This window comes from Bombina bombina, chromosome 5, assembly GCF_027579735.1.
Source record: "Bombina bombina isolate aBomBom1 chromosome 5, aBomBom1.pri, whole genome shotgun sequence".
Classification (NCBI taxonomy): domain Eukaryota; kingdom Metazoa; phylum Chordata; class Amphibia; order Anura; family Bombinatoridae; genus Bombina; species Bombina bombina.
In genome coordinates, this window is record NC_069503.1 from 247310454 (window position 1) to 247453182 (window position 142729).

The following is a 142729-nucleotide window of genomic DNA, read 5'->3' on the forward strand; positions in this document are numbered from 1 at the left end:
ATAAAAAGGCAATTTAATAACACTCTGAATTTGAGATGAGCAGTAGATTTTTTTGGAAAATTTCAAAATGTCCTTCCATTTTCTTACCCTTGTATCATGTGACAGTCATTAGCGAATCAGAGACTCCTATGTGTAAACACTGTGAACTCTTGCACATGCTTGTAGGAGCTGGTGTCTCAGAAAGTGTGCACATAAAATATTGGTAATGGAAGTGAATTGTAAAGGTTTTTTGTTATTGTTTTTTAATTTGCATGTTCTCTCTAAATCCTAATAGTCTAATTTTGACTTTAGTGTCCCTTTAAGTGTAAAAGGTTTCTTGGGTGTTAGGTGTTAGTTGGTTTGGGGACTTTTGCATGAAGGGCACTTGTATGCTAGGGAGTCCAAATGGTAGGGTTAATTGCACTGTATGTCCAGATGGTAAAGGATTAATAACTGCAAGGCTGCATGTCACTACTTGGGGCAACTAGGTACAGTTGCTTTTAGAGATACCAATGATGTAGGGTTCAAATAATAGAAGGGAAGTTACAGTCAGATTTGACTTGTATAAGGGCTGTCCTAGAATTGAGGGGTTAATCGTGTTTACGGAGAAGCAGTTTAACTGTAAGCAGTAGCAGGGCACATTGTGCAGAGGGCTTACGTGAATGGTTTTAGCTGAAGAAGAATAGGGCAAACAGTACACAAAGGGCTAGATTACAAGTGAGGCGCAAACTGTTTTGCGCAAGCGATATCGTCTTTTTGCGAGCACTTTTAATTGCGCTATTACAAGTTGAGTGAAATCGTGTTTGCACTCGCTCAATCGCCCTTTACGCTTCAATCCTTACTGCAATCTCAGAGCTGAAGTTCACTGTTTTCTGAACCTCAAAAGTTGCACAGAACACTTAAAAAATACATTACAAAGTACAGTTACACTCATATTTTAAATAAATTCTAAGAGCTCAAAGATATGAGATCTCAGGTGTTAGAAAAAAAAAGAAGGCAAAGGGCTTTAACCCCTTAATGACCTAGGACGTGCAGGGTACGTCCTCAAAAAAAAGGCAGTTAATGCCTGAGGACGTACCCTGCACGTCCTCGGTGTGGAAAGCAGCTGGAAGCGATCCTGCTCGCTTCCAGCCGCTTTCCGGTTATTGCAGTGATGCCTCGATATGGAGGCATCCTGCAATAACCTTACATGGCCATACGATGCAGAGAGAGCCACTCTGTGGCCCTCTCTGCACCGGACATCGATGGCCGGTATCGTTGGTGGGTGGGAGCCGACTTGGGAGGCGGGTGGGCGGCCATCGGTGTGCCCTGTGACATCAAGGGGGGCGGGACCGTTAGGGGGCGCACGCGCGTGCACAGAGGTTGGCGGGCGGGAGCGGGTGGGAACCGCTACACTACGGAAAATATTTTTAGTAAAAAATGCCCAAATCTTGTTTGTGCAAAAGCACAAAAAGAGATCGTGGAGGGGTGGAGGGTTGGTTTTGTGTGGGGGGAAGCTACACTACAGAAAATTTTAATAAAAATTAAAAAAAAACATGTTTTCTTCTAAACTGGGTACTGGCAGCTGTCTGGCAAGATGGCGCAGATTAAGTTAGAGTGGGAGGGTTATAGAGCTGTTTGGGGGGGATCAGTGAGGTTGGGGGCTAAGGGGGGGATAGTACACAGCAGCATATGTAAATATGCTTTTTTTTTTTTTTTTTTTAATTTAGTACTGGCAGACTTTCTGCCAGTACTTAAGATGGCGGGGACAATTGTGGGGTGGGGGAGGGAAGAGAGCTGTTTGGGAGGGATCAGGGGGTCTGATGTTTCAGGTGGGAGGCTGAGCTCTACACTAAATGTGATATTAACCCTGCAAGCTCCCTACAAGCTACCTAATTAACCCCTTCACTGCTAGCCATAATACACGTGTGATGCGCAGCGGCATTTAGCGGCCTTCTAAATACCAAAAAGCAATGCCAAAGCCATATATGTCTGCTATTTCTGAACAAAGGGGATCCCAGAGACGCATTTACAACCATTTGTGCCATAACTGCACAAGCTGTTTGTAAATGATTTCAGTGAGAAACCTAAAATTGTGAAACATTTAACGTTTTTTTTAAATTTGATCGCATTTGGCGGTGAAATGGTGGCATGAAATATACCAAAATGGGCCTAGATCAATACTTGGGGTTGTCTACTACACTACAGCTAAAAAAAAAACAAAAAGCTCCCTACATGCTCCCTAATTAACCCCTTCACTGCTGGGCATAATACACGTGTGGTGCGCAGTGGCATTTAGTGGCATTCTAATTACCAAAAAGCAACACCAAAGCCATATAAGTCTGCTATTTCTGAACAAAGGGGATCCCAGAGAAAAATTTACAACCATTTGTGCCATAATTGCACAAGCTGTTTGTAAATAATTTCAGTGAGAAACCTAAAGTTTGTGAAAAAATTTGTGAAAAAGTGAACATTTTTTTTTATTTGATCGCATTTGGCGGTGAAATGGTGGCATGAAATATACCAAAATGGGCCTAGATCAATACTTTGGGATGTCTACTAAAAAAAAATATATACATGTCAATAGATATTCAGAGATTCCTGAAAGATATCAGTGTTCTAATGTAACTAGCGCTAATTTTGAAAAAAAAAAAATGGTTTGGAAATAGCAAAGTGCTATTTGTATTTATGGCCCTATAACTTGCAAAAAAAGCAAAGAACATGTAAACATTGGGTATTTCTAAACTCAGGACAAAATTTAGAAACTATTTAGCATAGGTGTTTTTTGGTGGTTATAGATATGTAACAGATTTTGGGGGTCAAAGTTGGAAAAAGTGTATTTTTTTCAATTTTTCCTCATATAATTTTTTTTATAGTAAACTATAAGATATGATGAAAATAATGGTATCTTTAGAAAGTCCATTTAATGGCGAGAAAAACGGTATATAATATGTGTGGATACAGTAAATGAGTAAGAGGAAAATTACAGCTAAACACAAACACCGCAAAAATTTAAAAATAGCCTTGGTCCCAAACGGACAGAAAATGGAAAAGTGCTGTGGTCATTAAGGGGTTAACATAGAGACACATACATATACATTGCTAAAGATGTGTACATATATATTTATGTATTTATATGTGTCTATATGTATTTACATACATATCAATGTTTTTATAAGTGCATTAGAGCCCTTTGCCATTAAGTAGACGAAAACACGATAAAACATATTTATGCAATATTCATTTGTATTTGCTGTTAATATTTTACATTTGCTAATGCAAATATGTTTATGTTGTTAGCGCGATGGGTGTTTCTCCATTGACCTCTATGGGGAATGTGAAAATGTGATCATGTTTGAGCGATCTCAGGTGTTCTTCATTGATTTCTATGGGGGAATAAATGGACGAGCACACGAAAACTAATAATACGAACGCAACCCGACAAGCACAAAAAGCTTAACTCTAGCAGAGTTTTCACGATTTCGGGGGGAAATACTGCGCCACTTGTAATCTAACCCAAAGTGTTTTGCACATCCTACAGAAAGTAATAATGATTTTGTTTAGTCTCATCCTCTGTTGTAATCATTGCAGCAGTTATTATGTGAGACAACGGTTAAAAATAAGATGAAAACAGAATGACTTATTCATAAAAAATGTTGGGATATTGTTCAATTTACAGTAAAAACATTAATCTAAAAATCATTCACTCTTCCTTTACTTTTTTTTCTTGCAGTGTTTCTATTTATATATTTTTCTGATGTGTCTTTAATATACTCCCCACTGTAAAATACATACTAAAAATAGCGTTCTTCATACTCCCATACAGCTCAGCTGTCCCGCGTTTGAATGTTTTCCAGTTTGTAATAGTAAATTCCTCTCTAGCACCAAACACTGGTAACAATCTACAGTCTGCGTATTTAGTGCATTTTCATCTGTGAAACAAGAAGTGAGATGTGCATGTGGTTACATAGAACTCAGCACATTTTAAAAGGGACAGAAAACTTTAAAATTTCTATAACACATACGAAAAAGCATTCAGGCGCGCTAAAATATTTTTGAAACAGAAATTCATGTCTGCGTAAATTGACTTAAGGACTAATTTCTCATTGGCTGATAAGCAGAACATCCAGCGCTTTATTGGTGTACTAGTCCTAAAGTCTGTGTACATGGGCCATTTTTCCAGTACAGCTGTTCCACCCCTTGCTCTCTCTCTCTATCCCCCCTCTCTTTTGCTCTCTCTCTCCTCCTCTCTTTTCCTCCCTCTCTTTTGCGCTCTCCCCCCTCTCTTTTGCCCTCTCCCCATCTCTTTTGCTCTCTCTCCCCCTCTCTTTTGCTGTCTCTCTCCCTCTCTTTTGCTCTCTCTATCACCCCTCTTTTGCTCTCTTTCCCCCTCTCATTTGCTGTCTCTTTCCCTCTCTCTATCCCCCCTCTCTTTTGCTCTCTCTCCCTCTCTTTGCTCTCCCCCCCTTTTATGCTCTCTCCCTCTCTTTTGCTCTCTCTTCCCCCCTCACTTTTGCTCTCTCTTCCCCCTCTCTTTTGCTCTCTATTCCCCCCCTCTCCTTTGCTCTCTCTCCTCCTCTCTTTTCCTCCCTCTCTTTTGCGCTCTCCCCCATCTCTTTTGCTCTCTCTTTTGCTGTCTCTCCCCCTCTCTTTTGCTGTCTCTCTCACTCTCTTTTGCTCTCTCTATCACCCATCTTTTGCTCTCTCTATCACCCCTCTTTTGCTCTTTCCCCCTCTCATTTGCTCTCTTTTCCCCTCTCTTTTGCTGTCTCTTTCCCTCTCTCTATCCCCCCTCTCTTTTGCTATCTCTCCCTCTCTTTTGCTCCCCCCCTTTTATGCTCTCTCCCTCTCTTTTTCTCTCTCTCCCCCCTCTCTTTTGCTCTCTCTCTCCCCCCCCTCTCTTTTGCTCTCTCTTTCCCCCCTCTTTTCCATGACAATAATGACAGATGTTTTAAAGACAGAAGCAAGATTACGCAGAACACTGTGTATACCATTTCTGACATTTTAATAGAGTATCATAGGGGTATGGTGTCTATTAAAGTTAGTAGTTCTCTAGGGTTAAGTGGGTTGTTTATAAATTTCTAGGGCAATAGATACCAGTGCTGTTTTGAAAAGAAATTTAATTTAGCTCACATTAGTATGTGTAGATTTTAAGGGTGCAGGAATAAATGTTTCCAAATATTATGTGAAAGTCAGTTTCTATTAATTTGTTACTTAAAAGTGTTTTATATTAAAAGAGTGGTTGTGTGCATTTTTTTACAGTTTACTATCAGCTAGATTACGAGTTTTGCGTTATGAGTGAAAAAGCATTGTTATGCTTCATAACGTTGCTTTTCCCCCTTTTTTGCGCTCTCCCTCTCTCTTTTGCTCTCTCTCTCCCCTTTCACCCCCCTCTCTTTTGCTGTCTCTCTCCTCCTCTCTTTTCCTCCCTCTCTTTTGCGCTCTCCCCATCTCTTTTGCTCTCTCTCCCCATCTCTTTTGCTCTCTCTCCCCATCTCTTTTGCTCTCTGTCACCCATATTTTGCTCTCTCTATCACCCCTCTTTTGCTCTCTTTCCCCCTCTCATTTGCTGTCTCTTTCCCTCTCTCTATCCCCCCCTCTCTTTTGCTCTCTCTCCCTCTCTTTTGCTCCCCCCCCCTTTTATGCTCTCTCCCTCTCTTTTGCTCTCTCTTCCCCCCTCTCTTTTGCTCTCTATTCCCCCCCCTCTCCTTTGCTCTCTCTCCTGCTCTCTTTTCCTCCCTCTCTTTTGCGCTCTCCCCCATCTCTTTTGCTCTCTCTCCCCATCTCTTTTGCCGTCTCTCTCCCTCTCTTTTGCTGTCTCTCTCCCTCTCTTTTGCTGTCTCTCTCCCTCTCTTTTGCTGTCTCTCTCTCCCTATCTTTTGCTCTCTCTCCCTCTCTTTTGCTCTCTCTCTCCCTCTCTTTTGCTCTCTCTATCACCCATCTTTTGCTCTCGCTATCACCCCTCTTTTGCTCTCTCTATCACCCCTCTTTTGCTCTCTTTCTCCCTCTCATTTGCTCTCTCCCCCTCTCTTTTGCTGTCTCTTGTCCCCTCTCTTTTGCTGTATCTTTCCCTCTCTCTATCCCCCCTCTCTTTTGCTCCCCCCCCCCTTTTATGCTCTCTCCCTCTCTTTTGCCATCTCTACCCTCCCCCCTCTTTTGCTCTCTCTCTCCCCCCTCTTTTGCTCTCTCTCTCCCCCCTCTTTTGCTCTCTCTCTCCCCCCTCTTTTGCTCTCTCTCCCCCCTCACATTAGTATGTGTAGATTTTAAGGGTGCAGGAATAAATGTTTCCAAATATTATGTGAAAGTCAGTTTCTATTAATTTGTTACTTAAAAGTGTTTTATATTAAAAGAGTGGTTGTGTGCATTTTTTTACAGTTTACTATCAGCTAGATTACGAGTTTTGCGTTATGAGTGAAAAAGCATTGTTATGCTTCATAGCGTTGCTTTTCCCCCTCTTTTGCGCTCTCCCTCTCTCTTTTGCTCTCTCTCTCCCCTTTCACCCCCCTCTCTTTTGCTGTCTCTCTCCTCCTCTCTTTTCCTCCCTCTCTTTTGCGCTCTCTCCATCTCTTTTGCTCTCTCTCTCCATCTCTTTTGCTCTTTCTCCCCATCTCTTTTGCTCTCTGTCACCCATATTTTGCTCTCTCTATCACCCCTCTTTTGCTCTCTTTCCCCCTCTCATTTGCTGTCTCTTTCCCTCTCTCTATCCCCCCCTCTCTTTTGCTCTCTCTCCCTCTCTTTCGCTCCCCCCCCCCCTTTTATGCTCTCTCCCTCTCTTTTGCTCTCTCTTCCCTCCTCTCTTTTGCTCTCTATTCCCCCCCTCTCCTTTGCTCTCTCTCCTGCTCTCTTTTCCTCCCTCTCTTTTGCGCTCTCCCCCATCTCTTTTGCTCTCTCTCCCCATCTCTTTTGCTCTCTCTCCCCATCTCTTTTGCTGTCTCTCTCCCTCTCTTTTGCTGTCTCTCTCCCTCTCTTTTGCTCTCTCTCTCCCTCTCTTTTGCTCTCTCTATCACCCATCTTTTGCTCTCGCTATCACCCCTCTTTTGCTCTCTCTATCACCCCTCTTTTGCTCTCTCTATCACCCCTCTTTTGCTCTCTTTCTCCCTCCCCCTCTCTTTTGCTGTCTCTTGTCCCCTCTCTTTTGCTGTATCTTTCCCTCTCTCTATCCCCCCTCTCTTTTGCTCCCCCCCCCCTTTTATGCTCTCTCCCTCTCTTTTGCTATCTCTACCCTCCTCTCTTTTGCTCTCTCTCTCTCCCCTCTTTTGCTCTCTCTCTCCCCCCTCTTTTGCTCTCTCTCTCCCCCCTCTTTTGCTCTCTCTCTCCCCCCTCTTTTGCTCTCTCTCTCCCCCCTCTTTTGCTCTCTCTCTCCCCCCTCTTTTGCTCTCTCTCTCCCCCCTCTTTTGCTCTCTCTCTCCCCCCTCACATTAGTATGTGTAGATTTTAAGAGTGCAGGAATAAATGTTTCCACATATTATGTGAAAGTCAGTTTCTATTAATTTGTTACTTAAAAGTGTTTTATATTAAAAGAGTGGTTGTGTGCATTTTTTTACAGTTTACTATCAGCTAGATTACGAGTTTTGCGTTATGAGTGAAAAAGCATTGTTATGCTTCATAACGTTGCTTTTCCCCCTCTTTTGCGCTCTCCCTCTCTCTTTTGCTCTCTCTCTCCCCTTTCACCCCCCTCTCTTTTGCTGTCTCTCTCCTCCTCTCTTTTCCTCCCTCTCTTTTGCGCTCTCTCCATCTCTTTTGCTCTCTCTCTCCATCTCTTTTGCTCTCTCTCCCCCTCTCCTTTGCTCTCTCTCCCCCTCTCTTTTGCTGTCTCTCTCCCTCTCTTTTGCTGTCTCTCTCCCTCTCTTTTGCTGTCTCTCTCCCTCTCCTTTGCTGTCTCTCTCCCTCTCCTTTGCTGTCTCTCTCCCTCTCCTTTGCTGTCTCTCTCCCTCTCTTTTGCTGTCTCTCTTCCTCTCCTTTTCTCTATCACCCCTCTTTTGCTCTCTTTCTCCCTCTCATTTGCTCTCTCTCCCCCTCTCTTTTGCTGTCTCTTTTCCCCTCTCTTTTGCTGTATCTTTCCCTCTCTCTATCCCCCCTCTCTTTTGCTCCCCCCCCCCCTTTTATGCTCTCTCCCTCTCTTTTGCTATCTCTACCCTCCTCTCTTTTGCTCTCTCTTTCTCCCCCCTCTATTTTGCTCTCTCTCTCCCCTCTCTTTTGCTCTCTCTCTCCCCCCTCTTTTGCTCTCTCTCTCCCCCCTCTCTTTTGCATGACAATAATGACAGATGTTTTAAAGACAGAAGCAATATTACGCAGAACACTGTGTATACCATTTCTGACATATTTTAATAGAGTATCATAGGGGTATGGTGTCTATTAAAGTTAGTAGTTCTCTAGGGTTAAGTGGGTTGTTTATAAATTTCTAGGGCAATAGATACCAGTGCTGTTTTGAAAAGAAATTTAATTTAGCTCACATTAATATGTGTAGATTTTAAGGGTGCAGGAATAAATGTTTCCAAATATTATGTGAAAGTCAGTTTCTATTAATTTGTTACTTAAAAGTGTTTTATATTAAAAGAGTGGTTGTGTGCATTTTTTTACCGTTTACTCTCTATCAGCTAGATTACGAGTTTAGCGTTATGAGTGAAAAAGCATTGTTATGCTTCATAACGTTGCTTTTCCCCCTCTTTTGTGCTCTCCCTCTCTCTCTTTTGCTCTCTCTTTCCCCTTTCTCCCCCCTCTCTTTTGCTCTATCTCTCTACCCTCTCTTTTGCTCGCTCTCCTCTCTCTTTTGTTCTCTCTGTCCCCCTCTCTTTTGCTCTCTCTCCCCCCTCTTTTCCTCCCTCTCTTTTGCGCTCTCTCTTCCCCTCTCTTTTGTGCTCTCCCCCCTCTTTTGAGCTTTCTCCCCATCTCTTTTGCTCTTTCTCCCCATCTCTTTTGCTGTCTCTCTCCACCTCTCTTTTGCTCTCTCTCTCTCTCCCCCCATATTTTTCTCTCTCCCCCCTCTCTTGTGCTCTCTCTCCCCCCTCTCTTTTGTTCTCTCTCTACCCCTCTCTTTTCCTCCCTCTCTCTTCCCCTCTCTTTTGCGCTCTCCCCCCTCTCTTTTGCTCTCTCTCCCCCTTTCTTTTGCTGTCTCTTTCCCTCTCTCGATCCCCCCTCTCTTTTGCTGTCTCTCCCTCCTCTTTTTTGCTGTCTCTCCCTCTATTTTGCTCTCCTCCTCTTATGTTCTCTCCCCTCTCTTTTGCTCTCTCTCTCTCCCCTCTCTTTTGCTCTCTCTCTGCCCCCTCTCTTTTGCTCTCTCCCTGCCCCCTCTCTTTTGCTCTCTCTCTGCCCCCTCTCTTTTGCTCTCTCTCTGCCCCCTCTCTTTTGCTCTCTCTCTGCCCCCTCTCTTTTGCTCTCTCTCTGCCCCCTCTCTTTTGCTCTCTCTCTGCCCCCTCTCTTTTGCCCTCTCTCTGCCCCCTCTCTTTTGCCCTCTCTCTCCCCCCCCCCTCTCTTTTGCCCTCTCTCTCCCCCCCCCTCTCTTTTGCCCTCTCTCTCCCCCCCCCCCTCTCTTTTGCCCTCTCTCTCCCCCCCCTCTCTTTTGCCCTCTCTCTCCCCCCCCCTCTCTTTTGCCCTCTCTCTCCCCCCTCTCTTTTGCCCTCTCTCTCCCCCCCCCTCTCTTTTGCGCTGGTCATATATTTCCCTGTAAAGCAGCAGTTTTTATATGTTACCTAAACTGTAATTTCTCTAGCTAGATAACAAGTGGAGTGCTAAATTATTTTGCGCACGCAATCAAGCAAATTTGCGTGTTTGCGACTGTATGACAATTTATCATCTATTACAAGTGGCTGTTTATTGCTACCTCAAGCTCGCGGTAGCAATTATCGCTTATAAAAAAAAACAGATCATATCAGCCCCAAATTACTGTCTAGTGTAGGTTATTAAAAAAGGATGGAAGCATCTTTATTTTTTAATAATTTACTGCACTAGGCAGTATTTTGTGGTTAAAGTTGGTAGGAGTGGGGTGTTAGAGAAAAACGGCTCCTATAAGAGCCTATGGAAGCGTGCTCTTGTGAGCGCATGCTTCCCAGTGAGCGAACGTAAGGTCACGTTCGATTTGCTGAAAACTTGTAATACCAGTGCACATTGAGCTGGTATAACATAGTGGAGCACAAATATCGCTTTTATCAAAACGATATTTAGCGCACCACTTGTTTTCTAGCCCATAGTGTTTAGTGTTGGGGTTACTACATATAATTAGGTGATGGTGACATTTTATGGTAGAAATTTCAGACACTGAAGGTGAATCATTCATGAAAAATTCCAGTTGCATATAGAGGGTAACTCACCATTCTTACTATTTCCCCTAAAGTGTTACATTATCTACTCAGCTAACAAAAACATCATACCCGAATCAGGGCTAGATTACAAATGGCACGCTAATATTAGTGTTGCGATATTAAATTTGAAAGTAAAAGTATTTGCTCAAGGACAATCGACATTAACAAGCATCAGGTTAACACGACTGAAGGCCTTGCTTAAAGGATTAGGGATAAAATAATAGTTGCACCAAACACAACATACTGTAAATACATTAAAATAAACTGTTATACTCATATAAACATTATCTGATAAAAAAATATTTATAAAAATATTAATAAAAAATATTTATAAGAGTTCAAAGGTATCATCATCATCAGTTATTTAAAGAGTGCTAACAGATTCTGCAGTGCTATAAACATAGGCGGTATACAAGATAACATTTGTAGGGATCAAGTGGGTAGAGGGTCCTGCCGAGAGTTGCACTGTTGTAGTCGGCTCTTATGAAGGCGATCTGCAAACAGCTGGGCTCATAGGCTTACATGCTAAGGGGTTCAAGGGGAAAGTAATAGATGAGGGAAACAGTTCTTGTGCTGATGTTGCTTCGAAAAGCAGTTTGGAAATCTGTAGTGAATGATGCAACAGATAGGCAATGTTTACTTAATTTGTGCTTCAGCACTCAGCGTTCCCACTCTTCACTAAAATAGTTTATTCTCTCGTTTACACAATTTTTACTTCTGTTCATTATGATTTTCCCACACCCATGAGGAACCAAGTGAAGATGATGGTGACAGAATCATGAAGTCTGCTTTTTTACTAGTATTATTTGCAATATTCGGTATTAAATACCTACCATTATTCTGATATTTTACAAAATGTTGTGTAAATGTATTAGTGAATACTGGAAAGCCACAATGCATAAAATAAAATACAAAACAATATATTGTTTTAATAGTAACATTTTAATATTGTTGATAAACAGTACATACCTATTAAAACTAAACTAAAAGCACCTAGTATTTCCTACTAAAGTGAAGCTGCTTATGTTCCTAATGTCAGACATTTTTATACACTATATAAAGTACATAACAAAAATAAATAAATGAATGTACATTGAAAGGTAATCTTGTTTAATAAACATTCATTACTTTAAATGTCAATTCCGTTTGACTCTACATTAATTACATTATATATAACATTTAGTTTGTACAGTTAAAAGTACATCACATAACAGAATTACTAGGAAACCTTAAACGGAAATTCCATCCATCTTGTTATTCATTGGAAGTAACAACGTAAAAAGTGACATGTTTTCCCTAGGGCCAACAACCCATTTTCCAAGAAAATAGATTTAATTTAAGAAGCTTCTATTTTTAAACTGTTTCAAAGTGCTTTCCTATTTTTTTTTTTTAATGATTATTGAAATAGCCTTCCTGAAATTCCTCCATGGTATGCTCATTAATTTGTTTTGGTGGAAGCTACAGTACTATGGTTACGTTTCTTATCTACATATAATAATTAGGGCTATATTCTCCCTGGGCCCCATTAGGGCTATATTCTCCCTGGGCTCAAACAATACTAGGCCATGTTGGTTTGCCTCTCTCTTTTCTAGGCATAGGATCTTAGGCTCTCAAGGAACACCGACTGGATCTATTTGGAGGTATATCAGTGAGCTGAACTACTGTGAAGTTTCAGCCTGCCCCACTAGCACCACCTGGGTGCTTGACGTTTGTGAGTATATATAGTGCCTTCTATATATTTATTTCTTTGTTTTGGTGGTACTGGGCCATGGTGGCGCCTCTGTGTTCTTCTATTTGACGTTTCTTATCTACATTTGGTTTGTAGGAAATATCAGAACTACAATACCCTTCAGTAAACTTTCAAAAATAGATTTTGTATAAATTGTTCCAAGTGGTCCATCACTATTTGTGAGTCGGCTACAGAAACGTGGCTATTTTTACCCTCTTTCAGCTTAAGGAGAGTTCTGTGAGCTGGAGGTAAGGGGTTAAAAGAATTTAAAATATGAAGCTGACCTAAAGGACTTTGTTTCATTTGATCAATATTCAATGCTTGCAAAATGACAGGTGCAAACTTAGAGTAATGAGCTGTACTTGATATGACAACAGGACATGTTTTGTCCTGCACTTTGTCAGCAACTACTTTAGCAACAGCGGTATGTGTATCCAAAATATACCCTGTAGCTCTATAGACAGAGTGAATTGCTGCTAAGCAGTCCTTCTCAGAGCACCAGTCTGCAACAATATCATGCTGAAGAGCTCTAAGTAAATTGCTTTGCAGTTGAAAATGACCTTGATTCTGTAACTGATTATACAGATGTTGCACAAATTGACCGTCTTTGTTTGCAAGATGATGCAAATACCTCTCTAAATTTGAAGACTTGAGAATGTCAATTGATGGGGAAAATGACTGCTGCAGTTTTTGACCTCTTAGGTCATAATTACCTGTCCTTATAAAATCAGTCAAAATATGGTTCTGATTAGATGCGCATATGAGCTTTCTGATAGGTATTCCCATTTGCTTGGCATATACTGCTGCTAATATGTTTCCAAAGTTACCTGTGGGGATGCACACATCAATTGGGTTTCCAAAAGAAATAATGCCTTGGTCAACTAAATCAAGGTATGATGATGCGTGGTAAACTACTTGAGGGAGCAGTCTTGCCCAGTTTATTGAATTAGCCGTGCTAAGAGCAGTTCCATATTCAGCTGTGAGAAATCCAGTATAATCTGATTTATTAAATATTTCTTTAATAGCATTTTGACAAAAATCAAAATCAGATTGTATTCCTAACGCCAACCCATTAGTTCCTTGGCAAGTAATTATTTGCGCTTTTTGTACTGGGCTTATTCCATTTTCAGGATACAGGCAAGCCACAGCAATCCTTTGTTTGTCAATGTCACTGAGACGACTAAAGCCATCTAGAACAGCACTTCCTGTATCTCCAGAAGTTGCAACCAACACTAGGTAGTTGCACACTTTAGGAATACAGTAAGCAAAAAGATGAGGCAAACATTGCAATGCCAGATCCTTAAATGATGCTGTTGGCCCATGAAAAAGCTCAAGAATGAATTGATTACCAGTTAAATGTCTTACTGGAGCAATTCTGCTGCAAGCAAAATTTTCTCCATATGCTTTATCAACAATTTCTCCCAGTACAGAAGCAGGAATATCAACAGGATGTATGCATCTTTCTAATATTATCTGGGCTCTTTCAGTATAAGTGGACCTAATAAGTCTTTTCCATTCTCCTGCAGAGAACTTTGGTAGGTCATTCTCAGGAACATACAGCCCACCATCTGGAGCTAAACCATCAATAACTACATCACTGAAGTACTTTGTTTTGTCTTTACTAGGGTCTACAGATCTGGTGGAAATGAATGTGTCAGATTCAGTATCCTGGTATCTTTTAACTCCCTCAATTACTTTGTCGGCAACTATCTCTATATTATCGCCAGACAGACAAAACACACGGACATCATGCCATTTTTTATAATAGCGCTTCCTTTTCTGAAGTATGTCACCCATTGAAGCTCCGGACAATTGGCCAACAATACGATCCACTTTCATTCCTTCAAGCCTATCCAAAATATCTTCTGTACTAACATCAAGATATACCACTATTCCATTTTTCTTTGTATGCTCCATGCTAGAAGTGTGAAGAGGGTTGGAACCTGTAAGGGAAATTACACTTCCAGATGCTGTAAACTTTAAAAGGGCTTTTCCTTCCTCTTCCAAAAATTGCTTGTCACCAACATCCTGCAATTTATTAGCAACACTCATATTCCAGTCTTTTTCAAGGATGTCGTCATCAACATCAATAACAGGGCATCCCAGCTTCTCTCCAAGTAATCTGCCTACTAACGTTTTCCCAGAACCCGGAGGTCCCATCAAAACAAGATTTTTGTCTCCAATAAGTGGGCTGTGGGTTGAAAGACATAATTTCCGTTGTTTTGGTTTTGCAAAGGTCCTTGTTAGAAGAAACTTAAACAATTTTGTTGTAGACTTTGAAATACATAATGACATTTTGGCTTTTCCTTCTGGATGTTGAAAATTGTTAAACACACACTTTTTGTAGACTTAAACAATGTTAAATATAGCTCTGAAAAAGAAACAAAAAGGATTTTAATAGGAGAAAATGTGTTATGACTTCCATCAACACCAAAAATACATAGAGTCATTTAATTTAAATTTAGGTATAAGATACAAAACAAAAGTTTTACAGTCGCTACACCTATGCAGAATGCACTTATTTGCTGGCTAATGGAACAAACTAAGTTTAGATGTTCTACCAAGTTTCTTAACCCCTTAAAGACTGGGCATTTCAGACAAAAACTTCCCCAAAAGACCAGAAAATGTTTAGCATTTTTGCAATCACTGCATTTAAACAGAAATAGAGCCTTTTTTATATTTACCTATCAAAACTATAAAAAAAATTTTAGTAGACAACCTAAAGTATTGATCTAGGCCCATTTTGGTATATTTCATGCCACCATTTCACCGTCAAATGCGATAAAAAAAAAAAAAAGTCAGCCTCCCACCTGACACATCCCACCCTCTGATCTATCCCTAACCCCCTTTAAACAACTCTATTCCCTCCCCAACATTACAATTGTCACTGCAATCTTAACTGGCAGAAAGTCTGACAGTATGAAAAAAAGCCTTTTTTAATAAATATGTTTGCTGCAGTGTAGGTTCCCCCCTAACCTCCCTGATCCCCCCCAAAAAGCTATCCATACCTCCCTCCTCTACCTATTTGCCACCATCTTAGGTACTGTCAGCTTTCTGCCAGTACCCAGTTTGTTGCAAAATTGGCACAAAAAAAATGTTAAAAAATAAAAATAAAATTCCCATTTTTTCTGTAGTGTAGCTGCCCCCCCCCCTCAATACACTACCACCCTCCCAGATCCCTTTCTGTTAACGGTTCCCACATAGGATCCCCCTAATTGCCCCTACTCCCTCCTTCCCCCTCAATGAAGCAGTTTTTTTTTTTCTATACCCTGTAGCGTGGCCGAGGAGCGGTCTCACCCACTCCCGCCCTCCTCCTGCCTCCTCCAGCGATGGGCTGCCCACCTATCTCCCTCCTTACGCTCCCACCCACCAACGATCGGCACCACTGCTGTCCGATCCAGAGAGGGCCACAGAGTGGCCCTCTCTGCATCGGTAACTCTGCAAATCTATTTCTACAGTGCCTCACTCGTGAGGCATGCAGAAATAGTGTGATCTTGCTATTTTGAGCGAGATTGTGGCAGAGAGAAGCCCAGGACCGCAGTGACGTACAGGGTACGCTGGTCTTTAAGGGCATAACAACCAGCGTCATACAGGGTACGGCGCTGTTTGTTAAGGGGTTAAATATATTTTTTTTTCCCATAAAAGCAGATGTACTGCATCCAAAGCTTTCAATGCTCCACCTTTTTACAAACTACTAAGAGGGCTTGAATTTTTAATTTAACTGCTCCAATTGCACCAAAAAAGGGACATAAAACCCCACATTTTTCTTTCATGATTCAGATTACATTTTTTATCTAACTTGCTTCATTCTCTTGGTATCCTATGTTAAAAAATATATCTAAATATGCTAATGAGCCTGAAGTTAAAGGGACAGTCTACACCAGAATTTTTATTGTTTTAAAAGATAGATAATCCCTTTATTACCCATTTCCCAGTTTTGCATAACCAACACAGTTATAATAACATACTTTTAACCTCTGTGATTATCTTGTATCTAAGCCTCTGCAAACTGCTTTTACACCTATAGGGTCTAATAACAATTCTTTAGTTTGCAGGTACCATACCCCAAATTTAGTATTAAGGTGGTATTAATACTACATGTATTGCGTCACCCCTACAGCACCATCACTGAGGCCTAGAAGCTGCAATGTTAGGTTTAGAAACTACCTTATTCTGTCTTTGTCTTATCCACCACTTGCCCTAATTCTATTTATTACCTAGATTGTGATGAAGCTCAACCAGCGGCCGAGGTGGCGTGACTATACTGGGATACATAATATGCTGCATACACAAGCTTATAATGCTTAGGCTTAGAGGGTCAATATATTTGGGTTTGAAATTTACCGTATATGGATTAGACTCCCTATGCAATGGGGCTAGAGATTATGCCAGAACAGCTAAACCACTACTCTGCTGATATCCCCTCTCTTTAATGGTTTCTAATAAGCTGTATAACTAGGAGCTATGTATGTATTCCCCCTGATTTGCTGTTACTCATGTGAGATTGTTATTGTTAATAATGTTGAGACTCACTCTGAAATTGAGAGTTGCTAGATTGTTTTAGACTCCCTCTAGTGTATATGCAAGACACATGGTGCCCGTAATTAAGTCCTAATTACTGTTAAAATTATATTTGAAAAGCGAGTAAACTGAGATTCATTATGAGGGATTGCAGGCTTGCTATAACTGATAAATTACATATGTGGGTGCCATTGTGTATATCGTTAATGCTTACACCAGTGAATTGTGATGTAGGGGACCTTGGTTGCTGCTATACTCTACAATAATATATCATACCCAGTATGGAAGCCTTGCTCTGGAGTCCATATATAGTGGTCTGCGACTAAAGTCCTGAGGTAGTAGATTAGGAATGAGGCTTGCTCTAAGCTATATATCATAATACACTCAGTATGCAAGATTTGTTTAGAGTAGTTGAATAGTAACAGTTAACCCTAGTGTTAATAAGCTGGGAATGATGCTTATAATGGCCAGCAATGATCAGATGGAAAAACTGTGCTATTACTGAACGTCTTACTTATCGCTTTTAATGTTTGCCTGCCTAAAGATTGTATGCATTTTTAGGGTAGCCCCGTACGATATGACTTATGAGATGTGGATACCTATTATTACATTATGTACCTAGGATCCAGGAGTGGCCCTTTTTGTTATTTTCATATTTTCCCCCTGAAATCCCCCATCATGACATTTCTTTTTTTGGAGGTCCAAAAGAGGCCTATATACATCATTAGGGGAAACTATCCCATTAGTTATTCATATATACCTATTAATTAGCTGTAATATATACATTAACAATACCAAGCCCAAGAGTGGCTATGGATCAATTTACCCTCACTGAATGTTATTATATTTTGAGCCAAGAGTGACATACTATTTCCAGAGGGGAATAATATAATTGGAAAAATGAGGTTATTGCTATTTTTGCCTACTTAACTTTTGGATTGATATGTTTCTGAGACTGTACATTATTCTATCAATGTGCTGTAATTTCTAAGTTTTGGCTATTTTGCTTGCACTGTATATGTTTTCATTTACCTCAATAAAAATATTATAAAAAAACAAAAAAAAAAACTGCAAAGGGCTTTGTCATAGAGATACATACAACATACACGTCTAAAAATGTATATGTATGCATGTGTATATATATTTATTTATGTGCATGTAAGTACATTTGTATTTGTTATTTATGTGTGTACACTGTCAGAAAAAAGGGTACAGTTGGGGTCCGTTTGTGAACACTTAGGCATCTATTTATCAAGCCGTCAACCACAAATATGCTGGAATTCCGCAGCGTATTTGTGGCGAGCACAGGTCGATGCTTACGTCAATACAGGTGTTCCGAATGCAAATTCTGCACAATCTGACTACTTTTGCTAGTTATCAAATTTCTACCAGGTATGCTCACCATTATTCCGGCCCAGCGTACCTGGTTTTCAATCCGCCGCCTATACCATAGGAATCAATGGGAGTCTGAAAGCAGCGAAAGCTCATGTCCACTGCTGCCCGATATCCCATTGATTCCTATGGTAACGTTTACACTTAACACCCTAACATGTACCCCGAGTCTAAACACCCCTAATCTGCCGCCACCTACCTACATTTATTAACCCCTAATCTGCTGCCCCCAACGTCGCCGACACTATATTACATTTATTAACCCCTAACCCTAAATCTAACCCTAACCCTAACACCCCCTAACTTAAATAAATCTAAATAAATATTCCTATCATTAAATAAATTATTCCTATTTAAAACCAAATACTTACCTGTAAAATAAACCCTAAGATAGCTACAATATAAACTAATAGTTATATTGTAGCTAGCTTAGGGTTTATTTTTATTTTACAGGCAAGTTTGACTGAACTGCAACCCTTAGCGCCTTGAGACCCTTACGGGTGAATAGCCGCGCTTTACAAGAACCCAATAGATAGATAGATGCATATTTAATAACTTCCTAGATAAAATAAATACAAATATGTACTATGATGGATACGTGTTGCATGTTTACTTGATAACATAATACACTTAGCAATTTTTTGGAAGCCGGCGATGTAAAGCGGGCTGAAAAAAAGAAAAAAAAAAAAAAAAAGAAAGAAAAAATAAATAAATAAATACAAATATACCTGTAAAATAAAACCTAACCTAAGTTACAATTACACCTAACACTACACTATAATTAAATTAATTCCCTAAACTAAATACAATTAAATAAAATTATCTAAAGTACAAAAAAACAAACACTAAATTACAGAAAATAATAAACAAATTACAAGATTTTTTAAACTAATTATACCTAATCTAATCCCCCTAACAAAATAAAAAAGCCCCCCCAAAATAAAAAAAGCCCTACCCTACACTAAATTACAAATAGCCCTTAAAAGGGCCTTTTGCGGGGCATTGCCCCAAAGAAATCAGCTCTTTTACCTGTAAAAAAAAATTAAAACCCCCCTAACATTAAAACTCACCACCCACACAACCAACCCTACTCTAAAACCCACCCAATCCCCCCTTAAAAAAAAAAACTAACACTAACCCCTTGAAGATCACCCTAGCGTGACAGGCAGAAGTCTTCATCCAGACGGCATCTTCCATCTTCATCCATCCGGAGCGGCTCCATCTTCAAGAAATCCGATGTGGAGCATCCTCTTCATCCGACGTCTTCTTGAACAATGACGGTTCCTTTAAGTGACGTCATCCAAGATGGCGTCCCTTCAATTCTGATTGGCTGATAGAATTCTATCAGCCAATCGGAATTAAGGTAGGAAAAATTCTATTGGCTGAATGCAAGCTCAATCCTATTGGCTGATTGCATCAGCCAATAGGATTTTTCCTACCTTAATTCCGATTGGCTGATAGAATTCTATCAGCCAATCAGAATTGAAGGGACGCCATCTTGGATGACGTCACTTAAAGGAACAGTCATTGACGTTAGATGAAGAGGATGCTCCGCGTCGGATGTCTTGAAGATTGAGCCGCTCCGCGCCGGATGGATGACGATAGAAGATGCCGTCTGGATGAAGACTTCTGCCCGTCTGGAGAACCATTTCTGCCTGTCTGGAAGACCACTTCTGCCGGCTTCGTTGAGGACTTTGGCTTGGTTGGGTGAAGACTTCTCATGTTAGGGTGATCTTCAACGGGTTAGTGTTAGGTTTTTTTAAGGGGGATTGGGTGGGTTTTAATGTTGGGGGGGGTGGTTTGTAATTTTTTGTACAGGTAAAAGAGCCGATTACTTTGGGGCAATGCCCCGCAAAAGGCCCTTTTAAGGACTATTTGTAATTTAGTGTAGGGTAGGGATTTTTTTTATTTTGGGGGGGCTTTTTTATTTTGTTAGGGGGATTAGATTAGGTGTAATTAGTTTAAAAATCTTGTAATTTCTTTATTATTTTCTGTAATTTAGTGTTTGTTTTTTGTACTTTAGATAATTTTATTTAATTGTATTTAGTTTAGGGAATTAATTTAATTATAGTGTAGTGTTAGGTGTAATTGTAACTTAGGTTAGATTTTATTTTACAGGTATATTTGTATTTATTTTAACTAGGAAGTTATTAAACAGTTAATAACTATTTAATAACTATTGTACCTAGTTAAAATAAATACAAACTTGCCTGTAAAATAAAAATAAACCCCAAGATAGCTACAATGTAACTATTAGTTATATTGTAGCTATCTTAGGGTTTATTTTACAGGTAAGTATTTAGTTTTAAATATGAATAATTTATTTAATGATAGGAATATTTATTTATATTTATTTAAATTATATTTAAGTTAGGGGGTGTTAGGGTTAGACTTAGGGGTTAATAAATTTAATATAGTGGAGGCGATGTTGGGTGCCACAGATTAGGGGTTAATAAATGTAGGTAGGTGGCGGCAGTATAGAGGGGGCAGATTAGGGGTTAATAAGTATAATGTAGGTGGCGGCGGTGTAGGGGGTGGAAGATTAGGGGTTTATAAGTATAATGTAGGTGGCGGTGGGCTCCGGGAGTGGGGATTTAGGGGTTAAACACTTTATTTAGTTGCGGCGGGGTCTGTGAGCGGTGGTTTAGGGGTTAATACATTTATTAGAGTTGCGGTGGGCTCCGGGAGCAGCGGTATAGGGGGTAAAACAGTATAGTATAGTGTGGGTGTTTAGTGACAGGGTACCAATAAAACTGTGAAAAAGCCAAAGAGCAGCGAGATCGATGACTGTTAGTTAACAGTAGTCTGCTGCTCATCACCCTGTACTTGGTGTGCGGCTTTTTCACAGCTTTTTTGGTAATTTTGGAGAACGTATTCAGGTCCGCGGCAGCGATGTTAGGCGGTCTTACGCGAGCGTATTGGTGCCGTTGAATGCAAGTAAGTTGACGGGTTGATAAATAGATGCCTTAGGGTACAACTGCTGTGGTTGAACACTCAATGGATCATAATTGCACCTTAAGGAACTAATATGTACCATTTAGCGGTAAATAAGGTACAAATAGGTTTCCAACTGTCAAAGGGTCCATGACTGTACCATTTAACCCCCCAAAAAGGTACAATCACTTGTGTGACTAAAAGGTTGAGGGGGATGGGTGGTTCAAGGCTGCCAAACCCTGCAAGTCCATATCATTTGTACAGCTCTATTATTAATATTCACATAACTGTCAGTCGCCCAAAATGAATGCAACATACATGTTGTACAGCAAAATAATTATGTTCAATTGTTGTTGGTAATATGCAAGAAGTAGGCAAAGCAAACAAAATACTTAAAGGGACAGTCTACACTAGAATTGTTATTGTTTAAAAGATGGATAATCCCTTTATTACCCATTCCCCAGTTTTGCATAACCAATACAGTTATATTAATATATGTTTTACCTCTGTGATTACCTTGTATCTAAGCCTCTGCAGACTGTCCCCTTATCTCAGTGCTTTTGATGGGCATGTAGTTTAGCCAATCAGTGCAGACTCCTAAATAACTAAATGGGAGTGAGCATATTGTTATCTATATAACACTCATGAACTAGTACTGTCTAACTGTCAAAAACTTTCAAAATGCTCTGAGCTAAGAGGCGGTTTTCAACGATTTAGAAATCAGTTTGAGCCTACCTAGGTTTAGCTTTTGAAAAATACCAGCAAGGGAACAAATCAAATTTAGTGCTAAAAGTCATTTGGAAAGTTGGTTAAATTTTCATGCCCTATCTGAATCATGAAAGTTTAATTTAGAATAAACTGTCCCTTTAATAACCCATATATTCAATGATACTGTGTTGCTGGTTCTAAATAGCAAACAAGAACTTAACATTTTAATGTTTATATTTAGAGCATCAAGATGTTAACTCTTAAACATAAAGCAAATGTATTAACTAAAATTACAAAGAAAAAAAATGTTTTCAAATAAACAAGAGCTGTTTAAGAACCAGTTTAAAAAAAATTAAAATAAAATTGTAACCGTTCCCCAGTCACATACATGGACATTGTGTGACATGCCATAGCGCCATCTGTTGGTTGAAAGTTCCATGACATGTAACACAGCTCCATCTATTGGTAGAAGGTTCATCATCAAAATGAGTACTGGGGAAATATACTCATTTGCATATATTTTGCATAGAGTGACAATTCAATGAATAGATTGTGAGTTTTATCGTTTATCCCTCCCCCGAATCCCCCTTCTTTTTGTTAGAGTTATATTTTATTATTATGTTGTTTTCTATATATTTATGTTTTATGTGGCATGTCACCCTAAATTAAATGGGGTAATTTTAGAGTCTAGTGCAGAGTGATATAAAACACATTGAGTAGCTCTTTTTGGAACTGGTTGTTTGGTCTGGCTCAATCAGGTGGTTCTGTAGCAGTCTTTGGAATTGCTACATGACTACAGTTAAGTATACAAGCCTTTTTTTAAAGCTGCAGTGTGGCTATTGTAATACTGCTGCCTGAAAAAGTACACAATCGTTAAATGAATGCATGCATATCGAATGTTATATAAAAAATGTAATGGAACAACATTTGTAATATGCTGTGTTGAGTACAAATTTGCCATCATGAGGTACAAAGGGCTTGTCACTGGGGCAGTACCCTTAAAAGGCCAAATTTGCACCATTTTTTAAGGGTACAATATGGTACCATAGGACTGAGGTCCAATCTAGTCACCAAAGGTACATATTTGCCGTTAAAAGGTGCAATCTGCAAGGGTACCAATTTGTACCCATTTTAAAGGGTACAGCAGGTGTACCTTTGAGGGTACTGCCCCAGTGACAAGCTGTTGTACCCCTAAAGGTACAATTTTTGCACATTTTTTCTGACAGTGTATACATGTATTTACAAACATATATACACATACATATGTATACATATATAGACATATATAGAAGTGCATTGGAGCCCTTTGCAGTCAAGTAGATGAAAACATGTAAAATCATATTTATGCAATTTTCATATTTAATAAACAGCTAGATTACGAGTTTGGCGTTATGAGTGAAAAAGCATCGTTATGCTTCACGCCCCTATTACAAGTCTTGTAGGTATAGGTGTACTGCACACCTTTTTGGCCATCACGCAACGTCAGTACCGCACTTTTAAAAAAAGTCCTTTTTCAATGGGACTTCCATAGCGCCGGTATTACGAGTTTTGCCTGGGAGGCCAAAAAGTGAGCGGTATACTCTATAACCACAAGAGCCATACTGCCATCTAAAGTCAGTAGTTATGAGTTTAACGTTACAAAGCTGTAGCATAAAACTCATAACTAAAGTGTTAAAAAGTACACTAACACCCATAAACTACCTATTAACCCCTAAACCGAGGCCCTCCCGCATCGCAAACACTATAATACATTTATTAACCCCTAATCTGCCGCTCCCGACATCGCCGCCAATTAAAAAAAAATATTAACCCCTATCCCGCCGCCACTATAATAAACCTATTAACCCCTAAACCGCTGCACTCCCGCATCGCAAACACTATTTAAAGATTAACCCCTAATCTGCCGTCCGTCCACACCGCCGCTATAATAAACCTATTAACCACTAAACCGCAAGCCCCCCACAACGAAATATACTAAAATAAACTATTAATCCCTAATCCTCTGGCCTCCCACATCACTAACTCTACATAAATATATTAACCCCTAAACCTAAGCCTAACGTAACCCTAACACCCCCTAACTTAAATATAATTAAAATAAATCTAAATTAAAACTTACAATTATTACCTAAATAATGCCTATTTAAAACTAAATACTTACCTGTAAAAAAAAAAAAAAAACCTAAGCTAGCTACAAAATAACTAATAGTTACATTGTAGCTATCTTAGGTTTTATTTTTATTTCACAGGTAAGTTTGTATTTATTTTAACTAGGTAGACTAGTTAATAAATAGCTATTAACGATTTACTAACTACCTAGCTAAAATAAATACAAAGTTACCTGTAAAATAAAACCTAACATTACAATAAAATAAAATAATTAAATACAATTATCTAAATTACAAAAAAACCACTAAATTACACAAAATAAAAAACAAAATATCAAAAATAAAAATGAATTAGTCCTAATCTAATAGCCATATCAAAATAAAAAAGCCCACTCAAAATAAAATAAACCCTAGCCTACACTAAACTTCCAATGGCCCTTAAAAGGGCCTTTTGCTGGGCATTGCTCCAAAGAAATCAGCTCTTTTACCTGTAAAAAAAAATACAAACAACCCCCCAACAGTAAAACCCACCACCCACACAACCAAACCCCCCAAATAAAAACCTATCTAAATAAACCTAAGCTAAACATTGCCTTGAAAAGGGTATTTGGATGTGCATTGCTCTTAAAATGGCATTTAGCTCTTTTACATTGCCCAAAACCCTAATCTAAAAATAAAACCTACTTAATAAACCCTTAAAAAAAAAACTAACACTAACCCCCCCCCCCCCGACGATCCACTTACAGTTTTCGAAGACCAGACATCCATCCTCATCCAGACGGCAGAAGTCTTCATCCAGACGGCATCTTCTATCTTCATCCATCCGGCACGGAGCGGGTCCATCTTCAAGACATCCGGCGCAGAGCATCCTCTTCTTACGAAATCCATAAAAAAATCCTATTGGCTGTTGCAATCAGCCAATAGGATTGAGCTCAATCCTATTGGCTGATTGCAACAGCCAAAAGGATTTTTTCCCCTATAATTCCTATTGGCTGATAGAATTCCATCAGCCAATCGGAACGTAAGAGACGCTATCTTGGAGGGAAACTTCATTTTCCAGCAGATTTCGTAAGAAGAGGATGTTCCGCACCAGATGTCTTGTAGATGAAGCCGCTCCGCGCCGGATGGATGAAGATAGAAGATACCGTCTGGATGAAGACTTCTGCCCGCTTGGACACACAGCACAGTATTCAATAAATACTGTACCTGTAAAATAGTGACAATTACTGTAGTAAAATTTGCCAGATTATAACACTGAGACACAGATTGCACTATAATGCCGCAAACAGAGTGAACTGCGCAAATCAAAATGGTGCCAGTCACTTTTCTCGCAATCTCACAAAGATTACAGCACTGTTTCAAAATCCTTGGAGGTTGAACTTCAGCTCCACAAAGCGCTGTAAAGTGAAGCATACATATATGTGTGTGTGTGTGTGTGTGTGTGTGTGTGTGTGTGTGTGTGTGTGTGTATTTATGAATAAATAGAACATATTCTGCTATGTGAAGAACATTGGAATGTAAAATATTAATATTTTCATTTCAGGTTAAGGTACTTGAGAAAATGCAATTGGGTTTGCACACGAGTAGTGTTTTTTTCCACTTTTTTTTCTCCATTGACTTCTATGGGGAAATACGATAAATAGCGCTCCACTCATAATCTAGCCCTAAATTATGTACAATTAAAAGGGTCATTCTAATGGAAAAAACTAAAATAACATGCTTTTATTTTATCACTAACAACACTGCAAGTCTATGTGCTTAACCCCCCAGCAGTTGTGCATCTGGGTTGTGCTAATACTGCTTTCTCAATCACTCTGCTCTACTGTGATTGGCAGCAGTATGCAAGGGCACACATGTGATGTAGTCAATATAAAGTAATGGTATAAAAAATATTGTTACTTTTCCTTTCTAGGTACCATGTGCTATTTATATTAATGGACATAAAAACCATTTGATTCAGATAAAACATGCAATTTTAAACAACTTTCTACTTCTATTTTCTTCATTATCTTTTGTTGAAAAGCAGGAATGTGAGCTCAGGAGCGTGCACGTGTCTGAAGCACTATATGGCAGTAGTTTTACAAGTATATTATTTAGGAAGGTGCCCCTGTCTTTAGTATTCTATGGAAGCAGTGTCTGCAATCATGTATAGCATTGCTATAAACATTGTTGCCCGATACCTAAAGACACTTGTAAGCTCCTGAGAACAAAGCAAAATTGATTACAGAAGTAAATTGGAAACTTTGAGTTTACTGCCCCTTTAATGTGATGGTGGGACACTGGTATTGTTTTAGTTTGGTTGAGTGTCAGGGAATAAGAGGTTGGTGAGCTAGGGAGAGAAGGGATAATTAAACCTGAGTAGGTCCTGTTAGGATTTACAGCAGGGGCAGGTCTGGCCAAAGTGTCCTAAATAGGATTAAGGGGAGGACCCCCAATATATAGGGATAAAACTGGTATCTAAGTTATACAGGCACCTATTATTTTTTATTGCAATGGATTTGTTTTTTTATTTATTTTAAAACAAAAAACACAACATTGCCTGTGGTGAGCCACAACATAAACATTATTATTATGATTAAAGGGTCACTGTAGTTAGAAAACAAAGTACAATATTGGTGTGGGGGGTGGGTAAATGAATTAGCATTTTTGCAATATATATGTATTACAAATGTTGCAGCAAAAGTTGTTAAAATTGAGGGTGAACTTGCATTTGTTGTCATTTTCTGTTATGATCATATAGTATTGCTTATTCTCTGCTCACTATTTCCCTACACTCCCTAACTAGCTGTATTACATAGAGCAACCAGGTACCACTGGTTGTAAAAGCATTAGCTGTGCAGAGTATACTGCACACAGCAAGGAAGGAAACAGTTTATATTATCAGGAATAAAAATTAGAGACACGCTGCCTCCCTGCACTAATAGACATGCTCTGTAGTTGATTACAATTCCTGGACAGCCTTGGTTACCTTGGTAAGAAACTATTCTCTGCAGTGCAGGCAGCTGAAATTTACACTGCTCCCTGGCAAGTTGTCTAAGAGCTGCCTAAACTAAATGTCCCTGACAAGGTGCCTTATTACTGCTAAAGTAAGACAACAAAGCTGCCTTCTATGGTTGTACACACTATGCACAGCTAGTACTGCCACAGTCACTGGTTAGGGATCTACACAGCTGGTTAGGGAGTGTAGGGAAATACTGAGCTGTATGGAGAAGAAACAATACTATAGTATCTTACAGTTCATAACAAGAAATGATAAAAGAGGCAAGTTCACCCTCAGTTTTAACAACTTTAGGTGCAAAAATGTAATGCATATGCACTGTGTATATATATATATATATATATATATATACACACACACACACTCACAGACACATATGTATACATACATATTGCAAAAATTACCATTCAAGTCATTCATTTTGTCAAATGTACTACTGTGTTCTGACTACTGTGTCCCTTTAAAACTACAAAGAGGGAAATGTGAATTGTAGTTAACGTTTACCAAACATAACTGTAATGTTAGACAAAGGTGCCTTTAGTTGCAGAATTGTGATGTTTCCATTTGTTTGCCAGCAGCACTGTATTCAGTGATACAGCAGGAAGCTCAGCCTTTCATCTGTAACCGTGTGCTCCACTTATTTATGAATTGTGCAAGAAAAACAGACACATGATGCAAACAACTAGACAAGGTCAATTGGAGGGTGGTATTTAATTTGTCTTTTTGATGTGGTTCTATGGCAGGGAACAATAAAATAAATAAAAAAATTCTTATCAAGGCAGCTGATAAACTGCTGACCCAGCAGTAGTTTATATCCCCCCCCCTTACCTGCTGAGGATACAAGCAGTTTCCTGCACACAGATTACGAGCTGCTGCGTGTAAGTCTGAACTGTACACACACCCCACCCCCTCCTGCAGGGACTGTTTTCACTATTCCTCCCAGCATGCATCACATGCGCTATTCTTAAAGAAGGAAACAACAATTTTCCATTTAAAAGGGCAACGCTGGTAGCTGGCTGCTCTAGTCTAGGGATCTATCAAATACAAGTAACCACTGGACTGGACTGCGTCCTTTTGGCAGACAAGAGGTTAAAAGACTGACAACAGCTTCAAGGAACATTTAAGTCATTGGGGTAGATTTATCAAGTAGCAGATGCTGCAATCTACCCCCAAAGTTTAAGGTTCGCCTGAAACATAAGTTAAGAAGCAGCGGTCGTAATACCGCTGCTCTTTAACTCATCCGCCACCTCATGATTGTTACCCTCTGCTAGCGTCCGATTGGCCACGAATGTGCAGGGGGCGGCAATGCTGTCAGCATTTATCGATGTCGGGAGGACATTATCTGCTACAGTGGATCATGCCCGACAGTTGATAAATTTACCCCATTGTCTTGTTTCATTTAATAGAGGGTATTTTAAAGTGTATAAGTTCTATTATTTTTAAAATGACATTTTTGTCCAGAATAAAAGAGTAATGTGTTCTCAATCTTGTGGATGTGTGCCTTTTACTACAACTAGGGTTTAGGGTTGCTACCTTTTCTGGGGAAAAAATACCAGCCAAATTCTTTAGCAAACATTTGCATAAATAGTTATACAGCATAGACCAGGGACTTAAGCTGCTAGGACTTATTTTAACCTTTTAAGGCCATTCTGACTATCTATTCCGTCCTAACCGCGCCGGGTTTTAGTGCCGTTAGGGCGGAATAGAACGTCCTAATCGTTTGGCTGTCCTGAAGCCAACGGCGCTTCCAGGATACGATTGCGATCTGGAGGGCATACCTAGCGTCATAGGGATGCCCCCCCCCCCCCCCCCCGACCCGATCCCATCATTGAAATCTCGTGATCGTGTTGTAGACAAATAAAACCTGTCATGAAAGGGTTAAATGATCATTTGTTTACAATTAGATTCCAATACACTTAGAAGAAGTTTGACTGTTATAGCATCTTTATTTGTATATTTAATCTTTATTTTCAAATTTGACCTGAACCTTAAAAATACCAGCCATGTCGGTAAAATACTGACTGCCACCTTTTGTTGGGAAAAAAGCCATGATCATTAGCATACATTTGCAGAAGTGATTGCATAGCATAACTCAGAAACTAAATTTACTAGGACTGATTTAACCTTTTAACTCCGTTATATTCCGTCCGAATTTTTCTACGCTTTAACGCCGATGGACGGAATACACTGTCCTAACCGGGTGGCTTTCCTGAAGCCATTGTTGCTTCCCTGATGGGATCGCGGTCTGGAGGGCGTGCCTAGCATCATAGGGACGCCCCCCTGACGTGATCCCATCATTGAAATCTTGTGATCACTTGCACGAACGCGAGATTTCAAATTGTTTACATCGGAACAGTTGTTCCGATGTAGACACTTTAACCCCAACAGTAAAGGGTTAAAACGATTATTTGTTTATAATTAGAATCCAATACACATAGAATACTGTTTTTTAAACCTCTCCTTAGGCCTCCCTAACAGGTCAGATTTTCAAGATTGACTATGTTTACATATTTATTTATCTTTTAATCCATCCCCTTCTCTTTTTATGTGAATCATTAAAACGTTTTCAGTTTAACCCCTTCAGGAGCGGGACTTTTAGAGAAATACTTGCACAAAATACCAGACAATTTTTGCTATCACTCCATTTAAACAGAAATAAAGCCTTGTTTGTTTGTTTTTTCTATTTACCTATCTATTTATCTATTTTATTTATTTTTTTAACCCAAGGTATTGATCTAGGACCATTTTGGTATATTTCATGCCACCATTTCCCCGCAAAATGTGATCATATTAAAAGAAATTGTTAACTTTTTCACTCAAATTATTTACACACAACAATTGCAGTCATAAGATAAATGGTTGTAAAGGCATCTCTGGGCTCCCCTGTGTTCAGAAATAGGAGACACGCATGGCTTTGCCATTGGTTTTGGTAATTAGACGGCTGCCAATTGCAGCTGCGCACCCCACTTCTGAAAATCCTTGGCAGGGAAGGCGTTAATTCTTTGGCTGATAAGAATAATAGTATTATAATGTAGGTATTACCGTCCTACCTGACAACTCCCACCTTCCTGATCCCTCCTAAACAGCTCTACCCCCACACGCCCTCACCACCATCTTAGGTACGGCAGTCTTTCAGTGTGAAGTTTTTAGGGTTTTCTTTTTTAATTAATTAAAAAAATAAATAGTTTCTATAGTGTAGGATCGCCCTTACCCTCCCACCTTCCCAATCCCTCCCAAACAGCTCTCTAACCCTCCCTTCTCCAAATGGTCTCCACCATCTTAGGTACTTTATTAACATAAGGGGTATGCAGGACTTTACCTCTGAGAGGGCATTCAGGGATCCCATATTAAAATAATATCCTTTTCCCCCAAACAAGGTGAGGGTGTTGTATGGTAATTAGTGTAAGGAACTAAGTGGTCCAGCAAGTTACATGTTTATTCTAAAGGCTAATTTTTCAGAGGATTCCTTAAAGTATGCCCACTAGTATTGTGTGTACTTACCAATGTTTTTGCATACAACTCTCAGATGGTTGCTTCTGTAAGGCCATTGTACATGTTATATTGTAGCCCTCAAAAGCAGAGATTTAAAGGGATAGTCTAGTCAAAATTAAACTTTTATGATTCAGATAGAAAGTTGCTTACAATTGAATGTTCTAATTGACTCCTATTATCAAAAAATGTTTTTGTTCTCTTGGTGTCTTTATTTGAAAAAGCAATAATTTAAGCTTAGAAGCCGGTCCATTTTTGGTTCAGAACCTGGGTAGCGCTTGCTGATTGGTGGCTACATTTAGACACCAATCAACAAGTGCTACCCAGGTGCTGAATAAAAAATGATCCGGGTCCTAAGCTTACATTCTTGCTTTTTCAAATAATAATACAAAGAGAACGAAGAAAAATGTATAATAGGAGCACATTTAAAAATTGCTTTAAATTGCATGATCTATCTGAACAATGAAAGTTTAATTTTGACTAGACTATCCCTTTAATACTCATGAAGGTCTTTAAGTAGAGTTGCCAGGTGGCACAGGGGTTAGATGCAGTCACACAATGCCCCCACCCTAAAGCTCAACCTTAGGCGCCTCTCTTTAACATGATATATACATTTTTTTTTGCAACTGAGCTGGGTCTTTTTCCTTGGATACTAGAAATACACTAATCAGGGGCGTATTTTGGATTAGACAAACAAGGCACTTGCCTAGGGCAGCAGATTGGTAAGGGGCAGCGCATTTTTGTGGCTATATTTCTAAGAAGCAAACAGTTATTTTAGAAGTATTATACAAGTATATAATGAGAGATTTTGCCCAAAGAGCTTACATTCTAAGGGGAAATAATAAAAGACAGGAGCTTACAGTTTAGAGGTAGCTCTGAGCCTTTCTGTTATTCAGCTAGATAACCTTTAGTTCTGTTGGCTTTCAGCACTTAGTTTTGTGTTTGGGAAAGTATTGTTTCAAGAAATCTGTGATTTTTTTTATGTATATTGCAGCAATAGAAATATGAATGTGTATATATATATCTGTGTTTGCGTATATATATATATATATATATATATATATATATATATATATATATATATACAGGTAGCTCTCAGTTTACGCCGGGGTTAGGTTCCAGAAGGAATGGTTGTAAATCGAAACCGCTGTAAATTGAAACCCAGTTTATAATGTAAGTCAATGGGAAGTGAGGGAGATAGGTTCCAGGCCCCTCTCAAAATTGTCATAAGTAACACCTAATACATTATTTTTAAAGCTTTGAAATTAAGACTTTAAATGCTAAACAGCATTATAAACCTAATAAAACAATCACACAACACAGAATATATAATGAAACTAAGTTAAATTAACAAAAACATTTGCTAAACAGCATTATAAACCTAATAAAATAATAACACAACACAGACTTCACTTGCATTTTTCTGCAAACAGTTCTTTCTATGCATTCCGATCTGGACTGATTTATAGACAGGAAGATCTTGTTCCTTTGAAATCTGCTCGATAGCTCAGGTCTAGTTAAACTGATTAATTTCAGCTTGCTTGGCTTTGCTGCAACACAAGCGGACAGCTCCACTTACTGGCTATTTTAATAAATGCACTGCTTCTCAATGCTTTTCAATAGCAGTCACATGACTGGAAAAAAAGGTTTTTATTCTGAAACGGTGTAAATGAACCGTTGTAAAACGAGGGCCACCTGTATATATATATATATATTTATATATATATATATATATATATATGTGTGTGTGTTTGTGTGTGTCTGTGACTGTGTGTGTGAACATTTATTTTGGAAATGCCATTAAAAAAAATGCGTAAAACCTTAAGTGGGGGCAGCAGAATTTTGAGTACCTAGGGCAGCACAAAACCTAAATACGCCACTGACACTAATACATTATTTTCGCTCTAGCAGCCGTTTACAAATACACAGCATTATTTTACACCTTATGATTGGTAGTAAAAAAAAAAAACAGTGCATAGATTTGACCTCAGTGGCTCCACCTAACAACTATAGAACAGTGTTTAATACCCTTCTTGGCTACAAGTAGCACAAACAGCAGTACAAGCACAAAGTCCCTTCTTTCTGTGCAATATTTATTATCCATAGAGGCATAGGGGATCTTTCAAATGTAGCTGCCACACAGGGGTCCAGTATTTTTGTACAGATTTTACTGGTCATTCTCCTGACATACTGGACTGTCCGTTTTAATACTGGACACCTGACAACCCGCTCTTTGGGGAACAGGTTTATCACGATTATGTCATAAGGATTGTACAGGTATGAATTTGTATCAAACTGCAAAGACAATATTTATCCATAAATGAAGTAAATGTTAGGTCTAAAGTGATTAAGGTTATTATTTCTGAAACATTTGCAACAAGAAACATCAGTTATTTCAAGTAATAAATATGATGGTGGGAAATAAAACCATTTGAAATGACATCTAAAGTCTCATTTGTGCAAAATCCTATTTTTTTATTATATCTCCCCAACCTAGTCTGTTATTTCCACTTTCTATAAATTATTTTGCATTTACATATAATCATTAATTTGTATGATAAGTAGTTTATCAATTATTTTTCTGACCCTCTCCCAACCCACTCACCTGTTTACAACTGAAGTAACAGCTCTTATTAAAAGCAAAAAAAATATTTATCCGTCCTGTTTAACCCTTCGCTCCATATGTTTTAATAACAATTTGCTTAAAAGGGCATTAAACACTAAGGGCCAGATTACGAGTTGAGCACTAATAGTTATGCGCGAGTGATAAGGGGTATATCGCCGGTGTTTGCATGCGTTGGGTTTTCCACTCTTATTACAAGTTGAAAGTAAACGTAATCGCTTGAGGGCAATTCAACTTAACGTTTGTCAGATTAGTGCATCCAACACATAAAAAATACACAGTTACACTCATAACACCATCTAATAAAAAATATATTTTTAAAATATTGCACCAAAAAGTTATAAGGGCTCAAAGATATGAGGTCTCAGGCGTTAGAAAAAAAGGCAGGCAAAGATGTATGTATATATATATATATATATATATATATATATATGTGTGTGTGTACATATGTACAGTATTTATGCATTTATATGTGTGTATATATATATATATATATTTTTTTTTTTACAGACACATATAAACACAAATACATATGTACACATGTACGTACATACGTTAGACAAGTACGTTAGAGCCCTTTGCAGTTAAGTAGATAAAAAAAAACACATGTATGCAATATTAAATTTTATTAAAGGTTTTAACTATGTATTTTCTCTAAATATTTAACATTCCTTTGCTCTGCACATAGAATATGTTCGAAGTTTAAGGTATAAATATATATTGTACCAAATAAACATCAGATATATATATATATAGAAATATTTATTTATGAATATATAGAAAATATTCTTCTATGTGAAGAACATTGGAATGTGAAATATTCATATTTTCATGTCGGGTTAGCACACATGAGAATATGTGATAGGTTTTGCATGCGAGTTGGGTGTCAGGGTTTTTTCCACTTTTTTGCTCCATTGACTTCTATGGAGGAATAGGATATCACACGCAAGATATTCTAAGTTTGGCTTTTCTGTAAAACAGTTTACTTTCAACTCATAATATGAGCGCAACCCAACAAGTGCAAAAAAGCTTACTTCTAGCGCAGTTAACACTCGAGCAGGAGCGTTAAATGATGCTCCACTAGTAATCTGGCCCTAAATAAATCATTGATAGAATGATGTATTCAGAGCAAATATTTGCCTGAAAATAATATATATAAGTATTTTTTTAAAATGACAGTTTCTTAAATATTGAAAAAGCAAGTGTAAAATGCAAATGTATAAAAAGCAGTGAGCGCCACCATATTATAACTTAGGTTGTTTCTTTTCCTGCTAAGGCCAATTAGGGACTGTTATAGATGCCTTACTAGAATGTGCAACCAATGACTATGAATTACAGCTGTGTCTGCTCTTCCACTTTAAACAGGAATTGGGAAGCCCACAATATTCAAAATTAAATTACAGGAAAAGGGAACAAAATAAATAATGAACAATATTGCAAAGTTGTTTTGCTACATACATTTAAACATTTTATATTGGTATCATGAAGTGTTTAATGTCCCTTTAAAAAAAAATCTAACAATTAAGATAATACATTGACAGCTCATAACAATCAATCTAACTGCTTCCTATAAAATGAATTATTAAAAACTAAAAACATTTGCTGATTTGCCTTTCATGTGAATTTTGAACTATATTAATTATTAATATTGCAAATAAAATATTGAAATTGTTACTCTTACTTGTAAATGGAACAGAATACAGATACCACATACAGAAATGCATAGAAAGTGCATTTGTTTTGCTTAGTACACTTAATAGTGTACTAAGTGTTAATACATTTTTGCTTCATTTATGAATCTCCCACTGGAAAATGATCCAAATCAGACCATTGTGGAGCATGTTATTGGCAGGTTTGGGATTTTTACCAGAATTTCCACATTGATTACAAGCAGGTTTGCCACCTCGGCCATATTTTCCTGGAAACTTATGAGTTACACATGCTGTAGGGTGTGTAGGGAGGAACATGTATTGTGCTATTCATCAGCACTATTCATGTGATATCCAGAGGTTCAATACATGTTCCGCCCTGCTTACCCTATAGCCTGTGTAATCCATAAGTGCCCAGGAAAACATGGCCAAGGTGGCAACCCTAATTACAAAGGAATCGCTACATATTTGATGAATTAGTGACTTTAATCTGCTGTGAGCAGGTTAGTTACTCAGCAGCTAGGGTTGCCAGGTGTCCAGTATTTTAGCAGGCTGTCCAGTAAAATCTATACAAAAATACTGGACACTTAAAGGGACACTAAACCCAAATTTTTTTCTTTCGTGATTCAGATAGAGCATGAAATTTTAAGCAACTTTTTAATTTACTCCTATTATCAACGTTTCTTCATTCTCTTGCTATATTTATTTGAAATGCAAGAATGTAAGTTTAGATGCCGGCCCATTTATGGTGAACAACCTGGGTTGTTTTTGCCGATTCGTGGATAAATTCATCCACCAATAAAAAGTGCTGTCCAGTGTTATGAACCAAAAAAGGATAGATCCATTCTTTTTCAAGTAAAGATAGCAAGAGAACGAAGAAAATTGGATAATAGGAGTAAATTAGAAAGTTGCTTAAAATTGCATGCTCTATCTGAATCACAAAATAACAAATTATGGTTCAGTGTCCCTTTAAAATGTCCAGTGTTTTTAAAGTACCCTTAGTGTCAGCTAAATGTAAAGGGCCTCTTTTGGTAAAAAGTAAAAATTGAGCAGCACGGCAGTATAAATAAACTGAGGACATTTTATTTCACATGTACAACAAACATGCAAGAATAGGACAAAACGTCTAGGGCCTCTTTTGCCTGTAAGCATAAGAAATATGGCCCAAAATGAAGTAACACTGCACACTGGGGTGTTAAACCATTGCTGTGTGCTCCTGGCAGTCAAAAGGGTCAAATCACTACCATATATGTATGTTACTGGCCACCAAGGGGATAAAATGACTGCTCAGTTGTGAAAAATATACATGGTGGTTTCAAGCGTGGGGCCTATAGTTGACCTTTTTGGGGGACATTTTGTCACCTATAGGTTGTCCAGTATTTTTATGGAGCACAGCTGACAACCCTATGAGTGGGCCATTTTGAATAAGGGAAAACAGTCCATTGCTAAGTGTTAAGGGGACCAGATTTTCCAGACCCACCTTGTGACACAAAGTAAATGTTGAGAAGGTGTTAAAAAAATTTTTAAAATCTTTAATGAATACATGTGATTGTAAAAATATTTTACCTTCAATAAAGGCAAATAGTAAAAAGGATTACTAAGATAAAACTGTTCTTATCCAGACTCTTAAATTAAAAAGAACAATAGCTGCACACTCTCTCCAACTACCAATGGCACAGCAGGTGTAGTGGCACCAGGGCCCAAATCCTGGGGGGGCCATAGCAGGTAGTCTATACATAAGCGTGTGCAGAATGTGCACAATTCTTAAAGGGACACTGAACTGAAATGTTTTATTTCGTGATTCAGATAGAGCATGAAATTTTAAGCAAGTTTCTAATTTACTCCTATTATCAAATATTCTTCATTCTCTTGGTATCTTTATTTGAAATGCAAAAATGTAAGTTTAGATGCCGGCCCATTTTTGGTGAAAAACCTGGGTTGCCCTTGCTGATTGGTGGATAAATTAATTCACCAATAAAAGTGCTGTCCAGAGTTCTGAACAAAAAATAAGCTTAGATGCCTTCTTTTTCAAATAAAGATAGCAAAAGAACGAAGAAAAATTTATAATAGGAGTAAATTAGAAAGTTGCTTAAAATTGCATGCTCTATCTGAATCACAAAAGAAAAAAATTTGGGTTCAGTGTCCCTTTAAGCAGGGGAACCTTTTATCTATCTATCTATCCATCCATCTATACTCAAAAGCATTAGACAGAGCATCATGTATTTCATTACTATTGTTTACTACTGAGTTACTTTGGAGGAGCACAAAAGAAGAAGAGCTGTACATTCTCGCTCTTTCTCCCTCATACACACACATTCTCTCACACATGCGCGCACACACACACATTCTCTCACACACAAACATGCACACTCACACATTCTCTCACACATGCACACACATTCTCTCACACACGCACACACATTCTCTCACACACAAACATGCACAGCCACACACATATTCTCTCACACACAAACATGCACACACACACATTCTCTCACACATGCGCGCACACACACACATTCTCTCACACACAAACATGCACACTCACACATTTTCTCACACATGCACACACATTCTCTCACACACGCACACACATTCTCTCACACACAAACATGCACAGCCACACACATATTCTCTCACACACAAACATGCACACACACACATTCTCTCACACATGCGCACACACACACATTCTCTCACACACAAACATGCACACTCACACATTCTCTCACACATGCACACACATTCTCTCACACACGCACACACATTCTCTCACACACAAACATGCACAGCCACACACATATTCTCTCACACACAAACATGCACACACACACATTCTCTGACACACGCTCTCTCACACACAAACATTCACACACACACACACATTCTCTCACACACGCACACACAAACATTCACACACACACATTCTCTCACAAACATACACACACATTCTCTCACACACGCACACACATTCTCTCATGCACAGACACACACACATTCTTTCAGACACAAACATGCACACACACATTCTCTCACACACGCTCTCTCACACACAAACATGCACACACACACACATTCTCTCACACAAACATGCACACACACACTCACACACAAACATGCACACACACATACACACAAACACATTCTATAACACACAAGCATACACACATTCTCTCACACACGCTCTCTCACACACAAACATGCACACACACACATTCTCTCACACATGCTCTCACACATACACGCACGCACACACACACACACAAATACTCTCACACACACACTCACACACACATTCTCTCACACACAAACATGCACACACATTCTCTCACACACGCACACACACACATATACACACACACACACACACATACACACATTCTCTCACACATGCTTGCTAAGATAAAACTGTATAACCAGCATCAATTATTTTTAAACTAGTCCTAAAGCCCGTGTACACGGGCCAATTTTTGCAGTACAGCGGTTCCACCCCTTGCTCTCTCTCTATCCCCCTCTCTTCTGCTCTCTCTCTCCCCTCTCTCTTTTCCTCCCTCTTTTGCGCTCTCTCTCCCCCTCTCTTTGTGCTCTCCCCCCTCTCTTTGGAGCTCTCTCTTCCTCTCTTTTGCTCTCTCTATCCCCCCTCTTTTACTCTCTCTCCCTCTCTTTTGCTCTCACTATCCCCTCTCTTTTAATGTCTCCCCCCTCTCTTTTGCTGTCTCTCCCCTCTCTTTTGCTCTCTCTCTCCCTCTCTTTTGCTCTCTCTCTCCCTCTCTTTTGCTCTCTCTCTCCCCCTCTTTTGCTTTCTCTCTCCCCCCTCTTTTGCTCTCTCTCTCCCCCCCTTTTGCTCTCTATCCCTCTCTTTTGCTCTCTCTCTCTCCCCCCTCTCTTGTGCTCTCTCTCCCCCCTCTCGTATGCTCTCTCTCTCCCCTCTCTTATGCTCTCTCTCTTCCCTCTTTTGCGCTCTCCCCCCTCTCTTTTGCTCTCTCTCTCCATTTTCTCCCCCTCTCTTTTGCTGTCTCTCTCCCTCTCTTTTGCTCTCTCTCTCTCCCCTTTCTTTTGCTCTCTCCCCCCCTCTCTTTTGTTGTCTCTCCCTCTCTTTTGCTGTCTCTATCTCCCCTCTTTTGATATCTCTCTCTCCCCTTTCTTTTGCTCTCCCTCCCCCTCTCTTTTGTTGTTTCTCCCTCTCTTTTTTGCTGTCTCTATCTCCCCTCTTATGATCTCTCTCTCCCCTTTCTTTTGCTCTACCTCCCCCTCTATTTTGCTCTCTCTATCTCCCCTCTTTTGATCTCTCTCTCCGTTTTCTTTTGCTCTCCCTCTCTTGATCTCCCCTCTTGATATCTCTCTCCCCTTTCTTTTGCTCTCTCTACCCCCTCTTTTTTGCTGTCTCTCTCCCTCTCGTTTGCTCTCTCTATCCCCCCTCTTTTGAGCTCTTTTGAGCTCTCCGCACGGCCTCGCCTGGCCCTGCCCAGTCCCGTCCGGCCATGCCCACGTCACGTCCGGTGGCCCGGCACCCTACTCACTCTGAGTCTGCAAAGTAGAAGGCCAGGTGTGTTTGTCCTCGCTCGCAGTCTCTACTGCGCTTGACAGCTTCGGACAAACACACTTGGCCTTTTATAGTATAGGATAGTGCCCTACTTAATCACATTTACATTGTTTTTTGGGCAACCAGGAATGGTGTGGTAGATTTTGTTTAGCAAAAAACATCCCATTGACCCAGTCGCTCTCTTTATGGCCTACCTTTGAGCTCCATGTGTCCAACCTGTCCTCTGCACTGTGCAGGCCACTTAGTCACTCATTGCAGAGACTGGAGTGCCAGAGAGAACTTATATAGAGGGTATGAGTTCACACTATTATCTAATTTCTCGTGCTAAATAAGCGCAACAGGGGAATGGTGCAGAAAGAAACCCATTCAGGTAAATTCAGGACAATCCGTGACAGAATAGCTTGAAATTGGTGTCCCAAATTGCCCTTTAAAAATGAGAGACAGACTGCCCACATTTGGGACACCTTATAAGTGTAAAAGGTATACAGTAGAATATAAAATAGAAGCCTAAACGTCAGGACAATAGACAGTTAATTGAAGGTGTAAGTCCCACATTAAAACAATATTGTTTTTGAGACTGCTGTAGGTCTGCTCTTCTTTTTTATATGTATGTTAGAACACTATAAATGGTTATTATTACCATAAAAACTGCAGCTAATAGAATAAGAAGTGCTAGATCACCAATTATAGCTAAACTGTTGCATATTACAGCATATCATTTTATCTCTATAAAGCTCCTTTTAAAAGCAAACCTATGTAGGCTAAGGAGCAGCAATGCACTACTGGGAGCTAGCTTGCATGAATTGGTGGCTGCCAGTAATGAATTGCTACTCCGTAGCTGTCTTTAAAGGGATAGAGAGGCCAAAAATGAAATGTGCATTGGTGCATTTCTGTTTTACAAGAAGTATTTTTGCAATTAATATGTTCATTAGCAAAAATGCTTCTAGTAAAAGGATATTATTGTTTTTCTGGGGCATACGCACATATGCTGTGAGGGCCTGTTCACAAGTATTCAAACAATTCACCTTCTCAGTGGCACAAAATAAGTCTTCAGAGGCACAATAGACACCACTGCCAGCTCTACTAGTGCACAGTCCCTCACGTGATATGTGCGTATGCCGCTGAAAAACTCATAACTTTTACTAAAAACATTTTTGCTAATGGAAGTATATTGTAAAAATGCTTCTATTTGAAGTTGAAATGTACCCATACACACATTTAAATTTTTACCTTTCTATCCCTAACAAAATGTTCTCTTTAGAGCAGCATTTCTCAACTCCAGTTAGGGTTGCAACTTATCCAGGAATGACCTGGACAGTTTGGGTTTTTATTTGTGTGTCCGGGTTTTAAGCTGAGTCGGTCACGGACATGCAAATGTCCAGGTTTGTTGGGAAACAGCCACAGCCAAAAAGGTGACATTGTGCATTTGCCTGCAGATGTTTTTATCTTTTGTGTGTGAGAGAGAGAGAGCGTTTCTTTGTGTTTGTCAGCATCTTTCTGTGTGTACGAGCCTGTGTGAAAGAGTGGGTGTATTTGTGAGTGAGTGAGTTAGAGAGAGAGAGAGAGAGAGTGTGTGTGTGTGTGTGTGTGAGTGAGCGAGAGAGAGAGTATGTGTGAGTGAGTGAGAGAATTTGTGAGAGCGTTAGTGTCTTTGTGTGTGAGAGAGAGTGTGTGTGTGTGTTAGTCTGTTGGAGTGTGTGTGAGAATGTGAACATCTATGTGCGAGTTTGTGTTTATGTGCTAAAATAATTGTTGCTGTGCATGGCACAAGAGAGTTCCGGTATTGCCTGAACTAAAGGGGGCAATCCTAGTAGCTCCAATCCTCAAGTACCCAAACAGGCCAGTTTTTTTTTGATATCTTAAAGGGACATGAAACACAAAAAAAAAAATCAGGATTCTGATAGAACATACAATTTTTTAAACATGTGCACACTACATATCTAGATATGTCTTCAACAAATAACACGACAATGAAGCAAATTTGATAATAGAAGTAGATTGGAAACATTTTAAAAATTGTATTCTCTATCCGAATTATGAAAGACAAATTTGGGGTTTCAAGTCCCTTTAACTAGAGCACAGGTGAAATAATCAGCTGATAAGTGAGAGCAGGTTAGTAACTATGGTTACTGATCAGCTGATTATTTCACCTGTGCTCTAGTTAAAGGGACATGAAACACATTTTTCATGATTCAGATGGAGCATGCAAGTTTAAATAACTTTCCAATTTACTTCTATTATCTAATTTGTTTTGTTCTCTTGATATCCTTATTTTAAAATGATACCTAGGTAGACTCATGATCTGATGGTTGGTGGCTTCCCATATATGCCTCATGTTATTGGCTCACCCAATGCATTCAGCTTGCTCACAGTGGTGCATTGATGATTCTTCAATAAAGAATACAAAAATAATGAAGCAAATTAGATAATATAAATAAATTGGAAAGCTGTTTAAAAATGTATTATCTATCCGAATAATTAAATAAATAATTTGGGTTTCATGCTCCTTTAAGATATCATGAAAATCTGCCTTGTTACAGGTACTTGGGGAAATGAGTTGAGAAATACTGCTTTAGAGCATTTTATGTCCTGGTGAACACACTTACTGTAGAAAGTTCTCTAAACTATGGATAAACAATAGTTTATTTTTACAATGGGATGATGTACGTGTATGTTTGTAATAGCAGTTCTGCTAGCATTGATAGATAACAATAAAGGCATGTAGAGTTGTAGGAATGTGTATGTGAGTTTAAATGTAAATTAAATAAAGCTTGTTGGAAAAAAAAGTGAAGGTAAACAATACAGCTCTGCATAGAAACGGTCTCCCTGACAACAGTTACCATAACGTAATGTATTCTATAGCTTGCTTCATTTGTAGAGCAGCAGCCTGGGACATAGAAAGGCAAAGGAACACAGTGAATCACATTTTTTTTTTTTTTTTTAGAAATTGTGGATTAAATGAAAATGAAAGATATGTTCCCTGCAGAAAACATATATAACCTTATCCCTAGAGAAGAGGTGAAACCATCTAAACCACCCAGGTGAATATGAGCCATTTAATACACATATTATTTAACAATGCTCTCAAAGTTTTTATCTATGTTTGTTTTTTACTTATTTAACATTTTCATTAACTACTTCAACTTCTTTTAGCTACTATTTTTTTCCTTTAAATGTATATGTAACCAATTATTTATTAAGCTGCAAGTATTTTGTGGTGAGTTTTATTTTTTTTACTATGAGACAATCCTTGGTATAATTGTAACATTCATGTAGCACACCCTGATTTATTTGTATATGTCTAAGACACTCAAAAAGAGACAAAACTAAAAATCAAAATGCTCCTGATTTCAGTATTTAAAATAGGCATTTTAAATAAGCATCTTTCATTGAGCAAAAATAGTAACCTAGATAAACCTTTCAGCAAAGGATAACAAGAGAAGGAAGCAAATCAAATAATACAATTAAATTGGAAAGTTGCTTAAAATTGTATTTTCTGTCTAAATAATTAATGTCTAATTATGACTTTACTGTCCCTTTAAGATGAACCATCCCTGCTCATTGTCATTGTGGATGCAGTATATATGTTAAGCAGGCTCTGTGTTTAAACGTGGGTGCACACTGCATATGTAAGTATGCTCTGTGCCCAGCTATCATCAAAACAGTCATAGTTTTTGAATGCCTGTGTATTGGAAAAAATATTTATATTCAAAATTTACGTTTTAAGTTACCACAATGCCTTATGGTGATGTAAAAATGCAAATAAAGATGCGATAATGTAGCGTCAATGCCGGGCTCGGATCATGTGGGGAGTGCCTATGCTAGGCTCTTCCCCAGTTCGATTATTCGTTTCCTAGAAACAAGAAGGAACAGGACATCCGAAAAAGCTACGACATTCCATGCTGTCCTAACGGCATTAAAGCCCAGTGTATTAAGACACCATAGAAAGTCCTAACAGCATATAGGGGTTAAAAAAACATCCCTCTCACTACCTGGCACCACAGCGAGTCTTAAAGGGACAGTCTACACCATAATTTTTATTGTTTTAAAAGATAGATAATCCCTTTATTACCCATTCCCCAGTTTTGCATAACCAACACAGTTATAATAATATACTTTTAACCTCTGTGATGATCTTGTATCTAAGCCTCAGCAAACTGCCCCTTTTTTCAGTTCTTTTGACAGACTTGCAGTCTAGCCAATCAGTGCCTGCTCCCAGATAACTTCACGTGCACGAGCACAATGTTATCTATATGAAATTCGTGAACTAACACCCTCTAGTGGTGAAAAACTGTTAAAATGCAATCTGAAAAGAGGTGGGCTTCAAGGTCTAAGAAATTAGCATATGAACCTCCTAGGTTAAGCTTTCAACTAAGAATACCAAGAGAACAAAGCAAAATTGGTGATAAAAGTAAATTGGAAAATTGTTTAAAATTACATACTCTATCTGAATCATGAAAGTTTATTTTGGCCTAGACTGTCCCTTTAAAGGGACATTTCGGACAAAATTTAAATGCACACGGATGAATTACATCTTTGAATAGAAAAATATTTGCAATATACCTGTATTGACATAAATGCTTCTAGTAAAAGCTATCACTGTTTTAGTGTTAACATTTTTATCTGCATGTGCATGTGAAGCATAGCTAGACATTCTTAGTGCTGCAGCATTTTAAATACTGCAGTTGTTTAGAGAGCCAGAGGGGCTTGTATCATGTCAGCCATTAACAAACTGAGTCAATACCAGATGGTACAAGCACCTTAGGCTCTCTGAACAAGTGCTGTGCTTAAAATGCTGGTGCACGGTGCATACTTCCAAGTGGGTACAACACTATATCAGTAGAAAACTTTAGAAAAGCTTTAGATAAAGCTACTTAAAGTGATGGTAAATCCTAGAATTTGTGAAACGCTAGGATTTACCATTGGAACAAATAAAGGGGACATTCATTCATGAAGTATAAAATAATTCATGCTGAAAGCTCCTTTATTTGTTCCAAGCGATTGCCACACTGAGCTGCTAAGGCAGCCCATCGGCTGATCGCAATCTTTGCTATTTGGCTGAGAGGTGACGTTTCCACCTCTTAGCCAATAGCCGTGCGGGAAATCCAGCTTGGCGCCACATATTGCATATTGAATGAAAGTCCCCTTTATTTGTTCCAATGGTAAATCCTGCGTTTCACAAATGCTAGGATTTACCATCACTTTAAATACACTTTTAAACAGTGATAGCCTTTTTTAAGAGCATTTTTGCTAATGCATGTATATTACACAAATGCTTCTATTCAAAACTGAAAGGCATCCATGTGGATTCCAATTTTGCCTGGAGTGTCCCTTTTAATGGTCTACATGAAAAGCTTTATTTGTATATAATTTTATGGGTTTTTAAGTAGTGATACAGTTTTTTATGACTTGATTTTATAGTTAAAGTGAATGTAAACTTGAATGTACTCGCTCAAGTCATAGGATATAATTTAAAAATGAGGTAGATTTTAATTCATGAAATCGGTAATCTATACAGATATTCTTAGATTTTTACATTTTAATGCTGCAACGATAACCGCCGTTCCTCCTCCTGCCATAGTCCTCAGTTGATTGACACATGAAAAATCTGCAATCAACTAATCGTTGTTTGGTCCTGATCTGACAGAAATATTTATGATATTTCAGGTGGAAAAGGGTATTTTCTACCACAAGACAAGATGAATAGATCTAAAGGAGTTTGCCCCAATCCGGGATCGGACCAAGTGGGGGGCTGAATCTCTGTTTGTCTTCATGGATACGAGATGTCCCAGATAGGGTACGGACATAGTATCTTATAGTTACTACATAGTAGTCATTCCTTCCCTCCCCGAGGCAGGCTTCCAGAGGCATTTTTGTAGTGCGTTTGGGAATTCTCTTCCTTGTGAGTGATAGTTCCAGCTCCTGTAAGGGAACAGGGTCTAGGATTTTATTCATTCCTATTTGTGGTTCCCGAAAAAGAGGGAATTCTTTGTCCTATGGTAGACCTAAAGTGTCTCAACAAGTTGTCTCAGGGTACCGTTTTTCAACTGGAAACCAGTAGTTCCATTCTTCCTTTGGTCTAGGAGGCTCAGTTTATGGGGACCATAGACCTGGAGGATGCATATATTCAAGTTCATGAGTTTTGCTTTTTTGACAAATACTTTCAGTTTGTGGCTCTTCCCTTTGGCCTTGTCAAGGCTCTCAGAGGGGGCTATATTGGCAGTGATCAGGTTTCAGGGAATTGCTGTGGTGCCCTTCCTGGATGTCAGAATGGTTCAGGCGCCAATGTATGGAGGAAATTGGTCTGATGGTTGCTTCATTGGACATCATCCCTTTGCTTTATTCCATCTGAGAGTCTGCTGTTATGCATGTTTAGATAGTGGACCGGGGATCTTGTGGCTCTGTCTCGGAGGATAGAAGCGAGAGATAGCGGAATCATTGTCTGCATTTTTCAGAATCTTTTGGTTTTCTCAGGAGCATCTGTCTCGGGGGGCTTCCGGAGACCTTCCTGAGTAATAGTGACCACAGTCGCTAGCCTGTTGGGTTGGTAACTATGGACTTGGGAGGAGTCTGCTCTCCCCATAACCATCTTGGAGTTGAAAGTGATCTACAATGTTCTGATGGCTTGGCCTCAGTTGTCTTCACCGGTTTTTCAGGTTCTACTTGAACAATTTCATCTCAGTGGTTTACATTACCCACCTGGGAAGAAACTGGAGTTCCTTTGCCATGATTGGCTTGGATTTCTTCATGGTCGGACACTCACATTCGTTGTTATCCCCTATTCACATTTCAAGAGTGAATACCGGGAGCGAACTTCTCGAGCAGTCAGATTTTTCATTCCGGGAGTGGGTGCTTCTCCTGGAGGTGTTCTCCAGGTTAACCCTCAAATGGGGAGTGCTGGAGTTGGAGATGGCAGTACACCAAGCTTCCAAGTTTTGTTAAAGGTAAGAGATCAGCAGGCTGCTCTGTTGAATACCCCGGCGGTTCCTTGGGATTTCAGTCTTACATCCCTGTTCCTCAGTTTGCTCTCCCTCCACAAGTCATTGCTCGTATCGAATAGGAGTGAGAATCAGTATTGTAATAGTTTCTGCATAGTCTCGCAGGATCTGGTATACAGACCTAGCGGAGATGTATTTCTTCCACCTTGGTGGTTGTTCCTGAGGAAGGACCTTCTAATTCAGGGTCCATTTTTCATCCAACTTTCGTTTTCTCTAAAGCTTTCTGCTTGGAGATTGAATGCTTAGTTCCAGGGACGGAATGGGACCAAAAAGAGGCCTGGGCATTTTAGGGCAAAGAGGCCCACTAACCCCCTCCGCTCACCATTTCTTATTTAAAGGGACAGTCTAGTCAAAATTAAACTTTCATGGTTCAGATAGGGCATGTCACTTTAAACAGCTTTTCCAATCTATATTTATCATTAAATTTGCTTTGTACTCTTAGTGTTCTTTGTTGAAAGCTAAACATAGGAAGGCTCTTATGCTAATTTCTAAGGCCTTGAAGGCTATCTCTTCTCTGAATGCATTTGACAGTTTTTCACAGCTAAAGGGCGTTATTTCACGTAACGCCCATGGAGTTACGTATGAGAGGGCACTGATTGACTAAAATGCATGTCTGTTAAAATAACTGAGATAAGGGGGCAGTCTGCAGATGCTTAGATACAAGGTAATCACAGAGGTTAAAAGTATATTAATATAACAGTGTTGGTTACTGTCCCTTTAACTGTATACCAAGCATGGCAAGTATAATACTTGTTTAAGTGACAAAAACATTTTAAAAAAAATATTTCATGATTCAGATACAGCATGCAATTTTAAACAACTTTCTAATTTACTCCTATTATCATTTTTGAAATCTTTATTTGAAATAGCAGGAATGTAAGCTTAGAAGCCTTAGCTGGCCCATTAACTGACCACATACACACTGCTCCACATACACACCACTCCACATCATGCCACACCACATAACACCATACCACACCGCATACACACAACATACACACCGCTCCATATACCCACTCCAGAGGACGCACTATACTATGTAGTTGCTTGCATATCAAAGTGCAGGCAGGCTGAAATATGTCATATCTTGCTTTTATTTTGTTTGAGTCCTCTCTTGGTTTTGCACAAGATAGCGCATACACCTATGACCGCCTCCAACCTGCACACAGGAAAGGCCTGGGCTGTCACTTTCTTCACCCACGTACTGCTGCTAACTTGATATTTACTGGCAACCATGTTTTACTTTGCTCATCTAAAATAGCAGGATGGGAAACAAGCTGTGTGCAGTAAAAACTGTGTGCACACTCTCTGGCCCAATATACAGATACTGTATATTCAGGAGCCAACCACAAATGTTAGGAGCCAGATATTTCAGAAAGGAATATACACAAGTGCAAGTGGCTTTATTTTTAATAAACAATTCAAATAATTTATTAAAAAAGGTCAACCATTTGTCTGGACATATGACATAAATGGTTATTTTAACAACATCCTAGTGCCTGTACCTTAAAAAAAAAAGAAATAAAAATCATGCAGAACACGCAGGGGACATTCAATCTTTTTTACAATATACCTTCCCTCTTACTGTTATTTTCCTAAAACAATATTTTATTTAGTGCCTCGCTGGGGCTGACTGGTAGAACTCTGTTTTACTACCGGTCTCTTTGCCTCCGCCCTGCTCCATCCTCTAGTCCCCCTCCTCTTCCCTCCATCTCTATCCATTACCACTGGCCCCCGGCTGGGCCGGCCCCATACAGGCCTGTACTCACCCACCTCTGGTGGCACTCACTCGGCTGAGCTTGCTGGCGTGGGCCCTGACTGCATTAACCACTGGCTGTCAGCCCCTGATGGCGCGCGTGTGTCTTGTCAGTCCCTCAGAGTGGTAGCTGAGCTCAGTGATCTGTGATGAGCTTGCTTGGTGGCTGCCGGCATGGGCCCTGACTGCATTAACCGCTGGGCTGGCTGTCAGCCCCTGATGGCAGCCATGGCCACGTGCGTGTTGTCAGTCGCTCAGAGTGCTAGCTCAGCTCAGTGATCTGTGATGGCACTTAGTTGTGCGGCCGCCAGACAGTATTTTATGGGCCATCCCGGCCAAAAGTGACATTATCTAACAGGTAACCTGTGGCCCGCCCCTCAACAGCATGTCACAATTATTTAATTTCAATAAATAAAATTTTGCGGCAAACTAAGTGCCAAAGTGAAAGCACTTGGTGGGCGGGGCTAAGGTATCTGGTGGCCCACCGGGCATTTGCCTGGTATGCCCTATGGTCAGTCCCGGCCTGCTTAGTTCTGTCTAAGCGTGATTTTCCTGAATCGGTCATTGAGACCATTATTCAGGCTCGCAAGCCTGTTACTGGTAACTTTTACCATAAGTTATGGCGTATATTCCCTGATTGGTGTGAATCCCAGGACTACTCTTGGAAGTAGGGTAAGGATTCCTAGGGGTTTTGCCCTTTTTCCGGGAAGGTCTGGAGGACAGTTTGTCAGTCAGTTCTCTGAAAGGTCAGATTTCTGCGTTTATTCTTTTTTTCCACAAGTGTCTGGCGGATGTGCCAGACGTGTAATCTTTTTGTCAAACCCTGGTTAGTATCAGGCCTGTGTTTAAGACTGTTGTTCCTCTTGGAGCTTTAACCTTGGTTTTAAGGTTTTGCAGCAGGCTCATAGCATTCCCTAGATTTTAAATTTTTATCTTAGAAGTTTTCTTTTTTTGCTATTCTTCTGCTTGGAGAGTTTAGATACTCTCGGCTTTGCAGTGTGATTCGCTTTATTTTATTTTGGATAAGGCGGTTATTTATCCTAAGTGGAAATATTGTTTGGGAATTTGTTGTTTCCTCTCTATGTCCTCATTCTTATCTCTTGAGGAATGTGTGTGCACAATTTGGATGTTTTTGTTTGTTTTCTCTGTAACAGAAAGCTACTGCTACTTCTCTTTTCTCTGGTTGAGAAGTTTAATTTGTTTACTTTTCAGACTGCGGGGCTGCAGTCTCCTGAGAACGTTATGGCTCATTACACGAGGGTTGTCTCTTCTTTTTGGGCTTTCACAGATTAAACTTCTGTGGATTGGTTTTGCAAGGCTGCAACTTGGTCTTCTTTGCATACTTTTTCCAAATTTTATTAATTTGATTTTTTTTTGCCTCGGACAATGTTTCTTTTGGAGGAAAAGTTCTTCAAGCGGTGGTGCCTTCTGTTTAGGTCTGCCTGTCTTGTCCCTCCCTAGTCATCTGTGTCCTCAAGCTTGAATATTGGTTCCCAACAGTAATTGATGACGTTGTGGACTCACCATATCTTAGGAAAGAAAACAAAAATTTATGCTTACCTGATAAATTTCTTTCCGGATATGGTGAGTCCAGGACCCCGCCCTTTATTTTTAGACAGTTGTTTTTTTACTAAACCTCAGGCACCTCTACACCTTTGTGTTACTCCTTTTTCTCCATTACCTTTGGTTGAATGACTGGGGTTTATGGGAAGGGAAGTGATACTTAATAGTTTCTAAAATGGATAACTGTAATGAAAACAGAAACAGAGGCGCCACATGTGTAGATCAATAAAAGCTGACAATATCCAGGCAATACAAGATACAGGGTACTCACAAACGTGAAGGCACTCTCTTGTGCCTGGAGGAGCAGGCTGGTATTCTCACAGCAAACCAGCTGGCTGTACAAGGGAATCCCCAGGCCTGATGAAACAGGGTTATCCCTGAGAAACGCGTCGCTATTATCTCTGTACATACAAGGAGATTTGCTTTTTAACACACCCAGCTGTAATTCGTTGCACTGATGGTATTTTTATTTTTGAACAATAAAATACTTGGTTTATTTCTTACAAGTCTGGTCTTAGTGTGGCATTTCCCTTGCAAGTAACCTAAGGGCTGTTTAGCCTTTCTCCCCTCTTCACTCCAGTTCCTTTCTGCTGAAAGTGACCCAGGCAAGGGTTGCTGTTGGGACAACTAGAACCACAGGATATCACGACAGGGATTCCCTTGTACAGCCAGCTGGTTTGCTGTGAGAATAACAGCCTGCTCCTACAGGCACAAGAGAGTGCCTTCACGTTTGTGAGTACCCTGTATCTTGTATTGCCTGGATATTGTCAGCTTTTATTGATCTACACATGTGGCGCCTCTGTTTCTGTTTTCATTACAGTTATCCATTTTAGAAGCTACACCATCGTTTGGGTGAAGACCGAGAGCTGCCTGTTCTATATTTGGACTTTGTTGGATACCATTTGAATTTATCTATTGCCAGATTGGTCACGTGCCACGTCTGTATATACACATACTTTTAACAATTTTAATTTCTTTACATTATGTATATTGTGTGACGAGTTGCACACTGATTTTAGCAATATCTATCATTGTATATTAGCGCCTCCTATAGGAGACCTGTGGTACTTCTTATCACAGATATCCCTGTATTTATACTTAATAGTTTAACTGTGGTGCTCTTTGCCTCCTCCTGCTGGCCAGAAGTGATATTCCAAACAGTAATTGATGATGTTGTGGACTCACCATATCCGGAAACAAAGAAATTTATCAGGTAAGCATATATTTTTTTTTCATAAATCAGCCCCATAGTGTCTAGCCACCAATCACCACCTAGCCCCCAGTACCCTGAGCCTACCTAGGTATTTTTTCAACAAGCATACCAAGAGTGAATGTGCCTTAAAACTGTATGCTGTGTCAGAGCCACAAAAGTTCTATTTTGACTTCCATATTCCTTTAATCTCATAATAAAGCTTTAATCAGGATATTACTCAAATCTCTGTTTTTTAAAGTTATTTTTAAAATTTAAACAAGACATTATTGCCTACTTGAGTTTAATGAACTAAATAAATAATGTTTCTTGCGATTAGAAGTAACTGCATAAACTCTCAGAGGGACAATACTATTAAACTATGTGATAAATGCTAGCTATAATGTATTCAAAGCAATGAGTAGCATGTAGATGTGTTTGTGTGCAGCCATGTTGAAAGCTAAATTTCCCTTAAAGGGATATGAAACCCAAACATTTTCTTTTGGGATTCAGACAGGGCATACGATTTAAAAAAAGTTTCCATTTACTTAATTTTCATGGTATTCTTTGTTGAAGAGATACCAATTTGAAGCCATCCAAAAGATGGTGTCCAAAAACAAAGGCGCCCACCACAGGCTGTCGCTGAAGTTAGACTATCACCAGGGTCAGCTCTTCATAAAAACAGATGGATGATCTAAGCAAAAACAAAAAGAAGGCGCTCCAATGGTAGTGAAATAGAGAAAAAGTAATTCTTTCCCATAAAATCCCCTCAACTGTAGGTGGGTACTCACAAAAGGAGCGCACTATAATGCAGTGCTATTCACGCAGGCTGGATTGATTAGAGCCCACCAGCTTAGTGTGTATTTGAGAAAGGGGAAATGTGTCTATGTCTCTTCAATGTAAGCAGCTGCAGGCTATCATTGATTAGGAACCATGTGATCAAACTTCAACATGTGCAGGCAATATGTTTTTAATCATTGTATACTGTTTGTGCTTTATATATAGTGTGTATTTTGTATAGCTCACTTATCACTGCCTGATGAAAGGGTGTCACTAGCACCTTGAAACGCGTAGCAGAAAAGGTTTTTGTATTGTTTTTTAATACATTATTTTTAATAAATCATATCTCAAATCTTGGGATATTTTAATTCAACATTATTTGGTTTGTGAGCTTTTTTGAGGGAATTGTTTACTCTGGTGGACTGTGGATCCTGCATACTGGAGTGAGTTAGCTGGTGAACTCTGATATGCCAGCCTGCACAACCTGCACTGTATTATAGTGCGCTGCCTATGTGAGTATCCATTTATAGGGGATTCTACCTTTGGGTACCTAAATACTTTAGTGACTATCTGCACTATTGGAGTCCTTTTTGTTTGCCTCCCTTGTTTTCTATCCCTGCATTCCAGATTTGAGGTCTCTTGGAATCCTGTGGGAGCTAGCTGGTGGGCTCTAATCAATCCAGCCTGCGTGAATAGCACTGCATTATAGTGCGCTCCGTTTGTGAGTACCCACCTACATTTGAGGGGATTTTATGGGAAAGAATCACATTTACTCTATTTCACTGCACCATTGGAGCACCTTCTTCTTTTTGTTTTTGTTGAAGAGATACCTAGGTAGGTGTGTGGAGTATTACATGTCAGAAAATAGTGCTGCCATATAGTACTCTTTCAAATGATCAGCATTCTTACAATTTTTTGCCAAATAGTGCACCAGACACGTGCACAGTCCTGAGCTGATGTTGCTGCTTTTGACAGATACTAAGAGAATGAAAAAATTTGATAATAAAAGTAAATTAGAAAGTTGTTTAAAATTACATGTTCTGTCTAAATAATGAAAGAAAATGTGTTTTTTGTGTCCCTTTAAGTAATTTATTTTGCTGAGGACAAGTGGGGACAGATATAAAAGAGTTGCAAACAATGGCTGTGTGGCATATAACAATGCTAACCCTGTGACATAGTTATTTCAGCTCATTAATAACTGTTTCTAACTGTCCTCATGAGGGAATATGACATAAACGGGCTTAGCATAACTAAATGACAACATAATGGTGCCCTTTTCTTTAAAGAAACTCTGTCGAATTGTAAAGGGGACAAAACAAATAATGAAAGTATACTGTAAAGTTGTATTACTCCGTATAATTACACATTTTATATGGCAATGTCAAAGTGTTTAATTTTATAAAACTTTCCTGTAATATATCAGTCTGATCCTGCCAACATGGTCAGTCCAGCCCCGAAATACCAGGCAATTTTCCTCTGAACAAGGAACATGACAACCCCAGACGATCGTTTCGTCTTTTTTGGGCCTCATCAGTGAGGTGCAGCCATATCCCTCTAAGCACATTGGGCAAGGAGTCCACGTCTTGTTTCCCCATCACCCTTAGGGAGACTATCCCCAGGGTCATATTTACATATGCAAAACAGAAAGAGAAGCAGTCTGCCAGGAACGAACAGCAGCATCAATAGCTTATTCTATGGCCTGGTTGCCACCTGAGAGTAGCTTCTTTCTACCCAATTGTGCTTTTCACAGAGGAAAACTTTCCTGTAGTATATCAGTCTGATCCCGCCAACATGGTCAGTCCAGCCCCCAAATACCAGGCAATTCTCCTCTAAACAAGGAACATGACAACCCCAGACGATCTATTTATATATAGGCAAGTTTATTGTTATTTAACTGATACAACTTCTGCTGCACTGGGACAATTGTGAAGAAAATGTTTTGATCTTTATTTTGATCTTTTTTTTTTTTTTTAGTTTTACAACTTTCAAGATCCCCATTCATAAAAGTATTATCATATCTTTAGGTAGCTCCTTTACCCTGTGTTCTCCTTTTATTTCAAGTATATGCTTGTTTAACCACGGACATTATATTTTACAGATATACGTCAACATTCAGAGAATCAGTGAAGGCTGAGGAACAAAAGAATAAGGCTGCCTGGAAAACCTTAGGACCAGCAAAAGTAGAAGTTCCGTCACCAAAGGATTTCCTGCATAAACATACAAATGAATTCAAACTTGCACAAAGTATGTGAATGTGAATCTGCTAAACCTGCCTAACATGTACACTAGTTTCTATATGACTAGTTTTATGTCTGACCTCTTATTCATGTCCAAATACTGGTCCAGATTTTGTACTAAATAAATGCATCTCCAGTTCACTGTTTAATGTACAGCTTCTCTGCATCCAGTATCCCTACTCAATTTCCCGATTCCCCCTAACTTTTACTTGCATTTTCCCTATTTGTTGTCTCACATCATACATTGTTGCAAATGCTGGTGCCATTCCGTGTCGTACATGTAAATTAAATGTATAATGTCCTTTCTTAATAATATTATTTGTCTACAACCTAGAATGGAAACATTATTTTGACTGTTAAGCATAAAAGATACAAATAAGTCCCAACAGTATTATTATGGCTGATTGTGAAAGTAAATAGCATAAATACTTTAGAAAATGTAGATTTAAGGTGCCTATAGGAGCTCATTGCATGGGAACTAGGGTTGCCACCACAGCCATATTTTCCTGGACACTTATGAGTTACACATGTTGCAGGGTAAGCAGGGAAGAACATGTATTGTGCTGTTCATCAGCACTAATCATGTGATGTCCAGAGGCACAATACATGTTCCCACCTGCTTACCCTGCAACATGTGTAACTTATAAGTGTCACAGAAAACATGGCCGAGGTGGCAACCCTAATGGGAACACAGACTTAGTGGGCAGTGCAACCTGTTAGAGACAGCAGTGCCTTGAAAGGACAGTTAAAGGGACAGGAAACCCCAACAATTTCTTTCATGATTTGGATAGAACATACCATTTTAAACAACTTTCCAATTTACTTCTATTATCAAATTTGCTTCATTCTCTTGTTATCATTTGCTGAAGGAGCAGCAGAGCACTACTGGCAGCTAGATGAACACATCTAGTTAGCCAATTACAAGAGACAAATGTGCAATCAGCAGCTAGCTCCCACTAGTGTTGGATATGTGCGTATTCTTTTTCGACAAGGGATACCAAGAGAACGAAGCATATTTAGTAGAAGTGAATTTAAGTGTCCTAAAGTAGCATGCTCTATCTGAATCATGCAAGTTTAATTATGACTTTCCTATCCCTTTAAGTCAAAATTAAACTTTTATGTTTCAGACAGAGCATGCAATATTTAACTCAGTGTTAACTCAACAATTCCCAGTAGTGCATTACTGTACTCTTCAACAAAGAAAACCAAGAGACCAAAGCAAATTTGATAATAGAAGTAAATTGGAGTATGTTATAAAACTTTCATTTTTACTTTACTGTCCCTTTAATCTCTTTTTTAGGGGGAACCATGTAAGTACCCTATTTTGAATTAAAACCCATCTTATTTTTCCAATTGTCCATAATAATGTAGGGACTTGTATGTCCTTTTAAATGTTCAATAATATTTCTTAATATCATTGTAACTACAAGCAATGACAGTTATTTCTATGACAATATGAATTTTACTTACTAATACTAATTTCTTACTAAGGATTGAGATAGCTCTCCGAGGCCCAGATTACGAGTTTTGCGTTAGAGGCTGTGCGATGTTAACGAGCAGTTTTCCCTCACCGCTCACTTCCCTACAGCGCTGGTATTACGAGTTTTTACAAACCCGTCGTTAAAAGACAAGAAGTGAGCGTTGAGCAAAATTTTGCTCATTACCGCACTCCAATACCAGCGCTGCTTAAGTCAGCGGTGAGCTGGTGTAACGTGCTTGTGCACGATTTCCCCATAGGAATCAACAGGGAGAGATGGCTGAAAAAAAGTCTTAGCACCTGCCAAAAAGCATCATAAAACTCCTTAACGCAGCTCCATTGATTCCTATGGGGAAATACATTTTATGTCTACACCTAACACCCTAACATGAACCCCGAGTCTAAACACCCTTAATCTTACAGTTATTAACTCCTAATCTGCCTCCCCCGACATCGCCGACACCTACATTATAATTATTAACCCCTAATCTGCTGCTCCGGACACCGCCACCACCTACATTATACTTATGAACCCCTAATCTGCTGCCCCCAACATCGCCGAACCCTACATTATATTTAATAACCCCTACTCTACCGCCCCTAATGTTGCCGCCAGCTACCTACACTTATTAACTCCTAATCTGCCACCCCCATCGTTGCCGCCACTATAATAAACATATTAACCCCTATACCACCGCAAACAGTTAAATTTTAGTAACCCCTAATCTGCCGGCCCTAACATCGCCGTTACCTACCTACATTTATGAACCCCTAATCTGGCGCCCCCAACGTCGCTGCCACTATATTAAAGTTATTAACCCCTATACCTAAGTCTAACCCTAAACCTAACACCCCCTAACTTAAATATAATTAAAAGAAATAGAAATAAATATTACTATCATTAACTAAATTATTCCTATTTAAAGCGAAATACTTACCTGTAAAATAAACCATAAGCTAGCTACAATATAACTGTTACATTGTAGCTAGCTTAGGGTTTATTTTTATTTTACAGGCAAGTTTGTATTTATTTTAACTAGGTAGAATAGTTATTAAATAGTTATTAACTATTTAATAACTACCTAGCTAAAATAAATACAAAAGTACCTGTAAAATAAAAACCTAACCTAAGTTACAATTACACCTAACACTACACTATAATTAAATTAATTCCCTAAATTAAATACAATTAAATAAAATTAGCTAAAGTACAAAAAAAACCCCACTAAATTACAGAAAATAACCCCTACACTAAATTACAAATAGCCCTTAAAAGGGCCTTTTGCGGGGCATTGGCCCAAAGTAATCAGCTCTTTTACCTGTAAAAAAAATTACAAATCCCCCCCAACATTAAAACCCACCACCTACACAACCAACCCTGTTTTTTTTTTGTACTTTAGCTAATTTTATTTAATTGTATTTAATTGTATTTTATTTAGGGAATTAATTTAATTATAGTGTAGTGTTAGGTGTTAGTGTAACTTAGGTTAGGTTTTATTTTACAGGTCAACTTGTATTTATTTTAGCTAGGTAGTTATTAAATAGTTTATACCTATTTAATAACTAGTCTACTTAGTTAAAATAAATACAAAGTTGCCTGTAAAATAAAAATAAACCCTAAGCTAGATGCAATGTAACTATTAGTTATATTGTAGCTAGTTTAGGGTTTATTTTACAGGTAAGTATTTAGTTTTAAATAGGAATTATTTAGTTAATGTTAGGAATTTTATTTAGATTTATTTAAATTATATTTAAGTTAGGGGGCGTTAGGGTTAGACTTAGGTTTAGGGGTTAATACATTGGGGGCGGCAGATTAGGGGTTAATAAATGTAGGTAGGTGTCGGCGATGTTAGGGACGGCAGATTAGGGGTTAATAATATTTAACTAATGTTTGCGAGGCAGGAGTGTGGCGGTTTAGGGGTTAATATATTTATAATAGTGGCGGCGATGTCCGGTTCGGCAGATTAGGGGTTAAAATATTTTTTTTAGTGTTTGCGATGCAGGAGGGCCTCGATTTAGGGGTTAATATGTAGTTTATGGGTGTTAGTGTACTTTTCAGCACTTTAGTTAAGAGTTTTATGCTACGGCGTTGTAGTGTAAAACTCTTAACTACTGACTTTAGAATGCGTTACCAGTCTTGACAGGAGAGGGTCTACCGCTCACTTTTTGGCAGACTCGTAATACCTGCGCTATGCAAGTCCCATTGAAAAAAGAGGATACGCAATTTACGTAAGTGGATTTGCGGTATTTCCAAGTCTGGTCAAAAAAGGGAGCGGTACACCTGTACCTGCAGGACTCGTAATACCAGCGGGCGTTTAAAAGCAGCGTTAGGACCGGCTAACGCTGCTTTTTAAGACTAACACAAAACTCGCAATCTAGCTGCAAGTCTTTTTGAATCAGCTCTCAGTAATGTCATAGAAATTAGAGTGACACTGAAGATGCCTTTTAATTGTAATTCTAGTAACCTTTGTATATGAAGTAGCAGTTATGAATGATTTTTATTTGTATTACCTCTTAACACGTTGATAAATATTTTACAGTACTGCACAGTACAACCGTTTCAGTACTTCTAATAATAATCTTTCAATACTGTTTATTTTCTTAACATGCGTCTTTCTTTTGTACATATATTCCTATTTTTTTTTACTAATTTACTTTGTCTGATTTTTTTTTTTTAAAACACAAGAAAGTGCTGCCATTGACCCCACAGAAAAACCTCCCAGGTGCCTGGATGAAGAACGAAGGCGTCCTCCGGTTCCACGCAGAACAGAGCAGCCAATCATGGGAGTGCAAACCAATAAAAGTTTCATAAAGACCAATGTAGCTGATGCCGTCATGGCTGTACCCAAGAAGCCACAGCCTATAATTGTGGACAGTAAAAAAGGGGATAAACAACTACTTGAGACTTCCGGTCTTGTTCCTAAATACATTAAAAAAAAGGTTTGTATTCCTAGATTATGTGTTTCTTTAAGAGATATGAAACCCAACATTTTCCTTTCATGATTCAGATTGAACATGTAATTTTAAACAACTTTCTAATTTACCTCTTCTATAAATGTTCTTCATTCTTTTGATATCTTTTGTTGAAAAGCAGGGACGTATGTTTAGGAGCCGGCCCATTTCTGGAGCACTATATAGCAGTGGTTTTGCAAGAATGTTATCCATTTGCAAGAACACTAGATGGCAGCCCTATTTCCTGCCATGTAGTGCTCCTGACACCTACCTAGGTATCTCTTCCATACATTGTATCATGGGAACAAAGCAAATTTGATAATAAATTGGAAACTTTTTTTAAATGATATGCTCTGTCTGAATCACACAAAAAGTTTTTGGGTTTCATATCCCTTTAACCCTTTGAGTGCTAAGCCATTTCCCACCTGGGTGCTTTTTTTTATTTTTTAAATATATTTATTTTTTTACTTTTTTATTTTTTTTTTCCAGATCCCAAGACTTACACTGTTAGAAAGGTTAGCCGATTACCTTTCCAACAGTGGTGTTGGGGGTCTGTATCTGCTTAAATGCCTGAGATACAGGCTTCTAAGCATCATGCCCCCATTTCCCTATACTGTCTAATGTAAATTTTAAATAAAGTTGCGCGGAGACACTCGAAACGTGAAGCCCTGGTTATGCCTATCACTATACAGGCTAGATCGCCGGGGTAGGAGCCCCCAGATTGCCTTCAAGGTGGATGAGTGCTAGAGACTGCTCTGAGCCGTCGTCGGCACCAACTGGGACAATTTGCAACGGCTCAGAGCCGTCATCAGCACCTGACTGGGACAATTTGCAACGGCTCAGAGCCGTCGTTAGCAATTTTAGGCAGAAAATATATAAATAGTTTGTACAAACTAGCAAATATAAAGGGCTAGATTACAAATCTTAATTGCCCCCATAGTAAAGTGGACAGTTCCTCAATATAAATAAAAATATGAGCTTTTTTTTTCTACACAAAGCAGTTATAAGGGGTTAAAGTGAGGGAATGTTGGTGTGAAAGTGCCTTTACATTGAAGTGAAAGGGGACTGTGTTTTTACTGTAAATAAATATATATGTATATGCTTATATACATATACAGTATATTTATGTATTAGTGTGTATATACACACATAAACAAAAACATATATATGCATATATCCACATATATTTTTATTTTGCTGCCCAATGCTGCACGAATTGCCCCCTGCTGCACGAATTGCCCCCTGCGCTGCTGTAGGTGCTTTGCTGCGTCTCACGCCATTAGAACGAGGCTCACATTGGAGCTTATAGAAGCAGGCTTTCAAGCACTGGTATTACTGAGTGGAGCGCAAATATATAAGTGGAATATTGTGCTCCACTCGTAATCTAGGCAAAAGTGGGTAAATATTTTTTGTTGCAAATAAAAAATTTGGTTAAAAATTGTTGAAAATTGCATGAAATACGTGTTTAAAGAGGCATTAAACCGAGGAAATGTAGAGCAGATGTTAACAAATTAAGTTTAAATGAGCATTTCATGTTGAATACCACTTCTCAAACGCTTATAACTTTGGAGGATTTGGGAGTATTACACAAGGGTGCATTTTAAACCTATTTTGCCATATTATGTCACACCCCTGTGCTGAAGCAGGTTTAGCTGTTGGCATTTAAACATGAGTTTCAGTGTAAAGTACCCACATATATCATACCTGTTTTCAGCAGAGCAAGCACTTTTAGAAAATAACTTTATTTATAACTTTCTTTTTTAGAAATATACAAAATAGCAAAAAATATACAGGAAAGAATGCAAAAAAAGGATAATTTTTTTGAATGTCAATCTTTAAGTTACTTCCATGCCCCTGTATTGGAAAATGTGCATAGATTCCTTATTTTGAAAAATGGCTTGATTCTATTTGTGTGGCAAGTTTATTGTCCTTAAAGTGCATGTAAAGTCAAACAAACATCTCTGCCTCAAAGTATTTAATTTCACAAATAAACCCTAGTCTCATTCATCATATTTTCCCAAGATGTAAACTAAAGTCAATATATATCATTTTAATTACTATTGTTTTCGCCGATTCCTCCGCCTGCATTTTTGGTCCCACTTTTCTTTTTTGATTGACACTTCTCTGTCTGCTTGTTTTTTGCTTCCCCGGGGCGTCAGGATCTTTGTTCCTCACGTCACTTTCTTTAAATGCGCATGCGTGAGCTACCCGATGACGTAGCATACTCCATGCTCGTCCTCGAGTCTCGCATGCGCAATACCTCTTGAATTTCATTCATTCCAAGAGCTGAGGAGCTGTTGTTTTCTGTAGTATTGGTCGCTATACGCATGCGCGATTTCTCCGCAATTGTTTAATCGCATGCGCAAATGTCGGCCCTGCTCGTGAACGAGCTTACAACAAACGTCATGGAGTGGGAGTAAAATATTAAAATGAGGCATCGGATGTAGGGCTCCTAACCAGGAAGAAGACGGTTGGGAGGAGTCGAGTACTTACAACTACGATAAGTAAAAAATGAAATAAAAGTTTATTGCATTTGTTTTTTATGTTTATATGAATGCGGTTTACATATTTATAACATTCTGAGCAAGTATGTTTGATTTCATCAAGTAAAATTTACAATCACTTTAACTCATTCAAATTTGTTTCTCTTTAAAGGATTATGGTGCCCCTCCTGAATATTTAGTTAAGCGAAACGAGGAGATAAAAATGGCCCAAGAAGAGTATGATGCGTATGTGAAAGAGCGAATTAAGATGGGCGCAATGAAACAGCTGGCTGAGGAGGAAAGGCAGAGCGCTTTGGAGGTACATTTTTTTAGGATTCAGATAGAACATACCATTTTAAACAACTTTCCAATTTACTTTTATTAGCAAATCTGCTTCATTCCATTGATACCCTTTGCTTAAGCTAATTGAACACATCTAGTTAGCCAATCACAAGAGACGTGTGCAGGCACCAATCAATCACCAGCTAGCTCCCACTAGGATATGTACATATCCCTTTTCAACAATGGATACCAAAAGAACAAAGTACATTTGAAGTAAATATTTGTATTAGTAGCAGTAGTAGAATTAGTTATATCTATCTGTTATTCATAAAGTGCCAACATATAACACAGCACTAGTCAAATTTATGTTACATTCATAACGGTACATACATTGCATAATTAGATTACCAATAGCATTGTTAAAAAAAGTTATATATCCATGACTGGGAGTCGGCATGCATAGTGTGTGATTAAGTCCCAGGGCCACTATCAACCTATGAGTGTGGCTTGGTGGTTTAAGAGCGGAGGCAAATTAGTATATTAGATTAAATATATAGGGAAGAAGATACTGAGACAGAATGTTGGAAACTTTGTAAGCCAATCAGAAACATACTGCCATTAAAGGGACATGAAACCCAAAAGTTTACTTTCGTGATTTAGATAGAGGATGCAATTTTAACCAACTTTCCAATTTATATCTATTATCCCATTTGCTTCATTCTCTTAAAGCATGAGTCTGAAATTCTTTTAAAGTGCCTGTTTTATATACAGATCGTCTGCATTTCAGTACTCTAATTGCTAATTTACACTAGACACACACATATATCAGTTTTCTCCCAATGGTCTTTTTAATGGATGCAGCACCAGGCTGATTTTATTTACGACCTGGCTAAAATGTAAAACAATATTATACTAATGTTATAATTTGTAATGCTTATTGTGCAGATTATCATTAAAAACATTTTGCTTAAATTATGCAATCAATTTGTGCCTTGTATAGCAGAAACTGTTATCATTTTATATATAAGTATTACACTGCCCCCACCAGGTGGCAACATTTTCTGTGTAGAACACTGTATATAAATTGATTTAAATGTCCCATTAACAGACTAATGATTATTTATAATTATCATAATTCATTTTAATTTTTAACAATTAACACTAATAAACCATGTTACCCCTACTTCAGTGTTTTAACATAATAGTGTGGTGTTATATGTTTGAAAATATATCTCAAATCTAAAAAAGGCACATCATAATATGTGAATAATTTAGGAGTAAGCAGTTTTAGACCTTTTTATTTCTGCTACAAAAAATGTAGGATTCTTGCAACCCTCGAAATGAATTCTTTTTATTTTTCAGGGGCTGAAGAAAAACTGGGATGAATTACACCATGAATACCAAGCGCTTTCAGTAGTGATTGATACACTTCCAAAAAAAGCACATAAAGAAAGATTAGAGGAGGAAATGAGACAGTTGGAGCGAGATATTGACCTGATTGAAAGACACAAAATGATCTACATTGCAAATAAATAGATGTCACTACAACATGACCACCTGCTATATAACATACTTGTCAGTTAAAAATAAATGTTTCATATAGAATTTGTGTATTTTGGATACTTATTTGCTGTATATTGTTTTATTTTGTCAACGTGTTATTTATACAGATGGAATCAGTATCTTCAGATAAAACAATACTAAATGGACACAAATTTATTTAAAGGCAATTTTACTGATCCAATTTCAAGTGAAAAATAAATGAAACCTTTTACTACTAAACCACTTCACATTTATGTGCTGAAGTTATTTTAGTCTTTTAGACTTGTTGCATTTAGATATTAATTTAATGTAAGTGCTATTTCTGTGTAAGTCACAAAAATTACACATTATTTTTTTTCCCTGCAGACTAAGCACTTTTACAAAATAACATCAGTTTGCAGAAATTTCCGACATAGCAAAATAACACAATTTGGAATGCAAACGATTTGTTTGTGACATTTTCTTATCTAATAAAAGGGGTATAAAACCCCTCATGGAAAGACGGAGTGCTACTCTTTCTAAAATGTATTCTCATGTCCTTCTGTGTGGATTTTGGGTGGTGATGGGAATACCCCTTGTTTTTTAGTCGGGCAGGTGAATAACCTGTAAATTGGAAGAGAATGTAACCCTTCTATCAAAAGAATGAATTTGCATTTATAAAAAGAAGGATCCCACTGCACGTAAGATAAAAGAGATATAAAAGCCCCACTCTTCACCATAAAAATGTCCTTAGTATTTTGTGGGCAGGTGATCAACATTTCTCATTTGAAAAAAAGAATAATCTATCCATTCAAATAAGGGTAAAGGGAAAGTTAATGTTAAAGATAAGTATATATGCATGTGATTCAGGGTGCTTACTTTTTAAAGAATGACATGTTACACACTCTACATTGCAGAGAAAAACAATGTCTTCCTGTGCAGCAAAGGGCTTACATAAGAGCTACGTAATAGTTATGAGAGTAGCTTCTGATATGATAGTGAGTAGCAAACACCTTTATAATTTGCTTTCTATAACTACTTGGCTGTATATCAAATCTGCACACCAACCTCTCCAGGGATGAAGGCTGTAAAACCTCTGTCTCTCCACGGAAACCTCAGAGTAGAAGAGCTCAAAATAGTGTAGTGTGTTATAAACCCACAGAGGGCTAGATTACAAGTGACATGCTAATGTTAGCACACACGTGATATTATGCCTGTGTTAACTTTCACTCATATTGCAAGTTGAAAGTAAAGCCGACTGCACAAGCTCGACTGAAGTCCTTGCATAAAGGGTTAGGGATAAATTTAAAGTTGCACCAAACACAACATAAATACATTAAAATAAAGTGTTACACTCAAATATATACTATCTATTAAAAAACTATTCATAGAAATATTAAGAAAAAAATGATATAAGGGTTAAAAAAAATATATATGGTATATGACAAGGCGTTTGAATGGAAAGGGCTGTAATATATAAATATATATAACTTACTATGTGTATGTGTATATATATATATATATATATATATATATATATATGTGTGTATACATGTGCATTTATGTGTTTATATGTGTATATATGTATATACATACATATTCACACATATAAACGTATATATATATATATATATATATATATATACACACAGTATCTCACAAAAGTGAGTACACCCCTCACATTTTTGTAAATATTTTATATCTTTTCATGTGACAATACTGAAGAAATGACACTTTGCTACAATGTAAAGTAGTGAGTGTACAGCCTGTATAACAATGTAAATTTGCTGTCCCCTCTAAATAACTCCACACACAGCCATTAATGTCTAAACCGTTGGCAACAAAAGTTAGTATACCCCTAAGTGGAAATGTCCAAATTGGGTCCATAGTGTCAATATTTTGTGTGGCTACCATTATTTTCCAGCACTGCCTTAACCCTCTTGGGCATGGAGTTCACCAGAGCAGGTTGCCACTGGAGTCCTCTTCCACTCCTCCTTGTCGACATCTCGGAGCTGGTGGATGTTAGAGCCCTTGTGCTCCCCCACCTTCCGTTTGATGATGCCCCACAGATGCTCAATAGGGTTTAGGTCTGGAGACATGCATGGCAGTGGCTGTCTAGGAGGTGTGTTTGGGGTCGTTATATATACACACATATATACATATATACATACATACACACACATTTTCCTCTATGTGAAGAACATTGTAATGTAAAATATTCATTACTACCTTTGGGTTAGCGCTGTAGGTCTAATGCAGTGTCAGGTTGCCACGCAAGCGATAAGTGTTTACTTCTGGTAGTGTTTGTGCGTGAGTGAAAGTGAAAAGTGAGTGAAAATAGCATGCCACTTGTAATCTGGCCTAGTATCACTAAATGGAAAATACACAGATGGATGAAAGATGAAATCACAAATAATTTATTAAAGAAACTTCAACCTGGAAAACAGCAAAAACAACTTTACTTCGGAGTTAAAAGCTCAACTCTAGGGGGCCTATTTAACAAAGGTCTGTCGGACCTGATCCGACATTGTGGATCAGGTCCGCATTCAGCATTGCACCAGCAGCTCTGGTGCAACGCCGCCCCCTGCAGATTCACGGCCAATCAGCAGGGAGGTGTCAATCAACCCGATCGGACTCAATCGGGTTGAATTGGGGCGATGTCTGTCGGTCTGCTCAGAGCAGGCGGACAGGTTATGGAGCAGCGGTCGTTAGAGCGCTGCTTCATAACTGGTGTTTCTGGTAAGCCTGAAGGCTCGCCAGAAACACGGGGCTTCAAGCTCCATACGGAGCTTGATAGATATGCCCCCCAGTGTTTTAGCAGTTTAACTTAACTACCTTTTTCAAGAGCAATAAAATATATATATCATAAAAGATCTGTATCCCCCCAAACAATGAAAAAAATAATTTATGCTTACCTGGTACATTTCTTTATTTCATGGTGGTGAGAGTCCACAAGGCTTAGCATGTGGGATTGATTATTTATTGAGTTCTGCCAAGGTCAAGATCCGAGACACTTCTCTCATTGCTAAAGGATCTCAAAACCTTCACTTGCAAGGTAATTACAGAGGTAAAAAGTATATTTATATAACAGTGTTCGTTATGCAAAACTGAGGAATGGTAAATAAAGGGATTATCTATCTTTCTTTCATAAGATATGGTGTCCACGGCTTGAGTATTTACTGTTGGGAATATCACTCCTGGCCAGCAGGAGGAGGCAAAGAGCACCACAGTTAAACTGCTACGTATCACTCCCTTACCCACAACCCCCAGTCATTCTCTTTCACTTCGGTGCATGGAGGAGGTGAAGTTTAGGTGTCTGAAGAAAAATGTTGATTTAATCTACAAGCAAGTTTTGGGGTATAGCCGTATTCCACGTCATTCCTTGCAGTTGGGTAGTGGAGGCTTTAAAGCAGTTAGGAACTTATAAGGAGGTACTTACTGCATTTTCCTAACAATTGCTGCCCTAGTTTAAAAAGCCAGAGTTGGCTACTCTGTTCTTTTTTCAAAGGTTTCTGTGAGGAACTGTGTCCTCTCATACCTTGTAACTGTCTACATGCCAGACAGCAGAGCAGGTAAGTGCTTTTTCTTCCAGTTGGGGAGACCATGTACTTAACAAATTAAAAGACACTGCTTTTTTTTATTGGGACATAGATAATCCAGTTGTATGGGTTACACTGGGGCATGAATCAGGCACTGTAGCATGTGTGAGACTAACATTTAAACTCTTTTAAAAAGAAAGGGTAAAATGTTTTTATTAGGCTTTATTTTCTGACACATATATACTTGATAAAAAAATACAAGTTTAAACTGAAAGTAAGGCTGAATTTTCTATTTCATCAGCTTATTTATTTCCCCTTTGCTTTAAAATAAAATGATGCAACATTTTAAACTGTCAAGTTTGAAGAAACGGATATTTCTGTTACTCAGTGTACCAGGAAGCTATTTTTAGTGCCTCTCTGTGTCGCAGCAGTAATTTGAGCTCGGCAGTTGCGGTCACATGACCGGCTTTACTTCATAACATTTCTGAGGAAAAAGTAGTTTTTCTCCATTTCTTGGTGATCCGGTCTTAATTTGTAGCGGTAAGGCACTTCAGTAATTGAGGTGTGGGATTGCCTGATAGGTATTTTAAAAGTTTATTTGATGTTTATTAAAAAAATTCTTAACTTTTCTCACATAATTTTAACTGGGGATCAATCCTAATTTGGAATAAAATTTAAAGTGTATTTTTTCCTTGGCTTATTTTAATTAAATATTTAAATCTTTGAAACTTATCTGTTCGAGTTTATTTACTGTTTCACAACATGTCTGATACGGAGCAAGAGCCTGCTCTCATGAATTCATGCTTATTATGTTTCGATGCACAAATTGCAGCTCCTATGCAATTTTGTTCTTCATGTGTCAAGAAAACCTTGCAAAATAAATGTAAAATGTTTGAGCCTAATAACTCTCAGGATGATGCTGTTAAAATAATACCTCAGCTTTCTCCTGCTATGTCCGAAGCCTCAATAGCGTCACATGCAGTGCCCTGCGGTTCCTCTACAACTCTTAGTGGAGTTTATTTAAATGCAGAAATTGTTACCCAGGTATCTTCAGCAGTATCTGCAGCATTAGCTGCCATTCCCAGATTACACGGAAAACGCAAGAGGAAATCTAGAAATTCAGAAAGTAAGGTGCCTATCCTCATTTCTGCTTCCCAAGTTGCCCTTTCTCACAAGTCTGATGAGGAAGATACATCAGGACTTTCTGAGGGTGAAATCTCAGATTCGGACAGTATAAATTCTTCTTCTGAGACTGAGGTGGTATCCTTCAGATTTAAGCTTGAACACCTTTGTATATTGTTAAAGGAGGTTTTAGCTACTTTAGATGACTCCAATACCCCTGTCGTTGTCACTCCTAAGAAATCTAGTAAACTTAATAGTTTCTTTGATGAACCTTCCACTTCAATGTTTTTTCCTGTGCCGGACCGTGCTAGGGAGATTATCTCACAGGAATGGGAGAAACCAGGGGTGTCTTTTACCCCCATCTCCCATTTTTTAGAAAATGTTTCCTGTCAAGGGCTACATTAAAGACCCATTTCCACTCTGGCTAAGAGAACCACTATTCCTATTGAGGATAGCTGCACTTTTAAGAATCCGATGGACAAGAAGCTGGAGGCTTATTTGAAAAAAATATATGTTCATTAAGGTCTCCAATGGCAACCTGCGGTGTGTATTGCCACCGTGACTAGTGCAGCATCTTATTGGTTCGACACCTTGTCTGATTCTCTTCAAGTAGAGACTTCCTTGGATGAAATTCAAGATAGGATTCAAGCTCTTAAGTTGGCCAATTCCTTTATTGCAGATGACATTTTATAGGTTGTTAGACTAGGAGCTAAAACTTCTAGTTTCGCTGTCCTAGCCCACAGGGAGTTATGGTTGAAATCCTGGTCTGCAGACGTTTCCTCTAAAATCAAGCTTCTGGTGATTCCTTACAAGGGCAAAACCTTGGTTGGACCCGGTTTGGCAGAAATTATCTCTGATATTACGGGTGGAAAGGGGTCTTTTCTACTTGAAGATAAGAAGAATAGGCCTAAAGGATGTCAGAGTAATTTTCGTTCCTTTCGTAACTTCAGAGGAAAGCCTTCCCCTTCTTCTTCCAAGCAGGAACAATCCAAGTCTTCTTGGAAACCCAATCAGTCTTGGAACAAGGTGAAACAATCAAAGAAACCCGCAGCTGATTCCAAATCAGCATGAAGGGTTTGTCCCCGATCCGGGATTGGATCAGGTGGGGAGCAGACTCTCAGTTCTCTCAAGCCTGGATATGAGGTGTCCCAGATCCCTGGACTGTGGACATAGTATCCCAGGATTAAAAATTGGAATTCAAGACTTTTCCTCCCAGAGGCAGATTCCTTCTCTCAAGATTATCTGTAGACCAGATAAAGAGAGAGGCGTTCTTGAAATGTATACAACATCTTTCCTCCCTGGGAGTGATAGTTCCAGTGCAGGAACAGGGTCTCGGGTTCTACTCCAACCTATTTGTGGTTCCCAAAAAAGAGGGAACTTTCTGTCCCATTCTAGACTTGAAGTGTCTAAACAAGTTTCTCAAAGTTCCAGCCTGCAAGATGGAGACTATACGCTCCATTCTTCCTTTAGTACAAGAGGGATAGTTAATGACAACCATAGACCTAAAGGATGCGTATCTTCATGTTCCTATTCACAGGGACCATCAAAGATTCCTGAGATTTGCCTTTCTGGACAAACGTTTCCAGTTCATGGGACTTCCATTTGGTCTAGCCACAGCTCCCAGATTTTCTCTTGTAAGATGTATCCAGTCCACGGATCATCCATTACTTGTGGGATATTCTCATTCCCAACAGGAAGTTGCAAGAGGACACCCACAGCAGAGCTGTAATATAGCTCCTCCCCTAACTGTCATACCCAGTCATTCTCTTGCAACTCTCAACAAGCAAGGACGTTGTAGGAGAGAGTGGTTAAATATAGCTAGTTTATTTTCTTCAATCAAAAGTTTGTTATTTTTAAATAATACCAGAGTTGTGCTATTTTATCTCAGGCAGTAAATAGAAGAAGAATCTGCCTGAGGTTTCTATGATCTTAGCAGGTTGTAACTAAGATCCATTGCTGTTCTCACATATGTCTGAGGGGATTACACAGATGAGGTAACTTCAGCGAGAGAATGGCGTGCAGTTTATTCTGCTATCAGGTATGTGCAGTTATAATTTTTTCTAGAGATGGAAAACACTAGAAAATGCTGCTGATACCGGATTAATGTAAGTTAAGCCTGAATACAGTGATTTAATAATGACTGGTATCATGCTTACTCCCAGGGGTAATACCCTTATGATATTGCAATATAAAACGTTTGCTGGCATGTTTAATCGTTTTTATATATGCTTTGGTGATAAAACTTTATTGGGGCCTAGTTTTTTCCACATGGCTGGCTTAAATTTTGACTAGAAACAATTTCCACTGTTGTAGTATAAAAGTTACAGTTGGTGCAGTTAAAATTACAAACTGTGACATCCGGCTTCCCTCAAAGGCCCTCTGAATGCTATAGGACATCTCTAAAGGGCCCAAAGCCTTTCCAAAGTCGTTTATTGGGGAAGGTAGGGCCACAGCTTGCTGTGGCAGTTGGTTGTGACTGTTAAAAAACGTCTATTTCGTTTTTTTGATCCGTTTTTTGAACTAAGGGGTTAATCATCCATTTGCAAGTGGGTGCAATGCTCTGTTAGCCTATTATACACACTGTAAAAATTTTGTTTGATTTACTGCATTTTTTCACTGTTTTTCAAATTCTGACAATATTTGTTTCTCTTAAAGGCACATTACAGTTTTTTATATTTTCTTGTTAACTTGATTTAAAGTGTTTTCCAAGCTTGCTAGTCTCATTGCTATTCTGTATAAACATGTCTGACATAGAAGAAACTCCTTGTTTACTATGTTTAAAAGCCATGGTGGAATCTCCTCCTAGAATGTGTACCAAATGTACTGATTTCATTTTATGCAATAAAGATCATTTTCTGTCTTTAAAAAATTTATCACCAGAGGAATCTGACGAGGGGGAAGTTATGCTGACTAACTTTCCCCACGTGTCAGACCCTTTGACTCCCGCTTAAGGGACTCACGCTCAAATGGCGCCAAGTACATCTAGGGCGCCCATAGCGTTTACTTTACAAGACATGGCGGCAGTCATGGATAATACACTGTCAGCGGTATTAGCCAGACTACCTGAACTTAGAGGTAAGCGAGATAGCTCTGGGGTGAGACAAAATGCAGAGCATACTGACGCTTTAAGAACCATGTCTGATACTGCCTCACAATATGCAGAAGCTGAGGAAAGAGAGCTTCAGTCAGTGGGTGATGTTAATGACTCAGGAAAGATACCTGATTCTAATATTTCTACATTTAAATTTAAGCTTGAACACCTCCGCGTGTTGCTTAGGGAGGTTTTAGCTGCTCTGAATGACTGTGATACCATTGCAGTGCCAGAGAAATTGTGTAGACTGGATAAATACTTTGCAGTGCCGGTGTGTACTGATGTTTTTCCAAATACCTAAAAGGTTTACAGAAATTATTAATAAGGAATGGGATAGACCAGGTGTGCCGTTCTCTTCCCCTCCTATTTTTAGAAATTTTTTGCCAATAGACGCCACCACACGGGACTTATGGCAGACAGTCCCTAAGGTGGAGGGTGCAGTTTCTACTCTAGTAAAGCGTACTACTATCCCTGTCGAGGACAGTTGTGCTTTTTTTTTTTAGATCCAATGGATAAAGAATTAGAGGTTACCTTAAGAAAATATTTATTCAACAAGGTTTTATGCTACAGCCCCTTGCATGCATTGCCCCTGTTACTGCTGCTGCGGCGTACTGGTTTGAGTCTCTGGAAGAGGCTTTACAGGTAGCGACTCCATTGGATGACATACTTGGCAAACTTAGAGCACTTAAGCTAGCCAATTCTTTTATTCTGATGCCATTGTTCATTTGACTAAACTAACGGCTAAGAATTTTGATTTTGCTATACAGGCGCACAGAGCGCTATGGCTTAGATCATGGTCAGCTGACGTGACTTCAAAATCTAAGCTACTTAACATTCCCTTCAAGGGGCAGACCCTATTCGGGCCTGGTTAAAGGAGATTATTGCTGATATCACTGGAGGAAAAGGTCATGCCCTTCCTCAGGACAGGTCCAAATCTAGGGCCAAACAGTCTAATTTTCGTGCCTTTCAAAACTTCAAGGCAGGTGCGGCATCAACTTCCTCTAATAATAAATAAGAGGGAACTTTTGCTCAATCCAAGACGGTCTGGAGACCAAACCTGACCTGGAAAAAAGGTAAGCATGTAAAAAAGCCTGCTGCTGCCTCTAAGACAGCATGAAGGAACGGCCCCCTATCCGGGAACGGATCTAGTAGGGGGCAGACTTTCACTCTTTGCCCAGGCGTGGGCAAGAGATGTTCAGGATCCCTGGGCATTGGAAATTATATCCCCGGGAAATCTTCTGGACTTCAAAGCTTCCCCCCCAAAAGGGAAATTTCACCTTTCACAATTATCTGCACACCAGATAAAGAGAGAGGCATTCTTATCCATTCAGGAGATGTTTGCGCTTAACTATAAATCACTACAGAAGTCACTGATAGCTGACATGTCATCGTGGCGTTCCCAACATATTACATGGTTGGGCAGAATCAATACTATAAAAATGAACGTCCTACCCCGTATTTTATACTTATTTCAGACGTTGCCTATTCCCTTACCCCTAAACTTTTTGACTAATATGCAGAACGCCATGTTCGACTTTATTTGGGACAAAAGAAAAGCAAGGATAAACAGAATATTAATGTGCGTACGCATCAAAGACGGGGGGCTGGGGGTTCCCAATCTTAAAAAATACAGACAGGCAGTCTTCCTACAAAGAGTGGTGGATTGGTCTACAAATTATGAATATAAGGCTTGGGTGAGACTAGAGCATGACCTTACAGAGCAAAGACATCTAGGTACATTGTGCTGGCAGAGACGCACAACACTGTCAAATAAAATTAGTCAAAACGCACCTATCCTAGAAACTATTAAAGTATGGGACAGGATACTAGTAGAATACCCACACATATCATCCAGGGCCTCCCCACTAACTCCTCTTTTAGACAATGTAGATTTTGCGCCAGGAATGGGATTATTAAAACTGCACAACAGGACACAAAAAACGAGAGCCATCATGATGTTACATTTAGGGAACGAACAACACCTGCGAACAAGTGAAGAATTGATTGAGGAGGGGCTCCCCGTATTCCGTAATTGGTATTTCCTAAGACAGTGTCATTCATACCTATATAAACATAAAGAGAGGAATAATTTCCTACGCTCATTAACCCCTTTTGAGGTATTGTGTAACTCAACTTCTCCCATCAAAAGAACCCTTTCCCTTACATACTCCATATTACAAGCCTCATGCAGTATTCCTCATTACATCGATAGCTGGGAGAAAGAACTAGAAATAGAGTTGACACACAAGGACAGACAGCAAATATTCTCAGCAGTAACTAAGGTATCCGCCTCCAGCAAACTAATCGAGTTGAATCTTAAAATAATCCAGAGGTGGTATCTTACGCCTGTCAGAATTAGTAAGTTATTCCCTTCATGTAGTGAGATCTGTTGGAGATGCGGGGAACAGCCGGGGACAATGTCACATATTTGGTGGACTTGTTCTCCACTTGCAAAATTATGGGAAGAAATAGCGAAAGAGATGTCAGGGATGTTGGGACTCGCTTTGCCTCCGGATCCACGTATCTGGTTATTTAATATTATTCCAAATAAGACCCCAAAGGATAAGAGGAATCTAATTTTTATAGGTAGCAATTGCATTAAACAATGGGTGGCCAAGAACTGGAAGAGCAGAAACATACCTAGCATAGCACAGTGGCTACACACATTTAATCAAATTTTAGACCTCGAAGAATACACATATTTAGTCAATAAGAGATTAGATACTTACATCCAAATGAAGGTCCTGTGGGAAGACCACGTAAAAACCAGAGACTACACATCCATTCAATAAATGGTGCCTTAGTGGTTATCAACAATGTTTCAATCTGGGGGGCCATACATTTCGATGTTAATCCAACCTGGCTTACTTTAATGCATGTCCAAGTATTGCAATTATGTCATTTGAAAATAATGTTATAGTTTGTACAATTTGTATAAGTTATATTAGTATTCATGTTTAGATATTTACATGTTATTAGCAGTACCCTAAGAGCACACATGATGTATTCTGGAAAAGGCATGTACTTGAATTTTCAGGCATTGAACAAAATGTATCCTGCCCTTTTCTTTTTCAATAAAACTGCTTTTAAAACTTAAAAAAAAAAAAAAAGAGAGAGGCATTCTTACACTGTGTACGAGACCTCCTAGTTATGGGAGTGATCCATCCAGTTCCAAAGGAGGAACAGGGACAGGGTTTTTACTCAAATCTGTCATCATCATCGGTTTCTTAGGTCTGCCTTTCAAGACAGGCATTACCAGTTGTAGCTCTTCCCTTGGGATTAGCTACAGCCCCAAGAATCTTTACAAAGGTTCTAGGGTCGCTTATGGCGGTCCTAAGGCCGCGGGGCATAGCAGTAGCCCCTTATTTAGACGACATCCTGATACAGGCGTCAAACTTCCAAATTGCCAAGTCTCATACGGACGTAGTACTGGCATTTCTGTGGTTGCATTGGTGGAAAGTGAACGAGGAAAAGAGTTCTCTATCCCCACTCACAAGAGTTTCCTTTCTAGGGACTCTGATAGATTCTGTAGAAATGAAAATTCACCTGACGGAGTCCAGGTTATCAAAGCTTCTAAATTCCTGCCGGGTTTTTCATTCCATTCCGCACCCTTCGGTGGATCAGTGTATGGAAGTAATCGGCTTAATGGTAGCGGCAATGGACATAGTGCCGTTTGCACGCTTACATCTCAGACCGCTGCAACTATGCATGCTCAGTCAGTGGAACGGGGATTACACAGATTTGTCCCCTCAACTGAATCTGGACCAAGAGACCAGGGATTCTCTTCTCTGGTGGCTATCTCGGGTCCATCTGTCCAAAGGTATGACCTTTCGCAGGCCAGATTGGACAATTGTTACGACAGATGCCAGCCTTCTAGGTTGGGGTGCAGTCTGGAACTCCCTGAAGGCTCAGGGATCATGGACTCAGGAGGAGTCTCTCCTTCCATTAAATATTCTGGAACTAAGAGCGATATTCAAGGCTCTTCAGGCTTGGCCTCAGTTAGCAACTCTAAGGTACATCAGATTTCAGTCGGACAACATCACGACTGTAGCTTACATCAGCCATCAAGGGGGAACGAGAAGTTCCCTAGAGATGTTAGAAGTTTCAAAAATAATTTGCTGGGCAGAGATTCACTCTTGCCACCTATCAGCTATCCATATCCCAGGGATTTTCTAAGTCGTCAGACTTTTCATCCGGGAGAGTGGGAACTCCATCCGGAGGTATTTGCACAACTGATTCATTGTTGGGGCAAACCAGAACTGGATCTCATGGCGTCTCGCCAGAACGCCAAGCTTCCGTGTTACGGATCCAGGTCCAGGGATCCCAAGGCGACACTGATAGATGCTCTAGCAGTGCCCTGGTCTTTCAACCTGGCTTATGTGTTTCCACCGTTTCCTCTGCTCCCTCGACTGATTGCCAAGATCAAGCAGGAGAGAGCATCTGTGATTCTGATAGCACCTGCGTGGCCACGCAGGACCTGGTATGTAGATCTAGTGGACATGTCATCCTTTCCACCATGGTCTCTGCCTCTGAAACAGGACCTTCTACTTCAGGGTCCTTTCAACCATCCAAATCTAATTTCTCTGAGGCTGACTGCCTGGAGATTGAACGCTTGATTTTATCAAAGCGTGGCTTCTCAGAGTCAGTTATTGATACCTTAAGACAGGCACGAAAGCCTGTCACCAGGAAAATTTACCATAAGGTATGGCATAGATATCTTTATTGGTGTGAATCCAAGGGTTACTCATGGAGTAAGGTCAGGATTGCTAGGATATTATCTTTTCTCCAAGAAGGTTTGGAAAAAGGATTGTCAGCTAGTTAAGCGTCTGGCAGATGTTCCAGACGTTCAGGCATTTTGTCAGGCTTTAGTTAGAATCAAGCCTGTGTTTAAACCTGTTGCTCCACCATGGAGCTTAAACTTGGTTCTTAAGGTTCTTCAAGGAGTTCCGTTTGAACCTCTTCATTCCATAGATATCAAGATTTTATCTTGGAAAGTTCTTTTTTGGTAGCTATTTCCTCGGCTCGTAGAGTCTCTGAGCTATCTGCCTTACAATGTGATTCTCCTTATCTGATTTTTCATACGCATAAGGTAGTCCTGCGTACCAAACCTGGGTTCTTACCTAAGGTGGTATCTAACAAGAATATCAATCAAGAGATTGTTGTTCCATCCTTGTGTTACACAATCTGGACGTGGTCCGTGCTTTAAAGTTTTACTTACAAGCTACTAAAGATTTTCGTCAAACATCTGCTTTGTTTGTTGTCTACTCTGGACAGAGGAGAGGTCAAAAGGCTTCGGCAACCTCTTTTTCTTTTTGACTAAGAAGCTTAATCCGCTTAGCCTATGAGACTGCTGGACAGCAGCCTCCTGAAAGGATTACAGCTCATTCCACTAGAGCTGTGGCTTCCACTTGGGCCTTTAAAAATGAGGCTTCATTTGATCAGATTTGCAAGGCGACGACTTGGTCTTCGCTTCATAGTTTTTCAAAATTTTACAAATTTGATACTTTTGCTTCTTCGGAGGCTATATTTGGGAGAAAGGTTTTACGGGCAGTGGTTCCTTCCATTTAAGTTCCTGCCTTGTCCCTCCCTTCATCCGTGTACTTTAGCTTTGGTATTGGTATCCCACAAGTAATGGATGATCCGTGGACTGGATACACATTACAAGAGAAAACACAATTTATGCTTACCTGATAAATTTCTTTCTCTTGTAGTGTATCCAGTCCACGGCCCGCCCTGTCATTTTAAGGCAGGTAATTTTTAAATTTAAACTACAGTAACCACTGAACCCTATGGCTCCTCCTTTCTCAGCTTGTTTTCGGTCGAATGACTGGCTATGACAGTTAGGGGAGGAGCTATATTACAGCTCTGCTGTGGGTGTCCTCTTGCAACTTCCTGTTGGGAATGAGAATATCCCACAAGTAATGGATGATCCGTGGACTGGATACACCACAAGAGAAAGAAATTTATCAGGTAAGCATAAATTGTGTTTTTTTTTAATTTTGGCAATGATCCGTTCTCATGGAATTGCTGTGGCACCCTACCTGGATGACATATTGGTTCAGGCGCCATCTTTTCAACAAGCAAAATCTCACACAGTGATATTGTTATCTTTTCTTCGTTCCCACGGATGGAATGTGAATCTGGAAAAAAGCTCCTTTTCCCCTGCTACAAGAGTAGTGTTTTTAGGGACCATAATAGATTCTCTATTGATGAAGATTTTTCTGACAGAGGTCAGGAATAACAAAATAATTTCCTCTTGCCTCTCTCTTCAGGCTACTGCACATCCTTCAGTGGCTCAATGTATGGAGGTAATCGGTCTGATGGTGGCTTCCATGGACATCATTCCTTTTGCTCAATTCCATTTGGGAGCTCTCCAGTTGTGCATGCTAAGACAATGTAATGGCGACCATGTGGATCTATCTCAGAGAATAGAGTTAGATCAGAAATCAAGGGATTCTCTCCAGTGGTGGATTCCTCTGGAATATCTGTCTCAGGGCACATGCTTTTGGAGACCTTCCTGGGTGATCGTAACCATAGACGCCAGCATGCTGGGCTGGGGAGCAGTCTGGAACTCATTAAAAGCACAGGGCCTTTGGACTCGGGATGAGTCTGCTCTTCCCATCAACATCTTGGAGTTGAGGGCGATTTACAATGCTCTATTGGCTTGGCCTCAGTTGTCCTCAGCCCAGTTTATCAGGTTCCAGTCAGACAACATAACCTATGTGGCTTACATCAATCACCAGGGAGGAAATCAGATTTCCTCAGCCATGAAGGAGGTTACTCAGATTCTTCAGTGGGCAGAGACACACAATTGCTGTTTATCTGCAATCCACATTCCAGGAGTAGACAACTGGGAAGCGGATTTTCTGAGCAGAAAGACTTTTCATCCGGGGGAGTGGGAACTCCATCCGGAGGTGTTTTCCAGCTTAGTCCTCAAATGGAGGGTGCCGGAGTTAGATCTGATGGTGTCCCATCAGAATGCCAAGCTTCCAAGGTAGGGTTCAAGGTCAAGAGATCCACAGGCCATTCTGATAGATGCTCTAGCCGTTCCTTGGGCTTTTCAGGTTGGCATGCCTGTTTCCTCCATTTGCTCTCCTTCCACGAGTCATTGCTCATAACAGGAGGGAGTGTTGGTGATTCTAATAGCCCCTGTGTGGCCTCACAGGATCTGGTTTGCAGACCTAGTAGAGATGTCATCTCTCCCACCTTGGAGACTACCTCTGAGGAAGGACCTCCTGATTCAGGGTCCCTTCCTTCATCCAAATCTCATTTCTCTGAAGCTGACTGCTTGGATATTTAATACCTAATTCTGTCTAAGCGTGTTTTTTCTGAGTCGCTCATTGAGACCATGATTCAGGCTTGCAAGCCTGTTACTAGAAAGATTTACCATAAGATATGGTGTAAATATCTTTATTGGTGTGAATCTGAGGGCTACTCGGAATAGAATTAGAATTCCTAGAATTTTATCTTTTCTTCAGGAAGGCCTGGAGAAGGTATTGTCAGTAAGTACCCTAAAGGGTCAGATTTCTGCTTTATCAATCTTACTACATAAATGTTTGGCGGATGTGCCAGATGGTCAAAATCTGGCCTGTTGCTCCTCTTTGGAGCCTTAACCTTGTTCTTAAAGTTTTACAGCTTGCTTGCCGTTTGAGCCATTGCATTCTATAGACATAAAGTTGTTATCTTGGAAGGTTTTGTTTCTTTTTGCTATCTCTTCTGCTCGTAGAGAACTCTCAGCTCTGCAGTGTAATTCCCCTTATCTTATTTTTTATGCCGATAAGGCGGTTCTTCGTACTAAGTTAGGTTTCCTTCCTAATGTTTTTTTCTAATAGATATATCAATCAGGAAATTGTTGTTCCCTCTCTGTGTCCTTTTTCTTCCAAAGAACGTTTGTTACACAATTTGGATATTGTACGTGCTCTTAAATTCTACTTACAGGCAACTAAGGATTTTTGGCAGTCCTCTGCCCTCTTTGTCTGTTTCTCTGGGAAACGTAAAGGTCAGAAAGCTACTGCTACTACTCTTTCTTTTTTGTTACGAAGTATAATTCATTTCGCTTATGAGACTGCTGGACAGCAGCCTCCTGAGAGAATTATGGCTCATTCCACAAGAGCTGTTTCCTCTTCTTGGGCTTTCAAAAATGAAGCTTCTGTGGAACAAATTTGCAAGGCTGCAACTTGGTCTTCTCGACATACTTTTTCCAAATTTGATACTTTTGCCTCGGCTGAGGCTTCTTTTGGGAGAAAGGTTCTTCAAGCGGTGGTGCCTTCTGTTTAGGACTGCCGGTCTTGTCCCTCCCTATTTACCCGTGTCCTCTAGCTTGGGTTTTGGTTCCCAACAGTAATTACTCAAGCCGTGGACTCACCATATCTTAGGAAAGAAAAACAAAATTTATGCTTACCTGATAAATTTATTTCCGAATGTGGTGAGTCTACAGACCCAGCCTTATTTTAAGACAGTTGTTCTTTTGACTATAACCTCAGGCACCTCTATACCTTGTGTTGCTCCTTTTTCTCCATTTCTTTTTGGTCGAATGACTGGGCGTTGTGGGTAAGGGAGTGATACTTTACAGTTTAACTGTGGTGCTCTTTGTCTGTGGTGCTCTTTGGCCAGGAGTGATATTCCAAACAGTAATTACTCAAGCCGTGGACTCACCATATCCGGAAATAAATAAATTTATCAGGTAAGCATAAATTTAGTTTTTTTTAAACAATAGCCTTTTTGGTGTTTACTATCCCTTTAAAAGGCTTATATCATTAGTAACCCTTATTGTGCATAAATTAAGGTGACCTGCCTGTAATTTACATGGTGTTTCCCCTGGCTATGCAGTACAAGTGTAAATGTACCTACTAATAGCCTGTAGGCTATATGAGTGCATTTGTACTTACCTTAACGGCACCACCCCTACTAATGCTTACCCAGCTGCAGAAAAGGACGGTGTCCAGTAGAGAGTCCATCCAGTGCTGTGAAAGTTACAACAGAGGATATTAGAGGAGTACAATAATGATCCGACAGGAGGAGGCTAAGCACAGTACTTTACCCAGTAGAGAGCCCATCCAGTGCTGTAAAAGTTACAGCAGAGGATATTAGAGAAGGAGTACAATAATGAGCCAACAGGAGGAGGCTAAGGACAGGTCCCCGCAACACCCATGAATGGCTTGCAACTGAAATACCATAGGGAAATCCTGCGTCACACACAGAACTCCAAACAACCCTCTGTACAAGTCTCAATTGCTGCTTGAGGGGAATAACAGGTCTCACATAGGCCTGAGCACCCTTTCTAAGTAGATCTGGAGCCCCTCAAATCGTCACCTTCGCTTTGGAGGCAAATAAAAAAAAACAGATTCACAGGGAGGTGGGAAGGTTTCACAGCTCTTGTTGTTTGTGGTTCTTTGTCTCCTCTTAGTAGCAGGAATTCAGTCCCACATGCTAAGGCTTGTGGACTCTCACCACCTTATGAAAGAAATGCTCCTCCCACCAAGTAGTCCCCAGTATACACGTGTGGAAAAAAAGGTTCACATTAAGTGGACCATCGCCTGTCTCCTAATGGCAAATAATATATATCTTTAATTCATAAAAATAAATAAAATTATAAAGACAGTTAATCAAAAAATATAAATACTACTAGTTTTACTAATTAATTTATTACTATTTCCCCATTAAAGAGCAATGTATCTAGAGAATCCAAAAAATCCCACATAATTCAGATATTCATCAATCAAATAAATATTTTTTTAATTAAAAAATAGGAAAAAAATAAAATAAAATAAAATGAAGAGACCATACAAGCAGAACTAGGACAACGAAAAAAAGGGTCAGATTTCATCCAGTGATCTCCTAAATTGAACAAAAACACATAAGAGTGTAAACACAGTCTTCAAACAAGTAGTTCTAAACATTCAGTTTGGCCTAGAATTTAAAGGGGTATCCACCTCAAAGGGACGTTTGTATTTATGATTGCCGTATAGCCCTTTTCCTTTAAATGGAAAAAAATCTAAAGAGAAGAAAAAACAAGAATACATAAATCAATGCGAGGTTAAAATATATGAAAGACATCACAAAGTACTGTGAATTAAAATCTACTCAAAGTTAGTGCTACGTAAACATTCCTAATAATACCTAAAATGAATGTAATATTTTGTGACAGATTAAATGGATTCATTTTAAATTGTGAATTAACATGATAACCAAATGATTTATTTATCACATAAAAAATAAAGGTTATATTAACATAATAACCTAAACTGTATCCTAAAAATTTATTTTTAAAAACTAGAATTCAAGGTTACCTATTCTCTAATGTTTTGTATCTTCAATTCCCATGCATTAAATGTATTTTTTTAAAATAGATTGCAATTATTACAATGTATGGGAACTACTTGAGCATATTGGCTATTTAAAAGGTTTTATAACTGATTGAGGGCCAGGTTACGAGTGGAGCGCAAACGATTGTGTGAGAACGATAAGCGGTTTAACACAAGTGTTTGTGATTGCTGGGTTTATTGCTCCTATTATGAAAAATAAATAAATGCAATCGCTTGAGCACAATCACAATTTACGCTAGAATGATTACCGCGACTTCAGAGCTCTTGTTAACTGTTTTGCAAAACTAAAAAGTTGCACAAAACACAAAAAATACACAACAAAGTATAGTTACACTTATAACAACGCTATCTATGAAAAATTATTTTAAAAAAAATATTGCACACAAAAATTAAAGGCTCAAAGATATGAGATCTCAGGGATTTAACATAGCGATAAATACATATACATGTCTAAAGATGTATATGTGTGTCATATACATATATATATAGTAAAGTACAATTCACAGTTGCTGTCCATATATTAACACAATAACAAATACAAAGTTCAAACTCCAGAGGGTAAAAAGTTCCTATAAGCAAGGGCACTGATATAACAGTGAACTGATGTAGATAAATAAATGAATGCTGTTAAGATATTGCTTGTAGAGAAGACCCCCCTAAATAATTATTACACGCCTCACATAAAGCTCCACTGTGGGTGCAGCTTAATTCAGAGCTCCTGAGAAAGCCAGAAAGAAATCACAGCCACTAGCAATTCTGGTATGGTAAAACAAGCCGTGAACATTGAATCTCCTGCAATTCGAAGCCATACAGGTGGAGAATGAGAGACAAGGGAAGCCGTGATCCCATTAGGCACTAACGCCTTAAACTCACCACCCGGGGTGCATCGATCATCATCTCCTCCTGTAGCTTTGCTTGAAATCCTGGATGGGTAGCGGACCCATTGCTGTGATGTACCTGTGTGATCTCTGGAGTGTTTCAACTTTTAATCTTGTTTAAATAAAGACTGTGATTTTTATAACTACAAACCGCTGTCTGCAACATTTTTTCTTTGCTGCCATATATATATATATATATATATATATATATATATATATATATATATAAACACACATATATGTATTTATATGCATTTATACACAAATAAACACATATATACAAGTGCATTGGAGCCCTTTGGAGTTTAGATGAAAACATGAAAAATATTTTTTATGCAATATTCGTATTTAATAAAGGTTTTAACTATGCATTTACTGTAAATATTTCACATTCCAATGCTCTGCACATAGCAGAATATGTTCTAAGTATTTATAAATAGATATTCCTATATATATCTGTATATATCTATACCTATATATATAAACACACATATATGTATTTATATGCATTTATACACAAATAAACACATATATACAAGTGCACTGGAGCCCTTTGGAGTTTAGATGAAAACATGAAAAATATTTTTTATGCAATATTCGTATTTAAGAAAGGTTTTAACTATGCATTTACTGTAAATATTTCACATTCCAATGCTCTGCACATAGCAGAATATGTTCTAAGTATTTATAAATAGATATTCTATATATATCTGTATATATCTATACCTATATATCATCATGTACATATAGGTAAAGATATATTATACAAAAAAACATCAGATATAAGTAGAAAAATGTATTTATGAATAAATAGAACATCCTTCTATGTGAACAATATTGGAATGTGAAATATTAATTCTTTCATGTCAGGTTAGCGCATATAAGAATATGCGATCGGGTTTGTGTGAGAGTGGGGTCTCCATTGACTTCTATATGTGAATGCACACACAATATTCTTTTTCTTTTTTAACCCCTTAGTGACCAGAGCACTTTTCCATTTTCTGTCCGTTTGGGACCAAGGCTATTTTTACATTTTTGCGGTGTTTGTGTTTAGCTGTAATTTTCTTCTTACTCATTTACTGTACCCACACATATTATATACCGTTTTTCTCGCCATTAAATGGACTTTCTAAAGATACCATTATTTTCATCATATCTTATAATTTACTATAAAAAAATGATAAAATATGAGGAAAAATGGAAAAAAACACACTTTTTCTAACTTTGACCCCCAAAATCTGTTACATATCTAAAACCACCAAAAAACACCCATGCTAAATAGTTTCTAAATTTTGTCCTGAGTTTAGAAATACCCAATGTTTACATGTTCTTTGCTTTTTTTGCAAGTTATAGGGCCATAAATACAAGTAGCACTTTGCTATTTCCAAACCATTTTTTTCCAAAATTAGCGCTAGTTACATTAGAACACTGATATCTTTCAGGAATACCTGAATATCCCTTGACATTTATATATTTTTTTTTAGTAGACATCCCAAAGTATTGATCTAGGCCAATTTTGGTATATTTCATACCACCATTTCACCGCCAAATGCGATCAAATACAAAAAATTGTTCACTTTTTCACAAATTTTTTCACAAACTTTAGGTTTCTCACTGAAATTATTTACAAACAACTTGTGCAATTATGGCATAAATGGTTGTAAATTCTTCTCTGGGATCCCCTTTGTTCAGAAATAGCACACATATATGGCTTTGGCGTTGCTTTTTGGTAATTAGAAGGCCGCTAAATGCCACTGCGCACCACAAGTGTATCATGCCCAGCAGTTAAGGGGTTAATTAGGGAGCTTTTAGGGAGCTTGTAGGGTTAATTTTAGCTTTAGTGTAGTGTAGTAGACAACCCCAAGTATTGATCTAGGCACATTTTGGTATATTTCATGCCACCATTTCACCGCCAAATGCGATCAAATTAAAAAAAACGTAAAATTTTTCACAATTTTAGGTTTCTCACTGAAATCATTTACAAACAGCTTGTGCAATTATGGCACAAATGGTTGTAAATGCTTGTCTGGGATCCCCTTTGTTCAGAAATAGCAGACATATATGACTTTGGCGTTGCTTTCTGGTAATTAGAAGGCCACTAAATCCTGTTGCGCCTCACACGTGTATTATGGCTAGCAGTGAAAGGGTTAATTAGGGAGTTTGTAGTGAGCTTGCAGGGTTAATTTTAGCTTTAGTGTAGAGATCAGCCTCCCATCTGACACATCCCACCCCCTGATCCCTCCCAAACAGCTCCCTTCCCTCCCCCACCCCACAATTGTCCCCGCCATCTTAAGTACTGGCAGAAAGTCTGCCAGTACTAAAATAAAAGGGTTTTAAAAAAAAAACGAATTTTTTTTTAGCATATTTACATATGCTACTGTGTAGGATCCCCCCCTTAGCCCCCAACCTCCCTGATCCCCCCCAAAACCGCTCTCTAACCCTCCCCTCTGCCTTATTGGGGGCCATCTTGGGTACTGGCAGCTGTCTGCCAGTACCCAGTTTACAATAAAAAGTGCTTTTTTTTTCTTTGGTTTTTTTTTTCTGTAGTGTAGCTTCCACCCCCCACAGACAAACCCCCACCACCGTGCTGATTATTTTAATTTTCAATTTTTTTTATCTTTTTATTTGCACATTTTCTGCAGTGTAGCGGTTCCCACCTGCTCCCTCCCCGTGCACGCGCCCGCCCCCACCCTCCCGTGCAAGCGCGCGCGCCCGTGCGCGCCCCCAGCCACCCCCGCCCACGATCCCGCCCCCCTTCACTTCCACAGGGCCATCGATGGCCGCCACCCGCCTCCCGGTCCGGCTCCCACCCACCAACACAGGGAGCAACCGATCTCCGGTGCAGAGAGGGCCACAGAGTGGCTCTCTCTGCACCGGATTACTTAAAAAGGTTATTGCAGGATGCCTCCATATCGAGGCATCACTGCAATAACCGGAAAGCAGCTGGAAGCGAGCAGGATCGCTTCCAGCTGCTTTCCACACTGAGGACGTGCAGGGTACGTTCTCAGGCATTAACTGCCTTTTTTCTGAGGACGTACCCTGCACGTCCTCAGTCGTTAAGGGGTTAAACAACTTTATTGAATATTATATATTGCGATACATATAATAGGAGACGCAGCTCCATGTTGTTACATGTTCAACAGTTGTCCAATTTTTATTATCATGAAACTAATACAAAATATACTAACATAACATACTGTGAGTATTCAGCGTTCTAGAAATCTCTGTTTAATAAACGTATTTATAGCTAATGTTCGTAGGGGAGTTTCTAATTACTTCATCAAAACCTTTAGAAAGGCTTTGAACTCCCAAGATTGTAAAAAAAAAACAACACAAAAAAAACACAACAACAACAAAGAAAAAAGAAAAGGGAAAAGAAAAAGGGGAAAGGAAAAAAAAAAAAAGAAGAAAGAGGGGGAAAGAGGGATTAAAAATGGGTCCGTCCCGCCCCGCCCCGCCCGGGAATCCCAACCAGCCTAATTTATTGTGGATTGTTTTTCTTTTAGCAATTGAAGATATGTGTCCCAAGTCTGGGTTATCACTGCATAAATATCCATTTTCTCATTTTTAAGGTAATAGTATTCTTCTAGTGAAATCAATTCGGAAACCTTTTGAACCCACATATTTAGTGGTGGAGCTCCACTATATTTCCAGTTTTTGGCTATCAATTGTTTTGTCCCATTGGTCATAATCCTAATTAAACGGAGGTAGGGCTTATATTTAATTTTAGGATTTTTGTTTAATAGCCATATTAGGGGGTTTAGTGGGAATATTGTTCCCATTATGTTCTCTGCCTCCTCTACCACCTGTCTCCAAAAGTTTTGGATGGCATTACACCACCACCACATATGTGCTGCATTACTATTTACATGTCCGCATCTCCAACATTTATTAGGTTGTGAGCGGAATAGGTGGTGTAATTTTTGTGGGGTAAAATACCATCTGTGTAGTAATTTGAGATTAGTTTCCAGTATGGAAGACGAGACAGAATATTTGATGGTGGCTTGAAGTATCGAGTTGCTCGTCTGGGGAGATATAATAACCCCCAGGTCAGTTTCCCATTTTTCTAAGTATGGCGGTATATGGCCTGGCGGCTTCTGTATCAGCAGTTTATAAATTCTGGCTAGTGTATGTCTTAGCAGAGGGGGTTGTATACATAGGGTTTCGAAGTTGGTCAATGGCCTTGTCATGTTGTTGTGGTCTCTGTGTTTGAGTATAAAATTTCTGGCTTGTCTGTAAGTGAACCAGTTAACAAAGCAGTCATGTCCCTCTGTTATTAGGTCAGTCTGTGTGCGTATTGTCTCATTTGTAACCATCTGTCGGATAGTAAAGTCCCTGTTTATCGAGTCTGTAGTCGAGGAGTTTGTGAATGGACTCAGTGTAAATTCACCATTTTCTAGTAAGGATGTCAGTGGGGATGGCATGGAGGAGATAAATAAAGATGTGTGTATGGTTTTTGTCCAGAACTGGTAGGTCTCCCTTGTCACCAGGTTATCGTCAGTTTTTAGACTAGGTTTGATAGAGTTACTCCAGCTTTGTAAAAATATAGCTTGTCTGTATAGCTCTAAATTTGGGACCCCCATACCTCCTAATGTTCTGGGAGATTGCATTGTATGTTGATGAATTCTAGGTGGCTTTTTGTTCCATATGTAATCTCTAAATGCTTTCTGTATAGATGGTAGGTAATGTTTGGGGAGTGGGATGGGTAGTGTCTGAAGATAGTATAACATCCTCGGGAAAATATTCATTTTGATTACTTCTATGTGTCCCAACCACAAAATCTGTTTGGTCCTCCAAGAAGAAAGATCATTGACAATTGCATGTTTAAGTGGCATATAGTTCAACATGAATATATCGTCTATTGTAGGGGCCAATTTAATTCCTAGATATTTTAATGCTGAAGGGCACCAGGTGTATGTGGTAAGCTTTTTGATAACTTGTTGTTCAATATCAGTTATATTTATATTTAAGATATCAGATTTGGTCTTGTTAATTGAGAAGTTGGATAGTGTGTGAAATGTTTCAAATTCTCTATTCAGATGTGGAATCGATACTGTTGGATTTGTTAGAGTAAAAAGCATATCGTCTGCAAAAAGAGACACCGTATATTCTTGGGAGTTAATGTTGATGCCATGTATCTGTTGGTTGTGTCTGATACTTGTGGCTAGCGTTTCTATAACGCAAGTGAATAGGAGGGGTGACAAGGGGCAACCCTGACGTGTCCCGTTGCTAATAGGAAAAGGATCTGACAGGGTGCCATTTATCAAGATATGTGCGCTAGTTGAGAGTATAGGGAGAAAATTTGAGCTAGTATTTGCGGACCTAGACCTAAGTGTGTCAGAGTGGCTTTCAAATAATCCCAGGCAACACAGTCAAAAGCCTTTTCGGCATCTGTTGGGGATATTGTTTTTCTTAACATAATGTATTAAATGGAGGGCTCTGACCGTGTTGTCTTTAGCCTCTCGACCTGGGACAAAGCCAACTTGGTCTTCGTGGATAATATTGGGGAGAATTTTGTTTAGTCTATGGGCTAGTATTTTCGCATTAATTTTGATGTCTGTGTTCAATAATGAGATTGGGCAGTAATTTGCGGGGAGGGAGGGGGATTTGTTAGGTTTTGGCAGTAAAATAATATGAGCTTCGAGGGCTCTTGTCGAAAAGGCTTCTGTTTTGTCTATATATTGGAAATAATTTAAAAGGTGAGGTGTTAGTGTGTCCCGAAATGCGGAATAATATTTATGGCCAAAACCGTCTGGGCCCGGTGTTTTTCCGGTTGGTAAATCCTTGATGACTTGATTAACCTCTTAAGTTAGAGGAGTTTCCAATTCCTCTTTTTGCTCAGGTGTAATGTTGGGTAGTTTTAAATGGCTAAGATATGTATCTATCCCTTGTAAGCGCGCCTGTGTGTCCGATGTATGTCTGTTGTAGTCATTTCTGATATTATATAATTTTTGAAATTTTTTTTGGAATAAAGTGAGGTAGAGTGTCATATCCTTAATATATTTGTAATTATGTTGGTCCAAGTTCATGGGTTTTAAACTGGGTCTTCCTCAGAGTCATTTATGACTCTATATACTTGGTTCGTTTTTATCGGGGGGATGCTTAGAATATACCTTCCAAACTATCCCTCTTGTAGTCTTTCTATCTGATAGTGTTCTATGTGTAGGTAATTATTTATTTGACCTTATAAATTCCGGTTTTATGACTTTTAGCTTATGTACTGACTCAGTCGGCCTTGGGTCTTACGTTGGAAGAATCTCAAACATTAACAAGTAGTAATACAAGTTCTCATGCAATTTTAAACTATATACACCTTCACAACAGTCAAGTAACAATCCTCATTTAACAAGTTCTTTCTTATTTCCAGGTTAATTAAATCAAAACATCCTTATCTAGGACCTCCTCCCACTCATAAAACCAAAACAGATCAAAGTCAACCAACAACATATTAGTTTTATCTATTGTCTTTCTCAGCCTTTCCCTAATATGCAAATTTGATGGTCATATAGCTTAATGACTAGCTGCATATTAGACATAAATCCTAGGCACATGACAGTTTGATTGTATTATATCATATACTTATCAGTTCTGGGGGTAGTCATTGAAATATTACCTCTGAGGGGGGTCTCCAGCATGTATCCCTCACCGCATCCCGTGATTATTCAGGAAGCCAATGAGGGGTCTTCCACCCTTTTCTTCTTGTGTTGGACTGTCGACCACTGTGCCCTCTGGGGCAATGGTTTATCCAATCTCTGTGTTGATGAAGAAGGTACACCCTCCTGTGGAAAGTCTATATTCAAGCTTTTAGAGAAAGAGTCCAAGTCAGTTGGTTCTTTATAAATATGTGTTTTTCCATCTTGCTGTACTATGAGACTGAAGGAGAATCCCCAACGATATTTAACTTTTCTTTCTTTCAGGCGCTGGGTGATAAAGCGAATCTCCCTTCTCCTTTCAATAGTTGCGGGGCTGATATCTTGGAAGATCTGTATGCTGTAGGTCTGGAATTTGATTTCTTTTTGTAGCCTAACTTGTTTCCAGATAGCTTCTTTATCCAGATAGTTAGCAAATTTGATAATTATATCTCTTGTCGGTTTCGGAGGAACTGGTGTGGGCTTTAGAGCTCTATGTGCCCTTTCCATCGATGTCTCTGTAAGCTTAAGATTAGGTATGATGTATTCAAACATTTGCAGGAGATAGGAGGTCAATGACTCTCTAGTTGCATCTTCTGGGACTCCACGAATCCTTAAGTTACTCCTCCTGTTTCGGTTATCTAGGTCCTCTATTTTTAGTTGGAGAGATTGAACCAAAGTTTTGTGTCTTGTTAGTTGGTGATTGACATCGGACATCATATTGTTTAATGTGTCATGGTTTTCTTCCAAGTATTCTAGCCTGGACCCCATTTCATTTATATCCTTCCTCAGGGAAGACATTTCCGTTTTTATAAAGGATTTTAGGTCTGCTAAATCTGATTTGGAGGGGAGTAATAAGATATTTGACTGGATCTGAGATAACTGGTATGTGTGTGAGGTTGGAGCAGCAGGTCTCACCTCCATCTGTATACTGTCATGGTTAGTGAATGTTTGCGGGTGATCCTGTAAGTCTACATCTTGTTTAGGGAAGAAAGAGTTCATAATTGGTGTGTTTGTTTGCCTTTTGTCTGATTTGTATTTCTTTTAGCTGCCATTGATGGTTGTGCAGATCCGGGTGTTAAGGCCCAGTGGGATATTAATATGTCCTCCCAAGATAGTATAGCAGTTAATGTGGCCTAAGCAGATTTCTTTCACACTCTTATTATAAATTATTATTATGTATTATTTTTTTATTTATTTTTCCTCCTCTACCTCTCTGCTGAGTATCGTGTTAAACTCTGTGCAATCCCAGCGATGCTGCGCACAGAGCTAAGCAAAGAAACCACTGCCTCTTATGTAATAAGGCTTCTCTCTGTTCTTCTTGCGGCTGTCTCAGTTAGCACTATATGCCCCCAGTCCAGACCTATCTCGGCTTAAACTTAGCCTACTTCAAAGCGTTTCCCTCTGGGTGTGGGGTTTGGGTTCAGGGGTCTAATATGTACTGTCTCAGGGGCTCCGTATAAGTTTTTCCTCCTCCTCACTTATACTCGCTCAGCTAACTCCCCGCGTGGCTCAGGATAATGGCGTCTCTGGTCTCCTTGTGCTCCCGGTAGTGTCGGAGCTCCTCTGAAGGTCGGTCCTCTATTGCGGCAGTGTGATTTAGGCTGGAACAAGCCCCTTTATCTTGATGGGGTATGCAATTGGGCCCGCTTCTCCCGCTGGCGTTGGTGTGAACCTCCATTTGCGCGTTAGTACTAACGGGTTGGTCAGGCGTTTTTGTAGCCACTCTCAATTGCTGCCCTCCAGGTTCCTCTTTCACGCAGACCAGAGTTAATGAATTTTCCTCAGTTCAGGCTTGGTCATTTGAGTTGGAGACTTAGGACACGCACAGAGCTTTTCAGAATGCGGCCATGTCCCTGCACGGCTGCGCCCCGCCTCCTGCACACACAATATTCTAACTTCAGCTTTTTGCGCTCATCGGGTTAACGCTCGCATAATAACAGTTTACTTTCAACTTATAATATGAGTGCAACACGACGCATGCAAAAAACTTACTACTAGCGCAATTAATGCTCAAAGGGGAGCGTTAATTAGCATACCACTTGTAACCTGGCCCTTTATATTTGAGCTCATTTAAAAAAAAAAAAAATGTGGTGCAGTGTGTTAAACTGCATGGCATAGGGGCTATTTTTTTTTTTTTTTACATTTTATCCTGAGGAATATTGGTGGCTTACATAGAATAGTTCTTCATAATAACCAAGATTAATAATTTATTTTAACAAACATTTTATGCAAATAAACTGAAACATACAATCTGTGGGATGTGATGTCTGCATCTTTCATTTCCTATAACAATTTATTTCCTAAGAGCACTGGCTGTTCTTTATCAGTAGGTTAAAAATGTGGTAATGTTTGAATATTTGTGATTAAGGTGTTCCTATCTTAAAATGAAACCCCTATGTATAGTTTACCACAAGTTTAAAATTGTGGATATATTTATGCACAGGCTACAAGATCAGTGCCTAGGATTTCTTCTAATAGCATTCTTAAGTTTTTTTTGTTCGAGATATGCTACAATAAATCTGTAAACATGGAAAAATAAACAATACATGTATAATCAATGAAAATCTTCTTACTAGTATATTTTTTAAAGTCCCAGAACCTCTGAATATTGCAATACAAATATACACAATAATTCATAATTGTATTATTTTTTTATTTATTTATTATTATTCATTTTTATAGTATATTAACTAAAGAGCAATGTCTGAGGCTGTGACTCTTGCTATGTAAAGTAAGCATGTTGCCTAAAAAACAAAAGAAATAGGGAAAAATAAACAAATAACCTAGAAATTATCCTGACGTGTTTGTTAGATTTGTTCAGTACAGCCTGTGGCAGAATATGCATAAATAACCATCAGAAAAATGAAGACTGAGGGCTGTATCGTTATAAGCCTATATACATACTGTGAATACAGCTATATATAACATAAAAAAATTGCCAAAACATTTTTATAAAAAATTGACTAACTGGAAAATTAACCAAAATGTCTAAATTATTTAAAAATAAAATTGTCCCAGTGCAATGAAGAGTTGGTTCCAAAGGGATTAATAACTTCTGTTTAATAAACTAAAAGACAAAATACAATGTCTCCTCTTAGTGCAATATGACACTAGTTCACAGGACAAACAACACAAATATATGGAGTATTACTCACAAGTAAGTTGCACTTTAGATGGAAGTGAAAACAAAGTGGACTGGAAAAGTTATCAGTCTCCCAGTTGACTGATATCACCGGTCAATACTATATGGAAAGAGCAAAACAAAAAGACCTCTTCCTAGTGCAATATGTATGCATTCAAAAGAGGAGAAGCCTTTATGAAAAACAGGTTATGGATACGCACTTGAATGAAGCACCAAAAGATCACCGGTGCTGCAGGCAGGCCGGTGTTTTAGAAGCTCACCAGATTACTCTGTACAACTCAAAGACGTCAATATGTCCAGATGAATAAAAAAGTGTCAAAAAGTCTGGATCAACATTGTAATATGTAAAATATAAAAGCATTTTAAAAAGAGTTTTTAATAAATTTAAATTTTATATTTGCTTTGCTCTTTCTGTATAGCATTGACCAGTGATATCAGTCAACTGGGAGGCTGCTAACTTTTCCAGTCCACTTTGTTTGCACTTTCATCTAAAGTGCAACTTACTTGTGAGTAATACCCTACATATTTGTGTTGTTTGTCCTGTGAACTAGTGTCGTATTTCACCAAGTGGTGCCCTTGTATTTTTTCTTTTAGTATAAATAACCATCACACTTACATATGGAGAATTACGATACATTTATATTTTTTATTTATTTTTTTGAGGTGGCACAATTGTTTTAGGAATAGCAAACTTTTTTTTATCAGTGCATTTACATAGTTGTAAAAATGAGTTTCTGTACTGATCAAGCAGTCACTGTGTAGAATATAGCATGGTCGGGAGTATGCACTTCAACCTCTCATGGAAATTGGAAAAAAACTTTGTTTTTTAGAGTAAAATTGCAGGAAAAGTTGGAAAAAAACAAAGTAAAAGTACATTGGAATGAGAGAATGTATTTGACATTTAATAAAAGAAATAAAAATAATTTTAGCTACTTTTATTTTACCTTTTCTATGTACTGTATTGCAACCATATTTAAGGTTACTCGACTCAAGAATTTACTCTATATAAACCATGCAATCTGACACTTACACTACATGAGCTGCAAGGCTTTATACAAGTTTTGGTAATTTCTGTATAAGCTTTCATACATAACTAGACTCTTGATAACTGCTTTACCAATTTATACATTCACAGAGAAGTAAACACCCTATATAAATTATAGTTTGCTGCACATGTATCTGTGGTTAAACCATGCACAAAGATGAGATGCAAATTTCAGTCTAAGGGCCCTATGATCTAAGTGGAGATGATACTAGTGGGATATCGAGGATGTCCTTGAAAAAGCCAAGTGACTATTTGTTAAAACGATCATTGGATTTAAGCGCGTGATGTCACGTTGTGGGCGGAGACCAACTTTCAGAGCTGCATTGTAATCATAGACATTGTTTACAATATACAGTCTGTGTAATATACAGATGTTCTAGCTGTGGTTGTTCTCTGTAAACCCCTGTGATTTAAACACAAGTTATAATAAATTGTTTTAACATTCATCTGAGTTCACTTCTATCTGCTCCTGCTGGAGTCTCCCATTGCTTTTATATCTAGAGCTTGATGTGAAGCTCTGCAGTATATGAGTATACAACTTACGTGTGAATTAACCCTGTGGTCTCACAGGACTTCACCATTGATCTGTTTTATTTGAGGTTAACCCTTGGAGTTCAGCTGCAGCATTAATTTCCACTGAGAAGTAATCCCTGGGATCCCTTATGCACATTTGGAGTTGGGATTTAGTCTCCAAATGACTTTTCTAGACATATCGTTTTTGCACTAACACATTGTTTTTTGTTTAAACCTTTAGTTCAGCCCACTGTACAGAAAATGCAGGCAGTATCATTATTGGAGTATTAAGGTGCACTATGGGTAGTTCTGTGCATGAAGGATCTGTGGCAAACAAGGCTGATGGTATTGTTTCCAAGGATGGGTATGTTATAGAAGGGTGTACTAAGGGGAGCACTATTTGTGATTCTAATATTGAAGGTAACCCTATGGCAGATAGTGTGTCAAAAGTGTCATGGCGAGTTTTAAAAGGCTTTTTGAAAGTGCTATTTTGCTCTTGGTTATTCATTTACGGGGATCCAGGTGTAAATCATGCTCCTAACTCTCCATTCCTGTTATGACCTTGGCCTGTCTAATGGATTCTGCCTTTTGCCTGCTACTTTGTTGAGTTACCTATTGTGGACTGATTAACGGGCTGATAACTCCTAGAATGGTATGTTGGACTATTCTATTGAATACTTCCTGTACTCTATGTTTTTTTTTTTTTTTTTTTTTTAATTCTTTTATTAAACCAGTTCACATGATATAAGAGAAAAAAATACATACATTTCATGTCCAAAAAACAGATGACAAATTATGATATATTAATACAGAAACAATAAGTGAATACATATACCACCGAAAAATAAGAGTAAACCACATGTCTTCCAAGAATAAATCTCAATTTGAAAGGTTACCGTGATTTCAAAGTTTCCAACACATGTACAGGGCAATTCCTGTATATATTATCCCAATATCTTTTGGTACTATCATGCTTGTGAACCATACAATTTTTTCTTTTATCCCCAAGAACATAAAAAAGACAAAAAAAACAAACATAAAAAAACAAACAACATAACCATAAATAATAAATAAATCACTCCATCCCTCTATAACATTACTCGCTTTAACACAGTCTTCAAATCATTATGTTACTGATGAAGCTGGTATCCAGGAAAAAGGAAACACCCCAGTTTTAGCAGCTGATATAAATGGTTTGGTGTTGAATAATGGAGATTATAACTGTTTTTGAATCACCAATGTTTGAGCTCTGATCAATGGTAACCATTTATCCAAAAATTCCTGAGTCTTATTATCAATTAATAAATTAATATTCTGAATCTCAAACGTAATATGTTGTAGAAGGGTACTTATAAACCTAGTAAAAGTAGGTGGAGATGTATCCCCCCATTTCTTCAATATCATGTATCGCATTATCATTATCATTGTACAATAGGTATGGTAGTAGTTCGGTCTAATAATTAATAATTCCGATTATCCTATTTTATGACGGAATAATCTAGATTTTATTAAAGAGACAGAGAGAAGTATTTTGCATAACCTTTCACTTTACTACTCAGACAGCATTTAAAAGTAAAACATTGAATATTAACAGAAAAAAATATGATAACAGAGAGGACATATAAGAGACCAATGAGAACAGTCCTTTAGTGGTCAGAGATAGTAAGGACCAATCATATGCATCATAGTATCCATATAGTGACCAGAAAGTAGCAAAACCTCCTCTTTTCTCACTGAAGCGAAGAAAACAAGAACCATTAACCAAGTATAGAAACAGGAACAGTCCACACATAGCAATCCATAGATGAAACAGAAATTTTGATGGACTAAAGAGTTGATTGAAGAAACACCTCACATTCTTCCGGAATGAAATTGATGAAAACTTGCTAGAAGATACAATCAAATTTGATTGAAGAAAACAATTCAATGAATTCAAAATTCTAGACGAATTCTTAGAATCCTGTAGAGGAAGGATTTGTAACTGAAAGACAAATAAAAGGTTATTAGAATAACATAAAGGACTTGATTAAATATACCAAGGGAAGGGAATACATAAAGCAGTGGTGGGAAAATACTTGTCTCTGTCTCTTTAATAAAATCTAGATTATTCCGTCATAAAATAGGATAATCAGAATTTTATTACAAGAACAGAGATAATAATATTAAATTAACAAACAAATTATAATACTAACTGTTGAGGAATAGAATTAATTGGTTTAAAATAAAATTGTCTGAAAGTTTTATCATCAGACCAATCTGCGGCATTTAAAATATCCTCTAAAGAAACAGATTTAGTAAAGGCTTTAGAAGCTGAAGCTCCACGGATGGAATGTGAAGAAAAAACATTATCCACACCAGCTTCTAACATAATAGTTTTGACCCATCTACTAATAGTGGGTGAAGAAACTGGTAAGTGAGGAGAAACAAAGGAAATTAAAAGTTGTTTAGACGAGGGAGATCTAAGATGAGAAGTTCTAGATTCGTACTCTTTGAGACAAAGAACTATACATAGTTTAGGTTGTTCAAAGTAGGGATAAAAAATAGTAGACAAAAGAGTTTTAGTTCTACGAGTCAGGGTAAAAATTACACCTTGAGGGGAGAACATTTTTGAATTATGATCTATGGCCCGAACATCTGAAACTCTTTTACAAGATAATAAACATAAAAGAGTTGCAAGTTTGAAAGAAAGTTGTTTTAATGATAGTTTATCATTCTCTGGCCATTTTTGAAAAAGAGATATTACTAAATCTACATCCCAAAAGTAAGAGTATTTAGAAGTAGGAGGTCTTTTAAGACGAATAGATTTTAATAATCTGCAAATAACAGGATTTTGACCAATGGGCAGATTATCAAAAAATTCATGACTAGCTGAAATGGCTGATCTAGCAACATTCTATAAGCTAGACCCTCCATAAAAAGAGAGGATAAATAATTGATTATTTCATTTAAAGGTGCTGAAATGGGATCCAAGTGTTTGTTACCAGACCAGCTAGACCACTTAATCCAAGCGGAAATATAACACTTTTTGGTTCCAGGGGCCCAAGAGTCTTGAAGGAGGAGTATAGTGTGTTCCGAAAGTCCATTGCAAGACCAGGATCCCCTGAAATCATCCAAGCTACTAGCTGGAGGTTGCCTTGAAGCACTAAAGTGTGATATTCTCCGCCTGGATCTGTAAGAAGATCTGGAATATTGGGAAGAAGAATTGGAGGAAGGAATGACATCTCTAGAAGATATGGGTAACAAACTTGATTCGGCCACAATGGAGTCATGATCAGAAGGGAAATCTGATGCCTCTTGACAAATAGAAGAGTCCGAAGGATCATTGAAAATGGAGGAAACGCATAAGATCCTTGAGGAGGCCATTGTTGGAGAAAAGCATCTATTGCTAGAGCTTCCAAATCTGGTTTCCAACTGAAAAAAAGAAGAATTTGATGATTCAGTCAAGAGGAAATAGATCTATTACAAATGGACCTCTGATCTGCAGAATTTGTTGAAGGAGAGAAGGTTTCAACATCCAGTCGCTGAAATCCATAAGGTATCTCGAACCCCAGTCTGCCATTTGATTGTTGAGACCAGGAAGATATTCTGCTTGAATAGATATGTTTTGGGAAAGACAATAGTGAATAAAGTCTTTGGTTAGAATCGATAACATTTTTGAAGTTGCCCTACCTAAACGATTGATATATCGAACAGCCGAAATATTGTCCATACGAAGAAGAACTGTAATAGGATGAGAATGTTTGATAAAACTTTTGACGGCAAATGCTCCTGCCAAAAGTTCCCAACAATTTATATGAAGATTCTTCTCCATAGCAGACCATTTTCCTCCTGAAATTTGGGAACCACATCTTGCTCCCCAACCAGAATTGCTCGCGTCTGATTCTATAATTATGTCTGGTGAGCTTCCAAAAATGGCTTTGCTATTCCAAGCTTCTATTTTGATAAGCCACCAGTTCAATTCCTCTATAGCTTCTTCCGACAGATGAATCATATGTTGATAGGAAAAACCTTTCCTGAGATAGAAAATATTTAACCTCTGCAGAACTCTGTAATGTAGAGGAGCCGGAAAGATTGCCTTGATAGAAGAAGGAGACCAATAATTAAAATGGAAAGCATTTCTTGATCAAAGCATAAGAAATTTCTTTCTTTATCCTTTTCATTTTGTCTAAAGGGAGACTTAAAGAAGCTGAAATGGTATCTATGTTGAAGCCTAAGAAAATTAGGTTCTGAGATGGAATTAAGGCTGATTTCTCAAAATTGATAATGAATCCTAAATTCTAAAGTAAAGAAATAGTAAGAGAAAGATGCTCTTGTAGAACAGAAGGAGACTGGTGGATAAGAAGAATATCGTCTAAGTAAATGATTAGATGAATTCCTCTTTTTCGAAGCCAAGCTATTACAGGTTTCAAAAACTTTGTGAAGACCCAAGGGGCAGATGAAAGACCAAAAGGAAGACATGTAAATTGCCATAAAGTGTTGTTCCAAAGGAATCTGATATAATTTCTGAAATTTAAATGAATTGTAATTGTAAGGTAAGCATCTTTCAGATCTAATCTTACCAACCAGTCGTTGTTTTAAAGGCAGTCTCTGAGGAGATTAATTCCCTCGATCTTGAAGTGATTGTAGACCAGAAAATAATTTAGATCTCTTAAGTTTATAACAGGACGGTAACTGCCTTCTTTCTTTTGCACTAGAAACATGTTGCTTATGAATGAATTTGTTGAATTGTGAGCAGGTTCTACTGCATTTTTTGATATTAGGTCTGAGATTTCTTTGTCTAGGAGTAATTGATCTTTCTGACAAAACTTTATTGGATTGGGTAAAGAAACTTGGAAGGGAATTTCTAAGAATTCTAAATGAAGGCCTGAAACTGTCTGAAGATATTTTTTGCCATTCTAAAAGGAAAAAGGCTAATCTGCCCCCTATTTTTTGTTGGAAAAAAGGAATGGAAGAAAAGGTGGCTGAACTTACCTTGGAAGGGTCTTCTGTTGATCCTGGATCTGAAACCCCTGGCAAATCTTTGTCTTGAGCGTGAGGGAAAAAAGTTATGGTGGGAGATAGAGGGTGTAGCAGAGTTGTGGAAATGAGACCTTGATAAGGCTGAATAGCGCCTGGAAAAGCGGTCTCTGCCTTTTCCAGCCCTTGAAAAAACTCTTTGAGGTTGATTTTGGTAAAAAAAAATTCTTGTATTATTTTTAATTTTGATCAAAGAATTGAAGGTGTTAACGTAATTACTGAGTTGTTTGAGACCAGAGTCACCAAACAAAAGGCCGTCTGCCTCAGGGCCCATTTCTGTAGAGGCAAAATCTGTTATCTTAGGGTCTATGCAACGTAAAACTAATCTTCTACGTTGGGAAGCTAGAGAAGTATTAGCATCTCCTAAAAAATAAACTGTTCTTTGTAACCATTCTCTTACCGTGATGGGATCTAATAAATAATTTTCTGAAATGGCATTTTCAGATAGTTCAAATAACTTAGTTACAGGTCCTAGGGTATCTAAAAGTTTATCCTGACAGGATTTGAGGAATCTGTCCAGACCAGATCTAAGATTGGACTTCTTTGTCCCAATAAATTTTAAAAGATTTTGGTCAATTTCTGAGGTCAAGTGAGTGTTATGGGGTAACTCGGGCCTAGGACACTCAGCTTTAAGGGTATTTTTAGTCTTTTTGGATAAGGGTCTTCTGATGTAAAAATCAATAAACTTAGAGACTCTTTTTGAAGGTCTCCATTGAGAGGATCTGGGATGATGTAGGTCATTAGGATCTGTATATAGGAGACCCATATTATCAACCAGAAAAGGTTTTTTATTTTTTAAAACTTTTTTCCTTTTCTTGGGTTTGGGAGACTCATCAGAGGAAGAAGAAAATGCATTTAATAAAGTGGTATTGGATTTGTATGATTCAAATGAATCATTGTCAGAGTCCATATTATTAACATCCATTTTAAAATTATCATCATCATTATTATTATCTGAGGAATCAGAGTCAATTTTAAATTTCCTTTTGCGAGAAATTGTATTTCTTTTCCGTATAATTATATCTGAATCCGCATCAGAACCAGATGTATTTTCACTTCTGCATTTATGAGCAGGTATGGAAATGTCAGAGCACAGCTGACGTGACATATCTTTATTACTTTTCCTTTCTGATGAAAGTTTTCCCTCAGAGTTTATGTGTTTAGACTTGAAGCCTTTTTGTAAACATGACCTTGTAATTCATTAAAATTACTAACAACAGATTGGAGCTGGTCCATCGGTTGTTTCAAAGGTTCAAAAGAATTGTTAATAAGATTTTGCACAAACTTTTCTGACAGTTGTTTAGGATCTTCAGACATTTTAAAAATATATATGAAGTAAAACACCTTTAAAAATCTAATAATGACACAAAAATTATTTAAATAGTTAATCTAAATATACTTATGAGAAAAAAAGTTAACCAAAACAAAGAGTTTTTTCAAGGAAAAATTATATATAACTTCTGCATATAAATTTGAAAAACTTGGTGTCAAAACAATGCTAAACGATTGCTAATATAATAAATGTTTAGGCAAAATTGAATGAACTAAACGATATCCTATATTATAAAAGATAAGTGTTTGTCTGAAGCCGTCATGCGCAGTACAGACAAACACTTGGCCTTAGATTCTATTCTCGCGCACCTCGGCATAGCTGACAGCTGACAGATTGGGAGCGCGAGGTACACAGCATACAAGCAGCTGTGAGATAGGGAGCGCGAGCTACTCAACAGCTGTGAGGTCTGCTGCGTGAGAAGCGGCAACGCGCTCCCCAGACCTCACAGCTGTTTGTGGCCGACGGGAGCGTCGCAAGGGGCGTGGCCGGGCGGGGTCCCGCGAAGACAGAGCCAGAGAGGGAGCAGGAGGGGGGGCAGAGAGCCAAAGAGAAGGGGGGGGGGCAGAGAGCCAAAGAGAAGGGGGGGGCAGAGAGCCAAAGAGAAGGGGGGGGCAGAGAGCCAAAGAGAAGGGGGGGGCAGAGAGCCAAAGAGAAGGGGGGGCAGAGAGCCAAAGAGAAGGGGGGGCAGAGAGCCAAAGAGAAGGGGGGGGCAGAGAGCCAAAGAGAAGGGGGGGGGGCAGAGAGCCAAAGAGAAGGCGGGGGGGGGGCAGAGAGCCAAAGAGAAGGCGGGGGGGGGGGCAGAGAGCCAAAGAGAAGGCGGGGGGGGCAGAGAGCCAAAGAGAAGGCGGGGGGGCAGAGAGCCAAAGAGAAGGGGGGGGCAGAGAGCCAAAGAGAAGGGGGGGGGGCAGAGAGCCAAAGAGAAGGGGGGGGGGCAGAGAGCCAAAGAGAAGGGGGGGGCAGAGAGCCAAAGAGAAGGGGGGGGCAGAGAGCCAAAGAGAAGGGGGGGGCAGAGAGCCAAAGAGAAGGGGGGGCAGAGAGCCAAAGAGAAGGGGGGGCAGAGAGCCAAAGAGAAGGGGGGGCAGAGAGCCAAAGAAAAGGGGGGGCAGAGAGCCAAAGAAAAGGGGGGGGGCAGAGAGCCAAAGAGAAGGGGGGGGCAGAGAGCCAAAGAGAAGGGGGGGAGAGAGAGCCAAAGAGAAGGGGGGGAGAGAGAGCCAAAGAGAAGGGGGGGAAGAGAGCCAAAGAGAAGGGGGGGAAGAGAGCCAAAGAGAAGGGGGGGGAGCCAAAGAGGGGGGAGAGAGAGAGCCAAAGAGGAAAAAGAGCCAAAAAAGGAGAGAGAGCCAAAGAGGGGGGAGAGAGAGAGCCAAAGAGGGGGGGGGGGAGAGAGCCAAAGGGGGGGAGAGCCAAAGAGGGGGGAGAGAGAGAGCCAAAGAGGAAAGAGAGCCAAAGAGGAGAGCAAAAGAGGGGAGAGAGCCAAAGAGGGGAGAGAGCCAAAGAGGGGGGAGAGAGAGCCAAAGAGGGGGGGGCAGAGCCAAAGAGGGGGGGGGGCAGAGCCAAAGAGGGGGGGAGAGAGCCAAAGAGGGGGGGAGAGCCAAAGGGGAGGGGAGAGCCAAAGAGGGGGGAGAGAGAGAGCCAAAGAGGAGAGAGAGCCAAAGAGGGGGGAGAGAGAGCCAAAGGAGGGGGGAGAGAGCGCCAAAGGGGGGGGAGAGAGAGCCAAAGGGGGGGGGGAGCCAAAGAGGGGAGAGAGAGAGCCAAAGAGGAGAGAGAGCAAAAGAGGGGAGAGAGCCAAAGAGGGGGGGGAGAGCCAAAGAGGGGGGAGAGAGAGAGCAAAAGAGGGGAGAGAGAGAACAAGGAGAGGGGGGAGAGAAAGCAAAAGAGAGGGGGGAAAGAAAGCAAAAGAGAGGGGGGAAGAGAGAGCAAAAGAAAGGGGGGAGAGAGCAAGGGGTGGGACCGCTGTTCTGAAAAAAATGGCCCGTGTACACGGGCTTTAGTACTAGTAAGTTAATATATGAACAGTGTTGCAAAATGTATGTAAAACAGTCAAAGCGATACTTGTCTGACAGGCACAGCAGACTAAGTATCGAGTAGGGCGGGAAGAAAATATGACTGCGTAGTGAGTCATAAAATGGAGGCGTGGCCGAACGGATCAGCAGAGACAAGATGGAGGACGGAACTGCACGGAGCTAAGACGCTCCAGGGGAAACCAAAACAAAGAATATCACTGTAAGCAGGGAAAAACCAATGACTACACAACCGGGTAGGACTGCCAAGCCACAAAGCAAAAAAGCGGAAAGAAGAGGAACAAAACAAAACGTAACCATGTTAAGTATAAGATAAGGGAACAAACACAAAATGGAAAGCAAATTCCCCATAAAGTAAAATAAACCAAACGACCATAAACAGAGTGGGAAATAAATAAATTAGGAACAACTTAAAGAAAACCAAAAGTAAGAAAAAACAAAAATAAGAAAAGTAAAATAATAATAAGTAAATATAAATAAATATAAACAATAGCTAACAATATAAACAGTAAATTGAACAATAAACAAACATAATAATAAATAGAATAATAAATAAAACCAAACAATAAATATTATATAAGGTAAAAATTATTTATGCATAAATAACTTTATACTTAACTCCTGAGCAGCAAAAAGAAAAGGAGGTTTTGCTACTTTCTGGTCACTATATGGATACTATGATGCATATGATTGGTCCTTACTATCTCTGACCACTAAAGGACTGTTCTCATTGGTCTCTTATAGGTCCTCTCTGTCTGAGTAGTAAAGTGAAAGGTTGTGCAAAATAGGAGTCTCTGTTCTTGTAATAAAATTTAATTTGGACCATAATTGTGATATCTTTGGACATTTCCAGAATGTATGTAGAATATCTGCTTTATCTAGATGGCATTTAGGACAGTAAAAATCATTATTTGGAAAGAATTTTGCCAATTTAGAGGGAGAGAAATGGACATTGTGAATAAGTTTGACATGTGATTCTTTCCAACCAATGGGAATTGTAAGTTTTTGCATTAACATAAAACTGTGTCTAATCTTAATAGAATCTACTGCTGGAAAAGGCAATACCCAGAAAGCTTGAATTTTATTTAAATATAACTGACCCTGTTTAGAAAGCAAACTATCATACAATAACGATATAGAACATTTGCCTAAAGAACATTTCCTAATGGATAAATTGATCTCGGACCATCGACACAGTAGCTCAATTTTACAACTTTTAGAATTAATAATTATCTGAAAATATGTGAACAAGTCATTCCTAGATATTTGGAACCTGCGAATAACGTTATTAAAGGATAGTAAGTGTCCGGTAAGAGAGAACAATTGATGCAGGTATATCAACCCCTTTTGGGACCATGATTTAAAAACTGCTTGTTGGATTCCTGGTATAAATTCTGGATTCCCACATATTGGAAGAAGGGAAGAGCATTTTAAATCTATTCCCAGATTGAAGCAAATCTGCCATGCAATGATAACATTCTTAAAAGTTATTAAATTTGTTAGAATACTAGGGAGATTCCCTATTGAACAATGCAAAATGGCCTCGAGAGAAAATGGTGAGATTATTTCTGTTTCAAGTTCATTAGAGGTGAATTTACTAAGATTCGTTAGCCAGTCCATGGCAGTCCTGGCTAACATTACAAAATTATACAGTTTAATATCTGGAAACGCCAGCCCAGCATTCTCTTTTTTTTTTAGAAAGTTTTGCTATTGATATGCTGGCTTTTTGCTTTTTCCATAAAAATTGTGAACAAATTGAGTAGAATTTATTTATCTGCTGCTTAAAAATAAAAAGTGGTAAGTTCTGTAACAAATATAGAATTTGTGGAAATATAATTGTTTTAATCAAGGTGATTCTGGCTGACAGAGAAATGGGAAGATCCATCCAGTTTTTAATATCTGAGATAGATTTACTAAAAACATGCGGAAAATTCATCTCATACAAAAATTTAGGATTCTTATGAAGTTGTATCCACAAATATTTTATGTAATCTGTTGTTTTAAAAGGATGATGTAAATAGCTATCTGGCTTCTTCATGATCCACATCAACTCGCTTTTTCCCAGATTGATCTTATAGCCTGAGATCGAGCTAAAGATAGTGAGCATGTCTAATAATAAAGATATAGATTTGTTTGAGTTTTCCAAGAAAACCAGTAAATCGTCAGCATACAATAATATTTTAATCTTCTCAGTACCAAATTTCAGCCCTATCAATTCAGACCGGAGCCATATAGCGAGGGATTCTATAGATATATTGAACAATAACTGGGAAAGGGGACATCCTTGACGAGTCCCACAACCTAAAAAAATTCTAGCTGAAGGGTTGCCATTAATCAATAGATAGGAATAGGGATTTGTACAGTGGGGCAAAAACGTATTTAGTCAGCCACCAATTGTGCAAGTTCTCCCACTTAAGAAGATGAGAGAGGCCTGTAATTTTCATCATAGGTATACCTCAACTATGAGAGACAAAATGTGGAAACAAATCCAGACAATCACATTGTCTGATTTGGAAATAATTTATTTGCAAATTATGGTGGAAAATAAATATTTGGTCAATATCAAAAGTTCATCTCAATACTTTGTTATATATCCTTTGTTGGCAATGACAGAGGTCAAACATTTTCTGTAAGTCTTCACAAGGTTGTCACACACTGTTGCTGGTATGTTGGCCCATTCCTGCATGCAGATCTCCTCTAGAGCAGTGATATTTTTGGGCTGTCGCTGGGCAACATGGACTTTCAACTCCCTCCAAAGGTTTTCTATGGGGTTGAGATCTGGAGACTGGCTAGGCCACTCCAGGACCTTGAAATGCTTCTTACGAAAGCCACTCCTTTGTTGCCTGGGCGGTGTGTTTGAGATCATTGTCATGCTGAAAGACCCAGCCACGTATCATCTTCAATGCCCTTGCTGATGGAAGGAGGTTTGCACTCAAAATATCAATTAATTCTTTCATGTACACGGATCAGTCATCCTGTTCCCTTTGCAGAGAAACAGCCCCAAAGCATGATGTTGCCACCCCCATGCTTCACAGTAAGTATGGTGTTCTTTAGTTGCAACTCAGCATTCTCTCTCCTCCAAACACAACGAGTTGTGTTTCTACCAAACAGTTCTACTTTGGTTTCATCTGACCATATGACATTCTCCCAATCTGCTTCTGGATCATCCAAATGCTCTCTAGCATACTTCAGACGGGCCCGGACATATACTGGCTTAAGCAGGGGGACACATCTGGCACTGCAGGATCTGAGTCCCTGGCGGCATAGTGTGTTACTGATGGTAGCCTTTGTTACGTTGGTCCCAGCTCTCTGCAGGTTATTCACTAGGTCCCCCCCCCCCCCCCCAGTGTGGTTCTGGGATGTTTTTCTCACCGTTCTTGTGATCATTTTGACCCCACAGGGTGAGATCTTGCATGGAGCCCCAGATCGAGGGAGATCTTGTCACTTATCAGTGGTCTTGTATGTCTTCCATTATTGCTCCCACAGTTGATTTCTGCATATTGCAGATTCAGTCTTCCCAGCCTGGTGCAGGTCTACAATTTTGTTTCTGTTGTCCTTCAACAGCTCTTTGGTCTTCACCATAGTGGAGTTTGGAGTGTGATTGTTTGAGGTTGTGGACAAATGTCTTTTATACTGATAACAAGTTTAAACAGGTGCCATTAATACAGGTAATGAGTGGAGGACAGAGGAGCCTCTAAAAGAAGAAGATACAGGTCTGTGAGAGCCAGAAATCTTGCTTGTTTGTAGGTGACCAAATATTTATTTTCCACCATAATATGCAAATAAATTATTTCCAAATCAGACAATGTGATTGTCTGGATTTGTTTCCACATTTTGTCTCTCATAGTTGAGGTATACCTATGATGAAAATTACAGGCCTTTCTCATCTTCTTAAGAGGGAGAACTTGCACAATTGGTGGCTGACTAAATACTTTTTTGCCCCACTTTAGTTTCCGAATAAAACCTACAAAATTACCAATGAATCCAAACTGGGATAAAGAATCTAGAAGGTGATTCCAAGAAATGGAGTCAAAAGCTTTCTCTGTGTCTAATGACAGCAGAGCCAGATCTGTGTCAAACATCTTCTTTTAATTAGATTTTTTAGGTAATTGTTGAGGGATTAAATTCTAAAAATAATCCAACATGACTTCAACTTTACGCAAGTTTAAAGACATATTCCTTCCCTGTATGAAACCTGTTTGATCAGGATGTATTATTTTATACAGAAATTTGTTTAACCTGTTTGCTAAAATAGCCATGAGGATTTTATAATCGATGTTTAAAACAGAGATCGCCTATAAGAAGCTGGCTCTTCGGCATCCTTGCCTTTTTATGAATAAGAGTAATATTAGCTGCGGAAAAGTAGCTTGATATTGGCATATTAGTGATATAATACGAATTAAAGAGTTTAGTAAGTGTATACTTTTATCTTCTACAAAAATTTTATAAAACCGGGAGCCAATCAGTTTAGATTCACCGATAGCCTCACAAATCTCATCTACTGAGAATGGTTTATTGATAAATTCAAGATCATTTTCTGAAACCTTGGGAGGTTAAATTGTGGAGCAAAAGTTTGTTCTATTAGATAGATCTCCATCAACTTTTTTATATAAATTTTGATCAAATTTAAAAAATGCCTCCCTGATATTTTCGTTATCAGTATGTCTATAACCCCCTTTCCTAATTGCTGCTATATAGTTTTTACTCTTCCTATTCTTAGTTATTTTTGCTAGATATTTAGCTGAACAACCAATGTACCCCTTATATCAATTGTTGATTTTCTTATTTTCCCCTAAACACTTTTGCTTTAAAAATAACTCCCTTTCGGTTCTAGCGTGGCAGTATTTATCCCAGTTAAACTTAGAGTTCTCTGATCTATATCGTAAAAATGCATTCCTGAGCTGATTAGATAGCTGTAGTTCCGTAGCTTGCCATTTTCTTTTCCAGTTACACATATATGCTTTTATCTTTCCCTTCAAAACCGCTTTTGCCGTTTCCCAATATACTTCAATTTTATCATAATACCCTATGTTATTATGATGGAAATATTTCCATTGACCAGACAACCAAGTATTAAATTTAGTATTCTCTAACATAAAACGTGGAAATGTGAAAAAATTATTTACGTGTTTTTCAGCTTTTATCAATTGAAATTTGATGGAAATTATTGCATGATCCGAGACCAATATATCATGAATTTTTGGTTCTGAATCTAATAAATTGAGCTGCTCTGAAACAAGAATATAATCAATTCTGGAGAATGAACGATGGGTCTTGGACACACATGTATATTCATAGCTTTCTGGATTTTTAATTCTTCAGATATCGTTAAGTTTTAAAGCCATACAATTTTTTTTTACATTTTGAGCAATTTTTTCATTCTTAACCTTCTCTTTAGTTAAGGATCTGTCTATCTTAGGACATAATGTCATCTTGAAATCGTCAGCAAGAATTAATCTTTCACTAGCAATTGAGTATAACTTACTTTTAATCGTACTCTAAGTTTCAGACACACACTGAACTACTGGTTCCTGACTTCAGCTTATTTCACCACCAGACTTCTGCACTTTCCTTTGATGCTGACACCAAGCTTACAGAACAGCTCAGCTGTGCGTCAATCCAGTAAACCAACAAGGTATCCCTAAATTAACCTTCCATGAAGATTGGTAATTACTTTTTGCTGCATTTAGTACAGTTTCTGAAATGCCAATATTTAAAACTACATTTTAACAACTTTCCAATTTAGGTATGTTTAGGAGCAGCAGTGCACTACTGGGAGATAGCTGCTGATTGGTGGCTGCACATATATGCTTGTTGTAATTGGCTCATCAGATGTGCTCAGTAGTGCACTGCTGCTCCTTCAACAAAGACTACAAAGAAATTGAAGTACATTTGATAATAGAAGTAAATTGGAACGTTGTTTAAAATTGTATGCTCTATTTCAATCATGAAAAAAAAAATTTGGGGTTTCATGTCCCTTTAATATAAACATTTTAAAACATACTCAACAAATATAAGAATTTCCAATCCAGGCTGCCAATCTATGCCAAACTATCAAAATCATTGAGCCAACGCATACATAAAAATGTTTTTTACAAATGTGGAATGGTTCAACGAATTTGATAGTTTGGCATGTATTTGCAGTCATTTAGATTTTAAATAAATTGATTAAGTAAATTATGGAATTTTTTTTTTCTATGTGTAATGAAAGGGTTAAACAAAATGTCACTACATTCTTTTCATTTAGCTTTAGTTACAATAAACTATTACAGATTTGATTCCAGATTAATTTAGATATGAAATACATTCATTTTGAAGTGTGTGCATGCAGGTGTGTGTGTACATAATATATACATACTTAAAATGTATTAGTATAAATTTTGACAACTTCAATAATTTATACAAAATATATTTAATAAATATGGCATTTTTTTATATTAAAAAAGTATGGAGGCATTTCATCAATAGAAAGCTCTTTTTCCCTAAATCAAATGGTATATAATATTAGAGGTGTGTAAAAAAATAATAATATAGAAGTAAATTGAACAGTTGTTTAAAATTGTATGTTGTATCTGAATCATGAAAATGTGGGGGGGTTATGTCCCTTTAACATACTCACTGTCCTTAAAGGAACACTGAACCCAAATTTTTTCTTTCGTGGATCAGATAGAGCATGCAATTTTAAGCAACTTTCTAATTTACTCCTAATTTTTCTTCGTTCTCTTGCTATCTTTATTTGAAAAATAAGGCATCTAATCTATTTTTGGTACCCTGGACAGCACTTGTTTATTGGTGGGTGAATTTATCCACCAATCAGCAAGAACAACCCAGGTTGTTCACCAAAAATGGGCCGGCATCTAAACTTACATTCTTGTTTTTCAAATAAAGATACCAAGAGAATGAAGAAAATTTGATAATAGGAGTAAATTAGAAAGTTGCTTAAAATGGCATGCTCTATCTGAATCATGAAAGAAAACATTTAGGTTCAGTGTCCCTTTAAGTTTAAGTTTAAGGAGCGATTTCATGATCATTTTTAAAAGTCTCTTCAAGAAAAGGCCAGCCAGCTGTGGAATAACTATCTAGGGAGCTGTGACTGTGAATTAATAACCTTTAAAAAGGAAAAGGTACTATTTAAGTTGAAAATAACATCTATCATAAGGATATCTGATATCTAAAATCTAAGCAGTTTACACTATAAAAAAGAAAACTGCTTTGATGCAAAATACATGGATCACAGATATTCTGAAAAGGTTGAACTGTGCCTGCAACTGATTACGTTGCCTACATTCAAGCACAGAGACTCTGATATCATAGCAACCCACAAGGATTTGCACACCTGTGGCTGAACTCAATATATTTTATTTTTATGTTTTATTTCAGTATTTAAAGGGCCAGTACACCTAGAAAATAATGTCATAAATGATATCACTCAAGCTTTTTCTGTCATAGAATACAATATTAGACATGCACAGGCATCGCAAACAAAGTACTACAACCTTAGACATAGACCTCAACCTTCATATCAGGTCGGACAATCGGTTTGGTTATCCACAAAAAATTTGCAATTACAGGCTCCATGCAGAAAAGTCAACAGGCTCTATATAGGACCTTTTCCTATAATTGCTATGTCTAACCCAGTAACAGTGACTCTCAGGTTGCCAGATTATTGCAATTTACATCCTACCTTCCACGTATCTCTGGTAAAATCCTGTCTCTCTTCAGAGACTACCCCTACAACTCTTGGTGTCTATATTCCATAGACGCAATCTTGAGAGACCTTCTCCGTAGAACCTCGTTGCGGTTCCTTTTGGGGGGGACTATGTCAGGATTTTCGTCCTAATTTCTCTCTTTCAACCTGTACCTTTAATTCATTCCAGCCTCCCTATATAAGGATCCTCCTACCTGCACACTATGCTGGATTATATTGCAAAAGAGTTTCTCTTTAGTAACTCTCTTCTCCTAAGCTAGCCACAACTTTGTTCTTAGAAGAGCTTACCGGACACTGAGCACTACTCTCTCCTCGGACCAACTTGTGAATTACTTTCTGCCAGTTCCGACTTCCATCTCTGTGCACTAGCCGCCTACGGAGGAAGACGCTACCACTGACGTCATCAGCTACTGACGCAAGATCCGTTCCTGTCTCAGCCTCCTCTCCTGGACGTTCCACTCGGCTGCAGACAGTGTAATCCATCGCTGCTGGTAGATTCATTAGAGAACTTTTCACATCCAAGCAGTCAGGTCGTATACAAGTTTATTTGTGCCCAGTGTATTTGCATATAGTTGCTAATGTATGGATATTCACTACACGTTCACTGTACAGTGTTACTATCTGAACTCAATTGATTGTTACCGCTACCAACCAGACTGTTACGCTCTATGCAAGGTTCCCTATCTAAACAATCACTAGGAATACCTGTCGATATTCTCCTTCACAGTACCACTACATGCAGGACATTCTTCACATAATCATCCCAAACAAGCGAGGTCCATTTCTAGGATATATAAGCTTCTCATGTCATTAACCACAATCCAGTCAGATACACCGGTGTGTATTCTGACATAACACTAGTGGCTATAACAAGTCAGAAGGGGTAACTATCACTATAGGCTATAGTTGTTACCTCACGTGACAGATATAAATTAGCTGATGCACTAAAACTAGTGCTAAGCAAATAAAATCCTAGAAAATCACTGGCCACTATCTAATAAATATTTAGAGGTGTGACACCTGCTATGAAAAATCTTCAAGTGGATCACTACCGAAACCAAGAAAACAGTCACCCACGCCCTCGTCAGCAGCTGGTTGGACTACGGCAACGCACTCTAAGCCGGTTCCACCATCAATCTCCAAAAGAGACTCCAACGTATCCAGAACGCCTCAGCCAGACTCATCCTCGACATTCCTTGTCAATGCCACATCACCGAACACCTAAGGAACCTTCACTGGCTCCCCATCAACAAGAGAATCGCGTTCAAGACCCTACACAACATCGGACCTGAATACATCAACCACAACATAAATTTCTACACCCCCGCCAGACAACTCCAATTGGCTGACCAAGCACTCGCAGTCATCCCCCGCATCAGCAAATCCACAGCAGGTGGAAGATCCTTCTCCCACATGGCAGCAAAGACATGGAACACCCTCCCGCTACACCTCAGAAAATTCACCTCCCTTACAAAGTTCAGAAAGGACCTCAAAACCTGGCTCTTCGACTAAACGCCCCTCCACCCCTTCCCCACTTTTCTTCAGTGTGTTTGGATTGTTCGTTGAGCTACAACACACTACACTGGAGTGGAGGATTAGTCAGAGTAGAGAGAGAGGCGCAAACAGAGGAGTTAGTTAGGTCGCATTGTTGTTTGATTAAGCTTGTACACTTACACATATTTTTACATATTGCATTCATATTTTGCATACATACATATACAAATACACACTTTTTTTCTAACAATTCACACATTTTATCTGATTTTTACAGTGTGAAAGGTTGAGTGCTTGGTTGTGATTGTGTGTGACTGAACTGGGAGTGAGTATGAGTGTGTGTAGTGTGATTTAGTGTGAGGATGGCAGGGAGAGGTAGGGAGAAGGGGAGAGGAGTGGCAGGGAGAGGAGTATAGGAGAGGACAGGAGGAGCAGTGGGCCTCCCGTCAGGGAGTAAGTAGAGTGGGGAGAGGGAGAGCTCAAGAGCTCCAGAGAGCAGGCACATCTAGTGGAATGACTGCAAGAGGCGGGTCAAAGAAAAGATGGGGCAGAAAGCTATGCACCAGAAGGGAATAGGTGGTGGTCCATCCCTGGATATTGAGTATAACACCTGGCAGGAGATGATAAGCAGGTCCCTGAGTATCATAGCAGTCCGTGGACTTCCAGGGACTCGTGACTCAGGGGCTGCAACCACAGCACATCATGCTGGTGAGTAACATCCCACACACCAGTATTATATGTATTTGAGATATAACATCCTTTAATATCACACATTCATGTACACAATGAGGAGCATGGTATATATATTTGACCGTACTGCTACTTAACACAATGTAATTCATGATATGAGGTGGAATAGTGCAATGCTAACATGTAGTGCTAAAAATAAATACATAGAGCGCCTCCTAAAAGGCTAAGACACTAGTAGTGACAAGATTAAAAAATATATTGAAATTCTATAGGGGTATATAAAATATTTTATAAGCTACTTATAGCTAAAATATACAAACAAGATACAAAAGTGGATCCACTTAAAATTAACAATAAAATATGCATATATCTATATAAAAAACAATACAATTGATGTTAAAAACCACAACAATATACAATCTTAATCACAAAATAAATTACAATAAAACAGCTGTTGATGGTTGGATAAAAAATCTAAATATATAAAAACATCAATTTACTGAGTAGGTGTCCATAAATATGTAGGTCCCAAACTTTAAATTCTTTCCAGAGAGTGAATGTCCAATATGAAGATTCTATTTTAAACAGTTATCCTTATATATCCCTTGATAAACGGTGAAATGATGAAGTGTGTAAAAAAGAAAAACGTAGTGGTTTTCAAATCAAATTTCAAAAATTATTGTGAATATCCAAAAAATCCTGAAAAGATGATGTGATGAAGTGGGCGTGAATAATCAAAAATGTGTGTACACAAAAATGAAAAAAGAAAAAGGAAAAAAATGTGAAAAAATAATCCAAATGAATATTTAGGATGTGTTAAAGTGAATAACACACTTATAAAGTGACCCTTATGTGAATACAAGATGTGAAGAGATGCTCCTAAAAAGTTATTCCTGTGTGTAAACAATGAAAAAATACAGAAATGGATCCTATGTCTCAGGGATCAATTCATTCAAAGATATACCTGTAATAAAACAAATATAACATAGTGCAAAACTGCTATTCAAACTTAGTCAGTAATTGAAAAGAAGCTTACCATATATGTCAACGCGTTTCGGCCCTAAGAACTGGGCCTTTATCAAGACTATAGATGGATTTAGCATGGTAGCTCCTTTTATAGCTATTACTGGCCAATAAGTGCCAGTGTTGTTTTGGCACCAAAAAATAACCTCTACTTCCTGTTCCTGTTGACCTGGAAGTAAAAAAATAACCTCTACTTCCTGTTCCTGTTGACCTGGAAGTAAAAAAATATAACCTCTATTTCCTGTTCCTGATGACCTGGAAGTACTATTGAGTTTATTCTATTTTTGTATATATGTTCCTAGTTTCCTGGTAAATTCATGCTATGTTTCAAATAAAGTACATGTTCATTTTTATTTGTTTCATTAATATTTGAAAGATAATATTTGCCTAAAACCGGAAGTGTGTGTTCAGTCATTTATCACCATGGAAACCAATATAAGAGTGAATGAATAGAACAATTTTCAGTCATATATTTAGATTTACCATGCCTGATCTGAAAATAGGCTTAATCTATCCTAAGGTAACAAGCTATTTTTGAAAATTGTAAGGCTGCTTGTTAGGCCCTTCTTTGACAGAAAAGACGAGTGAATGAAAAATGTATTCTACTTAGGGAAGACATCAAAGTAATAAATATTATAGTGGATATGACACTATTAAGGAATAAAATAAAATAGAAGATTCTTATTTAAAAAATATAACAATCTAAAAGGGTCCTATAATGTAAGCAATAATATCACTGTCCCTATAGAGATATCTATTTAGGAAAAGCGTATAGAATGTCTTCTGGAATGTCATAAAAAATCATATATTTTTTGATATATAGAAATATCAAGAAACCTATTAAGATAAACATTGTCATATAGCCTCCTATATGGAGACGACCCAGGGCTAAAAAACATTGGAATGATAAACATGATAAAAACATTGGGATAATGAACATCGATTGTAAACATAATTAAAATATAATTAAATTGTTCGAATGATAAACATGATAAAAACATTAGGATAATGAACATCGATTGTAAACATAATTAAAATATGTAAAAATTAGAATATTAAAATATTTCAATATTTGAAAATCTCCATCAGTAATAGTAATGCAAAGTGGCAGGTGAAGAGGGGGGGGTGCATGGTTATATTAACAGAAGTACTTGAAATCACAATTACAATAAGACCTATCTCTTTCAAATGCCTACATATACTCTATGTGGGGGTGTGCCTAATTTATGCTAGTATGAAAATACATGCACCTATTTAAGCTACACCTATAGGATAGAATAATAACAGCGGCTATAATCTTAAGTTAAGAAGATGAGCATAGCAATGCTAACATGTCTCTGAATAACACAGGACACATGTAATAGAGTTTGACATGAGAATCAGTATAGGTCCTAGCATGTATCAATGTATATTGTATGCCCATGTGGACATATATCTGACTGTACTAATCCCTCTCATCCTTTGACTCCTTCACAGAACCTTCTGTCACGAGGATACAAACATCCATGTCACCACCACCACCACCGGTCTTTAGGCAACCACAAGAACAGTATGCTCCCAGGCATGAGCATGGTTGGATGGCTTCAGTTGAGGACCCGGGAGTGATGCCACCACCATTGCCATATGACCCCTGGCAAGATTCCTGGCCAGAGGAATATCCTCCCTTTGGCTTTGAGGGGGAGCCAAGACAGCCACAAAGGGCCCATGTATTTACCCCCCCCCCCCCACAACACAATCTCATGGCAGTCAGGGATTTTACCCACAGACAATGTCACAGGATGTGCCAATTGGACAGGCTGAGTGGTCACACACTGGTCATCAGTGGGAATATCAACCAACCATGAGAGCTCCACCATCCTCATCAATTGGACGAGCTCCACCATCCTCATCAATTGGACGAGTTCCACCATCCTCATCAATTGGACGAGCTCCACCATCTGCAGATGGAAATATAGCAGAATCTACAGCTGCACCTCAAGCACCATCAGATGTAGCTGACCCTGCCCCACATGAACCAGCAGTTGTAGTTGACCCTGCCCCACATGAACCAGCAGTTGTAGCTGACCCTGCACCTCAAGCACCAGCAGATGCAGGTGACCCTGCCCCACAAGTACCTAGAAGCCCTGCTGCTCAAGAGCCTGTGGATGCATTGTATTCTCCCCTGGGTGAGGAATACATTGCACTCCAAAGGAGTCTCATAACAAGCACCAAGAGCATACAAAGAGGCCAAGAGAGGTTCTTTAGGAACCATGAAAGGTTCATCAGGAGCTAAGAGAGGATACAACAACGTAGCATAGAGCTACAGAGGGACATGGCAGCATCGTTAAGTGCAAGTGTTCAGAACCAGTCACAGATGATGCAAATTCTGTCTGATATGCAGATGCAAATGGACAATAGATAGAGAGAACAAAATCAACTCTTAGGTGTGTTGGTTGAGCACTTTACACACTAACAGGACACTGTCTCCAGCCTATCATCTGTGGCCAGCACACCAGCAGAAACCCCAGAATCTTCTCAAACTAGGAGAGCAAGGAAATCCACTACAGTCACCTCAGCTCCCTCATCCAAGAAGCCAAAAAAGAAATAAATATTCTTATGGTTCACCATAAATCTTGTCCTCTGTAATTTACCATATAATTGTCATCCACTTCCATGTGAGGTGTGTCTTATTACACAAATATTGTTAAAACATATAATATGACCTGTGTGGAAATGGCAATAAAAACAGGTAATATTATAATGTTTATGAAATATTCTTGTACTATAACTCACATCCACAATAGTTGTTTATGAAGGGTAAATATAGTAATATTCACTTCTAAGTTAAATATTAAAATGAGAGGCATTGATGTAGGGTAATGTTCTGTCCTAGTGAAGTCCTTACTAAGTGATATGCTGTTGTTTTGCTTTTGAGATATTGCCCTTTATTTTGCATATGCTGTATCTGTTTTCTTTGCCTCAATTAAAAAAAAATTAAAAAAAATATTCACTTCTAAAATGTAAATCTATGTATCTCACATCCAATATAAATTGACACATGGGTATATATAATAGTGATGTTACTGATAGGGTGTGCATTATCAGGTGTGTTAAGGCTGCAGGTGAGAGGTTGTGTTGTCTGTGATTGGTTTGAGTCTGACACAATTGCAAAGAGGCGGCCTTCAAGAAGGTCTTAGAAATTATCATATGAGCCATCCTAGGTTTAGCTTTCAACTAAGAATACCAAGAGAACAAAGCAAGTGTTAGAATTAAATTTGAAAGCTGTTTGAAATAACATGCCCTATTTGAAACAAGAAAGTTTTTAGACTTGACTGTCCCTTTATATATTTTGTCATCAATGCCAAGCTGTGTTAACATTAGAATAAATTACACTCCAGTGGGTTCTAAAGAGATGAAGGTAATACAATTATGATTTCCCATTGTTCTCTCCTCTAAGTATTGTTGATTGTTTTACGAACAAATATAAAGAAAATAAGCAAGTATATGGCCACAATGTGATAAAGTGATGAGATCTGATTATACCTACAGGCTCAGTCCATTTGATTAGGTTGTTGGTTCAAACTATTTAAAATACACAAATAAACCTTAAAAAAACAATATCACAGTATACTGTCCCTTTAACCTTGAGATGCTGCTTAAATGTATTTGTTTGTTAAGGCTTCCAGGGAGTTATGTTGCTTTTTTAGTCAGTGCAAGGGTTGCTGTGCCTGCAATATGTGGCAAGAGGAGAATGGAGTAGATTTTCTGAATTCTTACACTGTATATTGGATGCCAAATTGCGTGGCTGTTCTATGTTAATTTATGGGGATAAAAAATATGGCCGAAGGGTGAAAAATACGTGCGTAACTTGTATGCTACACCGTATAAGTAATACCAAAATCGCGTAAAATCCGGCGGCGGAGGATTTTGCGGGCGACGCTGCATATGTATTGGAGCCCATGGTGTGTATTGTTTCTCTGAAACCATAACTTGTGTCATACAAGCCACCACTGACTCTCTGAGAAGGAGTGGTAATTGAATACTGTTGCACAGGCCCTCACAGCATATGTGTGTATGCCACAGAAAAACAGTAATATCTTTTACTAGAAGAATTTTTGCTAATGAAGTATATTACAAAAATGCTTCTATTTCCCATTAAATTGCACCTATGCACATTTCAATTTTAAGCTTTCTATTCCTTTAATCGTGCATAAAATTCATACAGTACATGTTTAGATACTGCTCTATGATATGGCACAGTATCCCCATTGTTTTCTGCTTATAAACCGTGGGATTGGCAATGTGTGCTCTCTTACTGTTCTCTGCCCAAGCAACCACCTGACCTGGCTTAGAATCTGCTATTCTTTCTGCAGGATGTCTGGCTATAAATATATTTTTAATTCCTCAGGTTATTCAGATAAATCATCTCTTATGATAGGTATTATAAACAGAATTACACACAAAGGCCTCTATGTATCAAGCCGTTGACTTTCTTGCATTCAACGGCACCAATACGCTCGCCTAAGTTCACCTAACATTGCCGCCGCGGACCTGAATACGTTCTCCATAATTATCAAAAAAGCTGTCAAAAAGCCGCAACACCAAGTACGAAGCGATGAGCAGCGAACTGTTGTTAACTAACAGTAATCGATCTCGCTGCTCTTTGTCTTCGGCTTTTTTACAGCTTTATTGGTACCCTGTCACTAAACACCCACACTATACTATACTGTTTACCCCCTATACCGCAGCCCCCGGAGCCCACCGCAACTAAATAAAGTGCTTAACCCCTAAACCTCCCCTCCAGGAGTTCACCAAAAGTCTAATAAATGTATTAAACCCTAAACCGCCACCAATATTATACATATTAACCCCTAATCTTCCACCCCCTATACCGCTGCCACCTACATAAAGTTATTAACCCCTATCCTGCTGCTCCCGGACCCCGCCGCAACTAAATAAAGTGTTTAACCCCTAAACCGCCGCTCCCGGACCCCGCTGCCACCTACATTATATTTATTAACCCCTAATCTTCCCTCCTACCCCGCCGCCACTATATTAAATGTATTAACCCCTAAACCTAAGTCTAACACTAACCCTAACACCCCCTAACTTAAATATAATTTAAATAAATCGAAATAAATTATTACTATCATTACATAAATTATTCCTATTTAAAACTAAATACTTACCTATAAAATAACCCCTAAGATAGCTACAATATAACTAGTAGTTACATTGTAGCTAGCTTAGGGTTTATATTTATTTTACAAGCAACTTTGTATTTATTTTAACTAGGTAGAATAGTTATTAAATAGTTATTAACTATTTAATAACTACCTAGCTAAAATAAATACAAAAGTACCTGTAAAAAAAAACCTAACCTAAGTTACAATTACACCCAACACTACACTACAATTAAATTAATTCCCTAAACTAAATACAATTAAATACCATTAAATACAATTATCTAAAGTACGGAAAAAAAAACCCACTAAATTACAGAAAACAATAAAATAATTACAAGTTTTTTAAACTAATTACACTTAATCTAATCCCCCTAACAAAATAAAAAAGCCCCCCAAAATAATAAAAATCCCTACCCTATACTAAATTACAAATAGCCCTTAAAAGGGCTTTTTGTGGGGCATTGCTCCAAAGTAGTCAGCTCTTTTACCTGTAAAAAAAAAGTACAATACCCCCCCCAACATTACAACCCACCATCCACACACCCAAACCTACTCTAAAACCCACCCAATCCCCTTTAATAAAACCTAACACTAACCCCTTGAAGATCACCCTACCTTGAGAAGTCTTCACCCAACCTGGCCGAAGTCCTCCACGAAGCCGGGCAAAGTGGTCCTCCAGACGGGCAGAAGTCTTCATCCAGGTGGCATCTTCTATCTTCATCCATCCGACGCAGAGCGGGTCCATCTTCAAGACACCCGACACGGAGCATCCTCTTCCAACGACATCCGATGACTGAATGACGGATCCTTTAAGTGACGTCATCCAAGATGGCGTCCCTTGAATTCCGATTGGCTGATAGAAGCCAATCGGAATTAAAGTGATGGTAAACTCTCCCCTTTTTAAAATCAGATCTGGAATGTAAGCGCTATTTTAGATGGAGTTTAATTCATTAGCTGTAATGAAGATGCAGTATAACATGCTTTTTATTATAGATATGAAATTCAAATACTGTTTGCTCCTCCGCCCACTTCAAAAGCCAAATTTTCTGTGAGCTAACAGATTGAATTGTTGTCCAATCAGCGTTCTCCCCATCTGGCACTTTTGTTGTAGCTAGAGCATTGATTGGAGAGTAATTCAATCATTTAGCTGACAGGAAAATTGACTTTTAAAGTGGGTGGTGTAACGTGGGGTATTTGAATTTCATATCTATATTAATAACTAAGTTATAGCGCATCTTCATTACAGCTAATGAATTAAACTCCATCTAAAATAGCGCTTACATTCCAGATCTGATTTTAAAAAGGGGAGAGTTTACCATCACTTTAAGGTAGAAAAAATCCTATTGGCTGATCCAATCAGCCAATAGGATTGAGCTTGCTTTCTATTGGCTGTTCCAATCAGCCAATAGAATGCAAGCTTAATCCTATTGGCTGATTGGATGTCAGGGTTCCAGGAATCAGACTGAGACGAGAAGTGCAAAAATAATCACACCTTTATTAATAGCAAAAAATAATAAAAAGTCCACAAGTCAAATAACAAGCCAGGAATCAAAACCAGAGCTGGTAGTTAGACGAGCCAAGTCAGGAGCCAAAGCAAGTAGTCAGACGAGCCGGAATCAGGAGCCAAAGCGAGTAGTCAGACGAGCCGGAATCAGGAATAAAGAGAACAGCGGAGTCAGGAACAAGCCAGGGATCAGGAACCAGGAGGGACGTCAGAAAGCCAGGTAATACACAGGAGCTCTCACAAACAGGTCTGAGACAACGCAAGGGCAAAGCATACTGAACAAAGGCCCTTTAAATAATAAGTGATGACATCACAATTCTGAGACTGCATCCTGTCTCACATGGATGATGTAAACCAGTCTGACCATAAAAGGAAGTACAGGAAGTGAGCAGCATCTCCCAGAATGCACCAAAGTCAGCAAGAGAGGTGAGTAAAATGGCTGCCAGCAGCACATGGCAAACAAAGCAGGAAAAAACCCTGACATTGGATCAGCCAATAGGATTTAACTTCAATCCTATTTGCTGATTGCATCGGCCAATAGGATTTTTCCTACCTTAATTCCTATTGGCTGATAGAATTCTATCAGCCTATCGGAATTCAAGGGATGCCATCTTGGATGACGTCATTTAAAGGAACCGTCATTCAGTCGTCGGATGTCGTTGAAAGAGGATGCTCCTCTTCGGATGTCTTGAAGATGGACCCGCTCCGCGCCTGATGGATGAAGATAGAAGATGCCGCCTGGATGAAGACTTCTGCCCGTCTGGAGGACCACTTCGCCCGGCTTCGTGTAGGACTTCGGCCCGGTTGGGTGAAGACTTCTCAAGGTAGGGTGATCTTCAAGGGGTTAGTGTTAGGTTATATTAAGGGGCTATTGGGTGGGTTTTAGAGGAGGGTTGGGTGTGTGGGTGGTGGGTTTTAATGTTGGGGGTATTGTACTTTTTTTTACAGGTAAAAGAGCTGATTACTTTGGGGCAATGTCCCGCAAAATGCCCTTTTAAGGGCTATTCATAATTTAGTATAGGGTAGGGATTTTTATTATTTTGGGGGGGCTTTATTATTTTATTAGGGGGATTAGAGTAGGTGTAATTAGTTTAAAAAACTTGTAATTATTATATTATTTTCTGTAATTTAGTGTTTGTTTTGATAACTAGCAAAAGTAGTCAGATTGTGCCGAATTTGCGTTCGGAACATCTGGAGTGACGTAAGCATCGATCTGTGTCGGACTGAGTCCCGCGGATCGTATGTTACGTCACTAAATTCTACTTTTGCCGGTCTGTAGGATTTGATAATTAAGGCGAATTAAGGCGAATCAGTTGCGGAATTCCAGCGTATTTGCGGTTGACAGCTTGATAAATAGAGGCCAGAGCATCACACCAAAAAATATATATATCATGCTTGGACATGTTATTGACCCAAGCTGCTGCGATATAAAGGGACAGTAAATGAATAAAACAACAATTCCCTTTACAAACATTTATCCCTAAATGAGCTATTCTAAAAACAACCTACTACTTAAATATGTATTTTTGATTGTTAAAGGGATACTGAACCCACTTGTATTCTTTTTCTAAATGTAGCCACCAATCAGCAAGCGCTTTCCTAGATTGCTGAACCAAAAATGGGCCGGCTCCAAAACTTAAATTTCTGATTTTTCAAATAAAGATACCAAGAGAATGAAGAAAATTTGATAATAGAAGTAAATTAGAAAGTTGCTTAAAATGTCATGCTCTGTCTGAATTCTGAAAGAAAAAATGTAGGTTCAGTATCCCTTTAAAGAGACAGTAAAGTCAAAATTAAACTTTCACGATTCAGGTAGAGCGTGCAATTGTAAACAACTATCCAAGTTATTTCTATTATCAAACCTGTTTTATTATCTTGGTATAATTTGTTAAATAGTAAATCCAGGTAGGCTGATAGGAGCTCAGGGGCGTGCATGTGTCCTTAGCATTCTATGGCAGCAATGTTTGCAACTATGTATAACATTGATTTAAATATTGTTGCAAACACTTTGACCATAGAATGCTAAAGACAAGTATGCTCCTGAGCTCACCTAGGATTATTCTTTAACAAAGCATACCAAGAGAACTATGCAAAATTGATAGAAAAAGTAAATTGAAAATATCTGTTTAAAACTTCATGATCCATCCTTACCATTTAAAGGGACATTCCGGTCAAAATATAAATGCACATAGATTAATTACATCTTTGAATAGAAACATATCTGCAATATACATGTATTGGCAAAAATGCTTATAGTAAAAGTTATCACTGTTTTAGTGTTAACATTATTCTCTGCACGCGCATGTGAAGCATAGCTAGATATTCTCAGTGCACCAGCATTTTAAATATTGCAGCTGCTCAGAGCACAAGTGGGGCTTGTATCATGTCAGAAATTAACAAATTGAGTCATTACCAGATGGTACAAGCACCTTAGTCTCTCTAAACAAGTACTGTGTTTAAAATGCTGGTGCACAGTGCATACTTAAATACACTTTTGAAACTGCTATAACTTTTATTAGAAGCATCATTTTCTCTAATACATGTATATTACAAAAAAATGTTCTATTAAAAACTAAAATGCAAGGTTTCCAATTTTGGCTGGAATATCCCTTTAAGCTTAATTTTGACTTTAATGTCCCTTTAAAATTCATATAGCAGCGTTAAATATTACAGAGCTCTTAACCACCCATCTGGTATTTTGTGTTGTCAGTATGGTGTACGACAAACAGAAGCATTCGAATAGCACTGCAGAGGCTGCTTCAGAGGCTGTTTTCTCTTGTGAGCTAGCGGCTAGATTTAGAGTTTGGCGGCCAAAGGGGTACGTTAGCTACGCGTGCTTTTTTTCCCCCGCACCTTTTAAATACCGCTGGTATTTAGAGTTCACAGAATAGCTGGGTTTTCAGTGCGTTAGGCTCCAAAAAGGGAGCGTAGAGCATAATTTAACGCCACTGCAACTCTAAATTCCAGCGGTGCTTACGGACGCGGCCAGCTTCAAAAACGTGCTCGTTCGCGATTCCCCCATAGAAAACAATGGGGCCATTTGAGCTGAAAAAAACCTAACACCTGCAAAAAAGCAGCGTTCAGCTCCTAACGCAGCCCCATTGTTTTCTATGGGGAAACACTTCCTACGTCTGCACCTAACACCCTAACATGAACCCCGAGTCTAAACACCCCTAACCTTACACTTATTAACCCCTAATCTGCCGCCCCCGCTATCGCTGACACCTGCATATTTTTTTTAACCCCTAATCTGCCGCTCCGTAAACCGCCGCTACCTACATTATCCCTGTATACCCCAAATCTGCTGCCCCTAACACCGCCGACCCCTATATTATATTTATTAACCCCTAATCTGCCCCCCACAACGTCGCCTCCACCTGCCTACACTTATTAACCCCTAATCTGCCGAGCGGACCGCGCCGCTACTATAATAAAGTTATTAACCCCTAATCCGCCTCACTCCCGCCTCAATAACCCTATAATAAATAGTATTAACCCCTAATCTGCCCTCCCTAACATCGCCGACACCTAACTTCAATTATTAACCCCTAATCTGCCGACCGAATCTCGCCGCTACTGTAATAAATGGATTAACCCCTAAAGCTAAGTCTAACCCTAACACTAACATCCCCTAAGTTAAATATAATTTTTATCTAACGAAATAAATTAACTCTTATTAAATAAATTATTCCTATTTAAAGCTAAATACTTACCTGTAAAATAAACCCTAATATAGCTACAATATAAATTATAATTATATTATAGCTATTTTAGGATTAATATTTATTTTACAGGCAACTTTGTATTTATTTTAACCAGGTACAATAGCTATTAAATAGTTAATAACTATTTAATAGATAAAATAGTTAAAATAATTACAAAATTACCTGTAAAATAAATCCTAACCTAAGTTACAATTAAACCTAACACTACACTATCAATAAATTAATTAAATACAATACCTACAATTATATACAATTAAACCTAACACTACACTATCAATAAATTAATTAAATAAAATACCTACAATTATCTACAATTAAACCTAACACTACACTATCAATAAATAAATTAAATAAAATTCCTACAAATAAATACAATTAAATAAACTAACTAAAGTACAAAAAATAAAAAAGAACTAAGTTACAAAAAATAAAAAAATATTTACAAACATTAGAAAAATATTACAACAATTTTAAACTAATTACACCTACTCTAAGCCCCCTAATAAAATAACAAAGACCCCCAAAATAAAAAAATGCCCTACCCTATTCTAAATTAAAAAAGTTCAAAGCTCTTTTACCTTACCAGCCCCGAAAAGGGCCCTTTGCGGGGCGTGCCCCAAAGAATTCAGCTCTTTTGCATGGAAAAAAAACACATACCCCCCCAACATTACAACCCACCACCCACATACCCCTAATCTAACCCAAACCCCCCTTAAATAAACACTAAGCCCCTGAAGATCTCCCTACCTTGTCTTCACCTCACCGGGTCCCGATCTGTCCAGAAGAGGGTCCGAAGTTTTGATCCAAGCCCAAGCGGGGGGCTGAAGAGTGACGTCCATCCTCGGGCTGAAGTCTGGATCCAAGCGGCGGCTGAAGAAATCCATCATCGGGCTGAAGTCGGAAGTCCATCATCTGGATGAAGTCTTCTATCAAGCCGCATCTTCAATCTTCTTTCTTCCGGAGCGGAGCGGAGCCATCTTCTTCCAAGCCGACGCGGAACATCCTCTTCAACCGACGCCTACTCGCCGAATGATGGTTCCTTTAAATGACGTCATCCAAGATGGCGTCCCTCGAATTCTGATTGGCTGATAGGATTCTATCAGCCAATCGGAATTAAGGTAGGAATATTCTGATTGGCTGATGGAATCAACCAATCAGATTCAAGTTCAATCCGATTGGCTGATCCAATCAGCCAATCAGATTGAGCTCGCATTCTATTGGCTGATCGGAACAGCCAATAGAATGCAAGCTCAATCTGATTGGCTGATCCAATCAGCCAATCGGATTGAACTTGAATCTGATTGGCTGATTCCATCAGCCAATCAGAATATTCCTACCTTAATTCCGATTGGCTGATAGAATCCTATCAGCCAATCGGAATTCGAGGGACGCCATCTTGGATGACGTCATTTAAAGGAACCGTCATTCGACGAGTAGGCGTCGGTTGAAGAGGATGTTCCGCATCGGCTTGGAAGAAGATGGCTCCGCTCCGCTCCGGAACAAAGAAGATTGAAGATGCGGCTTGATAGAAGACTTCATCCCGATGATGGACTTCCGACTTCAGCCCGATGATGGAGTTCTTCAGCCGCCGCTTGGATCAAGACTTTGGACCCTCTTCTGGACCGATCGCTGAACCCGGTGAGGTGAAGACAAGGTAAGGAGATCTTCAGGGGCTTAGTGTTAGGTTTATTTAAGGGGGGTTTGGGTTAGATTAGGGGTATGTGGGTGGTAGGTTGTAATGTTGGGGGGGGTATTGTATGTTTTTTTTTTTACAGGCAAAAGAGCTGAATTCTTTGGGGCATGCCCCGCAAAGGGCCCTTTTCAGGGCTGGAAAGGTAAAAGAGCTTTGAACTTTTTTAATTTAGAATAGGGTAGGGCATTTTTTTATTTTGGGGGGCTTTGTTATTTTATTAGGGGGCTTAGAGTAGGTGTAATTAGTTTAAAATTGTTGTAATATCTTTCTAATGTTTGTAAATATTTTTTTATTTTTGTAACTTAGTTCTTTTTTATTTTTTGTACTTTAGTTAGTTTATTTAATTGTATTTATTTGTAGGTATTTTATTTAATTAATTTATTGATAGTGTAGTGTTAGGTTTAATTGTAGATAATTGTAGGTATTGTATTTAATTAATTTATTGATAGTGTAGTGTTAGGTTTAATTGTAACTTAGGTTAGGATTTATTTTACAGGTAATTTTGTAATTATTTTAACTAGGTAACTATTAAATAGTTATTAACTATTTAATAGCTATTGTACCTGGTTAAAATAAATACAAAGTTGCCTGTAAAATAAATATTAATCCTAAAATAGCTACAATATAATTATAATTTATATTGTAGCTATATTAGGGTTTATTTTACAGGTAAGTATTTAGCTTTAAATAGGAATAATTTATTTAATAAGAGTTAATTTATTTCGTTAGAATAAAATTATATTTAACTTAGGGGGGGGTTAGGGTTAGCGTTAGAATTAGCTTTAGGGGTTAAAAAATTTATTAGAGTAGCGGTGAGCTCCGATCGGCAGATTAGTGGTTAATACTTGAAGTTAGGTGTCGGCGATGTTAGGGAGGGCAGATTAGGGGTTAATACTATTTATTATAGGGTTATTGAGGCGGGAGTGAGGCGGATTAGGGGTTAATAACTTTATTATAGTAGCGGTGCGGTCCACTCGACAGATTAGGGGTTAATAAGTGTAGGCAGGTGGAGGCGACGGTGAGGGGGGCAGATTAGGGGTTAATAAATATAATATAGGGGTCGGCTGTGTTAGGGGCAGCAGATTAGGGGTTCATAGGGATAACGTAGGTGGCAGCGGCGTGCGGTCGGCAGATTAGGGGTTAAAAAATTTTAATAGAGTGGCGGCGATGTGGGGGGACCTCGGTTTAGAGGTACATAGGGGCAGCAGATTAGGGGTTCATAGGGATAACGTAGGTGGCAGAGGCGTGCGGTCGGCAGATTAGGGGTTAAAAAATTTTAATAGAGTGGCGGCGATGTGGGGGGACCTCGGTTTAGAGGTACATAGGTAGTTTATGGGTGTTAGTGTACTTTAGAGTACAGTAGTTAAGAGCTTTATAAACCGGCGTTAGCCCAGAAAGCTCTTAACTACTGACTTTTTTCTGCGGCTGGAGTTTTGTCGTTAGATTTCTAACGCTCACTTCAGTCACGACTCTAAATACCGGCGTTAGAAAGATCCCATTGAAAAGATAGGATACGCAATTGACGTAAGGGGATCTGCGGGATGGAAAAGTCGCGGCTGGAAAGTGAGCGTTAGACCCTTTAATGACTGGCTCCAAATACCAGAGGGCGGTAAAAACCAGCGTTAGGAGCCTCTAACGCTGGTTTTGACGGCTACCGCCCAACTCTAAATCTAGGCCTAGGTTAGCGGTGAAGAGAAGTCTCACATATGTGCAAATCATAAAGCTTTCCTGTTCCGCTAACCCAGCTCAGCACAGGAAACTGCCCTTTGCCTCTGAACCTGATAGGTGGTCAAAGGCAAAGTCAAATTCACCTACACATGATGTATTTTAATTTTTGAAAAGCCGGGCTTCAGAAGTGGGGTTTTATTCAAGCAACTTAACAGGGGTATATGGGAATATGGAAGGGGGGATTTTTGTTTATTCTGTTTTGCCTTTGCAACAGTGCCATCTCACTCTCCATCCATGTAGAACGGCAGGTACAGCCTGTTTTTCTTGCATGTGTCCCTTTAAAGGGACATGAAACAAAATAAATTGTAATTCATGATTCAGAGAGAAAATACAATTTTAAATAGCTTCATTCTCTTGGTATCCTTGAAGGAGCAATGATGCATTACTGGGCGCTAGCTGAACACATTGGTAAGCCAGCGATAAGAGGTATATATATGTAGCCATCAATCAGCAGCTAGCTCCCAGTTCCGAGCCTACCTAGGTATGCTTTTCAATAAGCGATACCAAGACAACAAATCAAATTAGATTAGTTTAGATGACCATGGTTAGCTTTGCTATATTCATGCCAATAATCTTATCATCATGAAAGCTTCCGTTTTATTGCTGAAAATAAAAAGCATTTCAAAGTCATAGGCTTTCCTGTTATAATCTCATAAAATATTTACAAAATTGTTTAGCAGGTGTGTATTTATATTCATCAATAAAAAATGTTATATTGAAAACAATCTTTTTAAATGCCTGTATGAGTTATTTAAACATGGGGGATCCTCCGTCTTTATTAAGGGTGTGCTTATTAAAAACATATCTTGTATTATTACTTTCATTATGCTGTGCAAAAACTAAATGTATTAAAAAGATCAATTAAACCCTTACTCAATTCCTAGTGTAATTTAGGGAGCCAGATGCACTAAATAATGAAATATTTCTGGTGCTATTATTAGCGCATCAAACATAGAATAGTCCTTAATAAAAAATGACAGCCACAACAATGTTCTTAGACCCCGTGCTGTGTAATAAAGTGTACCCAGATGCATTTAAAATGCTGCCCTTCCTTTTAATTAACACAGTGAATGCAGCATGTCCTGCTATAATCTGCGTTGTCTCACAAACCAGATGAGTACCAGATAGCTTAGCTCATCTATTCATTTCTTCTTAATTCTTTGTAAGATGTCTAAGGAAAATCACATCATAACAATGAAGTATATCCCAGTCCTTGTTGTTTACAAACATTTATTTTCTACTCAACTTAATTTTTAAGTTATCTTGATCATTTTGAATATACTAGACGCCTGCATAATTTATGTGAGCAATGTTTCCAGAATAGCGTCTATATTCGGACTGGTCAAACACGCAAATACATTTAAATAACAGGAGTTTTAGTAGAATATTCACAGACCTATACTGAACCAAAAATAAATATTTATAAGTTTCCAATGGGAAAGGAGAACAACAAAAGGAGAGATGAGATCCAGAGATGAGTCTGTAGAATAAAAGGTTTGCGACTTTCGTGTTAAACTGTTGTTGTTTTTTTTTTTATTGAGATGGCATTTTCACCTCTTAACCAATAGGCAATCTATCCATACAAAACTTTTTTCTTTCTTTTAAAAGTGCCATATGGCTAGATTGCCTATTGGTTTAGAGGTGAAAATGTCACCTCTTTAACCCCTAATCTGCCGCCCCCAACGTCGCCACCACTATAATAAAGTTATTAACCCCTAAACCTAAATCTAACCCTAACCCCCTAACTTAAATATAATTTAAATAAATCTAAATAAAATTACTACAATTAACTAAATTATTCCTATTTAAAACTAAATACTTACCTATAAAATAAACCCTAAGATAGCTACAATATAACTAATAGTTACATTGTAGCTAGCTTACGGTTTATTTTTATTTTACAGGCAATTTTGTATTTATTTTATCTAGGTACAAAAGTTATTAAATAGTTATTAACTATTTACTAACTACCTAGTTAAAATAAAGACAAATTTACCTGTAAAATAAAACCTAACCTAAGTTACAATTACACCTAACACTACACTGTAATTAAATTAATTACCTAAATTAAATACAATTAATTGCAATTAAATAAAATTATCTAAAGTACAAAAAACCCCACTAAATTACAGAAAATAATAAAGAAATTACAAGATTTTTAAACTAATTACACCTAATCTAATCCCCCTAACAAAATAAAAAAGCCCCCCAAAATAAAAAAAAGTCCTACCCTACACTAAATTACAAATAGCCCTTAAAAGGGCCTTTTGCTGGGCATTGCCCCAAAGTAATCAGCTCTTTTACCTGAAAAAACCCTACAATTCCCCTCCCCCCAGCATTAAAACCCACCACCCACACAACCAACCCTACTCCAATCAGTCAGTAGGATTGAGCTGGCATTCTATTGGCTGTTCCAATCAGCCAATAGAATGCCAGTTCAATCCTATTCGCTGATTGCATCAGCCAATAGGATTTTTTCTACCTTAATTCTGATTGGCTGATAGAATTCTATCAGCCAATCGGAATTGAAGGGACGCCATCTTGGATGACGTCATTTAAAGGAACCTTCATTCAGTCATCGGCCGTGGAAAGAAGAGGATGCTCCTCGTCGGATGTCTTGAAGATGGACCCGCTCCGCGCCGGATGGATGAAGATAGAAGATGCCGTCTGGGTGAAGACTTCTGCCTGTCTGGAGGACCACTTCTGCCCGGTTGGATGAAGACTTCTGCCCGTCTGGAGGACCACTTCTGCCCGGTTGGGTGAAGACGTCTTCCGGTAAGGTGATCTTCAGGGGGGTTAGTGTTAGGTTTTTTAAGGGGGGATTGGGTGGGTTTTAGAAAAGGGTTGGTTGTGTGGGTGGTGGGTTTTAATGTTGGGGGGAATTGTACTTTTTTTCAGGTAAAAGAGCTCATTACTTTGGGGCAATGCCCCGCAAAAGGCCTAAGGGCTATTTATAATTTAGTGTAGGGTAGGGCTTTTTTTTATTTTGGGGGGGCTTTTTTATTTTGTTAGGGGGATTAGATTAGGTGTAATTAGTTTAAAAATTTTGTAATTTCTTTATTATTTTCTGTAATTTAGTGTTTGTTTGTTTTTGTACTTTAGATAATGTTATTTAATTGTAATTAATTGTATTTCATTTAGGTAATTAATTTAATTGTAGTTTAGTGTTAGGTGTAATTGTAACTTAGGTTAGGTTTTATTTTACAGGTAAATTTGTCTTTATTTTAACTAGGTAGTTATTAAATAGTTAATAACGACTTAATAACTATTCTACCTAGTTAAAATAAATACAAAGTTGCCTGTAAAATAAAAATAAACCCTAAGCTAGCTACAATGTAACTATTAGTTATATTGTAGCTAGCTTAGGGTTTATTTTACAGGTAAGTATTTTGTTTTAAATAGGAATTATTTAGTTAATTGTAGTAATTTTATTTAGATTTATTTTAATTATATTTAAGTTAGGGGGTGTTAGGGTTAGACTTAGGTTTAGGGGTTAATAACTTTATTATAGTGGCGGCGACGTTGGGGGCAGCAGATTAGGGGTTAATAAATGTAGGTAGGTTGTGATGACATCGGAGGCGGCACAGTAGGGGTTAATAAATATAATGTAGGTGTCTAAACAACTAGAAAAACTAATTGTATGAGGAATACAATAGGATTCACAGCAGAGATTGCCACAAATTATATATCATATGAACTCCAAATAATGGATTCAGATAAAGATTACACTAAAAAGTTCCATAACATTCATACCTTTAAGTCTTTATTAACCCCTTAATGACCACAGTACTTTTCCATTTTCTGTCCGTTTGGGACCAAGGCTATTTTTATATTTTTGCAATGTTTGTGTTTAGCTGTAATTTTCCTCTTGCTCATTTACTGTACCCACACATATTATATACCGTTTTTCTCGCCATTAAATGGACTTTCTAAAGATACCATTATTTTCATCATATCTTATCATTTACTATAAAAAAAATTATAAAATATGAGGAAAAATTGAAAAAAATACACTTTTTCTAACTTTGACCCCAAAAATCTGTTACACATCTACAACCACCAAAAAACACCCATGCTAAATAGTTTCTAAATTTTGTCCTGAGTTTAGAAATACCCAATGTTTACATGTTCTTTGCTTTTTTTGCAAGTTATAGGGCCATAAATACAAGTAGCACTTTGCTATTTCCAAACCATTTTTTTTTCAAAATTAGCGCTAGTTACATTAGAACACTAATATCTTTCAGGAATCGCTGAATATCCCTTGACATGTATATATTTTTTTTAGTAGACATCCCAAAGTATTGATCTAGGCCAATTTTGGTATATTTCATTCCACCATTTCCCTGCCAAATGCGATCAAATACAAAAAATCGTTCACTTTTTCACAAATTTTTTCACAAACTTTCGGTTTCTCACTAAAATAGTTTACAAACAGCTTGTGCAATTATGGCATAAATGGTTGTAAATTCTTCTCTGGGATCCCCTTTGTTCAGAAATAGCAGACATATATAGCTTTGGCGTTGCTTTTTGGTAATTAGAAGGCCGCTAAATGCCACTGCGCACCACACGTGTATTATGCCCAGCAGATAAGGGGTTAATTAGGGAGCTTTTAGGGAGCTTGTAGGGTTAATTTTAGCTTTAGTGTAGTGTAGTAGACAACCCCAAGTATTGATCTAGGCCAATTTTGGTATATTTCATGCCACCATTTCACCGCCAAATGCGATCAAATAAAAAAAACGTTAAATTTTTCACAATTTTAGGTTTCTCACTGAAATGATTTACAAACAGCTTGTGCAATTATGGCACAAATGGTTGTAAATGCTTCTCTGGGATCCCCTTTGTTCAGAAATAGCAGCCATATATGGCTTTGGCATTGCTTTTTGGTAATTAGAAGGCTGCTAAATGCCGCTGCGCACCACACGTGTATTATGCCCAGCAGTGCAGGGGTTAATTAGGGAGCTTGTATGATTAATTTTAGCTTTAGTATAGTGTAGTACACAACCCAAAGTATTGATCTAGGCCCATTTTGGTATATTTCATGCCACCATTTTACCGCCAAATGCGATCAAATTAAAAAAAAAAAGTAAAATTTTTCACAATTTTAGGTTTCTCACTGAAATCATTTACAAACAGCTTGTGTAATTATGGTACAAATGGTTGTAAATGCTTCTCTGGGATCCCCTTTGTTCAGAAATAGCAGACATATATGACTTTGGCGTTGCTTTCTGGTAATTAGAAGACCGCTAAATGCTGCTGCGCCTCACACATGTATTATGGCTAGCAGTGAAGGGGTTAATTAGGGAGTTTGTAGGGAGTTTGCAGGGTTAATTTTAGCTTTAGTGTAGAGATCAGCCATCAGACAATTGTCCCCGCCATCTTAAGTACTTGCAGAAAGTCTGCCAGTACTAACATAAAAGTTTTTTTTTAAAAAAAAAAATTTTTTTTTTAGCATATTTACATATGCTACTGTGTAGGATCCCCCCCTTAGCCCCCGACCTCCCTGATCCCCCCAAAACCGCTCTCTAACCCTCCCCTCTGCCTTATTGGGGGCCATCTTGAGTACTGGCAGCTGTCTGCCAGTACCCAGTTTGCAAAAAAATATGTTTTATTTTATTTTTTACCCGGTTTTTCTGTAGTGTAGCTTCCCCCTCCCCACAGCCCAACACCCACCACCTAACTGATGTTTTTTTTTTATTTGATTTATTTATTTTTTGCGATTTTTTTTTCATTTTCCTACATTTTTTTTCTGTAGTGTAGCGGTTCCCACCCGTTCCCTCCCCGTGCACGCGCCCGCCCTCCCGTGCATCAGTGCACGCCCCCTGGCATCCCCGCCCACGATCCCGCCCCCCTCCACATCACGAAGGGCCATCGATGGCCGCCACCCGCCTCCCGGTCCGGCTCCCACCCACCAATGCAGTAAGCCACTGATCTCCGGTGCAGAGAGGGCCACAGAGTGGCTCTCTCTGCACCGGATGGCTTGAAAAGGTTATTGCAGGATGCCTCCATATCGAGGCATCACTGCAATAACCGGAAAGCAGCTGGAAGCGAGCAGGATCGCTTCCAGCTGCTTTCCACACCAAGGATGGGCAGGGTACGTTCTCAGGCGTTAACTGCCTTTTTTTTTAAGGACGTACCCTGCACGTCCTCGGTCGTTAAGGGGTTAATGCAACTAGGAACCAACATTCACACAGTAGTAGCGGAAAGAAAATTTAAAAACACTTAAACCCAGTCATAGATAATTGTTTTTGTGCTTATAAATATATAGATCAGCATGGGCCCACTTATAAATGTCTAAAGTAAGCTAAGCCCTTACAATCCGAGGGCTGATTAACTTTTAACTATTAGTCTTAAGTAGGCACCATGAATGACCAACTATTAGTGAGAAATTTCTAGTTTTGACAAAGGTAAGCAGGTTAAAAACGGCAGACAGGGGAGACAACGCTGCTCCTGCTGGACCCCTGATGCGCATTTCACAGAAAGCTTCCTCAGAGGGGGTCTAATGTAGGTGTCGGCGATGTTGGGGCGGCAGATTAGGGGTTTATAAGTATAATGTAGATGGCGGCGGTGTCCGGAGCGGCAGATTAGGGGTTAATAACATTATTCAGGTGTCGGCTATGTCGGGGGCAGCAGATTAGGGGTTAATAAGTGTAAGATTAGGGGTGTTTAGACTCGGGGTTCATGTTAGGGTGTTAGGTGTAGACATAAATGTATTTTCCCCATAGGAATCAATGGGGCTGCGTTTGGAGCTAAACGCTGCTTTTTTGTTTTTTTTTCAGCCAGCTCTCCCCCATTGATTCCTATGGGGAAATCGTGCATGAGCACGTTTTACCAGCTCACCGCTAACGTAAGCAGCCCTGGTATTGAGGTGAGATGTAGAGCAAAATTTTGCTCTACGCTCACTTTTTTGCGGCTAGCGCCGGGTTTGTAAGAACCCGTAATACCAGCACTGTCTGTAGGTGAGCGGTGAGCATAAACTGCGTTAGCACCGCACCCCTGTTAACGCAAAATTTGTAATCTAGGTGATAGTGTTTCTATATCCTGAAGGGGATAAGAAATATAATAATAATAAGTATTGCTTTACCGTATCTGGGAATAAAAACGCTAAATGAAGGTATCTAAATAACATAGATTAAGAAACTAATTGTATTGGAGTGTTTAATTTACCATCACTTTAACAAATTCTCCATTGTTTGGCTTCAGCAGAAATTATAACGTAAAGTGAATGTAAACTTTCAAGAATGAGTGCCCGGTTTTTAAAAATACTATTAAATACAGGGGCACTTTCATTCATGAAAGTTTACATTTCACCTGTTTTCTTAAAATACTTACCTTTTCTTCATATGTCAGCAATGATGATTCCGGCATCCTCCAATCACGGCTTCCCCTCCAGGGGAATCATTGCCTGAGGCACTGCCGTAATTGAAGGAAGCCAGTTTCATCATTGCTGGGTAAGTTAACCAGGAAGAAGCAGGCGGGGCATTGTTTCCAAACAGCGATTCGGCTTTTCACAAGAAAAAGGTATTTTTTAAATCCGGTGCAATGTCAATTTTCATGAATGAAAGTGCCCCTGTTTTTAATAGTTTTTTTTTTTAAAACGGCACTTTACTTCACTTTAACACACTGCAAATCTGGGACAGATATGTGTCAGGGTTAGACTTGTAAAGTTTGCCATGTGCTCTTTCTCTTAAAGAATTATACATACCCCAGCCATTAGTTTATTCCATTGCCGTCTTTGCCTTAGTTTACCACCCTACAAGGCTATTCCATGAACCAACCATTTTTGTTCTTTAAAGAATTCCTTCCAAGTTACTGCTGAACTTATTACACATCAAGTTGAGATAACAGCCTCTTGTTCTAGAGCTGCCCTTTCTGCAAACAAAAAACCCACAGCTTTATTAAACCCCAGCTCCCTCCCTTCTCTCCCCTAAGCTACACATGTTTATGCAATGTAGCCTTGTACTATTTAGTAGTTCTATGTGAGTTTTACGTTTATTTATATTCTTCTAAAGATAAAGCTGCATTACTGTAAATTAACTAAGGCTAATGCTCAGGATGCTCCCAGCACACCCCATGACCAGCGCTCACGCCATCTGCTGTTTGCACCAACCACTGGAGCCCCACTTCCCTGATCCTTTAACCCCTTAATGGCAGCCGCTGTACAGGGTATGGCATCTGTTATTTAGACAATTAAGACACACACTACCCTCTACAACAGCTTTGTCCTGGGCTTTTACAGAGATGCTCTCAATGACAGCAGCAAGACCACACTATTTCTGCATGCCCCAGGCTGGCAATTGCAGGGACATGATATTGCATGTCTAACACTGTACTAAAGGGGTTACTTCTAATATTGCTCTGTAACAAATGTGTTATTAGAACAAAACACATTTAGTACAGTATAAACTTGTAGGTGCTATACATACCTGTATACAATGTTAAAAATGCTGTCTTCTTTTAAAAACACGTTTTACATGTGCAATGTTTAAAACGCACTATTGTAAAACAAAACGGCTGTGGCTAATGTCTTCTATGAAATAAAAGTATCCCATACACAAATCTTGTTCCTAAAAAAGTTAAAACATGTTTATTTAAATAATGGACTTAGTTAAATGCATAATATATTATATTACAATATAAGACATATATAAATATATACATATATATCTATACTATAATCGCGTTTGTAACGCGTCCGTTGCTGTCGCCAGTTGCGCACGCATCCTCAAAGGAATGTTGGATGTGAAAGAATCCGAAGGTGGATTCTTTCACCACCCTGCCATTTTCGGAATCCACCTGGATGCAGCTTAGGCAAACCCGAAGCTTTAAAAAAAAACAACATGAAACCGCCCGCACAAAATAACGAAAAAACACGTAACCGCCTGCAAGAAATAAATAAAAAACACGTAACCGCCTGCACAAAATAACAAAAAAACTAACCGCCCGCACAAAGTATAAAAAAAACCCTAACTTCCCGCACAAAGTATTAACAAACACCTAAACCGCAAAGCCCCACATCGCAAAATAATAAAGTAATTAACCCCTAATCCCCAAATAACATAATTAAAATATTAACCCCTAAACCGCCAACACCCCCACATCGCAACAAACCTAATTAACCTATTAACCCCTGAACTGCCAAACCCACACATCGCAATAAACCTAATTAGCCTTTTAACCCCTAAACCATCAAACCCCCACATCGCAATAAACCTAATTAACCTATTAACTCCTAAACCGCCAACCCCCCACAACACAATAAATCTAATTAACCTATGAACCCCTAAACCGCCAAACCACTCACAACACAAATAACTAATTTAATTACTAAGCCCCCTAACCTAACACTCCCTTAATTAACCACAATAAAAAAAAATACTAAAATTACAAAAAAATAATAAACTCTAAAATTACAGAAAAAAATAAACAAAATGATCAAAAATAAAAAATATAAGCCTAATCTCTATGACAATAAAAAGCCCCCCAAAATAAAAACATCCCCTAAACTAAACTACCAATAGCCCTTAAAAGGGCCTTTTGTATGGAGTTGCCCTAAGTTAAACAGCTCTTTTAAAATTAAAAAAGTCCCCCATAGCAGTAAAAAAACAAACAAAAAAACAAAAACCTAACACTAAAAGAAACTAAACTACCCATTGCCCCTAAAGGTGCATTTGTATTGGCATTGCCCTTAAAAGGGCATTCAGCTCTTTTATTGCCCTTAAAAGGGCAATCAGCTCTTTTACAGCCCATTAAATTCCTAAACTTAAAAATAGAAAAATTTAAAAATTAAAAAAATAAATAAAACTAAGCCCCAATAGGTACTCACAGTTCCTGAAGTCTGGCGGAAAAGGTCTTCTTCCAGGCGGCTCCATGATCTTCTATCTTCATCTGGAGCGAAGGCGGCGCAGAGCGGAGGTGCTGAGCTGGCTTCCCCGATGCACGGATCCTCATTGGCGGTCCTCGGCGGTGGATCTCAGTGGCGGTCCTCAGCGGGGGTCTTCAGTAGCAGCGATCCTCAGCGGCGTAGAGGCTCCTCTTCATGTGATCACTGAAGATTGAATGCAAGGTACCCCATATTTATTGGGGTACCTTGCATTCCTATTGGCTGAAATTTTGAAATCAGCCAATAGGATTAGAGCTACTGAAATCTTATTGGCTGATTTATACAGTCAATAGGATTTCAGTAGCTTTAATCCTATTGGCTGATTTCAAAATTTCAGCCAATAGGAATGCAAGGTACCCCAAAGTAAATGCGGTACCTTGCATTCAATCTTCAATGTGTGACGGACATCGAATAAAGAGGAGCCTCCATGCCGGCGAGGAACACCGCCACCACGAGGAGCACCGCCGAGGAACGCAGCCACTAAGGATCCACTCATCGGATAAGACAGCTCCGCACCTCTGCTCTGTCCTGCCATTGTTCCGGATGAAGATAGAAGTTGATGGAGCCGCCTGAAAGAAGACCTTCTCCGCCGGACTTCAGGAACGGTGAGAACCTATTTGGGACTTAGTCTTAAGGTTTTTTTTTTATTTTTGGGGTGGCTTTTTTTTTTTAGATTAGGGTTTTCTGGGCTGGAAAAAAGCTGATTGCCCTTTTAAGGGCAGTAAAAGCGCTGAATGCCCTTTAAAGGGCAATGCCCATACAAATGCCCCTTTAGGGGCAATGGGTAGTTTAGTTTTTTTTTAGGGTTAGGTTTTTTTATTTTAGGGGCTTTGGTGGGTGGGGAGTTTTACTGTTAGGGGGTAATTGGTAATTTGTTAAGGTAAAAAAACTGTTTAACTTAGGGCAATGCCCTACAAAAGCCCTTTTAAGGGCAATTGTTAGTTTAGTATTAGATTAGGGGGTGTTTTTATTTTGGGGGGGATTTTTTATAGGGGTATTAGTTTAGGTTTACATTTTTTATTTTGGATAGCTTTGTTTATTTTTTTCTATAATTTTTAATTTTTTATTTTGTGTAATTTTAGCTTTGGGGTTTGTAGTTTTTTTTTTTTTTTTAAATAGACTGCTATCTGGGCAGGCTTATCACCTAGTATATACTGCATATATATATCCCAATCATATAGGTTTCTTATTAATGTTTTTTTTTGCTCTTTATTAACAATGGTAATCGCATACACAGTGAAAATATAGTCATTCAGTGTAACCTGTATTATATTGGAAAACCTTTGCCAGGAAGTTCTGATGAGCTATACAATACCTGCCAGCTTTAAGGAATACTGAACCCAAATATTTTCTTTTGTGATTCAGATAGAGCATGCGATTTTAAGCAACTTTCTAATTTACTCCTATTATCATTTTTTTTTTCTTTTGCTATCTTTATTTGAAAAAGAAGGCATTTAAAGCTTTTTTTTATTCAGAACTCTGGACAGCACTTTTTTTTATTGGTGGATGAATTTATCCACCAATCAGCAAGGACAACCCAGGTTGTTCACCAAAAATGGGCCGGCATCTAAGCTTACATTCTTGCATTTCAAATAAAGATACAAAGATATTGAAGACATTTTATAATAGGATTAAATTAGAAAGTTGCTTAAAATGCCATGCTCTGTCTAAATCACAAAAGAAAAAAATTGGGTTCAGTGTCCCTTTAAGTTAACCTTTTCACAGTTCACACATTCGTGGGCTGTCTCACCACTACCCTTTCAATGACGAGAAGAGCAATTGTAAGAAATGTACTGATTTTAAAGTGAACCTTAATTTGCATATAGATTATTTGAACTTTTACATTACAGAAACCATTTTCCATTTACTGAATTAACATTATATGTTGTATAAACATGGTCCTCCTCCACACTGCTAAGATTTGCATTCATTGGTGATGTGCTTGGATTTCCTATAGAAAATGAGTGTAGGGACATGTAATGGGCCTGTAATGTTCTAAGGGTATAGGAAGAGGTGGTATCTAGATGGCAACATTGTTGCAGAAGGAAAAGGGGGAGGTTTCCTACCTTAAAAAGCTATGTCAGGAATGTTCTAGCCTCTTCTACCTGGATCCTGAAGTGCACAAGTTTCATCTGTGTTGTTTGTTCTGCAGCCATGCAGTGATCAAAGAGAAAAACTGTCCCTCCAAAGCGATTTAAGAAGTCACTGACATTTCTTCCATCTAGAAAAGTTACAGAAGAGCAGATTAGTATTACTGAGGATGACAAAGTTATACCTCCAATCCAATATATACTCTATATGTGGTTAATGCAGACATTCACCCATCACCTACTACAGGGCAGATTAATACACCAGAAAAGATAATGAAGCCACATTGCACAACCTCTATACCAGCTGCAGAACAAGCTAGACACCCCCCTGAGAGAAGGGATCCAGCAGATCATACCAGTATGTCCCTCAAACAAATTGCAAATTTAATTAGTCAGTTTCCAGCAGCTACCATTCAGGTCATGTGAGATTTGTTTTTACAAATGGCAGCTAAAATGCCTAGACAGCATGGCCCTTCTCTATTACATGCCCCTCAGGAACAACCTCACCATCCGGTATAGCAGCCCCCCAACCGCCATGCACTCCGTTCAGGATGACCGATAACACACTTAAGGAGGGGGAGGCGGCTAACCTCTTCGAAGGACATAATATTGGAGCCACCCCATGTAGGCCGCAACCACAACTAACAAATTTTGCAAACCCTCCCAGGCCGCTCCGGCATCTTCCACACATGTCGGAAGCCATGCCCCCATACTGGGACTTCCTATCGCGGGGGCAGACACTTCTGCTATCACGATCGGAGCCCAAAATACGCAGTTCACACTCCACCACCCTCCAGGTGATCATTCTGGAGGGTGGTAGGCTGTAGAACGCCGCGCAGAAGGTAAGCTAAGCAGGCAGTCAGGATATACATGCCACGCAGCATCAGAGGGAGGGCGGGGTCATTCAGACTAGGTCCAAGGCATCAAGCTAAAGACAGTGGCGCAGATGCAAATAGAGAGACTCTTACTAATGTGGTGATGACTGCTCCAGACACAGTATTGCATAGGCCCACATTGCAGCTGATGAAGTGATGACCGCTCCAGGGACAATATCTCATATATTAAGGCATGCATCACAGGCACATGCAAATGTTGTGGTGTTATCTGAGACAAATAGGGGTACTCATTCATTGAATAATGTAGCACAAGTAGCAGGCTCTAGTAGTAATATGCAGAATGATAGGACTCAGCAAACTATGAGTGGTACACGAATGGGTGAGGTCATGTGCATGAACAGTATGGAGACTAGAAATGTTGAAACTACACAGTCTGTTATGAATCTGAATATGCCAGTGTGTGTTGGGCTAGATGTCATGCCATGCAGTAGTGCTAATATGGTTAATCAAGGAAAGGATTTGATAGGACAAATGGGGCATAACAAAGTGGCAGGGAGTGAGGGTCCATCCCTGTGGCCTTCTATTGCTTCCACCCCCGGTGCTCGCAATATTTTAACTCTGTTACAGGAAGCAATCAATGTTGGTGAGCAAATCACAGGCATGGCATCTAACGAACAACATCCCACCCAGGTGAGAACGGATCCCAGATTGCAGCAGGATGCACAACCCGCAGTACAACTCCCAGCAGTACAACCCCCAGCAGTACAACCCCCAGCACCGGTAGCCAGCCCGTCAGCTCTGGCTAAGTCAATTGAATTCAGTCATGTTAGAGAAGATACCTCTGATACTACATCAGCAGACTCTAACACAGATAGTGATACTTTAATAGGTATGGTAGGACAGGGCCAGAAACGTATGTTTAAAATGGTTAAAAAGGTGCTGCATGACCTGAACACCCTGAAAAAAGCGAATAAGGCACCTAACTCACAGGCAACCTTGTCCCTTCAAGTGGCACCAGTAGCTCACACACCAATCCCAGTGACTTCTTCCACTCCGGTAGCTTCAAATAGAAAATTAGCAATACAAGGGGATTCATATCCATCTACAATTCATTCACTGCACAAGCATTTCAAGGCTAAAGTAGTTAAAAAAATACAACAGGGAAAATACATAAATATATTTGAACTCTCTGTTGAAGGATACAGACAAAAAGAGAGGAATGCTGATGGAACTGGCCCAAAAAGGATTAAGAGGACAGATTACTTTGACGAATGGATGCATTGTTGAGTCCTTTCTGTCTGTTACCTGGAAAAATACCCCTCTCAGACACAAGCGATCCTAAAGTACACAGATACTATACACTGGATCAATAGGAGATACAAGGATGGTGCCTGGAGGGAATATCATTCTGAGTTCAGGTGAAAAATGGCGGGTAACCCGGTACTCACTTTTGACACAACTGACATGCGACTATGGGTCAGAATGGGCCCAGAACACTCTCCATCCCATCCTCCTAATAATCATTCCACTACTTTTCGTGGTACCAGAAATAGGAAGAAAGGGAGGGAATGTTGACTGTTTCAGGACAGGCGTTGCAAGGGGGGCACTTCCGGCCTTTTTCGACATGTCTGTAAGTTCTGTGGTGGCCCCCACCCAGGATCTGAATGCAGCAGAAAAAGAGACCCCATACCAGACAAGTTATCTAATAGCAACCCTCAAGCAAAGGGCATCAACGCCAATACTAGTACACGTACTTGAGCAATGGCTTCGGGAATATCCTGATCAGCAGGCTGCATGTTTCCTTAGGGAAGGATTTCTTGTGGGCTTTCGTATCCCACTTGGGAGTGGGGTAAAGGGTTCCCAGCATTATCGCAACCTTAAGTCTGCTTACCAATATCCTTAGGTAGTGAGGATTCAGAAAGAAGTTGATTTGGGACAGATTGTTGGCCCATTCTCGTTTCTCTCTATTCCTAATCTAGTTATCTCCCCAGTTTGAGTGGTCCCAAAGAAGGAGCAGAGCAAGTTCAGCATGATTCATCACCTGTCATATCCAAAGAGCTACTCGGTTAACGATGCTATTGACCTGCAACTTAGTTCAGTCCACTATCAGTCTTTTGATAGTGCATTGCGATTGATCAGGGAACCTGGAAAAGAGGCATTGCTAGGAAAGTTAAACATCGAGTCAGCCTTCAGATTATTTCCCCTACATCCCTCATCATTTTACCTCACAGGTTTCAAGTTTGAAGGGGGTTTCTATGAAGATCGTTGCCTACCTATGGGCTGTGTCATATTGTGCTCCTATTTGAATGTTCCAGCACTTTCTTACATTGGACAGTAGCACATAGAACAGGTTGCGATAGCATAGCACACTACCTGGATGACTTCCTAGTGGTAGGAGAGGGTCAGTCAGATAAATGTAGGCAGTTAAAATCCAAGGCCCGTTTACTTGTTTAACCTTTTTGGGTATAGAGATTGATACCATTGGAATGCAATGTAGACTCCCTTTAGATAAGATTCAGTTAGAGCGACTATTTCTTCAAAAGTATTAACGCTGCAGGCACTTCAGTTGTTACTACGTCTTTTGAATTTTGCTTGTTGGGTAATCCCAATGGGAAGAGTTTTTAACAGGAGACTCGAGGCAAAACTTAGCGGGAGATCAAAGCCTTCTGATAGGATATTTTATCTAAAGGGTTGACAGCAGATTAACAGGTCTGGGAAACTTTTATTCAGCAATTTAAATCTGATCTTTTACTGGCGCTCTGACCCGATCCCTAACCAAGTCTTACATTTATTCACTGATGCATCTGGGTTCTATGTCTATGGGGCTTATTTTCAAGGGGAATGGGTGCAGGCCCTAGGCCAGCTAGCTGGAAGGAGCTATCATTGATTATGAATCTTACTCTGTTGGAGCTATTTCCGATAATCCTAGCAGTTGAATTGTGGGGTAAACAATTTCAAAACAAGTTTGTTGTTTTCTGGACAGACAATCTAAGTGTCGTATATGCCATAAACGGGCTATCAGCCTCCTCACCTGTAGTGGTGACATTCCTTAGGCACTTAGTGATGCGCTGTCTACAATTCAACATTCAGTTCCAGGCTAGGCATGTGCCAGGGGTTAATGACACCTTGGCAGATGCTTTTCCAGATTTGACTGTGAGACATTTAGGAGAATAGTACCCCACTCAGCTCCACAAGGTTTGTTATGTCCTTTTTTTTGGCAGCTTCTTCAGCCTGGATTTTCCTCCTCCCCTTAGTCAGTACCTCCTTAACCCCGGCTACTTGGAGCTCATATTGTAAGTATTGGCAGGACAGCGGCACGTTTGCCTGAACCACGGAGCAAATACCACTTAGGGGGCTCCCACTGTTCTGGGAGAATGGTTAGTGATTCTGAGGAATGCAAACTATAAGTTGAATGTCAGCATTGGCCTTCCCACTTCCTCATTTTTTATTAGACAGGTCCTTAAAGGTTGGGGAAAAACACAAACACCAAGGAGAGATATTAGAGAGCCCATAACAAGAGACCAGATTGAGCAGTTAGTCTCTGTGTTACCTGAAATTTGTTCTTCTCCATATGTGATATTACTATTCCAGTTAGCCTTTAATTTAAACTTTACAGCAGCAATAAGAATCAGTGAGTTAGTATCACCTATTAGGCTTAATGTACAAACTCACCCCAGCAGCAGTTCTACTATTCATCCCCTGATCAAAAACTGACCAAGACGCTAGAGGTACTTGGTTAACCCTTTCTGCAACCCTGGGGTTGAGATCATGCCCAGTGGAAGCTTTTACACAATTCCTACACTCTTGCCCTGTAGCACAGGGAACTTTGCTTATACATCAGGATGGGTCAGCATCATCCACTTTTCAATTTTGCAAGGTATTGGCAAGGGCAGCCACTAGGGCGGGCCTGGATGTTGCCAGAATTCCTCCTCACTCTTTTAGAATTGGGGCTGCTACTTCAGCAGTAATGCAGGGCTCTTCTGGTGATGTCATCAGGCTCCTAGGTGTTCTGATAAATATAAAGTTTATGTGCATCCCCTTGTTGACATTTTGCCTTTTCCAGAGGTTAAACTGTTTCTCTTTGCAGGTTGTGTTCGAGGTCCCACCAGTATTTGAATAGTGGGACAATTGTTTGTGCACTGGGCCGCCATTCGAACCTTATCTCTCCCAGGGGGGCAGAATTTAGGATTTGACCCATCAACTATGTCTATCAGGTGGCTGGGGTATAGGGGGATGACATGGCCTCAATTACCAGGGGTCCTCTCAGATGCTAGGAGAAGGTGGGGGAAACCACACATAATCCTATTACACCTTGTGGGAACGATATAGGGCAGGAGTGGGCAGGAGTGGG

General features: G+C 38.9%; 2 protein-coding genes across 3 annotated transcripts; one reads left to right on the top strand and one right to left on the bottom strand.

The window, feature by feature from the left end:
- Positions 1-11179: 11179 nt before the first annotated feature.
- On the bottom strand, positions 11180-63324 carry THNSL1 (threonine synthase like 1). 2 transcript variants are annotated; one of them, XM_053713933.1, is made up of 2 exons: positions 63257-63324; positions 11180-14356 (listed from the first exon to the last, which is right to left on the bottom strand). In XM_053713933.1, exon 2 carries the CDS (start codon positions 14278-14280, stop codon positions 12106-12108), a length of 2175 nt encoding a protein of 724 aa, XP_053569908.1. In that variant the 5' UTR covers positions 14281-14356; positions 63257-63324; the 3' UTR covers positions 11180-12105. The 2 variants fall into 2 exon arrangements, with proteins under 2 accessions (XP_053569908.1, XP_053569907.1); XM_053713932.1 differs by lacking the exon at positions 63257-63324 and adding an exon at positions 27475-27554.
- On the top strand, positions 26607-62452 carry ENKUR (enkurin, TRPC channel interacting protein). The gene is made up of 6 exons (XM_053713934.1): positions 26607-26620; positions 41895-41991; positions 53335-53480; positions 57637-57890; positions 60558-60704; positions 62030-62452. The coding sequence occupies exons 2-6, from the start codon at positions 41909-41911 to the stop codon at positions 62201-62203; spliced, it is 804 nt and encodes a 267-aa protein (XP_053569909.1). The 5' UTR covers positions 26607-26620; positions 41895-41908; the 3' UTR covers positions 62204-62452.
- Positions 63325-142729: the final 79405 nt, after the last annotated feature.

What these genes read in the sequence shown, in the direction of transcription:
- THNSL1 (XM_053713933.1), bottom strand. Translation starts at nt 14,280, where the DNA reads ATGTCATTATGTATTTCAAAGTCTACAACAAAATTGTTTAAGTTTCTT.
- ENKUR (XM_053713934.1), top strand. Translation starts at nt 41,909, where the DNA reads ATGAAAATGAAAGATATGTTCCCTGCAGAAAACATATATAACCTTATC. An exon ending in TGAATTCAAACTTGCACAAA is followed by an intron (nt 53,481 to 57,636) that starts GTATGTGAATGT and finishes TTAAAACACAAG; the next exon opens with AAAGTGCTGCCATTGACCCC. An exon ending in CTAAATACATTAAAAAAAAG is followed by an intron (nt 57,891 to 60,557) that starts GTTTGTATTCCT and finishes TTCTCTTTAAAG; the next exon opens with GATTATGGTGCCCCTCCTGA.